At 40.6% G+C, this 135,767-nt stretch overlaps 1 protein-coding gene across 2 annotated transcripts; it reads left to right on the top strand.

Moving 5' to 3' along the window:
• The first annotated feature begins 28,757 nt into the window (after nucleotides 1–28,757).
• On the top strand, nucleotides 28,758–117,004 carry GNB1 (G protein subunit beta 1). 2 transcript variants are annotated; one of them, XM_024201699.3, is made up of 11 exons: nucleotides 28,758–29,002; nucleotides 77,270–77,377; nucleotides 85,577–85,615; nucleotides 87,338–87,444; nucleotides 92,628–92,691; nucleotides 94,769–94,931; nucleotides 103,196–103,262; nucleotides 106,629–106,830; nucleotides 107,429–107,645; nucleotides 115,506–115,617; nucleotides 116,294–117,004. In XM_024201699.3, the coding sequence occupies exons 2-10, from the start codon at nucleotides 77,321–77,323 to the stop codon at nucleotides 115,610–115,612; spliced, it is 1,023 nt and encodes a 340-aa protein (XP_024057467.1). In that variant the 5' UTR covers nucleotides 28,758–29,002; nucleotides 77,270–77,320; the 3' UTR covers nucleotides 115,613–115,617; nucleotides 116,294–117,004. The 2 variants fall into 2 exon arrangements, with proteins under 2 accessions (XP_024057467.1, XP_024057466.1); XM_024201698.3 differs by having other exon boundaries at nucleotides 28,759–29,006.
• The last annotated feature ends 18,763 nt before the right edge of the window (nucleotides 117,005–135,767 follow it).

Raw genomic sequence — 135,767 nt, forward strand, 5'->3', positions numbered from 1 at the left:
TGGGGGCTGCCCGGCAAACCGTGAAGCCGGTAGCACTCGGGCAGCCCTTTTCGCGTGGCTGGGAGGGAGGAGGGGGAATGCGGGGCGCTCAGGGGAGGGGACAGAGTTAGGGCGGGGACTTTGGGGAAGGGGCGGAGTTGGGGCGGGGGTGGGAAAGGGGCAGGATCAGGGCCCCGTGGAGTGTCCTCTTTTTTTATTTTTTAAATATGGTAACCCTAAACAGTAATGTAGCTAGGTTTGAACCTTTATTTCTCGTTATGGTCTAGATAATTAACTTCCTAACTGTCAGGGTGGTTAAGCACTGGAATAAATTGCCTAGAGAGGTTGTGGAATCTGAGTCATTGGAGATTTTTAAAAGCAGGTTAGACAAACACCTGTCAGGGATGGTCTAGATAATACTTAGTCCTGCCATGAGTGCAGGGGACTGGACTAGATGACCTCTCGAGGTCCCTTCCAGTCCTACAATTCTATGATTAGTCAACAAATATATGCAGCCATATGCTCAGTGTTACATCATAGGCAACTGAAGAGCAAGTGAGGACTGGGGAATCAAACTCACAATTTATATTGGTTACTGACCATCTCCAGAAAGGTCAGTATCAAACAGTTCATGGACCACATTTTGATAGGAATTTTTTTCAGTCAAAAAATTTAGACCAGTTCTAATCACTAAAGCACCATAAGCATTTATAAGGCCATACTGTCCTTTACACCACTTTGGCAATGTAAAGGAGCCTTAAAACTTTTACACCTGTTTTATATTCCTGGGGGAATTCACAAAAACAATGGGAACAATTCTTTAAGCAGGCAGGCTGCTACATTCTGCTCTGCCCCATGCCTACCTCCTCAGAAACACCCCAAAGCCCTACCTCTCCATGCCAAGCGTGCTGCAATAGCAAACAAGAGGGACAGTCTCTCTCTCTCTCTCTCTCTCTCTCACACACGCCTGACTGCCCAGGCCCCGCCACCCCATCCTAGCGGTGATTTATGTCTCTACTGGCTGCTCCGAGCACCTGAACCAACCTGACTGCGCTGCCGGGGAGGGGCGCATGATCATTATTGCGGGCTTCCCTTTGCTTCCCCATCAGAAGTCATTTTTCTACAGGGAAGCAAAGAAATCTATGGGGGACATGAATTCTGTGGATAAGCAGTGATACAGAATTCCCCCAGGAGTAGCTAGTCAAGGGCAGGGCTTGAATCCAGGGCCCTCAACTCCCAGCTCTTCACTGTAGCCATATCCACTTGGTCCTGTAATGGACTGAAGCAGTCTGGCAAGCATGTAGCTTTCTCCAAACACTAGGGGTCTAAACAGGGCATGAAATGAAGTCAGAGAGTTTTGTATGAGAGAGAAGGTTGAATGCATACCTCTTGCATACCTTTAAATTTCATATGTAGATTGTAGAAGAGTGACTCATCGGACAACATGCCCCCCCAAGGCTGGATATTAGCAAGCTCTCCTCATCTGATGCCCTGCCACCAACTACTCCATCCTTACAATGGTCTGCTTCATCTCGTGCCTTGCCCTTCAGACAGACCTCTTTAAAGTCTCACTCCTGCTGGGGTATCGCAGTCCCATATAACCAGCATCCCACACAACTCTAATTATCAACACAGTATCTTCACCCATCCTGGGCTCCTCTGCAGTCCCACTCTACTCTCAGTAGCAGGTTCCCAGACATCCCCCAACAGAAGACAGAAAACCACAAACAAACAAAAACCTAACTAAAGCAGCCTCCACTCATCCTGGCTTGAGCGTTTGTTCCTCTTAAGTTTCCCTGATGTTCCATTCCTCAACTGAACACCAACACTCAGGGCTGCCTCCCCTGCAGTCTTGTCCCTATTTCAGGGCCCACGACAGGAGCTAACTCTCTCCCTGTGGCTTTCCCCAGTTCTCCTTCCACCTGACTCCTATCAGTCCCTTCCCAAGAGCAAGAACACCCAACCTTCTTTCTCACATCCCCTCCTTCCCAGCTGAGTTCTATCTCTCTGTAGGCCTTATGACTCTTACCCAGCTGTGTCCGACAACTGCTATTAAGCCACCCATTCGGGATCAGCTGGGGGACAGTTGCTGCATCATGAGTGAAGCTGAGCCTGACTCCCTTTTAAGGGCCAGCCAGAGTTTGACAAGATTCATATAAAGAAGTAATTTTTTCACTTACCAGAATAAATACAAAGACAAGCCTGTGTTGTTCCACTAGCAAAGAAGGCTTCCATGTTCCACCTCAGAGCTAGCTGCAGTGAAATGGTGTTATTGCATAACATGCACATGGCCAAATCCTGTTTGATCCACTCATGTGATTTGCTGCATCTGAAGTCAATGGGTGATGTGAGAAAGGACATGTCCACACTACAAGTGTTACAGTGGCACAGCTACCGCAGTGCCGCTGTAGTGTAGATGCTCGCTACCGCGATGAATGGGGTTTTTCCATTGGTGTAGTAAATGAACCCCCTTGAGAGGCAGCAGCTAGGTAGATAGAAGATTTCTTCTGTCAACGTAACAATGTCTATGCTGGGGATTAGGTCGGCTTAACTACATTTCTCAGGGGTATGAATTTTTCACACCTGTGAGCAATGTAGCTAGGTTGACCTAAGTCTGAGGTGTAGACTAGGCCTCAGACAAGCACAGTTGGCCAACACACTGTAAAGTGTTCTGAAAGAAAGAAGCTGTAGGAGCGGTGTAGACAATAAGCCACATTCTGATCTCCTTTACACTAGTGTAAATAAATCTTAAGTAAACTCCCCTGACTGTAATGTGGGCAGATTAAAGATCCCCTGCTGTGATGAAGCCACCAATCCAAGTTCCTCACCACTCAGTTTAGTCTCTTTCTTGGACCATATATGCTAGCCAAATCCCAGATAGAGCACCTGCCTCTCCACTTAGTCATCTCCCTTTTCCAAGAGGCACATTTGTTGCTTAGAACTCAGTGAGCATCTCTGTGTTTATTATAAACATGGCCCAGCCTGGGAAATATCCTCTGTCTGATAATGTTGCACCCAGCTGCTTGCCTGGGTCTCTACCCCACTTCCTCTTTTCACGTGTATTGGCACCATCTGAGAGCAAGTGCAAATCTAACATCCGTAATGGAGAGATGGCAAGTTGCATTTCTCAACAGAGAGTTTGAGGTATCATCAAATGTTCTCATGTTGAAGAAGCAGCTACCCATGGCTGTTGAATATTGGTATCCTTGATCTGTACACAGCTCCACACCTTAGAGCTTGTCTACACTAGAAATTACTTTAGTATAATTTAAGTCACTCACGAGTGTGAATAAGCCCCCCCCCATGAGCGACGTACGTTATACCAACCTAAGCGCTGGTGTAGACAGCACTGTCGGCAGGAGAGCTTCTCCTGCCAACATAGCTACTGCCGCTTGCCAGTGGCGGATTAATAATTTTGCCATCCCTAGGCTGGGAAATAATTGCCGCCCTGGCCCCGCCCCGACTCCGCCCCTTTCCCGCCCCCATTCCAATCCCCTCCCCAAAGTCCCCGCCCCAACTCCGCCCCCTCTCTTCCCCTATTGGATCCCTTCCCCAAATCCCCGCCCCTGGCCCCGCCTCTTCCCCCAGCGCGTGGCGTTCCCCCTCCTCCCCCCTCCCTCCCTGCCCTGCGAAACAACTGTTTCGCGGCGCAAGCGCTGGGAGGGGAGAGAAAAAGGATGCGGCGGCGCGCTTGCAGAGGAGGCGGAGGTGAGCTGGAGCAGGGGGGCGGGGCGCGGAGGGGAGCTTCCGCCCCTGCAAATTTGCCGGCCTAGGCAATAATACGGCGCTGCCGCTCACGCCAGCTTAGTGTGTCTGTACTAGAAACGCTACAGGAGCACAGCTACATTGGTGTGGTGGTCTGAGAACCCAGTCTCAACTTCTTTTCGGCTCTTCGTATAGCTGCAACAATGCATTTTCCCAGATCTTGGAAGGTCACCATTAGAGTCTTCTCTTTGCTTCACATAGCTTCATCTATTCCCTCTTAGTGTTGCTCACAGCTCTCTTTCTGGGGTTCTTCAGCCCGCCTTGACTGGCCTTATAGGTATCCTGGCTTTCTTCTATTATAAGTACTAACCATCTATGATAACACAAAAGTGGCTTGTTTTTAAAGTTCCCAAAGCACCCGGAAACATTAGGGTTGCCAACTTTCTAATTGCACAAAACCGAACATCCCGCCCCCACCCCCTGCCTGAGGCCCCCACTCGCTCCATCCCTTCTCCCTCTGTCGCTCGCTCTCTCTCACCCTCACTCACTTTCACCAGGCTGGGGCAGAGGGTTGGGGTGTGGAAGGAGGGTGAGGGCTCTGGCTGGGGGTGTGGGCTCTGTGGTTTGGGGTGCAGCAGGGGGCTCAGGGCTGGGGGAGGGGGTTGGGGGGTGGATGGGGTGTGGGTTCTGGGTGGGAGTTTGGGTGCAGAAAGGGACTCTCCGGGCTGGGGCAGGGGATTGGGGTGTGGGGTCCTGGCAGTACTTACCACGGCTCCCAGGAAGCAGCTGCCAGGTCCCTGCAGCCCCTAGGTGCATGGGTGGCCAGGGAGGCTCCGCGCGCTGCTCTTGCACCCGCAGCACCAGCCAATGGGAGTGGTGGAGCCGACACTTGGGCGGGGGCAGCGCCTCCCTGGCCGCCCATACACCTAGGGGCCCCAGAGACCTGGTGGCTGCTTCTGGGAGCCACGTGGAACCAGGCCAGGTAGGGAGCCTGCCTTAGCCCCGGGTCCCACTGCACGGCCGGACTTTTAATGGCCCAGTCGGCATTGCTGACCGGAGCTGCCAGGGTCCCTTTTCGACCAGGCATTCTGGTTGAAAACTGAACACCTGGCAACCCTATGAAACATACAATAGTTCAATCTAGTTTCAGGGCCAGACCATGCTGGCACTCACTTCAATGAAGCTTCCCACTTCAGCAGCCTTGCAACATAATAATCATAGAATTGAAGGGACCTCGAAAGGTGACCTAGTCCAGTCCCCTGCACTTATGGCAGGGCTAAGTATTATTCTAGACCATCCCTGACAGGTGTTTGTCTAACCTGCTCTTAAAAATCCCCAATGATGGAGATTCCACAACCTCCCTAGGCAATTTATTCCAGTGCTTAACCACCCTGACAGTTAGGAAGTTTTTCCTAATGTCCAATTTAAACCTCCCTTGCTGCAGTTTAAACCCATTGCTTCTTGTCCTATCCTCAGAGATTAAGAATGCTTTCATCTTGCAAATATTCTTTGTTTACTGCTGATGTTAGTAGCAGAACCCATTACTAAACATGCATTCCTGCTCCTGGATATAGATCTCAGCCACAAAATGCCAACAGACACTGGTGCTCATTCTCTCATGAGATGGGCAGGAGGAAGAGACTCCAATCCCAGGAAAGCTTTACCAGTCAGACTAGGAACTTTCTGCTGTCTCACATACACACATCAAACAACACGCAGCCTTGAGAAATATCTAATCTCCACAACTGTGTCTGTACATGGCTGTGGTGCTCTGAGATCATGAAATTCAGTGGAGATGGGTCATGTGAAATATGAGAAGGAAAGAAGGAAATATCTGTTCTGTAATTTTTCATTGTAAAGAACATGGAGGACTGTACTGCAGATAGAGGGGGAAAGAGTGGCTAAATTCATTCAGTTTGATCATTTTAACAATTTTGTTAATTTGTAAAATGGCAAGCCTGACCCTTCACTCTGTTTTAACCCCATATTTGCTACTAGCGATATCAGGTAAAGTTCTTTGTAGCAGGATATAACATGAAACTCCAAGGGCCAAAGACTCTTTATTTCATTTTTCTTGATGCAAAAAAACCTACTCTCTCAGCACAAATACATCATTAGGGTGAAATTCACGTTGTGCAGGGGGCCAAGGCCTGTGCATCAATTAAGTCTCACTTAAGCCCTCAAAATATTGTGCTTCAGTGATTCACAGCCTTTTTGCTGGCTCTCTTCACACAAATGGATTTTGGACCCTAAGAAATCAATGAAATTTTCACATCAGATTCCAAGCCTAGCTTCTTCTCTACCACCACTTGCCTGTTCGATATTTTAATACTTTGCATTTCCACAATGTCATCCATCTGAGTATTTCTAAATACTTTATGAACACTAATTCATAACAAACCCCCTATTCCGCATGAATCAGTTGTTTATCCTAACTGTACAAATGGGAGACAGAGTCACAAAGGACTGAAGTAATTTACCCAGTGTCACAAGTAAATCCGTGACAAAGCTGGGAAAATGGCTCCAAACTCCTGACTCCCGACTCCCAGTCCCATGCTCTAACCACCAGACTACACTTCTTTCCCTACAAGAGACTTTTTCATTACATAACTGTGGACAGTGTCACACACTGTTATTTATTATGTGTTGTCCTTGGCACTGTACAGGTAGCAATTAAGACTGCCCTGATGAGCTTACACTCTAAAAAATAGAACCAGAAGACAAAACATCCCAGGAGAAGACATTACTATTAACAGGAAGGATAGTCTTGCAGTTAAAACCCTATCTTGGCACTCAGCAGACCTGCATTCAATTCTGAGTTCTTCCACAAGCTATTTGTATAATCTCATGACAAATCACTTTCCCTCTCCATGCCTCTGTTCTCCAACCGTAAAGTGGGGATAATAATATCTCATTTCTCTTGCCCTTTGACTGTCTTGTCTATTTAGACAGTAGGTGATTTGGGGCAAAGGCTGTCTCTCACTGTGTGTCTGTACAGAGCCTAGAATAATGGGTCCTGATCTCTGCTGGGGCCTCTAGGTGTTACTGCAATGCAAAAATTAATAAGTTAGAATACCTTTGGTTTGATTGAATGAGTCTTTCGTGCTTTATTCCCTTTCCATTCCCCCAGCTAAAATGCTTTGTTGAGGAACTTTTCAATTAAAGTTTCATTGCCACCTATTTATCAACTAGAGTGATATAATGCTGTTATAGAGTATATACTATAACTCACAGGTCTGGTTTAACTGTGGTATTCTGTGGTATTTCTCTTGAACATGGTAGTGTAATAAACAGCTGTGGAAAGTGGTCCATGGGAAACGTGACATGAGACAGATAATTAATCACACTGTTTATCTTCACAAACAGAGCTGCTCAATTCTGTGCTTTGCCAGTACTATCTATGCAATATTTTTTTATTGCACCACTAAGGCTGACATTGCATCAGCTCATACAGTGAGAGTTCAACACAGCCTTGTGATTTCAGGGGCTGGTTCAGTGTGTTGCTAATGTGTGTCCCTCTGGTGAGAGGACTTGCAAGAGGAAACAGACAATGGGTGGGGAGATGAGAGAGAGAGAGAGAGACTTCCACTTCTGCTGTTTCATCATTCAGAAATGAATGAAACATTTGAAAATAGGAAAAACAAATGCATATGAGCTACAAAGCACTTTGCAATGCTTCTGAGTGGAAGGTGCTATATAAATATCCCTCATGAAAGCGATCGGATTTTTGATGGGTCCAAGAAATTGCTTGGAGTAACAAAAACGTATAGGGATCAATGCTGTTCCAGCCTGGAAATGGGACAGGTTTTCCCATCTTGAATTTCTGTGACTCTACACAATGGAAAAAACTATATTTCTTCAGGGCTTGATTTTGCTCCCACAAGAGTCAATCATAAACCAGATCTTAGCCCTTACTTTTTAGTGTGAATTGTAGGTGTGACTCGATGATAGTATAACCAAGCAGCCAGTGTGTGTTACCATACCATAAGGATAAAAACCATACTCATTCCCTCCTTTGAACATCTCACATAAATATCTCTGTGATCTCTTACGCATGGATGACCCTCCTTGTACTGATCTGTAAGGAATCAGTGTACTATGAGTTACTGCATTTTTAAGGCACCATGACAAGAAATCAGCTTCATGAGGGCATGAGAGACAGATGGGGATAGTTTAGCACTTACTTCATCTATGCATAATTATGAAAAATAAATTTGCAAATTAATCCAGGTATATAATAATCATGTACATTTGACACATCCCTCTGACCACAGCCTTGTACTGTATGTCACTTGCCTACTTAGGCCCTGATCCTGCAAGTAGGCCATTTAGTTCCTGTTTCTCATAGCTCAGCCTGTGCAGTCATTTATACATGTGCCCATTATAACCCAGATGCCCAAATTAGCCTCTTCACAAATCAGAAGCAACATTCACAGAAATGAAACTAGGCAAGGGGAGTTTTTTCTCATTTGCACGGGTGGAGAAAGAGGCAGCTGATAAGAGTCCAAAAATGATACAGGTTGGACATGAATTTACAAACACATAACTCCCCAACAACAGTTAGAAACTCAGAAGGGCATTTCTGGCAGGCAATCAAGTCCTGTCTGCCTTGTACTCCAGTGATTCATATTTGAGGCCTTTGCTGCATTGTCTTGAATTCAGGGGAGGCTCCAGTACAACTCCAATACAGGAAGTTCAACTTCCTCTCCAGCAGATTTCCCTCACCACCTCTCTAAATGCAGAACAGCACAGAATACATTTAGGCCCTGTCTGTCCAGGTTACATCCTAATATGCCTTTAACATGATTTGTAGCCTCACACAAATGCTTCAACTAAACAGCCCTAGGGGGAAGCTCAGGAGTGCTGAAGACAAGATATTTCTTCCCCTCTGGAAATACTCCAGGTTGGGGTGCTGATTTATAGTAGCCACAGACACAATTTGGGTCTGGATATTTGTAAAATCTCTACACAAAACATGATCAGAACAGGTGGTATAGACAATCCAGAAGTGTAGTTTAGATCCTGTCCATACTATGAACTTGGGCAAAACTCTAACTGAATGCAGTGGGAGTTTTGCTTTAGTAAGGACTGCAACTGCAGAACTGGGGTAACTGGGTGAAATTCTGGGCCCACCAAAGTCAATGGTGAAATTCCCATTGACTTCAATAGGGACGGGATTTCACCTGCTGATTTTTAACCAGGTTTTGGAGCCATTTAAAATCTACCTCTCTAGGCTTTTATGCTGCATTCAGCTCTAACATTCATAGATTCATAAAGTCATAGATTCTAGGACTGGAAGGGCCCTCGAGAGGTCATCGAGTCCAGTCCCCTGCCCTCATGGCAGGACCAAATACTGTCTAGACCATCCCTGATAGACATTTATCTAACCTACTCTTAAATATCTCCAGAAATGGAGATTCCACAACCTCCCTAGGCAATTTATTCCAGTGTTTAACCACCCTGACAGTTAGGAACTTTTTCCTAATGTCCAATCTAAACCTCCCTTGCTGCAGTTTAAGCCCATTTCTTCCTGTTCTATCCTTAGAGACTAAGGTGAACAAGTTTTCTCCCTCCTCCTTATGACACCCTTTTAGATACCTGAAAACTGCTATCATGTCTCCTCTCAGTCTTCTCTTTTTCAAACTAAACAAAGCCAATTCTTTCAGCCTTCCTTCATAGGTCATGTTCTCAAGACCTTTAATCATTCTTGTTGCTCTTCTCTGGACCCTCTCCAATTTCTCCACATCTTTCTTGAAATGCGGTGCCCAGAACTGGACACAATACTCCAGTTGAGGCCTAACCAGCGCAGAGTAGAGCGGAAGAATGACTTCTCGTGTCTTGCTCACAACACACCTGTTAATACATCCCAGAATCACGTTTGCTTTTTTTGCAACAGCATCACACTGTTGACTCATATTTAGCTTGTGGTCCACTATAATCCCTAGATCCCTTTCTGCCGTACTCCTTCCTAGACAGTCTCTTCCCATGCCATGTCTTCACTATGAGCACTTACCCGGTATACATTTTTTCGTATATTATATCAGCAAAATGCCCCTAATGGGGACACAATTATACTGGCAAAGCTGCGGTCTGTGCCAGCATAGTAGAAACCACCACTAGTTTTGTTGGCATAGCTGCATCTACACTAGGGACTTCTGGCAGCACAGCTCTGCTGTTCAGGGATCACACCTCTTCACACCCCTGACCGACAGAGCAGTCTGTAGTGTTGACATGGACTGAGGGCAAGTCTACACTAGAGCGCTACATTGGTGTCTCCCATCGACATAGTGCTGGTGTGGACAGCGCTTAGGTTGATGTAATTTATGTCACTCGGGGGGATGTCTTTTCCACACCCCTGAGTGACGTAAGTTACATCGACTTGAGTGGTAGTGTAAACCAGCACTAAGTCTCTAGCTGAGTTTGAGCAAGTGTGGTTCTCAGAAAGACAATCCAGTGGACACAAATGCACAGAGGCACTGTGCCAGAATAATTCTTGACTACCATTTCTGAAGACAATTTTCGCTAGCATGGTACAAACATAAGATGGGCAGGACTTCAAAACCTGAAAGCTATATTATGAATTTTCACATTTAGAAAAAGGGGAGTCCCCCACCCCCAGCCCAACATGCCACTGCTTGCATCAGGGTTCAAGTGCCTTTCAGAGGCAGCATGTGTTTAAAACCCATACCACACCACCCACTCATGCATGCATGCCAATGAGAAAAAAAATAAATGAGCCACAACAGCACTGCAAATGCTCATGCTGACAGAGCTTAATAAATAATAAATAGCAACACAGTCAATACCAAATGTCACAGAGCTATGCTGTACTCAGATGCATATATGCTGACTGATGCATATTAGTAAAAGCAACATAGTGCTCTTAGTTGAGGCCCCCATGTTAATTTTTGGAGGGGGGTGGGTTACAAAAATGACTGGAAAGATTTAATTTGTTTCACTTATTTATTTATTTATATGAAAACTGTTTCTTGCGGAGAATTAAACCCCCTTACACTAATACAGTGCCTCTCAACCTTTCCAGACTACTGTACTCTTTCAGGAGTCTGATTTGTCTTGCGTACCCACACATTTCACCTCACTTAAAAACTACTTGCTTACAAAATCAGATATAAAAATAAAAAAGTGTCACAGCACACTATTACTGAAAAATTGTTTACTTTTTCATTTTTACCATATAATTATAAAATAAATAAATTGGAAAAAAAATATGTTACTTACATTTCAGTATATAGAGCAGTATAAACAAGTCATAGTCTGTATGAAATTTAAGTTTGTACTGACTTCACTAGTAATTTTTATGTAGCCTGTTGTAAAATTAGGCAAGTATCTAGATGAGCTGATGTACCTCTGGAAGCCTCTGCATACCCCTGGTTGAGAACCACTGTACTAGCACATGAGACCAAGAAAATGAAACTGACCAGTCTATTTTAATCATGCAAACTGAGTGAAGTGCAAAAAGTAAGCCAATATTTTAAATGGTGAAAGGTACATTCTCTCTTTAAAATTCTAATAGTCTACGATGTTATTAGTAAAGCAGATAAGAATTATTTTTAAATATGATTTTATTCTTAACTGTCCTTTTAACTTATGAAAGTGCTTTTATTTTAGTTACATTATGATGGTAACCCAAAATCCACAGGATTAAGGAAATCAAAAGGAAGAGGTGGGAAAATGTAACTATTTAATTGTATTAAATAAAAAAGTTGGAATTGTTGAATCCAAAGTAAATAAAATACATACACAATCAACCCTCAAAACAAACAAATAACAAAATACTGCAGTAACACTATTGTAAACTCAAGTGTTTGAGACAGTCACTGTATTATATGCTAGCATTTTTTAAAATGGGGAAATGAACAATATCCTTAGATCTCAAACCTCCCTGGTGCTGTGTCTTTTCTGGGAAGTTCTGAGCCTTAGATTCTCCTTGAAGTCAGTGGGAATTTTAGTTATTTGCAGGATTGGATCCTTAGTTACAAAAAAAAAAAAAAAAAAAGGACATATCTAACACTTCTCTGGGTTGCTTTGCTGCTGTTATATTACCAATGCAAATCCCTACTGGTACCAGTGTGGTAGAAGTTACAGAAAATACAATGGTCTTTATGTTCTGCTGGATTAGCATGATACGCATCAGTAATATAGCAGCATAACTCAGCCTAAACACACAGAGCCAATATTATAGCTCTGTTGTTGGGCTTTAGTAGCTAGGGAATATGTTGGTACGTCCCTTGCAGTATAGTATAAACTCCCTGTTTTTCAGCAGTTAGAATTCTGAGGTAAAAATGTCCTCAATCCTACTGTGGAACCCACATTACAATAGTCAAGTTTAAAAGGGAATTTATTACAAAATTTTAAACAAATCTGTTCAGCTAGTTTGAAGTTAAAGGCTTCTGGACAAATAACTAATCATACAGCTTGACAGTGGTTTTCCTTTTTAGTTTGTGTTTGTCTGTGGAGATCAATTATTTATTGTTGTTGAGATGGGGAGTAATTAATGCCAGTTTGACTATCTGTTTTGTTAATGGATCATTTGTCCTGTTTAGAAATTCTTGGTTTGAGAGTTGGGTGGGTTTAAGATTTTAGGATGGTAAAAAATTTTCCATCACTGGGCTGGCCAATCCCCTGGAGCGCCGCGCTGGGCCGCCCAAACCCCCAGAGCACCACGCCGGCCCAGGCCACCCAAACCCCTGGAGCGCTGGGCCGCTCAAACGCTCCCCGAGCGCCGGGCCGCCGAACCCCCCCCACCCAGCGCCGGGCCTGCCAAACCCCTCCCCCCCCGAGTGCCGGGCCGGGCTGCCCAAACCCCTGGAGCACCGGGTCGCTCAACACCCCCCCCTCCACGCGCCGCACCGCCAAACCGCCCCCCCCAGCACCAGGCCGCCAAAACCCCCGAGCGCCAGGCCGGCCCAAACCCCGCCCCCCCCGAGCGCCGCCTCCCCCCCAGCGCCGCGCCGCTGAAACACCCCCACGCTGCCCGGCCAAAACAAAACAAAAACAAAAAAACACCGCGAGCGCCCCCCGCCACCCCAACATTGGCCGCCCCTTCTAAGGTGCCGCCCCAAGCACGTGCTTGGTCGGCTGGTGCCTGGAGCCGGCCCTGGCTCTAGAACCCTGTGAGGTGGGAAGGTCCCAGAGCTCAAGCTGCAGCCCAACCCCAGAAGCCTATACTGCAATGAAACAGCCCGAGACCCTGGAGCCAGAGTCAGCTGGCACGGGCAGACGTGGGTTTTTATTTGCACTGTAGACATACCCTTTCCTGTGCCTTAATTCCACAACCAACCTTCCTGCAGCTGCTCTTTTCCTTGTTTGCTCTGTGCGGGAACTATTAACAAGATTGTTTTGCAGGAGGGATAACCTGTAAATGGGATTATCTCCAAACAAGATTACCCACTAAAATAGCAAACCCTGTGCTGAGATTCCTTGGAGAAAACCAAAGAGATAATAAAGAGACAGCAGAGATCTTCAGTTAGGAGGGTGATACCACTCACATATAACAGCCAGGTAGTGTGACAATGGTGAGATATTAGGGATTCATTCTGTGAAGGAGCATGTGTTTCAACTCAGAAAAATATGAACCCAACCCTACTCCCATTGTAATCAATGAGAGTTTTGCTATTGACTAAATAGGTGCAAGAGTGGACTAGAAAAGGTAAGCCAATGCCCATTCAGTGGCATTATAAGGAACCTCTTTCTAGCTTTTATCCTGGGATTTCACACTCCCAACAGTTCATAAATTTTGGCTTATTTTCGCTATTATTTTTTAGCAAGCTATAATAAGTATCACAAAAATATGTATAAGAATACAGCTAAAAATCCCTTCAAATGGGCTCCTCATTACTACCAAGAGGTTCCTTTGATTTAAATCATTCCAACTCTGAATAATTGAAATCACTCAGTTTGTGGTAGGTCTTATCCATAAAGCTGACCATGTGCTCCAGCCTCCTTTCCTTAATGCTGTTTGCCATTTGCACCACAGGTCATATAGGATGGGATTTTCATAGCCACCTAGAGGATTTAAACACGCAGGGTGAAATCCTGTCTCAGTTGAAGCCAGCGGCAACACTCCTGTTGACTTCAATGGAAAGAATATTTCATCCCCAATTCCCATGAATGTCAATGGGAGTTGGAAAAAGCGACAAAGAGTCCTGTGGCACCTTATAGACTAACAGACGTATTGGAGCATAAGCTTTCATGGGTGAATACCCACTTCGTCAGACACATGCCACCCACGAAAGCTTATGCTCCAATACGTCTTTTAGTCTATAAGGTGCCACAGGACTCTTTGTCGCTTTTTACAGATCCAGACTAACACGGCTCCCCATGTGATAATGGGAGTTGGGTGTCCAAATCTCTGTACTGTAGTGCTCAATGGTCTGTCATTGTCTGAAGAGGGAGAAAGGTTAAATGAAAAGAGAGATAGAGGGGGGAGAGGAGTGCAGGGAGGGGGAGGAGAGGTAAGCATGGGCCAAGTTTACCATGTGCTTTTTTAAAAGGGCTTCACTTTATTTGAATACTGTGGAACCTGCATTGAAGGCCCCTTTTTGAGTAAACAATCACTTTAAAGTCTTCCCCAGGCTCCCAGTACTCTCTCGTTCGACCTTTAGTTAAAGAGCCAGCTCTGCTAGGCAACTGTTTCTAGCTGTTCCCCTGGGTTGTGGCTTAGGAGAAATTTTACTTTGTGTATGTTTTGTTTTGTTGCATGGAAACCTGGCTTTTAACAGCCATTTTTTTCTAACAGGTGCTTGCCAGAGAGGGCATCGCTGAACTGGGATCCTTGCTGACAAGTGGTTTGAAAGTTGGGCCATGTTTTGTAATCAGATCCTGGAGGCCATGGGGAAAGTTCTCATTTAGTCATTTGGAGGACTCACCCCTGTGTTCACAGAGGGATTGAGTTCACTGAGATACACAGAGCAGTCATTTTACTGCAAGAACAAAGAGCAAGACAGAATGGAACCTGGAACCAAACACTGGGGCTCCTCAGCTCGTTTAATCTTCTTTTCTCTGCCTTGCCCCCAAAACAGACTTCTTCATTCTTGTTCCTCCCAAGATCTCCATGAATTTCCCATCCTTGCTTCTCCTGCCCCAGTCGAGTGAGGCAATGCAGTATGCGGATCACTTTCATAATCACTGCTGCATTTGAGCTCCCCCAATCTGCTGGGCTCAAATCACAAGGATTAATTGGTCCTGATTTAATGCACTCTTTGAACTAATTTTCTCCCCCTTTCCCAGTATGCACTGCTCTTCTGTCCAAAATGTTCACAATAGGGAACAAAAGTAACTAAGCTCATATACCATGGGACCTGGTGTCTAATGATTCCCACTGCTCCTCTTGCAACAGCTCTTTGCACTCCTCATTTAACCAGTTCTTTATTCATTCCCATGTTGTACCCTCAGCCTTAGGGCTCACAGGGCAGTTTAAACAACAGTCTACCAGGTGGAGCACTAGCAAAGGCTTTGATAAACATCTACGCACATTATGTAGCATTCGCGGCAACTTCTTTTGGAACTGCCTTTTAAATGTCCACATGGCTAGCTAGGCAGGAGTTTTTCCTTCTTAGCTTTGAGTTGTTTTCCATTGCCAGAACCAGATGATCCATTACCCGTGGCCACCCATGGAATGGGATGCAAGAAGCCAGATGTTCTTCAAAATCCCTTTCACCACCATCTTAGCTGCAGCCCTAGTGAAGTTTCCCTGCACCAAAACTGGCTCTTGGGGAACAGGAATCAGCCCTTAGTGAATCCATTAATGTTACTGTCTGTTACAATAAAATGAAAGCATTTATTTTCTGAGTCTCCCTTAGTTAGCCCTTTCTTGTATCACAAAGGCTCTATGGGCCTTGTTTGATTATTAATGAATGGACACTGGAATAAACCCCTCAAATTGTGCACTGGATCCTTCTTATCTGAACACTGAGTGAAATATTTTTGCTTTATAAACCTGGTTGTGTTGATTTCTAGATCCTGGAATCTGCAGCAGCACGGAAGCTACATTGCAGTTGCAGCAATAAAATAAGACATGGTCTATTTGGAGGAACAGCGCTCTCGTCAATAATTCCAGCATGTTTTGTAACAGCTTCCCTATGATGGCTGTGGCCATTTCCTGAAACTGCATTCTGTCAAGGAGTAAAGACTGCTCTGTAGGAAACTGACATGCAACTTGATAAGCGGATTCTCCTTTGTATTTGGAGGTATTTCCCATGGGCACACTTTACTGCAGGACGGATGCATTTGACATCATGGAAATTTCAGTAGCTAGGCTGAATCCTCAAAGTGGATCCTAAACTCTCTGCATCTCCAAGGTACCCGTTGTTTATCTGTTACTTGTTCAATGAGGCAATGATCCCCCTGAGGAAAAGCCCCTTAAAAGGGAAAAAATATTTAGTATTAACGTCTACTCATCAGCTGCTTCGTGAGTTTGAATTCATGCCACTGAAATGGTAATACAAAGGTCATTTAGTTAGCAGAAAACACAGAAATATATAGCACAGGGTCTGATCATTATGATGATAATGCCACTTATCACTTGGGATTCACTTTGCTGTATCCAGCATCATTATTACATTTACAGTAATTGTGTGTGGGAGGGAAGGTGAGACAGGCTTCTATATACCTGACTGTGGCTACCCTCACACCCTCTCCTTTAGTTTCCTTACATATGCTGAGGACAGGGCATAGTTACAGGGTCCAATCCCCAGATTTAGCTGACCTAAGCTCAATGCATAACCTGAGGTGATAGAAAAAGGTGTCTATACATCAATTTTGCACTCTCCCAATATCTGGGGCTGCCAGGGGTTGGTTCAGCTCTCAGCACAAGTTTGATCAACCACCGGGCTGCTTTAATTTGTACCAGCTAACAGTCCCCAAGGAATCAGTACTCTGGTTGAGGATCACCAAAGCACAGCAGCACTCTGGTCATGCTCCCTATAGTGGGTATAGGGAGGGGCAGAAGAGGGAGCACAGAGCCAGCTATATTGGCTTTATGCCACATGGAGATTCCTCTATGATGAGAAAATATCCATTTATCCAGCTAGGGCAGCTTTACAGACCCTTTGCACAGCTGGGGTGGGGCAAAGGAGCTCTTCTAGAGGCAAAGATCTGGCCAAATGAGTTTAAAAGTATAGGGCAAAATGCTGGCTAAGGATACACACATGAATATGAAGGAAAAACAGAGCAAGACCCCGATGCATAATCATCAGTACACGGAAGAAGTGCCTGGCCACAATTCTGATTGCAGAGAAACACACAAAAAGACTGTTCCACGGGGACTTTCCAGCACAGTTTGAACAAATGGAAAATGGAAAGGGGTGAAAAAGAGGAAGGGCAAAGCACAAGTGAGCAGGACCAGCTTGGGCAATCCCCTATGTTTCAAAGGGAAAAATGGACAAATGTATGAAAAATACAGAACAAAGCTTGATTTAACAGGCACCCTCTGTTATTTTGTGGTACAAAATAATACACACTGCAGAATCATACATTTGTATCACATTATGGGCTCTTTGCAAAACTATGTGACCTAGTGGACAAGGCACTAGATTGGGACTCATAAGACCTGGGTCCTGGTCTGTCACTAGCCACTGGCTGACCTTGCCCAAGACTCTTCATGTCTCTGTGCCTCCATTTCCCCATCTGTAAAATGGAGGTAACAACACTAACTTTCTTTGTAAAGTGCTTTGAGATTTACTCATGAAAGGCACTATACATGAACTTTTGGGTGGCATTATATAGCTGAAGTATGGGATGCTGACTACATTGATTTAATGTGGGGGGGAAGGTTATTAGATGATGAATGAGGGTTGCCCCTTGAAATAAAAGCTGCTTGGTCTAGGTCTGCCAGGAATTGCAACTGTATGTATGAGGACCACTAGAGCACGTGGAGGTAGAGCAATATGCACTGTCCCCATGTACCTTATTTAATCTCAAACCAGGAATAAGATGTATAAGGGGAGATGCATATCTATAGGAGTATTTTACATGTACTTACTGGTAATTCATTTGCCCATTAAGATACTAGGATGAGGCCTACAGGAATACTACTGTCCTTCAGTTGTCTTTATTCTCCATGTTATCTTGTGGTTGGGGAATGGATCTCCAAGCCATACCCACTGCCTTCTTCATGCAGCAGACTTTAGGCTACTGTCAACCAAAATCGTGCATTTCTTTACACTGCTTTCACATCTATTTGGGAAAAAGGCACCTTTTCTCATTTGTTTATACTACTTTGCATATTTATATAGTGCCTTTCTTCAAAGGATCACAGAGTGGCTTATGAAGAGCCTCTCAACACCGCTGTGATTTTTTAAAATACATCTACGCTGCAACATGTATCCAGGTCCGAGCTAGCATGCGTATAGGCATGTGCTACCCAAACCTGCCTCTGAGAGTCCACATTGCTGAGCTGTGCATGACCCAGACTCCGTACACCCACATCCACACTGATGCTGCAGCTACACGTTTGGTGCTAGGATCCATTTCCCAGATGTACCCATTTTACAGATGAGTAATTTCAAGTACAGAGCAGGTAAGTGACTCCCTGTTACATGTCAGGGAAAAGCTATGAATAGAACTCAGGAATCCTGATTCCCTGACCTTCCTGCTCTTACTATCAGATCATGCTATAACCCTCCTAACTAGCTTCTCCTCTCCCCGCACCTCACTTTCCTCCTTAAAGATCCTCTCTGAAGACTCCCTCCTGGCCACAATACTGTTGCTAATTTTCTGTTTTCCCGTCTCAGAAAGTATTTAAAATAACTTTTTTGTTCCATAGCAATAGGCAAGCTGAAAGAAACCGTGGAACTTATGAATGTAATTAAGGAGATGGAGCTAGTTACTCCCACCTTTTCCTCCTCCTGTGCTCACTGAGTATTGACTATGAATTAAAAAAAAAAATCTAAAAAAAGGAATGTGATCTAGACAATTTGCTACCTGAGCTCCTCCTTGGAAACCAACAGCCATGATTTTCATTGCATTGTTAATAAGAGTTGGCAAAGAACAGCAAGCCTACAAAGCTCCAGCGTAGGCAAAAGGTTCATGATCCCTTTGAATGGAGCTGGGGCTAATGTATGGTTCTGGGTTAAAATGCTGAAAAACTCAAAGTTTCATGTAGTTTTGAGGAAAGGCAAGTTAACGATTCTGGCAGAGTGAGGTTTTTGGGTGTGTTTCTTTTTTATTTGTTTTTTTCTTTTTTTGTTATTGGACCAAATGGGATGAGATTTCAAAGCAGATCAAAATCAAGGCTAACTTTTCCATCAATCCCCTTACAAGACCACCAAATTGCACACCTGCCTTCACACAGACATAAACACAACAGACAGGAAATGTTACAGTCCTTGCTCTGTTTCAATACACACCATCAGAAGAGTCTGAGGGCAGGTCTTCACTACAGGGGGGGGTCGATTTAAGATACGCAAATTCAGCTACGCGAATAGCGTAGCCGAATTCGACGTATCGCAGCCGACTTACCCCGCTGTAAGGACGGCGGCAAAATCGACCTCCGCGGCTTCCCGTCGACGGCGCTTACTCCCACCTCCGCTGGTGGAGTAAGAGCGTCGATTCGGGGATCGATTGTCGCGTCCCGACGAGACGCGATAATTCGATCCCCGAGAGGTCGATTTCTACCCGCCGATTCAGGCGGGTAGTGTAGACCTAGCCTGATGGTGGCCCACTGCAATGCCTGCAGATAGCAAGATTAGGGAGGAGGCTGCTGGAATTGGGAACTCCCATAGAAATCACTCTGGGGAGGATCCTAGTTCTTTAGCTGCTGTAAACTGGGATAGTTGTATGACTTAAATGGGACTACATCAATTTACACCAGCTTAGGATCTGACCTGGGATATTTACCACCTGTATTGATGGTGGGGAATATGGTTCTGAATTTCTCATTTATAACAGATTTTTTTTTAACGTATGATCATGAAAGGAGCTCATGGACTCTATGACAATATATGTTACCCCAAGTGAAACTTTTCCCCCATAGTATATTAATAAATGTTATCCCTATATGAGGTGAAAATAAATATTTTCGTAAGCGAATAGATATATGTAGTAAATCTAGGTATATAGGAGTTTACTCAAAACATCTGATTTTGAATTAACCTTTTACAAAGCTTTTGCGGAAATATCTTTACAGGCAAATTCTGCCCTTAGTTTATTATAAATTATCTGCACTTCCACCTAACTTATATAAGAACATAAGAAAGGCCATACTGGGTCAGACCAAAGGTCCACTTAACCCAGTATCCTGTCTTCCAACAGTAGCCAATGCCAGGTACTTCAGAGGGAATGAACAGAACAGGTAATCATCAAGTGATCCATCCCCTGTTGCCCATTCTTAGCTTCTGGCAAACACAAACTAGGGACACCATCCCTCCCATTCTGGCTAATAGCCATTTATGGACCTATTCTCCCTGTTATATATAAACACAGATATGTATAAACATTTAATCAGTACATATAGCTACCAAGAATACTCCCTGGAAATAAAACAATGCCACATTATGTTGTGCCAATTCAGATGCTATGTACAGGAATTGCAGAAAATTACATGCCAGGATAGGGAACTAACATTTTGTTAGATACTGTATTATATTAAAATTTGGCCTTAGTGTATTAGACATTAAAAATCATTAGAAATAACCAATCTACCCCTACTAGGGCTACTAACAAAATCTGAATAGGTCTGTAAACCTTTGCCAATAATTTCCTTGGCACTGAGCTTTTCCCAGAATTGTTTGTGTACAGTATCTCAGACAAAAGACACTGGCTATGAAACTGCTGGTTGGAAGAGATCAGACTAAGACTAAGTCCAAGCCTGACTGTGTTTTGACTGAAGTGTAAGATTAACATTTTTGCTTTATGGGTTTTTTAAACATGTTTTAGACAAGGTATTAGGTGCAAATATAAATATGCATGAACACATAAGTACATGGATTAAATGAAATTATTGAAAATATAAACAGCAGTAGGGAGGAGGTCACACACATTAAATAATCTACACATCCAGTAATAGGACTGCACAAATTGGAGTGCACTTTCAGGTGGGACCTTTATTAGAGAGTTCATCCGCAGCTTCTGACCTTAAAGGCTATAAGCTAAGGAGGGTTCATCCACTCCTAAATTTCTGATGGAGAAAAGTTGAAGTGATAGGTGTACATAAAGGGGAGAGAGAAGTTCATATGCTATCATCCACTTGACTGGGTCATTAGCAGGTTCCGAGGGAGCTGGGGTTGGGCAGGGATCCCCTCCAAACCAGTGGAAGTCCCAGCATGATTTGCCATAGAAGTTAATGCTGCAGCCCTGCAAACTCAACCTGGGATCTGAAAGTAAAGCTGGGTTCTTTCTGGCTTATGCACTATCACTATTTAATAAAGATTTGCAACAGGAAATTGGTTAACAATTCTCAAGGTGTTGCATGAGCTAGAATAGAATCCAACTTGTTCTCCCACTGCTGTGGTGGCTTTGTAATGTAAATTGGTTAAAAGGTAATAAAATCTTATTTTTAACAGTAAGGTAAGCAGATAAGATTCTGAATACCACAAGAAGCAGGATTGTTGAATAATATGTAATTTTTACCTAGCCATTTTTCTGATATTTCCCTTTTAAAGATCGATCTCAGTCTATTTCTAAAATCTTCCAGTTCCAGAATCCTCTCTCATCACCAAAATCTGGGTTCTTTACAGTCCCTGACTGCAAATGAAAGCAAGGATTGCCTCTTATCTGTATTTGTACATCCCCAGCACCACGAGGCCCCTAATTGGGGTTTTTGAGCACTAATAGAAATATTTACTACCTCTATTACTAATCAGCCAGTGATACTTGATTGGCTATTAATAGTCCATTCAAATTCTCTTTCTAGTCCCTTTGCCAAATTTCTACTTTTTCTGCCATTCCTTAAATTACATATAAAATACTCGCCAACTCATGTTTAACTTATATACATTTTTAGACAGAAAGAAAGATAAAGAATTCAGTCAAATCATTTTAGATTGCCCTAAGTGTTGTATAACAAATTTTATTAATTTAAAAGATTAATAAAGGTTACTTTTTCACTAAACCAAAACATAATAGCCCTGCTGAACACCTGGCAGGCAGGGACTTGGTTTTTCCCTAAATACTGTACAGGTTCAAGTACACCAACAATGTTCAATGAACAATCCTTAGCAGTACCTACTTATCTAGCATTTTCAGAGACATCTGTATTAGGTCTTTTCTGTGTAACAATTAAAGTGAGAATGTTATCCTTTTCCAAATATGCAGGAGTCAGAGAAACTCATTTAAAGTAAGAGAGAAGGAAGGAGGGATATATCAGATACTCCAAGAGAGAATGATCTTTGTCAAACAAGAAGAGCAAAGACTTAATTTAGTCCCCAAAGTATAACTCCGTTCACAAAAGAGATTATTTGCAAGTGACATTATTACATATTGTTTAGAAATATAATATGTTTTGTTGTAGAGTATTTTGTCAGCAGTTTTCCCTGTTTCTTAGAAAGTGATTAATTTTTGCATACAAATAGTATTGTTGTTTTATCTGAATGATTTGAACTTTACAAATTATATCCAAGTAAAATGCTGTATGAATCTTATGACGAGTTCAGTTGCTCCTAGACTCTGGGAAAAGCAGGTAATTATCACCAGACAGATATAAATACCATTCCCTAAGACAATGCAGAAAAAAGAAAAAGTTCTATGGCTCCATTTAACGTACAACAATAATGCACGAGTAGCAGAAAAGTACATATTGCTAAGGCTTCTATTTTTTGACTTCCAACTGAGTAATTTTAGGGGACTACAATTTCTAAAAACAACCAAAATAATAAACCAAGAGACCATCTCATATTCCAGAATCACACAACACTCTTAAATCACTCTTAAATCACACTTTCAGATTATTCCCTGAAAGGGTATCTGAAGTTAGAAATATTTAATTTTTACAATGTCTCTTTTTAATTAAATGTCTGGCAATAGAAAAGAGAAGATAATTGGTATAGGGAAATAAGTGTATCCCCCAAACTAAATTGGTTGAATTTTAGCTGGTAATTTGCTATCTAAACAATACTCTTTTTTCACAGCCCTATTTGATGATTTGCAAATTGCTTTTACACCTAATCTTTCTGTCATATAATTATATTTTTAAGACACCTGTCATCTGAGATAACACTATTTCTCTCAAAAGACCTTAGTCAATGCTCACTGAAATCAATCGATCAAATGGAAGTCAACTGACTTCAGTTGTCACTGAATCTCATGCCCAGTTTTGGAGCCCCTACTGAAACTGTCACTAACTGCATGCTCCTGGTGGTTCCTTTTAAGGTCAGTGAGAGCTGCAGGCGCTCAGCCCTTATGACAGTCAAGCCCTAGGAATAAAATTCTAAGCATATGTATAAATAGAATAATTCCATTTTACCATTAAGTTGTATAGCAATTGCTATCCATAACATCTGCAACATTAAACAATGGGTATCCAGATTAAAGTTTGTAATGGGTTTTAAATGTTACTTTATTAATTGTTTGCAATGATAATGGAATTAAGTTCATTATAATATGCAAGATATTTGATATAATAAATTAGGCCCAAGTTCTGCAATTGGTCTAGCACAAAGCTTATTGCAGGATCAGGGCTTTTATCATTCGTGCAAGTATTGTAAATTCTACTTACTGACTTAAGATAATATTTCACCTATCTATCAAAAATGTTACTTATCTTTTTTTCATTTGCAACATGTTAAAGGGCAAGAAAGTAGATTTTGTGCCCAGGCACGCGTGTGCACGCACGCACGCACGTACGTACACACACACACCTCTCTCTCTCGGCTACTTCATTCAATATATAGCTTTTGGCCCAAAACTCACTTGCTCTGGATGTAGATAATCAGTGTATATTAGTTCTGTAAAAATGAAGCAGGTTAAGCTTAGATGTAATAACCTACTGAATAAGAATGATCCCAGATATGTTCCTGACCATATTTTAGGACAATCAAAGTAGAGAGGTTTTCTCAAATTTTGCACAAGAAGCCCCAGTGCATGCTGGGAACAGAAGATATGGAATTTAGTTATAGGTAGACTAACATTACGTGTTCTAAAAAGTTGCAAATTATTTGCTTAATATTGAGACCCAGTGTATTAATTCTAGGCACCTGGAAATCTGAAATATAAAATAACCTTCAGGTAAATAACACTTTCAATTCCCTGCAACTTTTAAAATATTATGTAACTTTGGTGAAGATGAGAGACCTGCTGAATCAAAGATATTGCTAAGCCAAACAAGATCTAACAAACAAAAGAAGAAACTGTCATGTCTGAGTCCATTTATTTTTAACCCAATCCTAACCAAGCATAAGCACTAGAATGAAAATATTTGCACTTCTCTAGCACCTTTCATGCAAGGATCTCAAGGCATTTTATGAACACTAAGTCTCACAACACCCCTGTGGGCAAGTATTATTGTAACTCTTTTACAGATGGGATGATTGAGCCATAGACAGGTGAAAAGGTTTGCCCAAGATCATAAGTAAGTGTGGCAGAGCAAGAAACAACCCAGTAATTGTTACCCCACTTCCCTGCTCTAACCACTTGACAACTCCACCTTTCAGTGCAAGACCTTCGGGGGGCAGGGCGGAGACAGCATTTCTGGTACACAATGGTTCCAAAGTTAATGTTTACACATTAATGTCTGCACAGATATTTTTAACCCTTGGACCTCAATTTTTGTGTGTCAGCAGCAATCACATGACTGCAAGAGTGTGAGTGAAGCCTGGGCGTTAAAAGCTAGAATATAGCTCTTCACTGTGTATGAAATCAAATACTATCTTGGTCTAAAGGGGAAGTCTTCTAAGTCTGGAACTGGCAGCTGACAAAAATTGCGTGTGGCACAATTGCTCCCTACTTGCAAATGTTTCATAGTGATAACTACACTAAGTTGAATATTCTCATGTTATCAACCATCTTCTTTGTGTTCCACACAAAAGGCTTATAGCTCCTGTGCAAGTGAACAATGATTTTTCACAGCTTTACTAGCAATGTGTAATTCTCCGTAAAACACTGATCTTATGTTAGAGTGCAACCTGCAAGACTCTTGCTTCCCAAGATCATAGGGTTTCTGGGAACGTAATAGTAAAAAACAGCCTCAGTCTAGAACCATGTGAAGCCTTGTAGCCATGTTTGAAGCAGTTTTCAAAGGAACATAGAAATTGCCATACCAGATCAGCCTGAAGGTCCAGCTAGTTCAGTATCCTGTCTCTAACAGCAGTTAATACCAAATGGTTCAGAGGAAAGTGCAAGAAATTCCATAATGGAGAATTATGGAATAACCTGCTCACAGAGGAAATTTCTTCTGAAGCCTAGTTAGCCAGGCCATAGCTACACTAGCAAATATGTTTCAAAATTCCAACCATTGTTTCAGCTGGCATCTGACAGCTAAACTTTACTAGATTCCTATAATATGTTCACTTTTCTTTGGGGACTACAGCATACTTTTGTCCTGGGTTATAGTATTAAGCACATTTCATTTTATATAATATATTATGTAAAAATTAGGCATTTGCTGTGTTGCAAAATGGATGTTATGTGTACACCTTAACTTTCAAATTATCTATGTACAGACAGCAAAGAGAAACCATTTTGACAGTTTTTAAAATGCATAGAACTAACTTTTCCAGTTAGTAAGTGTTTAAATAAATAAATAAATAAATAAACAGGACAATGTCCTCCCTTTTTTCTTTTCAGGCTAATAGTATAACTTCATATTATTCATAATTTTTGTTGGGAGATGAGTCATAATTAAGCAACTGGACTAGGAACATTTCTAACAGGAACTGCTCCAAAGCTGCATTGTGAGTATGCACTTAGGGAGGAAGAACTTGTAATTAGACACTTGGACTAGGTTCTATCTGTTCAACTCCCTTTCCAAACCTCTCATATACTGAAGTAGGTTGCATAGCCCACATCTAACATAGCACAGAATTTAGTTAGTTAATTCTCATATAATACTGAAAAAGGTAAAAATGAAATGGATTCCTTGTTGAGGAGTAGTCTATAATTCTGAAGGCATCTTTTCTAAAAGCTCAGGATTTATGTAAATTTCCCTTTATGAGTAGCATGTGAGAATGGAGCAGACATATAAAGCAGGGCAAAGCAGTAGGAATGTGTGTCATCTAGTGTCACAGGTGCTTGAAATTATGGGGAAGAAATGTTCACTGGTTTGTTATTATATGGTTATAACAAATGATTCATGCCATATATATTTAAGTCTAGCAATACAAGGAAGGAGATGGGACTTAACCCCAGGGAAAAATACCACTGAGAAGACTAAAAGGTGGTTTTCTATTTCTCAACAAGCTCAGATCCTTGTTTAAAGACAAAATACCTTTTTGGACTTTAAATCTGCCAAGACACTTCTAGACATAGTCAGACTGGAAATGGGCAAGCTGTTTTGGCAATTAAAGCTGATGAAATTCCACAAGAGCACTTGGGCCTGAACTCTGCTTAACAGTACATGTTTTTAGCTTCTATATGCCATCTCTTTTTTGTATATTTAATACTGGGTGGTCTCCCCTTCATTCAACACAAATTTTAGGGTATCAAAATTACATTTTAATCTCAGTGTTTAAAAAAATCCCCATGTATATATCTATAAACAGTTATGAAACATACCCTTTAAGAAACCCTACTACTCAGAGGAGAGGCTGTTTTGACTGGAACATTGCAGTAGTTGTGTTTATAATTACACTTCAAACACTTTATCAACACCCAGTAAAGCAGACAATAAGCCTCTGAAGTAGTTAAATCTCATCACTAGTTTACAGATGGGAGAAATTAAGCATAAGAGAGATCAAGGCTGCAATCTTGTGGAACGTGGACCTCTAAGCACATGCCCAACTTTACACATGAGTAGTTCCATTGACTTCAGTGGGACTGTACCTGTCCATAGAGATAAACACCCATAAATGCTTTTAGGAATGGAGCATAAGCAAATTGCCTGAGGTTACACAACAGAACAATAGTAGAACTGGGAATGTAACCCAAGAGTTGTGATGCTCAGTATTCTGCTCTAGACACCTAAGTAACATTTCCTGTTTTGTTACTGGTAAGTTTGAGGGTTGAGTCCTGAACTTCAAACACAGGATGTAGGATTTTTCAAAACACATTTGAATAGTTATTATACAAACAAAAATAAACAAAGACATAGTTACCTGAGTTACTTCACATTATACTAACACACATCAAGTAACTCATTCTCTTGAATCATAATCACCAACACTATCCTTACTCTTAGTAACTACTCATAACCACCCAATTCTGAGGGGGTGGAGGGGTCACTTTTTTTTCTTAAACAAACACGTTTCCCAGCATGCACTTCCTCACATACCTGGCAATTTAAATCCTGGAGGAGACAATTACTGACCTACAGAGGAAAGTTTTGAAGCTATAAGGAGCAACTTATTTTCTTTGGTTTATTAAGCAATTGGTCTTATTTTTCTTTTTTAGCTTTATCAGTACACATACAGACAGGATTTTAAGCCACCTTTTTTCTGTGGGTTTTACTGGGTATATTTTAAAGAGTTTGTTTGGTCTTTATGGGCTTCATTATAACTAGTTAGGCAAGAAGAGAAATCCTCACATGTGACTTAATGTAATAAAGTACAGGAAAATGCATGTGGGACTGTTAATGGAAAAAGACTGGTGTATCTGTATACTTACTTTTGTGCCATTAGGAAAGCAGGTCTTGTTGCTAGGTCACTAAACTGGGATGCAGGAGATCACTTAATCTCTCTGTACCTTAATCCCCAGCTGTAAAATAAGAATAATACTTTTGTTCCCCATCCTTGCTTTTGCTTATTTAGATTAAACTCATTGGAGTAGGGACTATCTCTTACTATAGATTTGTGCAATTGAGTTCCAATCTGTTGGGGCTATGGGCATTGCTGCAATACAAATAAAACCCTACAGGGATATCTGTGTTTGATTATATTAGATTATGTCACTGCTTAGTTTACCACCAGGACTCAGAAACCAACAGAGAACTACTTCCAACTTCTTGCTTAGTAGCTTTTTCTCCAAGATCCTGAAAGTGAATAGGTTTCTTATATCTTTAAAAATAAAAAAACTCTGACTATTGTCATGTCCTTTTCTTTCTTCAAGCCCAACTTTCTTTTGGGGAGATAATTTATTCTCATGGTAAGTATGTTCACTTTATAATAAAAGGAATTGTTTTCTTTGCAAGGGCACCTTTGCTTAGGCTAGGCTCAAAATTTAACTTTTTAAAAAAAGTTGGTGACCCTTTACAAAACCTAAACTGCTGGAAAGGTTGTCCTGACACGGAGACTGTTACCCTTGGATTTAAACATTTCCCCTATAGAATCATAGAAATGCAAGGCTGGAGAGACCTCCAGAAGCTAAGTCCAGCCCCTGTGCTGAGGCAGGACCAAATACACAAATGAAACGCTGCAGTATGGAGCCTGGGAACCAGAAAGTGAAACTGACCACTCTGCGTTTCATGGTTCCGAAGACAGAAATAAATTGCATAACTAGAAAACTTCACTTGGCCTGATCCCCGATCTCCTCATCCCCTCCTTATCTCCCTCTCCCCCCCATCGTTTAATGAGAGGCTAATTAAAGAGCTTTTGTGTGAGATGGGCTGGCTCTGTCTGGTGGACATGAATCCTGGGATGGTGCTGGGGATGGCTAGTGTAGTGCTAAAGCTCCCGCGCTTAAAACTACCAGGAGCTTTACACCACAAATAACGCTTCTTCCTCAACTCTGAGAGCCCCCCTCATGCTTACTCCCTTTGTGGCCCCTGCTTCCCGAACCCCAGTGCCCCTCACCTTCTCTCCCTCCCCGGCTCCCGCACTTGCCCCTCACCGCTAGTGCTGCTTCACCCCACTTCCCTCCCCTCCTCCCCCACTGCCCTTCTTACTGCCCTCCCCTCCTCCCATGCCGCCTCATGCTCCATCTCCTCAGTGCCCTTCTCACCCTCCTCAGCCGCCCTGGGCGCGGGGCGGGGCCGGGGGCCGGCCCAGGAGGCGGGGCGGGACCGGCAGCCGGGGTTTCCCGGCCGGGCCGCACGGGCGGGGCGGTTACCGCGCCCAGGCTGGCTCCGCTTCCCGATGGCTGCGGGGAGCTGAGCGGGGACCAAGCGCGCAAGGAGGAGCCGAGAGCCAGGGACCCCCCACGAGCCGCCACCTCCCCGGGATCGGCCAGACGCAGCGCGGGTGGCTTCCCCCAGCCCGGTGGGGACGCAGCTGGAGTGGGCAGGGGCCGCGGGCGGCGGACACAGCGGCCCCGTTAATGAGCAGCGGCCGGAGGGGCAGGTAAGGGCCTGGGGACCCCTTCCCGCGGAGACTCCCTCTGCACTGGCTGCCGCTGCCCCACTCCCCATGACTCTTCTTCCTGGGTCTCCCCGCCCCTTTCACCCCCTTTTCTTCCTCTCCTGCTCTCTGCCCCCCCATCAATCCCTCCCCTTCACTAGCAGCCGCCCCGTGCCCCCGATCTCCCCTGCCCCCGGCTTGTCCAGCGCCTACTAGCATAGAGAGATTGAAAATACCCCCCTTCAGCTTCCCTAGCAAGTCTCTCTGTAGCTGCTGGAGGAGGAAGAGGTGGGGGTAGGAGTGGGAGACAGTCTTTCTTTTGAAGGGTTTTTTAAGACAAGAAGGGAAGAGAACCCGGGGTTTTGCAGGGTTCCATTTTTAATTGCAATTAGGCTGGAGTGATTTACACTAGGCACTGTGCTGTTCTTTGTGTGTGTGTGTGTGTGTGTGTGTGTGTGCGCGCGTTAAGGTATAAAGGTGAGTTGGCAAAGAAACCGAGCCCTACAGAGGGAGTGTTGCGTGGGGGGGGGGGTCTCAAGAAAATGCTGTGGTGTGTGTCTGTGCTGTAATGGTGGAAAATTGAGGCGACAAGGGTGAGACAAACAGGGTAAGACTGCTCTTAGCAGCCCCTAGCCCAGAAAAGGGAATATCTGAGGCTTGGAGGATGGGTTCACCCTGTTTTTTGCTGTGGGAGGAAGGGTGGGTATGGTCTGTAGTCTTGTTAAAAAACATAGCTAAGGGATATATCTAGCTTGCATATTTGTTGTTCCTCCATCTGTTATGGTGCTGCATATTTTTGTGTCCCTGTAAGTGTAATATCAAAGATCATGGAGGATGTTTGCTACAGCAGAATAAGGGAGTTTCTCCATGGAAGAAATGTTAAAAATATTAAAAACAACTCCCGCCCCCCAAATTCACAGTTTAGTTATGAAAAGGTTTTCAGTACATTTTTTACCCATTAAAGGTGTTTTCAAAGTAGCTTTTTAAATTTCAATTCTAAAACTGCATATAAAAATGAAAAAGATGTACAGTCATGTGTATATTTTAAGTAATGAATATGAAATTAGGGAATAGGCAAGACTTTTTTTTAAAAAATCTTGTCTAGAAAAGAGTCAGGATGACATAGAGGTTATTCCAAGATGTCAATTCATCACTTGTGAAGATTAGCTGAAATTTTAACAAATGTGGTTTTTCAATATTCTCTGAACAAGTCACTACTTGGGACTCATTTCAAATAAGGCATCCTTTCCATGATGTTAACTGCCACATTCTTAGGTATTGTCTACACACTAGAAACAAAGAGGAAAGAACATCTTACAATAAAAGGAAGCTTTAAAAAAAAATCCAGCAAAATTGTTCTTACAGATAACTGACTGAACTCAAGGGGAAGGGATTTAAAACTGAAAATGAAATGAGAGACAAAACATTTTGCAGTTTGATCATTTCTGCACTTAGTCGTTGGAGGCTTATTCCACATTTTGAAGCTTGTTTGTTGAGCACAAGGATGTGAATCAAGACAAAGTGCTGTCGATTTATATGTAAAATGTATGTGAAAAAAATAAGATTGCACTGAGATCTAAACTCTTCTTAAGTGCTATGCATCAGTCTTTTTAGATAAGAGTGTATTTTTGGGGAGCGAGGTGATAATAGTGCAGTTGTTTTTGGTGTCTGCAGCTTACCGAGGGTGTGTGTTTGATTTTCTTTTTGCTGTGAATGAATGGATCCTTCTGTGCCTGGGCCCAATAACTGCAACAAGATGGCGTTTGCAGCAAGGCAGCTCTCTCATTTTCAACTCCTCCTCATCATAGCTCTGCCAAACTAGATCTTATTCCTTGTATTTTGGATGTCTTTTGTTTTTCGCTTGCTTTCTCCTATTTTTTTGTGGTGGGTAGGGGTTTGGGGGACTGGTAAAACAAACGTTTTTCTTCCTGTTTTAATTTTTGTAGGTTTTCCCCCAAATATATGGGAGGATAGACTAAGTGGGAGGAGTAAATAGTTTTATTGAAATTTTCACATAGGCTGTGACTGGATAAAACAGTAACGTGATTTTGTTCTACCATCTAATGCCCGTTATAATGGCATTTAGGAACGTTTTTCTTTTTTCTATTTTAGCCACAAATAGACTTTAAAAAAATTTTTTTTTTCCATAATCCAGAATGTGTATATAAAATCCTGTATGAATGGCTTTGTAATGAATTGCCTGTATGAATTAGACTTGTTTTACCAGTCTAATAATAATAATCAGACCCCAAGTAGTCATTTTTGTGATACAAAGGAGAAGCTCCCTTCTGCTTGAAAATGTTCAGATGATTTGTGGAGGCTTTTAAAACTGCATTTGACCTGAAATAGTTGTCATACTTAGGTCATTATTCTTTCCATTATTGAGAGGTGGAAGAAAAAGGTTATTTGGATATTAAAACCTTTTTCTGTGTTTTATATGGTACACGTCATACTTTAAAATTACATTATATTTTTTTTAAAATGTCATCTTGTATATTCCTGAAATGTATAATTTTCCTATTGGTAGTTTATGATGATGTTTTTTATTTATACTGGTGTTAAACTTATTTCTAATTTAAACACCCTCAATAAAATAAACTCTCTAGTTAGTACTTAATAAAATAGATTTACTCCTAAGCATTTTCAAATGACTGTTAACAAGTTTAAAATACATATTACACTATTCTACAAATATTTTGCTGCTTTATAATATGTCTTTTGTGTTCAGATGACCTCTAAACTCTTGATAATGGATCAGGAGTTTTAGTACTGCTCTATGGATTTATTTTTCTATAATCCATCATTTGCCATTGGTTATACTCTAAATAACCAATCTGTTTTATAGCTTACTTTTGTATTGGGCTTTTGTATTCCATTTTTGTGTTTTGTATTGGAAATGCACAATGTTAGCATTTTTCAAAATGAAGATAAATATTGACGAAATGAACTACATCTATATAATTAGTTCAATAAATCATTTAAAGGACATTTCTTTAAGAACCTGTCAGTGTTAAGTATCAGTTTTTGAATATTTATCTTTTTATGCCATTGAATTTGAAACTAGCTTCACGAGTATTTTTAGTATTTCTGGTTTTTCATGTTAAGAACAAGAACTTTATTTTTCAAGTAGGTTACTGTATTGGGCGACTAAGATCACTTGTATTTATCCCTGCTTAGTCCTTGTAGCTGCCAGGTCATTGTGTAGCAAGCATCCTTTCATGAAATCTTTGTTGGTGCCTCAAGTTCAGAATCCACTGTAAATCCAGCTGGAACAGCTTTGAGGCCATACCCTCACTTTGAGGAAAATACTTGAAGATGGAATGTTAAACCTAATGAGAATTCACAATGTCTTAAGCTAAAAAAGCTAGCAGTGTTTCCCACCATTTGAATGCATAACCTTATCCAATTGTGAACATTTAGTAAAGCAATCTTAGTTTTCATTGTTCCAGTTTTTAAATTTATTTTCCTTATTCGTGCATTAATATCCTTGGAAATTAGCAATTACTGTGGAATATGAAGAATAGTTTGACTTTTGGTTGTTGTATACCTAACATGTAAATGTGATTGCTTTGGAATATATTCATTAACAATTGTGTGTGTGTGTGTGTGTGTGTGTGTGTGTGTGTGTGTGTGACACCCTTCCCCCAAACCAAACAAGATGTTGCTGGCTATTGTGTGTAAAACAACTTCCTGGTGTTCTAAAAGTTTAAATTAGGTCATGTAGGAAGCAACTAACTGATCTTCCTTAGCAGTTACATTTTGAGTTATGATTTCTCAACCACAGTGTGAAATTAGATACCAGTAACTATAAGAAATCAGAATGTAGGGATATAAACTGTATATATAACTTTGCTGAAATTTGTGCTTTTTATGTAGTTCCTTTAAGAAGGGTTTTAAGTTAAGTCCCTTCAGAAAGCTGAGATCCAGAAATATATCCTTAACAAAGCAAGATAAATTATCTTTCTTTGTTAGGTTGATTCCCTGCAACTTCCAGGTTAAGGGTATAGAAGTATTAAGGAGGTGATGCATTTACTAATTGAGTTTATTCTTGTGATTTAAATTTGTATTTTGTTGCTTTCTGCTAAAATGACCGTAGGTAGGGCTTGGCTCATGTTGCAGTCTTTGAATTGGATTAAATTCTTACTGTCCATGGATTTTGGCTTTCAGCATTAGTGGATTGGTAATTGATATTCTCAATTTTAATATCCAGTTTTAGCCATATGGCATACCATATTGTTTTGAGACTCCCATTTAGCAACTAGTTTGATACTAACAAATGGAAATGTGAAATCATGTAGTCATATGGTTGAATTACTATTAGACAAAACTTCTTAGGACTCTTTCTGCCCCCCCTTCACTCCCCCCCATGCTTACACTGACTAATGCCAACATTTCTTGCCATAACATATTAGTGGTTGTGGTAGGGAGACCGTTGATAACCCTGGAAGTGACTTGCTTGTGGTAGTTAGATTCTGTTACTTTGATGGTCAGGATAGGGTGGAGAGCAAGGGTGTTTTCTAACCATAGCCTTAAGTGAAGGCTAAAAAATAGTTTATCAGATTGAAAATCTGGTTTTATTTCTTGGAACCAAAGTTTCAAATTTACTTTTAAAAAGTTATATATGGATCAGTTTAATGTTGGATCACAATTTAATATATCTCCAAAGGGTATGTGGTGGATCTATGTTCATTTTTCAGCTTTCTCAGCTGAAATGTGTTTGGTGTGGTTTTTTTTGCATTGACCAAAAATATATACACAATCTGTACGTACTTGAGCCAATTGGTAGTTTAGCACAACATTAAAAGATTTTTAAAAGCTTTGAGCTGACTGTTAACTGTGTCTTTGATTACTTTGAAACATTTATGCATATTTTTGAATATATACATTTTTTGCTTGCATTGGGAAGCCTTCTAAGGTAATTCACATTACCATTAGATGCAAAAGTAGATTATTATATTTTTATTACAGCACTGTAAAAATTAAGGCCTTGTTTATTGTGGTTTTAAAGTGGACATAGAGGAAAGGTTAGTCTTGAAGAAAGACAGGCATTTGGATAGGACCATTTGAAAATTTATTGGTTTATGAAGGACAAATTTCTATTACCCATTTAAAAAAATAAAATCGGCATTGTGAACCTGAGGTAACACATGGTATATCCAAATTTTTTAATATTTGTATATGTAATTTGACCCTGGTGCTTATGACATTTTTTGAACTGCAGTATTGAAATTGGATTACTCTGATGTGAAAATATTTCAATTTTAAGAAAGAATTACTTTTATTTAGGTTGAAGACTCAGCTGGAAGTCTAGTGTGTTAAACTTAAAGGGCACTGGTTGATATTCTCCCCCCCCCCCCCCGTCTTAAGTTCCTGTGCATTAAAGTCTTCGATGTTTAGCTAAAGGATAACCACATAGCCTACATTTTATAACCTGGGAACATCTTAAGACACACTGCCTATTTGCTATGCATTGCGTATATGCTCATTGTTTCCCATCCATACTGTAATTGGGGATCTCCTTAATCATTCTTCTATGTAAATCATAGTAAAATTTCTGGAACTTCATAGAAGCATAAACATGATTGGTGGTGAGACTCCAAAATAATCATTCACCAGTCAGTCACAGTAATTTCAAATGCTAGTTTGAACATTGACTTCTGTTTGGTTCTCCAAATCTGTGACTGATTTGGAGCTGCTCTGTAATTTATTAATATTCTATGTTCTGGTGTTTACTGTATTCATATATTGGGTTAGTTTAATATGAGGGTATCGGGGAAAAAAACAAGCAGGAAGGTAAAAGAATGGCCAATAAGTCACTTCTCAGCAAACCCACAGACTTAAGAGACAAATGCTAGGAGAGGAAGAGGCCTGCAAACACAGGAGATCAAAGAACTAGGGCATGTTTAAAAGCTAATGCCCCCTCAATAGAAGGGGATAAATAGTTGTGCAGGGCAGCCAGGTTGAGAGACAAACATCTATCATGGGAGTCTAAAGAAGCTAGCCCTGCTTAGGTTACCATCAGAGCATGATAAGGTAGAGATGGAGGTACGTTGTTTTCTAATCCTTTTTTGTCTGTGCTCTGTTCCTACTGCAAAATAAATAATAGTTTGTTTTAAAAAGGTGTTTTGTTGTTTGCCAACAGTTGTATATTTCTGAAGGGAAGAATTGCAGGTTCTTGGACTCAGACCTTCTGAGTAAGCACTGTTACACAGGTTATTGCAGCTCAGGGCCTGGTCTTAGGTCATATTTATGTGAACAATTTGTCTGTGGCAAGTAGGAGCATGAATCTACTCCATGCTAGCTTGCTGTGGACTAACTGTCCATGTGGATCCTGCTGACGCACGTTAATAGTTTGTTAATGCACTTTAATCTAGTTCTCTCTGACACAGAACTAGATCAAAGCGCATTACCGAACAGTTCATGTGGAGCTTGATGACACATTGACAGTGCTCGGTGTGCTAGTGCAGGGTAGATTCACACCCCAGCTTGCCATGAATTAAATGTTTGTGTCGAAAAGCCCAAGAGTGGGAGAATTGTAGAATTCAACCCCGGGATATGTAAAGATGCAAGGCCTAAGACCTGAGGGGGTGTACTCAGAGACCAGAAAGGGGACAGAGGTGCAGCTAGCTCTATAACGGAGCAAAAGTGACAAGGACAAGATTATCTTCAGTTTGACATTTTCATAGAGAATACTTATAACTTAAAAAAGGGAAAGCCAGTTGCTGAGGATAAGCAGCAGGAGAAAAGAAGGCTAAAAGAAGAAACCATGTCTGACTGTGTAAATCTTAGTCTTGGAGAAATACCATGCACTGCTCTAGGTAAATTTTTTTTAGTATTAAAACTTTGCCTTGTAAAAAGTACCTAATGTTGTATTTAAATTTTTAGCCTGCAAAATTTCTCTAATTTCTGGTGACTGTGTGAAAAGAAAGCATCTTTGACACATGCTAAGGATTACTTGAATTCTGGATAGCTGAACAGCATTTTACATGTGTCCTATTGTTGCTGGGAGTAATTCTGATTTGTGCTCCAGCTGTTGTCAGTTGTATTTATGGTTGAATATCTAATGCTACCACACTCCTCTGAGAAAAATTTCCTTTGCTTTCCTTCTGAAATCTACTGCACCATCCACCAGCATTCCTAATGATAAAATCTGGATTGTCCATAATTAGAATGTTTAGTTGTTTGCTTTTATTACAATGGGAGATGCCATAAGGCTGAAAACAAGTATGAAGGATCATAATTAAAATATATTGTCATCATCTACAATTCTTTCAAGAAAGGAAAAAAATTGTAATAGCAAAATATGCAGTTCCACAAACTCCTTAATGCGGCCTTACAAACATGTTGTGAGCATTATAGCAGGTAAGGCACCAAAGCTGCTTGTTCACACTCATTCAGTAATCAAAAATTTACTTGGTCCAGGAAAGTTGAGTGAGTTGAATTTTGCAAGGCTGCTATAAGGTAAAGAATCACAACAAACCAAGGGTGAGTAGGCATCACTGACATGAAAGTTTTGCCTGTTTCTTCTTAACAGTCATGGTTGTGATGTACCCTTTCATTTTTGCTCTTGTAAACCACTCTATTCATATTCTAAATAATTTTAACTGCTACCTGCTTTTATAATTATATTCCCCTCTGCATAAAGAAGAATTCATTTTTTCCCTAAAGTCAAATACTTCTATACTTCTCATCTATTATGTAAACTATGTAAGATCTTCTGCTTGTTAGCTGGTTCTAAACTTTCTGCATTTTATGTTCCAAACATCTCTATCGTTCGTGTTCTGTTTGCTTATTTGTTTATAAGCAAATTTATGTAAATTTCACTTCTGGGGTACTAGCGTGTTTGTTGTTTTGAGGAAATAAGTTGCAACAACTGAGAGCCTTATTGAAATGACGTCTATAAATAGAGGTGCTCTAGAATTTTATCTAAAAGTGTATGGCTCTTTACACAGGTATTTACTGTGGGTGGTTTTTTTGTGCTTTGTGGGAAGCTCAGACAGATTACTAACAGATTTTTCTGACAGAAGAATATACAGTTGTTCACTTTAAAATTACAAGGTAGCTGCTTTAGAGACTGAATTTAAATGACCAATAGTAATGGTCGGCACATTCTTGGGACAACTTGAATTTGTCATTTGAATGCCTGTGGCAACTCTGATTATCCCAGTCATTTTTTACCAGGGGAAAATATGTAGCTGTTTTAATATAGGTTATTTTATGGTTTTGAACTACATGGTATTCTGCAAGAATTAATGTTTAAATATATTGTCGTTAAGGCTTTAAAAGTGGAAAATCTAAGGGCAGACAAGAACATTGATCAGTTTGAAGATTTGAACTCATAGAAACTATGGCTATATCATGGCTCTTGATTCCCTATTTATGTATGCATTATGAAACCCTGTGATATTTTGTTGCACGCTTTCTTTTGTAGACTTACGCCATAAGTTCTGTTTTGATCTCACTAGAATAAACTATATTGACAGGCTCAAGATGAATTCTTTTCCTCTTCCTTGTCCTCTGTATACTTTTTTTTTTTTTTTTAATTGTTGGGCTGACAATGCATTCGCTCAGATCATGAGGTTCGATATATGGCATGTTTTGGTGCAAAATATTGTGCTATATTTACAGTAGACTTTTGCTGTATTTAAAATGCATCAACATAAGCATCAAGTTTGTCACACTGAGGTTTATGATGGTATCATATAAATTAATCTTCCAGCTCTGGTCATACTCAATAAATAAAATAGTAAAATGTATCAAAGTAGGCACTTGTACGCTGTAAGAATCTAAAAAGAAATCTAATTCTCATCGCTAATTTTAAATTGTAGAAATTCCCATTAGATGTATGTCCTAGAAGATGCTCTTGTCAAAGTGATCTAACAAAAAATGGGGCTTGTTACTTTCCATAGGTCTGACAAAATAAGGCAGACAAATGGGGGCAAGGATTCCTGTTGTGATTGTATCCTGCTGAAATCACCGAGACTCCAAATCAGATTATAATATGCCAGGCAAGGAAGTAAAAGTTCCTGTACTTTATTAAACTATTAGAAAGGATAACCATATGTTGCATTGGTGATAGTCCTGTAACACACTCTTCATGAGGTAGTGAATATTAGGGGTGCTGAAGATCTTAGTGGATAGAGACCACTGTCTGTTAGGCGAAAGTGTTGTCTGTACAAAGATCACCAACAGCTTGCTTGATGGTTTTTATAACAATTTAATTATGCTGCAGATTACGAAGTCCTGAATTTTCATAAGCACTGGCTGACACACTGCCTGGCAATCAGTATGCACCTCTTCTGTGCCTGATAACTTGTTTATTGTTATGACTGTTCCCTTTGCTATTTAAAACCAGATAAGAAATATTTCTTGGACTTGTAGCTGAATGACCCATAAATTTAGTGTTCTAATTTTTAAATTGATGTAGTTATTTTCATAAATTTCATAAGCTGGAGCCATACACTAGAGTCAAAGTATTGCTGACCCAGGAACATGTGTTGCTAGGCAATGAAAGTCAGTATGACAGAAGGCAGAAACTGCAGTCATTTTCAGCTTTTATCTACACCTTCATACTATTTGGATGCAGACATTGAAAAACTGGGTGTCTTGTTGTTCCCTGGACCTTACGCTGAATTCATCAGGCTCAAAAGTGTAACTTGGATGACTAGAGAATTCTTTGTAGGTTGGTCCTCGCTCGCACTTTAAACTTTCTCAATGGTTTAAAAAAACCCTTAGCGGTTCATATTTATTTTTTCTGTGGGAGTTCCCTTGCCTAGCACACTCTCAGAAGCTCTTTTAGTCTAGTGTTGCTGCTGACATCATAAGCAGTTCCTCTTTTCACTTTCAAGAGGAGTTCCAGTGGCCCAGTAAGTATTTCAAAATATGACATTATTTTTCTGCCACCTCTTCATTGCATGTATGATTTTAGCAGCCAATATATCATGAACCTCTAATTAGAATACTGCTTTATACTAATTTGAAGTAGTTTTAATTGTGTATGGCGATGATATGGGAAAATAAGATTGTATTTAAGAATCGCTGTGTTTTGAACTTTGAGATAGTATTATTTGTCAGGGCTAGTAACAAATTGTGTATATCTTTAGAATGAGATGAATTTATACTCAGCCCTCTTGGGTTTACAAGTTTTGGACCTTGAAGCTTGCCGGTTTTGCAGAATAGGCACTGATCAGGGTTTTAATGCAGAAAGGTCCAGTCCAGTGTGCAGAACATAAGTGTGCTTAGCTTGTAAATTCCATTTCTTGTACAGTACCAATCCCACTGTTGCTGCTTAACAAATAATAGAAAATGTTAATAGCACAGTTAGGACGTTTACAGAGATTAGCAACTGAGCAGAAAAATTAAATTACTTCAAACATGTTGATCAGCTTTTTTGATTAAAAATATCCAGTTAATGTCCGTAAATAAGCTTCCAATTGTGTTCTGCAATAGCTCTTTCATATTTTGAATGCTTCTGACAACTATTATGGGAGAATTGGGACTTCATGGACAATCAAACTACAATCACTGCAGCTACAGCAGGTTTTGTTAGACAAGTTATTAGCTCTTTGTAGAAAAAGTTTGAATTAGTTACAAGCTGCATAAAATTAGAAAGTGAAGTCTTTTTGTTGAAAGAGACATTGTTGGGGTAAAAATTCTATTAGTTTAGTTTAAAAGTTTATTACCTGTGTCATCGTCATAGTCTAAATGGAGAAAAATAAAGTGTACTCAAATATTTAAAAATCGAATTTCTTTCACTCAGTTTGGACAATGAAGCTAGACTAGTCAATTTCACTTTCCTTTCATAGTCAATGTACTTTCTAATTCTCAGCAAAGCATTGTACTTGGATTTCCAGCACTGTAGGGAAATGCTTTATATAAACACATTTGTTAATACAAACATATTTTAGACCCAGGTGTAGTAGTTTGTAGATGTGGCTACTTGAGTGTTCTCTAACCTGCTATTGCTTCTTAGTGTTGTATACATAAGATTTAATCATAAGGTTTTTTTAGATTCAATTTTGTAGCATTTTCCTCAAATCCTCCACTTTGTCATTGAATAAAATATCCTGAGAAAATGTTTTTTGTTTTGTTTTGTTTTTTAAGCTGTGTAAATTCCTTGATAATAGGGAAGATGTTTCAAGCCACATTCGAAGTTTTGTGGCAAAGCATCCTGGCAAATCTCCAGATATAAGAGGATGGCCTGCATATAATATAATGTGATCTTTTAGTGTTTCTAGTCACTTGCAACCTCTTTTTTCACAAAGATAAATATGAACTCGTATACTAAGCCAGGTCTCGAATTTCCTTGATGCCTGTTAGCCTGAGGACTAAGTCTACAATCTAGAATGAAAAATGGCATGTCTCCAGGCTGGGCCTTGAAACCATGCCCCCTTACAGTTTAAAGGAATATGTGCTGGCTGTCTTGTACTATAAGTAATTAGAATATATTTTCAAATAACTTTCTATTTACTGTATTTAAAAAAAACAAACCCTATTTGTATTACAATAATGCTTAGAGGCTGCAACGGAATTTGGAATTCCATTGTACAAATGCAGAGCAAGAGTCTATGGAAGAGTTGGGAGATGAACACCAATCTCTTGTTTCCTAGTCCTTTAACAATTTACCATGTTGCTCTGTTAGACCATCTTTCCTTTCCTGGCTTCACTGTACACTTTCTCTTTTCCCTAAAATAAATCTGACTTTTTTTCCCCCTGTGATGTTCTCATTGTTGGTTTCTTCTCTTATTTCTCTCTCCCTCCTCCCCTTATTTTTTTTCTCTCTACATTGCATTCAATGCTTCTGTGTCTTCTATGTTCTCTTCTCCCACTCTTCCCTAGACATGTATTACCTAGAGGAATAAACCTGTTAACCAAAGATTGATACCAAAAATCAGGCTGGGATGGGGGCGCTGTCCAAGAGGGACAATACCCAGGTGAGAAGCTGAGGCTCCCCACCTTCCAGCTGTTGCAACTTCTACTGTGGTGTTGTCCCCAGATTCTACTCAGAGGTTCTATCTTTTGTAGCAACCTATAACAGGAAGGCATCAGATAAATTTTGAACACCACCCTTCAGCCCCACTCCCCCAAACCCATTGGCTGCTGAGAGAAGAAGCATTCTGTGTTCCCAAACACCCCCACCCCCCATAATTAAGTGCCTTGGAAGACTCTGTTACTCTCCTGTTCAGTCCTTGGTACCACTGCTGACAAGGATGGCAGTTATGATTTTGGGACGTGGACACCTGTCCACCAAGATTTGTATTGAGACCTGTACATTTCACAAAGGGGTTACTGAACTGCCTTTAAGATGGCTATAACTTTTGGTGACTATCAACTTGAACTGGATGTGAAATAGTGGCCGATAGGTTAAAAAAGCTCTGTTTCCATTGCCACTTTCCTGAGCTCTGATGTAGCTTTTTATTGACTTTGCAGGACAAAATGTAATGATAACTAGGAGACTACAAGCAATCAGGGTGTATGAACTGGCATCATAAAAGCTGATGGAATGAGAATTTTTTGTGCATGTATGCTTACTGTGGACTATGACATTGGAAGAGTTACAGAACAGTTGTGCTGCTTAGAATGTGCAAGGTTTGTTATAAAATTGGAAAAATCATGTCCAACTTAAATCCCTGTTGAGGATCGTTTAGTGGGTGCATCTAAAAATGTTAGCTTTGGTGTCCAGCGTGAATATTTGTCTTCAGAGAACTAATAAGTAGTAAATCAGTACATATCAATTGGAATGGTTTAAATCTTAGTTTCAGAGTAGCAGCCGTGTTAGTCTGTATCCGCAAAAAGAACAGGAGTACTTGTGGCACCTTAGAGACTAACAAATTAATTTGAGCATAAGCTTTTGTGGGCCACATGCCACGAATGTTCCATTCTATGCATCCGAAGAAGTGGGATGTAGCCCACGAAAGCTTATGCTCAAATTAATTTGTTAGTCTCTAAGGTGCCACAAGTACTTAAATCTTAGTGTCCTTCTCTTTCTGTTAAGACTGGCATACTAGCTTAATTGTTTGGGCTTCTGAATTTTTACATTTCAATCACTGACATCTTCAAATACGCTAGTAATTTTTAAAAAATAAGAATAAATTTGTCTATTCAAGTCTTTGCACAAAGGATATTTGGAGGGGTTGAAATCTCTCTTCCTAGTCCTATATTCAGTAAGGATGGGTGGGAGAGCAAGGGTAGTGATGTTCAGGTCAGTTGAACAAGCTACAGCTACCATATTAGTGTATAGCCAGGACTGAGCAGTAAGTATGCTGGATGGAAGGCAGTTCAATTACCATTGTTCAATCCTTCCCTCAGTTGGAGTCCTTTTCAGTATGTCTTAAGGCCGTAATACTGCAAGGGGATCATCTTGCATAGTTCCGTTAAAGGCAGTCAGTCAGTGGTAAGAATCGACATGGCCAAAGTGATTTGCAGGATCAGGCCCTAATATTACAAGGTTTTTGAAGCAGGGAATTTGCCTTTATCTGTATGGTAAAGCATAATGTTTATCTATGGTGGAATATAAGTAACCAAACTAATTTTCAATACAGCTTGTATTCCTTTATAGCACTAAGGCCCCAGTCCAGCAAGACATTTAAGTGTGAATAGTTCTGCTGAAGTCAGTGACGCTACTCACATGTTTAACTTTAAACATGTGCTTAAATGCCTTGCTGGATAAGGGCTGGTGGCCAGAACACTTTTTCCACTAATTCTGCACATGGAAAATATGCCTAGATGTTTTTTAGGTACAATTGTTAAACTCTTTTCTCAAGGAGTGTGAATCTTAAGAACTCTTTGCTTAGGTTGACCATCTCTCATATTTTTGGATTGTTGGAATCTTATTTGTGTGGATTAATTCACACTGCTAAAAGTACCATTGTAGAAGTTAATACAATTTAATTGGCTGCCTTGGTATACTTTAGAGAGAAAAGGTGGGTGAGGTAGTATCTTTTATTGGACTAGTTTCTGTTGGTGAGAGAGACAAGGTTTCGAGCTTACACAGAGCTCTTCTTAAGCTCTTCTACCTTAAGGCTGTTCTACACGACAGACCTTACCATTGCACAGCTGTACTGATGCAGCTGCGACACTGTAAGGTCTCCCGTGTAGCTGCTCTATGCCGTCAGGAGAGAGCTCTCGCATTGGCATAATTAAACCTACTGCCGCTTATTAGAAGTGGTATGTCAACAGGAGTGAGTCTCCCGCTGACATAGCATTGTCTGCCCCTGCACTTCTGTCTGTGAAATTTGTTTGGTCAGGGGTATGTTTTTGTCACACCCCTGACTGACAGAAGTGCTTGTGTAGACATAGCCTAAATGATGTGATGAGAACAGGAGCAATAAATGATCCTTGTCAACTTCACTCAATTTCCTGATTAACAGGCATGTATTTGTAAAGGAAAAAGGATTACTATGCTAGTTTAGATATAGTCTACACAGCAAATTAAAATATCTAAAGTAAATTGTAAAATCTTAATTTTTAATTTTATATTTTGAGACTAGGTATTTACCGTATATACTTGTTCATTAGTCCGTTTGTTTATAAGCCAACCCCCCCCACCCCCAAAAATGCAAAGGTAAAAATAGCAAAAACTGTGTGACCCTTTCATAAGCCGACCCTATATTTCAGGGGTTGGAAAACTTTGGCTCCCGGCCCGTCAGGGTGAACCACTGGTGGGTCGGGACGTTTTGTTTACTTGGAGCGTTTTCAGGCCTGGAGCCCATCAGCTCCCTGTGGCTGCGGTTCGCCGTTCCCAGCTAATGGGAGCTGCAGGAAGTGGTGTGCGAACCGCGGCCATGGGGAGCTGTGGGGCTCCATGCCTGAAAACGCTCCAAGTAAACAAAAGGACAATGTATTAGATATTCAATTCAATGATTCCATAGAGTTTAAAATTCTCAAATTTTGGTGTAGACCCGTTTATAAGCCGACTCGCTTTTTGATGCATCACATTTTTACCAAAATATTCGGCTTATGAACGAGTATATACGGTAATTAGCACAGTGTACAGAATAGACAGTGATCATTTAAAAGAAATAAACTAAATTTTGCTATCGCTTTTTTATTATTTTTATTTTATTTTTTTTAGCATTGATGGATTGCATGCTGGGTGAGTCTTTATGCTCTAGATTTAAATATAAATTAATTTTTCATGTCTTTAATGTTCCTATTTTTGACAACCGATATCTGTGTTTAAACAAGGTATTGTTCCAATACAACCACTCTTCTCCAATTTAATCACATCATGAAGGTCCTAATACTCATATTGATGTCGCTTCCAGTGCCGTGGTAATGTCATCAACAGCATGATTTATGATTTTATCAAGGTCAAGCAGCAGGGGAAAGCTTTTTTGTTAAGGGACAAGTGCATTATTGTGCTCAAAGCTCAAATTGATTTTTCACAGGCAGTTGGGAGCACAGTTCCTCCCTATCATAAAATAGCAGCAGAGTCAATCCACATTTTCTGCTGCAGACTTGAGGTTTTGGTAACATTTCTAAGGCCATGTCTACACTGCAAAATTAAGCCGACCTAACTTACGTTGGCATACAGCTGCCGCAGTAATTGCACCACTTGTGCATGTCTACGCTTTGCTCCTTGTGTCAGCAGTGCACGTCCTCACCAGGAGCATTTGTATTGATTGTACAGTCAGTGTGAGGTATTGTGGGATGGCACCTGAAAGCCCGTAACAGTCGATGTAAGCGACACAGTGTCTACATGACCACATCAACCTTAGCTCTGTGCTGCTCGTGGAGGTGAAATTATTAAGTTGGCATAGCAGGGCAGTTATGTTGGCAGGAGTGAAATTTAAGTGTAGACAATTCCATAATTATGTCGATGTAAGCTGTCTTGCATCAACTTAACTCTAGTGTCGGCCAGACTTAAGTGTTTTTAACCCACCATCACCCCTTGGTTGAGGATGTAGTCAATGGATCTACATAGTTGTGAATCTATTGGCCAAGTCCCTCCCTGCACCTCCTTCGGCCTATTCTACGCCCTCCATGTGCCCATAGGTAGAACTTCAGTGGCATGATCCCTCAGAATCTTGCCATCCCTTTGTGGTGGAACTGCATTTTTTTTTTCAAGACTTCTTCTTAAGCTTGTATTTGGGCTGGAGAATTGGAGTCACGTAGCCAAAAAAACGTGAACCATAATTTGGGAAAGGGACACACAGTGAAAAACTAACCAAATAACTCATTTGGTTTGTTTTTTTCCTGCAAGGAATCTTCAGTGTGAGAGTTCGTTGTTTCTCAAAGCATGTAGCCCAAAACTTCATCTGGTTTTTAAGGAATGGAGCTTGAAATTAATTGAGCTTCAGGGAGCGTGTCTCAGCCCACACGGAGTGATAGTAGCATTGGATATATGTGCATGGAAAAAGCAGATACAACTAAAAATAGCATGTGCCCAAAGAAGGAAATGGGGCATTCGGTTCTTATTGTTTGGCTTTCCTATTCTGTTCTTAAAAAATTGGAATTAATAGTAACCGATGTAAAAATGTTTTACTTGTGTCCATAGACTAATTCTGAACTTTAGGTACTAAGAAGATGGATTTGTGTATTCAGATACTTAAGGCCCCATATGTTGCACATTAGAAGAGATTATAAGGGACCAAAAGTGAGATTTGGGGCTGACTATTGCAGGAGGGGAGCACAGCTGATATGACCAAATTGCTAGGAGCCCCCTTCATGAGTATTGCAAGTCTGGGGTTCTGGAGGGAGCAGAGGCTTCTCTGGATGGTACTTGTTCCCTTGAAATCCTGTGGATTATATGGCGCAAAACCCTGAAGTATCAAAGCTTCCTCCCTCCTCAGTGGGACTAGTAGCAGACAGGAACCAATGGCAGAGTGGCCACATTCAGAGCTTGTTACGTGGAAGGGCAGCCTCTTCATGATGCCTTGATATGATTGCAAGCCCACGCCTTGCATCACTTTTGTGTCAACTAGCATTTGTCCACCCCATGAGGCATTAACACTGGGCATTCCATGTGGTGAAATGCACAGAACTTTTTTACCCTTCCAAAGATTTTTCCACAGCAGGGGATGATATGAACCGTGACTTGAGTTTAAAATGTCAGATATGAAATTGCTATTTTGCAACCGCAGTATTTTGAACTCTTGAGGGATGTTAGTTTTGATACTTTCGGATAGTGCGATCTTAAATACTTATTTTGGAAAGTAAAGTTTTGGTCAAGAGGCCTTTTTTAGGAATAAATAGTCAAGTTCTTTCTGTTGTGGTTAATCATACTTTTTACCTGCACAGGTTGTTCTTGTAGGCCTCTAGGCTGAAACAGCATTGCTAATTCTGTGTTCAGCCTGAGGCCTCAGCTACGTCAGGCATTTTTAGGAGATAAATGTTAGAGAGCTCCATGGCAGGAACACTAAGGAATGCATGTCTCAGGTGATGAATGACTTACTGCTGTGTGATCCTTACCTACTCCGGTCATATCTACGCTACGGCGGCACAGCTATGGCACTAGCTGTGCCATTGTAGTGTTGGAGTGCAGACACTTCCTACCTCGCTGCAAGAGGGTTTTCTGTCAACGTTAGTTAATCCATTTCTCCAAGAGGTGGTAGCTAGGGCCACGGAAAAATCGTTCTGTGGACCTAGCTGGGTCTACGCTGGGGGTTAGGTTGTCCTACTTATGGCACTAAATTTTTCACAGCCCTGAGCTACGTAACTAGGTTGATCTAATTTTTAAGAGTAGACCAGGCCTCGGAGCGCACTTAGACAACATGGTGATTTTAAAACAAAAACAAATAGGACCCTGTTTAGTATTTCCCTCTCCTGCTGCCACCTGCAGAGTTGCACTAGCGTTAACAGTTGTAGTGAAATGAAAGTTCAGTTCAGCACAGCCAGGGATAACGCTATGGCTTTTTGTGCATATATTTGATATAGCTGCATGAGCAATCTTTTCTCTCTTATTTTGTTATTCCAAGTAAAAATTTTGTCATCTTAGCCCTGGTCTACATGGGGGAGGGAATCGATCTAAGTTACACAACTTCAGCTACGTGAATAACATAGCTGAAGTCGACGTACTTAGATCGACTTACCGTGGTGTCTTCACCGCGGTGAGTCGACTCCTGCCGCTCCCCCATCAACTCTGCCTGCGCCTCTTGCAGCGCTGGAGTACAGGAGTCGACGGGAAAGCGCTCGGGGGTCGATTTATCGTGTGTAGCGATCCCTGCTGGATCAATCGCTGCCCGCCAATCCAGTGGGTAGTGAAGACATACCCTTAGGTGGCATCTCCATTGCTGGAAGTTTGTAACGGAGGTAGCCCCTTCTGTATGGTCCTCTGCTAATCTTTTTGTGGATGAATAGTTGCTTTGATCCACCCATATCAAAAATTCTGTCACCCTCACATACACATGCTGTAGAAACTTTCTGCATTTTGTGTGATCTCTTTGATTATAAACTCATTGAGGAAGGAACTCTTATCTTCTGTACTGTACAACAGCAAACACTGATAATACTTAACAATAATACATTTTTATTCTAAATCTTCCTAAATTATTGTATTCCTTCTCTTCTGCAGTTCCTTTCACCCCACCTGGTATTCTGCTTTATGTTCCTGTAACGTCAATTATAAGTACTATAGGAAATGCTGGCTTCAGTACGCTATTAGTACTAATGGGCCAGAAGTGAAAATTGACTGGATGGATCATCAGAGCAGAAAAAGGGGTAGTAGCTTGCTTCTTTAAAGTGCCATTGTCTTTTGCTACTGAAATGTAAGGTCATCTTTGCAATGAGTGTGACCATGGGGGGGCGGGGGGGAGGGGGGGTTGAGTTGTAATTAAAGTGTAGTATCTCAAAAAATAAGAATACCAGAGTTTGTCTTGCACAAATCAGTGTAAAAGGAATTTGTTAAAGGTGAGGATGCAACAAACTTAGCATACAAATTTGAACTTTGCTGAAGAATGAATCAATTTAAATATTCTGATATAGCTGCTGTATTCAGTTGTTTTACCTCAGTATTGAAGGCATCTCTTATTAGATCAGAATGGTTGCTATACATACTATATTTACTATGAACAGCTGGATAAAAGTATGGTATGGCACATCGTTAATTTTCTGCTTCTTGCTAGTTTGTCCTATGATACTGTTGTCAAATATCTATATAGGTTTGCTTTATTTGGAGTATATTATTGTGAAGGGTTAAAATAAGTAATTTCTTTGCTACTTGACCACACTTAGACAGAGAATTGCTTATCAGTTCAGAGAAGATTATGAAGCATGAGAGGTGATAACATTTCCAGAATTCGGTAAGCAAGGGCATGAACATCCTTTTTTCTTAATGAAACCTCAAGAAAATTGCAAATTACCTGTCTTTCAAGATTGATGTACTAGATGACTTGAGTATACCCTACTTCATTATCTGATATTCACAGGTCCGGTGATGAACACTTCTTCTAAAAGGCCACTTAAAAACCTATAGCAAAGAGAAAAATAAACTTGATCACTCCAATTTTTCTTATAGTTAATGATTGTTTACACAATGGCAATTTACTTTTATAAAAATTGTATTTGCAACACTGAATGAGGTTCATCAGGTTGGTGATCTCATTCTTTCATGATTCATTGAACATTATTAGCCTAGTTGGGGAAACTAATATATGAACAGAGAACCTTGAAGGTGTTTAATATTTAAAAATCAAGTGGGATTGTTGCATCTGAGTCTTGTCATTTAAAGATGTCTAGGAATCTTTGCAAAAACAAAATGTCCATACTTTAACTTGAGTAAGCCTTATTCATGCAAGTCAGCATGATAGTCAACTGAGGCTTAGTAGAAGCCCTTCTCTAGAACAATATGAATATTGCAGGTCAGGAATAAACTGTGCTGGCTGAACTGTGTGTGAGGAAACAAACAATGCTTTGTCCACAGTAAGCTTGGCTCCTCTCACTTTCACTACAGCAAAATCAACTCAAATTTAAGAGGTGTAAATAAATGTTCATACCCATTCCATAAATTATCAGCACATCAAAGAGTGAAATAGTTTCCCTGAAACTAGTTCTTTTATGGAATTGGTGCTCTTATGTGTGAAGTTTCAGAGGCAGTTAAAAAGTGGCCAGTCTCTAGTGCTCAGGATCCACATATCCACCAAAAAGTTCTCGCTCTACATCTTGGGAAGCTGCCATATGTGAGCAGCTAATCTTAACTTTTGCTTTCTTATTTAGTGAGAATCTGATTGGAGGGAAATATCTCTGCAAGTACTTCCACGAATGTCATGTTTCACACCAGTTCTCAGATCATTCATGGTTCTGGGCTTCCCTTTTACTTTCCAGAAACAAAGAACAGATTAGTTTTGTCAGTCATTCTTGAGTGACAGGATTTAATGTCTTTGAACAGAACGGTGTGATTTCTGTCTTTGGGTAGTTTCTCGATTCCTTTCTGTTCTATAGAGCATCTAAAGGGAATAACTTCATATACTCTTGCAATTTTTTTTGCTCCCCTATTAATTGGCTTTTACCTCCTTCAGTGGGCAGTTTTTGGAGCTTTCAGCTCTTCAAGGAATAGATTTTTCTCTCCTTCAGCAACAGCTCCATTATTACACAGAGAGGATTAAAATAGCAGCAATCAGTCAAAAAGGAATTGAAATAGATGTTATAACTGGGCTATATTGATAGACGGGCCCTACAGAAGAGTCAGACCTTGGCCAGACTGTCTCTGAACATGGAATTGAAAAGCCGTCTTTGAAATGTGATTTCTAAAGAAGTGAATGTCCTGGGATACGAGTTTAGTTTAATCAGAATACAGTTTTAGAACGGTTGTCTATGTAAACATATTAAATCGGCTCACACGTTACCCACATTCTCAAATTTAAAAACAGCAGAGGCACCACCAACTTTCCATCCCAAGTAGGTTGTCTTTTTTTCTTCTTCTTTTCTGACACTGAGCCTCCATGAGTTTAGTCTCCCTGTACTTCTCAATAAGCAGCCCGATTGTCATACGGGCCCTGAGCTATTGAGAAGAAATGCTTTATTTTCCACTAGAATCGTCCTCAAAATGTAACTACCTGAAGGCATTAAAGTTGTACTCTATGCTAGCAATAGCTTTGTGGGCAAAGAGAGCGTGCTGTCCAACAGAAGTGATCTCCTGGGCTGGAACTTTATCTTGTGTATTTTTGACTGTGTTCACCCAGTTAGCTACACTTGCAGCTATCAGCTGTTGGAGCTTTTAGGAGGGCACTCCTTATTGTGGCTTCAGAAAATGAATCAACACAACCATTCTGTCTGGATGAATGTTTATTCAAATCACTGTTGAAATAGTCAGCGAAGACTGGATGATATATTCCCTTTGGTGTTAGTCCAACTTGTTAATTGTATCGTGGGGTCAATATTAGGCAAGAGGAGAGGGAGTCTCTGAATCTGTTCTTCCTCTCAAGAGCTGTGTAAGTTGATTGCAACACATCTAGCTTCTGCTACCATTGGAAGTTGTACACTTTTCAGTGTAGAATATAGTTTGGGTGAGATCTTATTTTGTTGCTTTTGAGTAATGTAGAACACTCTTTTGTGGCATAATTTGGCTTGGTGCATAGGGTTCTAGTATTGGTCAAGCCAGTTTTACGTCACTAAAGGAACAAAGTGCATCAAATACAACATTATCTCTTGAAGATCGCTTTTACAGCCGCCTCAGTAAAAAAAACAATAGCACTTTCACGAAACAGTCGTAGCCTGTATTCTTCATTTCACTGGTTTAATGTGTTCAGTATTCGAGGCAATCAAGTAAGGAAGGATATGAAGACTATGGTAGCAGCATAATCTTGTGTAAATTCTAGTTCATTGAATTGTCTAATGGAGGGCACATAGTTTAAGAAGGGCTCCGTATTTCACTAGCCTAGCAAAGATGTGTGTTAATGCTAAATGTACAATATATTTCAAAACGGTTGATGAAGTAGGTGTTTAAATGTGTTGAAGCAACTTTTTGCTACAAATAAGTTTATCTTTGAAAACTGGTTAGGAGGGAAATGTTAAATTTTTACTGTAGGTATTTGTTAGGTTATGATTATGTCATTGGTTGCTCTGTCACAGCTGGAATTCGTTGTAAATTGCTTGGATCAACAACACAGACTGCTTCCACTCCTTTGATTTTAATGCATATTTTTTGTTTTTAGAAGAAAATATGATGCTGTTGGAATTTCCTTTCTTTAAGCTCTCCAAAACCATTAACTCATTGATTCAGCTGATCTAGTAATAAGAGATGACACAAATTCTAAACATAAGTTGTCTCCATACTTTAAATTTTCTAAAAATTAAATTGCTTCTAATCTTCACTTTACATAGTTGTCAAACAACCATGTACATCTGCATGTTCATGCAGATACTTTATAATACACCCCAGTTAAACCTTGTTTCATGATATGGTAATCGTGTGTCCTTTACAAGTTTACTTCCCTTCCCCCCCCCCCCATTGCAGTTTTACAGTTTTTCAATCCACAGTGTATATTTTTTTTTTCTCTTTTATCCCAGGTTTCCTAGTGGCTCATCATTTTTTGTTCTCTTTTAAATGTGCTTCAAGCAGTCTTGAAGCTAAAGATCTTTTTATTACAATTATAGGGGAAAAACAACTGTGAAATGGAGCAATTTTCTTTGCATCCATTGAAAATTGGACCAGAGTTGTTATGGCCAAAATTGGTTCTTCCAGTCTTGACAAGGAATTACTAAGTGAACTGTTGTCTGGTGTTGTCTGGACAGACTGCTACAAGTTCAGTTGGTTCAGACTGGTTGAATCTGAGGGTGCAACTAACGTTTTTTAGCTGGAAACGTGGATTCTACATTTCATGTAAGGAGGTTAGATTTTCTCTTAATCAAGTATGGTTAGATTTCTTTGCTTGCGTTACTTATCACTTCAGCTATGTTGTGTTGGAGTTTTAGTATAACTTTCCCTTGTGATCCTAAGGGAAAGGATTTTTTTTTTTTAAGTATTTTTGTTGTGATTGTTAATTGTGAGAAGCGTAGACCTATATTTTTTTTGGAGCTGGGAGACACAATTGCAGTTTAACAAATCAGGCTAATCATGAGCAGCAGTACAAACTGCCACTTCATCCATCTTCCCCTTGACACTGATGTGCTTCTATCCTGACCTGGAGATGCCAGCTCCCGGAATGAGAGGGAGGTTCACTTTCCATGTCACATTTGTGCCGTTGGCCTCTCTTCTAGGACTGCAAAAAGAGTTGCAGTTCGTGCCGTTTGATATTTTTGTAGTGTAGACAATTGTCTACTGAGCTGGTCTGAATTGCAACTCGCCGGCAGTGTTTTGAACCAACAACCTTGAGGTAAAAGACCCTATTTTCTGTACACTGACCCATCCGGTCTTCTCAAGTGTCACTGCAACCTACAATGACAACCACAGAATATCAACATCACAGTGAAGGTAGTCAAATCTCTGATTCCATCTTCATGTTTGAAATGCTGAACAGGTTTTCTGTGCCAAAATACCACTTGTCAACACTTGAGTATATTTTAGAAGACATATGTGGCCTTTGAGCATCTTTATCTAATGATGATGGCTTAACTCATACCCTCAGTCCTGGTGCCCAGTTACTTCCCATGTCTACACCTCTGAACAAATGATATTCATCCATGTAAGGGTACTAGACTTCCCTTAGTCTTGTGTGAGGTATTAACTTACTGTCTCCTTAAAGGTGCCAGTTTTGGAGGTGGGTGAGTGACTGGGTTGAGGGAAGTGTTCCTAAAGGAAATTTCAGGCAGAAGGCTCATTCCTTCACTAATTGCTAAATATGTATTGTATCTAGTCACCTAAAAACCATCGTCACAGAGGTCTCTTCTCAACAGTGGTAATCTACTTGCTTCTTTTCCAGGATCTATTTCTCCATGTATCTGCTATGAAGTTAGGTTTCTCCTAAAGAGGAATTGATACCTTCAGAAACCTAATTCATTCTTCATGTATGTTTGAAATTGCAGTGCGTCAGCTAGATACATTAGTGTAGAATGCTGAGTATTTTACATATAACTTCAATATAAAACCTTTAATTTCTAGTGTGGTTTTGCTTTTAACGGTTGGGCATTTCTTGTTTTGGTAACTGCATAAAGAAATTCCAGCTCTGAAATACTTTAAACCCTTTTATTTGTCTAAAATGATAGTGTAATATAACTTGCTTAACAAAATAACAGCCTTTGCATTCCATATGTACAGCTAGCGTTGCTATATGTTAGAGCTTCAGTAGAATAGATCCAAAATATGCTATTTTACAGCTGTGTTCCATCCACTCTTAAGACTTCTCAAATATTTTTTCTCTTTTGAAAAGTAAATCTTTTTATATTGATCTCCAGTAATCTTAGAAATCTAAAGAAAAACCAAGCCACAGTAAGACGCATTACTCTCTGGTTTTGCTAAGATGAATATATATATAAAGTAACAAAGACCTAAAAAGCTAACTTGGATGCAGTATGTAATTGTGTGCAGCTTTAGGGTGTGGCTTTTCTTCATTCTGATTCCTTTCCAGTTTCCATTAGTAATCATGAACATTTTCTTTCTCTGTTTCATGCAGGCTTCCCTAAGTTTATGAAAAAGGTAGGGAGAGAATTGTATTGTGAGCAAGGAACTTTAACTTTTTAGAGATTTTTTTTTAAAAGATATGTAATAAAAAGAAATATTAGTAAAAGACTAGACAATTCTCTTATTATGGTAATTTTGCCCAGTGGAGAGATGTATGATGTTGGTGATCAAGTCTCTTGAGATAGCAGTAGTAATGCTTTTTGAGTAAAAATTTTAATACTACAGGATCCTTATGAATTTAATTTTATAAGTAGACTAAATGTAGTCATTAGCTTTTTAATATTTACATCCAGGTTTGTGCTGACAATGTGCACAGTTACGATATACAATTACAAATGTTGGGAAGCAGTTAAGGAAGCAACCTTACACAGTCCATATTAATATTATTTATATAAGTATACAGTATATTTATATACTTTAAAAACAGTATTGATGCAACAATTAGGTGATAATTAAAATTGGTGAGGAAATGCAAAAGGTGTTAATCCCAAGTGTTTTGGCAGTACAGGGGGCCACCCAGGCCTTTGGGGGCAGCTTGGTGTCCCTGATGCTAGTAACAATGGAATGTGGTGGGTGTTTTGGAAGAGGGCAGCTCCTCATGAGTGCCTCTGCAGGAGGAGATTTTATGCACCATCCCGTGACAGACATTCCATTATGGGGGGGGGAATGGCCAAAAATGCTCGCTAATCCTAATTTTCCAAAACTGCCCTGTTGCACCAGTCTAATCAACAGGGGACAAGATAGAGAGTTAATTAAGCTTTCTGTGTGCTAGGGAATGTTGGGAATGAAGGAGGGCAAAATTGGGGTTCATACTGCCAACTACTTTGTACTACTCTGTAAACCTAATTTAATTAGCCAGTGCACTCTAGTTGTTTTGTGCTGCTACAGTGTGTGGTAAAGCTGTGAGAGGGCACTGGTGAATATGGATATACAAATTAAAATTTTAAAAATGATTTGTTTGGCACCTTAACTCTGCTCTGTAGCAACAGCCTTGGGGACCACAAACACTAAAGTACCGTAATCATAATCAAATTGCTATTGAATGGTGTCACGTGATATGTTACCCCGAATTTACTGAGTTGTATTCACAACAGTAACTGCATCCTAGTGTAGTTTTTGTTGGGGATTGAAACAGTTAAGTCACTGAACAAGCAAAATGAGTGAATTCCATCTTTGCTGCTTTTTTTGACTGGCGGCAGTTTTGTGCAAGGCTACGTTAACAAGGTAGCAGCACATGCATAGTTTTATGTTTTGATGACTGACTTTATAACAGCAAAATATAGATGTTTATTTCAGGTAAATGAAGATGTAGTATTTACAGAATACAACCAAAATTGTGGAGAGAGACTAAAAGTAAGTCTTTCTTTTGGGGCCAGTAATATTTTCTTGTCTTATTATAAGAGACTTTCATAGGAAGATTTCACAGTATATTTGTTTCAGCGAGAGTTTACAATTTCTCCTCATGAAAACTGTTCCAATATCAGCCCTTAGACCTGTCAGGCATGGCAGAGAATGTACAATGATAGAAAAGTCTTCACCAAAGGCTGACTGACTTAATGATAAAACACAGCCATTAGTAAATGTCTGATTCTCCGCTCCTCCTACCCCCATTTCTGGTATATCAAAAATAGATACAGGGATTTCACTCGGTCTTCAAAAAATTCACCTTCAGACAACAACCCCCACAGGAATCTTCAGCCTGAAGACTTGTAAAACTAGAAGTTATATTAGAATCCACTTTGCAGTTGTTATACTTAAAATTACTACTGGTGACCCCTGTTAAAAATCTAATGACTGTGACACTTGCATTGCAAAAAATGAGGGTTATGTGAATAAAACTCTGCACTATGAAAATCATTTGTTCATTCAATTCGATATATTAAGCTTTAACTTATGTAGTAGTTTACTATTTCGTTTTGTACTCTACCTGCTTTATTTAAAAAAAAGACTAGAAATATAGCTAGTTAAGCAGTTAATAAATCACATGTCTGTCGCATAATGAAAGTTTACTAATATTCTATTGGATGTGTATTTCCATCTGGCTTTTGAAAAATTGTCTGCTAAGCAAAATATCTGCTTCAAGTTCAAGCCTGGCAATACTGCTACTAATGGAAAAACAAAAAGCATGTGGAGATGAATATATCTCATAGAAGGTGTCCAGCCACACTAACCTTTGTAAAACATCTGTCTGAGTACAGCAACATTTACAGTAACCAGAAGTAGATGTGCAGTTTTGCTTTTCTAATTGGAACCCAAGGTTACAAAGCAGCATTGTTCCTAAGTATTGAACTTTCAGACATCATTCTACAGCAATATCTTCAGTGATATGCTGTGAATTGAATAAAATGTTTCCAAGAAGGAAGTGGCAAGTGGATGATGATGGGAGAAGTGTGTGTATAAATTTAGTTTTAAGATCTTTAAACTAAAGTATTTTGGAAACAAATAAACCATAGATGGCTAGCCTATTTAGTGGACAGGTAAGACTCTTACAATGGAGATCTGTACTGAACAGAGAATTCTGAATCAAAATTGGATGAACTTGTTGCATACTAATGCCCAAAGTGTCCTTCCAACTTACAGCTATTTCATAAAACTGTTAATGTTGAAAGCTGTGAACAAACCAACAATTTGGGAATTCTTGTATACACAGTGTAGTCCTACAGTTTGAAAAAAACAACTTTTTTCTTCAAGCAAGAAGGTCTATATATAAACTCCAGAAACTCTTCCTGCATTGACTTCAAAACTGAAGGTGCTTAAACCAAGGAGAAGTTGAAGGATCGTGCAGCCAAAGAGGTTGTCCTAAAAGGAATCTACAACTATTGGCGGTGGGGAGGAGAAGAAAATTGAACACCTACTGCAGTTAAAGAGAGCAAAAGCTATAAACTTAAAAAGATAACCAAGATACCTTAGGAAGAATGTTCTTAAGGGGAATAGTCTGCACCTGTATGCTATAGAGCAGGGGTTCTCAAACTTCATTGCACTGCGACCCCTTTATTACTACATGCCCGCTTGAGCTCTGCCGCCCAAAGGGGTGCTAAAGCTCTGATCATGTTTTGGTTTTTAATCTTCTTTTTGGGTTCAGAACTGGCAGGCCAGTTTTATCACCACAAGTAACCCTGTTGGGAAACTTATACTCCAGAAGCCAAAATGCTACTTCAAGAATGTAAATTCAGGGGCTGAGAGCTATTACTAACTGAGGTTGGAGGTTTCATATTGGTTTATTAATAAAATATTAGTTACTAAAGTGGTGCGAGGAGCGCTGGGAGCTGGGAATACTGGTGCCACGCTTAAAGACCCCGGACCACACCATCGTCACCCCGACCACCAGAGCTATGCTGGAAAGGACCCTGAAGGACACCATCTGCTGCCACTACGCCGAGAACCTCAAGTGGAAGCCGGACCAGGGCAAGGTGTTCGAGGTGTCTAGCAAGTGGGACGCCAGCAACCACTTCCTCCCCGGGGGCAGCTTCACCAGGTTCGCTGACTGGCGGTTCGTCCACAGGGCCCGACTCAACTGCGTCCCCCTCAACGGAGCCATCTGCCATGGCAACTGGGACAAGCGCTGCAGGAGGTGCAGCTATGCAAACGAGACCCTGCCCCACGTACTGTGTGGATGCAAACAGCACTCCGGAGCCTGGTGGCACCGCCACAACGCCATCCAAAACCGGCTGGTGAAAGCCATCCCGCCGTCCCTGGGAAAGATCACCCTCGACTCCGCCATCCCCAGGACAGACAGCAGACTGCGACCCGACACGGTCATGATGGACGCAGAAAAGAAGGTGGTCCTCATCGTAGACGTCACGGTGCCTTTTGAAAACCAGCTACCGGTCCTCCACGAGGCCCGAGCACAGAAGACGTCGAAGTACATCCCGCTGGCCGAGACCCTGAGAGCCCAGGGCTATGAGGTCCAGATACACGCCCTGATCGTGGGAGCCCTGGGCTCCTGGGACCCCCACAACGAGCCGGTTCTGAGAGTGTGCGGAGTCGGTGGACGCTACGCCCGGCTCATGAGACAGCTCATGGTGTCTGACGCCATCAGGTGGTCCAGAGACATTTATACGGAACACATCACAGGACAGGTTTCAGAGTAGCAGCCGTGTTAGTCTGTATCCGCAAAAAGAACAGGAGTACTTGTGGCACCTTAGAGACTAACAAATTTATTAGAGCATAAGCTTTCATGGGCTACAACCCACTTCGAAGAAGTGGGTTGTAGCCCACGAAAGCTTATGCTCTAATAAATTTGTTAGTCTCTAAGGTGCCACAAGTACTCCTGTTCTTATCACAGGACACTGTCAATACCACACTGAGTAACTGAGACCGCCGACCAGGGAAATAACCCACTTCCTTCCCTGACAGACCAAGGGACACACCCCACCCATGTACTTATCCGCTACACTGATACTGACGTGGACTCCTTATTCATTCCATGGGTGGCGTACCCGAGCCCACTTATCCACTGACACTTTAAAAACTCTTGCACCCCAATCTGGGTCTATGCAGGTTATGCGATATGTATGTATCTTTACATCCTTGCAAACGATACCTGTAACCCCCCATAACCCAAGCCTGACCCCAGATGTACAGTACTTTGCCTCTTAACTCGTGTATATTTCATTTTAAACATTCACTCTAATAAAATTTTTAAATCTGTTCTTATTAGTTACTTAGGCTAATTGTCCTATTGCAGTTGGTATGACAGCTTTGCAGTAATACAGCTCCTAAAAGTTGCTCCAAGCCTTTTAACAGCAAGGCTTACTCCTTTAATTTTTATTTATTTATGCAGCACCATTAAAGGTATTCATGGTAGTTTCTGTGGAGTTTATAGTACCTGACAGATATTGAATGATATCTGTAACCCATTACATCAACTCATGTAGGAGACAGGAAAGGTGTCGCCAATACACACAAGGAATCTGAGGCATAGAGAGACTTAAGTAGTTTGCCCAAGGTCAAACAGTTTGTGAAAGCGGGGAATAGAACCCAGACATCCTGATTCCTATTCCTGTAGTTGAAACACAAGACCACCCTTCCTTTAATTAAATGGTGCTTTATGAAAACAGGTAATCATTAAAGGGGGGAAATAACACAAGTTTGGGGTTTTTGAACACTTGATTCTAACACATAGTAAACATGGGGGGTGGGGGGAAGAGAAATTTTTGTTAGTGTCACCCTGTAATGTGAGGACCATTCCACACACCCTTTATCATCAGTTAAGGGGTGAGAGAGCTCAAATCACATTTGAGATGTCCAATCCTGCATCAAAACTAGGGAAGACCAGACATGACATTCCTAATACTTATAAGATAACAAGCAAGCAAAAAAAACTTGTTTTGCACAGTCAAAACTTTTCAAGCCTTGTATGTACAGTAGAACCTCAGTTACAAACACCTTGGGAATGGAGGTTGTTCATAACTGAAATGTTCCCAACTCTGAACAAGATCTTATGGTGATTTTTTTTTCAAAAGTTTACAACTGAACATTGACTTAATACAGGTTTGAAACTTTACTATTCAGAAGAAAAACACTCCTTTTAACCATCTGCTGCGTAGTGTGATGTTCTGACACAAAAGCTGTTTTCTCCCCTGAAAAAAGGGGGAAGCTCTGGCATGAGTTTCGTTGACTTAAATTATTTTCTCTGTGAAGGGAGAGGACTAACTGAAGATATCAGATGTTAGCTCAATTTGTTCAGCCTTTGCTAGCCTGCAAGATGCTTCAACCGGCAGAACGTTATTTCAGGCAAAAGTGAGATTTAAATTCTTCTCGTATTAACAAAAGTTAGCACTTCTATTTAGTATTGTGAAAACCTAAAATGTGTTTAGTGATAAGTTCGTAATAAGATTGAGGAAGTGACCAACTGGCATGTCCTTCAACTCTACACTCTACATTTCTTAATTTATCTTTTCTAAGTTTTGCTTTTGTCAGACATTATGCTCTGTACCCTGCTAAAGAAGAAAAACAAATAAAGCCGCACGAATCTAATGTACTTGAACCCTGCCCACCAGAGCTGTCACAAGCAAGTTTGGTTTTAGTATCCCCACATCAACACTAATGGAAATCTTTGGAATGGCTGAATTTCTGTATATTATTATTCGAGTTGCCCTAACAGTGGAAAAACAGTTAACTGAAACAGGTGTGTGTGTGTGTGTGTGTGTGTGTGTGTGTATTTGTGTTTTGCATACTTGTTCTGCCACATTGGAACTGATTTTTGATCAGGTTATTTTATGTGGACTCCTAGAACATAGGAATACTTTGTGATGCCCTACATAATTTCTATATAAAACTTCACTTTTGTTTAAGTCTCACAGTGTTGGTTAAATTAACTGAGCCATAGTTAGCTGGTACGTTAAAGCAAGATTTACTGGATATGTATGAGATGAAAGTAAAAAGTTTATTCAAGGTATTGGTCTACTTAATCATAATTCATACTAGAAGTAACTGCTCATAGCTCCTGATTATTCCTTTAGTGCAAATTAATAAACACAAAACTGGAATATATGTACACTTTCATCTGGAGCGTTCTTGCTCATACAGCTGCTGCAAAGTCTTTTTGTGGAACAGATATAAAGCTATTGAAGATGTTACTCCTTCAGAACTATCCATTTGAGTTTTGATTTGAAGTAGGCATTCGCATTATAGAGGTTTCATTTCAACAGATTGTGTGCACCATCTGTATATATGTTATACAAACAGTGAGTTTGCCAAACACACATATGGTCATGCACCTACACGGCTATGGTATGTCACAATGCAATCTAAATGCAGGTATAAGCACAAAGTTTCATAGAAGAGGAGGTGTCAAGACTTTGGAAGAGCTTGGTGTATACAGTAAGTAGGAAGCTGTTCAGGCACATGGAGCAGCATAAACCATTTTTTTTCCTCTAAATTTTGAGTTTGTATTTTGAAGAGAATCTGAGAAGTTAACAGTTCTATATAGAATTAATATTGAATTAAAATAGATTAGCTCCATGTATATTTGACAAGCAAACTTTAATATTCTATTTGGTGTCTTGAGTGAGACCACACCCATGACTTATCTACTACTGTAGTTCCTGTTTGTAGAGCCATGTGGTATTGTGGCTGAATGCATCAACTGCAGTAGTGTACTGCACAATGAGATAAATTTACTTTTTAGACACACTCTTAAATTAGTAAAATATGTTCATATTAGAATGATTTTATTTAAATTATGGGCTTTAATACATTTCCTGAAGACACTGTCTGTATAAGGTCGTAAATGACAGATACAGAAAGGTGGGTGGGTGGCGAGCCAAAGATAAAATAGTTACACAGCAACCTTTCCAATTAAATTACAGCTTTGTGGGTTTATCTGGAGGCTGGGTAAAAGGGGAAATGAATAATATACATCTGTGAGTTGGTAGTACAGACATAAATACATGCATAGTTATCAAACTCTCTACCATTTGCAGTTAAAAGTGACCTGTTTCAAGTTAGTATTGCAGCAGTATGCTCCTGAGATGAGCGAACTTAGACAAAAACAAGTCAGAACTCGGGTAGATACAAATTTGTTGAAGGCTCGGAGTGGATCAGTTCATCCTGTTGTTGAAAAATTAACTTTATTTTCCTGCAGCAATATCTTCACTTCCTCATAATAGAACACTTGTTTAGATAAACATCACCTTAATTTGATGGGCAAGTTGTTGCGAATTTCTCATTGCTACTGGAGAATTCTGTAATACAGACACTTTTTGTTCTACTCTCAGATATTTTGTCTAGATGTAATATGTATTAAAGAAAATGAAGAGGAGTGGACTTGTTTGTGTCTTGCTGACAATATTGAGGCACTGATGACTTTTCAGTAGATGCTTAGGAAACGTGCTTTCTATTTTAAATCACTAGAGAACAAACATTAGCTGGTCGAGGCAGCAGTGAAATAACTTCAGTTTAAATGGAAGACAACAATTTTTGAAATTATTCTGGGCTCAGTTGCAATATTACAAACTTCAGATAAATATTTTGCTAGCTCAAATGAATAAAAATCCTTAGCTTGTCAGGTATTTCAAGAAATAAAAAATTCTGTGCTTAAATTCTTGAGATCAGCCATTATATTTTGATTTGCTTTTATGCTTTAATATTCACCCCAAAAAAATGAAATATTAAACTAAAGAGTTGCCGAAAGCATTGGGTTCCTTTGCAGCCCACGTAGGTTGTATTTGGGCACAGGTGGAGGTTCTCTGCTCTTGCTTTCCAAAAAACTCCACTTTAAAGGAGCCAACTTAACCTTGTACAGGCCTTCGAGGTTAATTGGTGCAGTCCCTATAAATGTAGTACTCTTCTGAGTTGAAAATATTTCATATGATTATGCTAAATGTACAGTGTTCAGGTGTGGACTGCTTTTAAAGGCCACCCTCAGGGTAATTTAATCCTGATAAAACTCAAATACCAGTCTTTGGGAGGAAGCCAGTGTACATAAAAAACAACCTTAGGAAAGGGTGGAGGTTTGTATTCAGACAACCATGCAGCATGTTTGGCTCCTAAATCCTGTGTTTGAATGTGTTTATATTGCTGTGTCAGGAGGGAGGAGGGTGTAAGCAGAATTAGAGAAGCACCTGTTCATACATCTGATGGCTTAGAAGAGTGTTCAGTATATCATTGGAGTCAGTTTTTAAAAACTTTCTAATACAATTTTTAAAGCAAGTTCTTTCTATTAATTTTTTTTTCATTTGAGTATATTTGGGGTGATATGGAAAATGATGGAAATCTAAAAGCATTCTTCAAAATATCTTTTCCCAAGGAAAAGTGATAGGAGGGAGTGGGGGGGGGGGGGTGGAATCTCTAAGGAAAAGACCAAGACTTATATTTAATAGATACCTCAATATTGATGATTTTCTAGTAGACAATCTGGTCAAGCTGTTACCAGTGTAACGATTCTCTTAATTTTTGAAAAACTGGGAAACAAAACTGGTTTGATAGGAGAGAAAGCAATTCTCTGTTTTCAATAGAGAGGTTTTATCTCTGAAACTGCTATTTTTGTATTTTTGCACCCTCCAGAAGCAGTGTATTTGTTCTTAGTCCCAGCTTTTCCATCTCCTTTCCTGGAGGCGAAAGACTTGGGTATTTTGGGACATTACTTCCACCATGCTCTGCACTGTTGGCTGTCATCCAGCCATCTTGGTGCAATGATCTAACTGCCTAAACCTTGTTTAACACATTCTCCTTCTATGGTTTTATTTCCTTTCTCTACTGTTTTTTAAAAACCCATTCCTTTGACTGTGATGATGAGATGTGTAAGCTCTCCGCTTACTAGGAGTAGAAATGCTGTTTCAGACAGGGCCTCCGGCAGTTGAATTACAAGAACACCCTCACTGAATCAGTGCTGTGGGGTGATGAAAATGAGCTCGCCTGTAATTCTTAATGTTGCTTTTACAACACTATATTTTATCTAAAAATGGAATCTTGTGGCACTGCAAATCTTTCTTTTTCTTCATGGTTTGTCTGGTTTGTTCTTAAGTACTAACTGCAGTGTTACATTGAAAATAAATTTTCCAATACCAGGGTTGCTTCCTGCAGCCATCGCAGGATACTCATGGAGTATGTGCTCCAAAAATTAAACTAAACTTCCTGCAAAATAGATTCATATAACTTTTTTGAGTTTCTTATAGTTAATGTGGACCTGGCAAATAACTTAGTTTTTATCCAGAGTGTATGAATGATCTGTGGCTTCTGTCCTGTACTAGGGAAGGTGTGGCTCAGGGAACTGCTGGAGTAAATGGTTTTTAATTTGAAAATTAACATTACATATTCTGATGTGCATCATTGTTATAGTTCCACTTTAGTTAGGGTTGTTTACTTTTAAATGTTCTCACTTAATTCAATGCCAAAAACTAACTGTTCAGCTTTTAGGAAGATGCGATCATAAACCAGCTGATTTCTTTTTAAAATGTGGAATGATTGAATGTGAGACAGAGAAATCTTCATGGAAATATATTTATACTTTGCTTTTGATGGCAGATTCAGAATCCCTCCTAAATTCTTCATCTTTAAATTAGAGTTTGGATGAGGATGACCCGTATCCTCACTAGCTTAATCTTAGTGTTGGTCACCAGAAGTGAATTCTCTAGCTAATAGTCTATTATACAAGCAGAAAAACATATTTAAATATTGTGGGTAAACATTTTAAAATAAGTTAAGATTGTTACAAAACTAGCTTTTTAATCTCAGATTACTGCACTTCAGTTTGCCTTCCTGCTTTATACTTAGTATAATCACCTATTATCCTGACACAGCAGGCTTAAAGATCTACTTTATCTGCATTGACACCCTTATCCGATGTCTCCCTGCATAGTGAAGACAGTGATGTTTTAAACACGCAAATAGCTCTAAAGGAAGGTGGATGTCAATATCATCCACCTGGAGGAAGGCCACTAGTTAGTCTCATATGGTGCTGGAGGTACGCAGTCTTAAAAAACCCCTCAAAACTTCTTTGTACAAACAGTTAATACCCTCTAAACTGGGAGTATGGGGGGAAATTGAAATACTTTGTAACTGTAAATCCTTTTCTTTTCCTCAGTACTACTTCTGGTGATTTTGAGGTCTTACCTCTTCCTCTTCTTGTAATTCCCAATATTTAGTTTTCAATTAAGACCAATAGTAACAGCCTTGTTTAAGTGCTGATAAGCTTTTCTTACTACTTTAATTGTTACTATTAGCAGTGCTTTGGAACTTAAGGCATGATGCACATAATGCTAATGTTGAAAACCATGTTTTAACTTTTCACAATGCAGATTTTAGTGGGTGCTTACATGTTTGTGAACATTATTTTTATTCTTGTTTAAGTGTGACAAGGCTTTTTTTTTTTTTTTAAATCTAAATTATATAATTAGAATTGGCTGTTCTCTGCCAATGAAAAAGTTTGTGTGTTCTTAGGGTCACCTGAAATTTGTTCTTAAAGATGAATTTCTCTCGAGTTCTTTTGACCCATTGTGTTAGTCTTAAATTTATTATATCAGGATTTTAAAAATTAAGGCCTTGATTTTTAGACTACATTGGGAATTGTGGGGGAATCAGCCCCTTTGAAAATCAAGCCCTGGTTTTCCGTTTGCCTTTGAAGTAACTTGAGGCAATGCAGTATGGGTTGGGAATTTTGACTGAAAGCCAGAATCCCCTCTTGCCTTGTTATCCTGCCTCTGACAACGTCTCTTCTTGTGGCCTGGGCAAGTGGCTTAAGCTGTTTGTTCCAGCTATTCTATCTGTAAAATAGGGTTAACCACCACTTACCTCACAGGGGTGTTGTGAGTATTAATTTTATGCAGTGTCTTGAAGATGTAATGAATGTTCAGTATCTTTTTATAGGTAGTGCCTAATTCTTGTAATGACTTCTATTTAACATGAGAAGCTGCTTTGTCATGTAGTAAATTGATAAAATAGACGCACCCAATCAAGAACAGGTGATATTGGAAGGGTGGAGGTAGAGGGATGCAATCAAATACAGTGCTTATACATACACTTGTAATTGCCAACTACCCCATCTGTCCCTTAAACCATCATTAATTAATTTGCGATTTTTAAGCATCGTGGCAAAGATGAATCTTGAAAGATTTTCAGAACAGGGTAGTGGACTTACAGATCAATTCAGGGAGGGCATTCCGTGCACATGAAAGCCATAGGGATGTTTGTGTGAGAAAGTGACAAATAAGCTGGCAAAGGCTGATGCCATTGGAGCACAGAAGGGAACACATCAGACAATGTCTTCTCTGTGTGAAGTTAAGATTATATTTGATTGATAAAATGTAATTTTTAATATTCCTAAAAATTGCTTCAGAAGTGCTGTAAATGACAGAAATTGAAGTTATGGCCAGCCTTATTGATCTGTAGATATAGTAGAACCTTAGAGTTACAAACTGACCAATCAACCACACACCTCATTTGGAACCATAAGTACACAATCAGGCAGCACCAGAGAGAACGACAAAAAAAAAAAAAATACAGTTCAACTACTAACAAAAATAAAGGAAAAGTAGCAATGTTCAGTTGTAAACTTTTGAAAGAACAACCATAATGTTTTGTTTGGAGTTACAAACATCTCGGAGTTACGAACAACCTCCATTCCCGAGGTGTTCGTAACGCTGAGGTTCTACTGTAGTACTCTGCATGGCCACGAGAGACCAGATTTGATCCCAGTCTCTTCCCTTGCTGACAAGGAGATAGCTTCAGAGGAGGTAGGCTCTTAGTTCTTCTGCATGGTGGAGAAGAACATACATTTTTAGCATTGGCTTATCCTTCACTTTAACGCCTCCACAAGCAGTCAGTGGAGCACAAGTTCTGCCTAATCTTTGGGTACGTCTATACTTACCTCCGGGTCCAGCGGTAAGCAATCGATCTTCTGGGATCAATTTATCGCGTCTTGTCTAGACGCGATAAATCGATCCCGGAAGTGCTCGCCGTCGACGCTGGTACTCCTGCTCTGCGAGAGGAGTACGCGGAGTCGACGGGGGAGCCTGCCTGCCGCGTGTGGACCCGCGGTAAGTTTGAACTAAGATAGTTCAACTTCAGCTACGTGAATAACGTAGCTGAAGTTGCGTATCTTAGTTCGAAGTGGGGGGTTAGTGTGGACCAGCCCTTTGACTAAAGGATGGTGTCATATCAGAGCTTTGATGGTGAAGCTGTCTTCAAGCAGGAACTCCTACGTCCTTTTCATAGACACGTGGAGGACACATCCGTCTAGATCAGTGTTTCGCAGACTTTGAAAGCTGTCAGATTTTTATCAAACCCTCCCCATAATGCCATCATGTGGTATTAAAGGCCCGTTACCCATCTTCCTGCCCTCCTCCTCCTTCCCCACCATGGCTAGAACCTAGTATCTCCTTCCCAATTTTGTGAAACACTGGTGTAGATCTCCATAATATGATTCTTTCTCTCTTTTCTTACACATTTTTATAAGCAGTGAAAAACTTTTAACTGTTGTGGGCATCTAAGTTAGCACCCACTGAAATGATGGGCTGGTTGACACTGTTACTTGAGGCTTTCTGCAAACTCAGGAAGAGATTGCTACATTGGTTTTGCTCCATGTTTTGAAGGTTTTCTCTGCAACCCTAATAGCTTGACTTCACTTTCTTTTTTTAAAAAAGCAAGACTGGAGAACAGTTGAGAGAACTGCCTGTGCCTCCATGACACTAGTCTTTCACACATACATCCTCCTATAGATGAAGAGATGAATAGTGACTTATATGGTTTTTGAGATTTGTGTTTATCTCAGGTGTAGATGAATCTTCTCTAAAGCATCTTCAGTGTATTGTTACTCCTGAGGGCATTCTGGGGCACAAAAAAAATAAAAAATTCTGCACACAATATTTGAAATTTTTGCAAAATTCTGCAAGTTTTATTTGTCAATAAATAAATGCAGAGACTCCAGCATGGCAGTGGGAAGCACAGGCCACTAGCTGTACGAAGGTGGGAGATCACCCTGCACTTCCCACCCCATGGACACAGACTCAGTGGTGAGGCTGCACCTGACCCTGACACAGCACAAGGCCTGGGCCTGCCTCAGAAACACCCTGCGGCCCTGCCCCTCTGCGCCAGGTGCACCAGGTGTGGGGCAGGAAGGCTTAACCAGGCAGGATCCAATTGTGGAGGGGCTCAGTGTGGGGTGAGAAGATTCTGTGGGACAATCTGGGTGCAGGCAGCTCAGTGGGATGGGAGGATCTGGATGCACTGAGGCTGGGGGTGGGAGGAGAGGGAGAGGTTCCAGATGTAGGGACAATGGGACTCTGCAGGGGCTTCCAGGTGAAAATGGTGGGGCTCAGCATAGGGGTCTGGGTGTGGGGGTCTCAGCAGAGGGGGGGGTCTGGGTGCTGGGGGAGTGGGGCGTGGTGGGGTGGGGGTCTGGGTGCAACTACTTGGGGGTCAGTGACGTGGGGGCTCAGGATGGTGCAGGAGGGTGGGGCTCATCAGGGTGGGAGTTTGAGTGCAGGGAACTTAGTGGGGGGTGGTCTGAGTGCAGGGAACTTAGCGGGAGGTCTAACTGTGCAGGGGGCTCCAGATGCATGAGTTGAGGTTCAGTGGGGTTCAGGTATGGAAGGCTGGGGGTGTACGGGGTGAGGCTTGGCTTGGGTGTCTGGGTATGGGAGGTCCAGGTGGATGGGGGAGCAGCTTCCCCTACAGTGACCCCTCCCTCTGCAGCTGAGGAGCGATGGGGGCAGGAAGCAGAGGAGGATGCTGAGCTTCCTGCAGCTGGGGGAGGTTTCTGAGGGAGGGTCTGACACAGCCCCAGCTACTCCTTGCAGGGGAAGAGGAAGTCCTGTCCTCTCCTGTCTCCAGCCCAGTCCGGACTAGCAGCTGATCCTGGCTCGGGGTAGGAGCCACTGGCTGGGGTGTCCCCAGCCCTGCGGTGATTTACCTCTCCGCTGGCTGCTCCAGGTGCCTGAAGTGATGTACCTGCGCATCTAGGGAGTGGTGCGTGACTGCTCTTGCAGCATCCCTTTGCTTCCCTGGCAGTCATTTTTCTGCGGGGTAGCAAAGAAATCTGCGGAGGACATGAATTCTGCGCATGCGCAGTGACGCAGAATTCTCCCAGGAGTAACTTGTAGTTGTAGTCCAATCTCAGGAGGCCCTGAGAAATAAGTGAGACTTCTTTCATTTTGGATCAGAACTCCTTAAAGGAATGCTCTCAAGTTGATTTTTGTAATGATTGTTGTCAGAAAATTGAATACACCTCTACCCCAATATAATGCGACCTGATATAACATTAATTCAGATATAACACGGTAAAGCAGCGCTCCGGGGGTGGGGGAGGCACTCCAGCGGATCAAAGCAAGTTCGATATAACGCGGTTTCACCTATAACGCAGTAAGATTTTTTTCGCTCCCGAGGACAGTGTTATATCGGGGTAGAGGTGTATTTAGAAAAATACACCTTAATATGTTCTGAAACTAATGAAAACCTGAAATATTATGGCTCTTCCCTTTTGTTTAGAACATCTCTTGTGTGGATCTTAAAGCTTCACCAATGAATTTACTCAGTCTGACTCCTGCTCTTCTACCCTTTCTTTCTGTATATAGCTACAGCTTGCTTCCTGTTCCATATCAGCTCTATTATTGTTGATATTGGTAAATGCCCTCTTCCGGGGAGTGTGAAAAGGAATGTGCCATCATCAAAAATGGAACTCAACTGATCACCCAAAAAGTGCTATCACCTGCACAAAATTAAAGAAAAATATTTTTTTTCATTTTCTCTGATCGTAATCTTAGGGGTAACTTAGAACAGTAGGGGCAGGGCTGGCTTTAGGCCGATTTCCCCCGATTCCCCAGAATCGGGCCCCGCACCTTAGGCGCCTTTTTAATTTTTTTTTTTTTTTTTTTTTTACTCACCCGGCGGCGGTCCGCTCTGGGTCTTCAGCGGCATTTCGGCGGTGGGGGGGTCCTTCAGTGCCGCGGAAGACCCGGAGTCGAGTGAAGTGCCGCCAGGTATTGGAATCAGGCCCCGCAGGTCCTAAAGCCGGCCCTGAGTAGGGGCACAATTTTCAGATGGAGATGTGACCTAGAATGTTGGTGTCCCTTTAGGAACAGGTGTTACTAATAGGATTTATAGCATATGATAGATTAGAATGGCATCTGCTAATCTGTCTGGTGGGTGTAATATAGGCCCCCTGAGTGTGACTTCTTGTATGTTTCAAAAAGTACAACAGCCTCCTAGGACTTCACCAATGTTCAATAGCCCCTAAAAACAGCTCTTCTCAGGAGATGAGATTAGTTTTGTGAGCACCATGTCTTATAACAATTTTAAGAGGTGAACTATCCAGTTTGTGTTTGGCAGTCATATGGCAGGCATTAATTATTAACCTTTATACATTGATATGATTAGCACCATCAATAATACAGTCTAGCTGGATTATTTTACTTCTCATGCATCATCACCAGTAATAAAGATAACTGCAAGCAAAATGATACTGTCAGTACTTTCTGTATTTCTACTGAAGTTTTGAAATTGGGAATCATTCGCCTTGTACAATTTTTTTTTTTTTTTAAACTGGTTGTGATGTGTAGAAGGGAAAGAACCCAGTTTGACTCTAAAAGCCTGGGTTGAGTTCACAAGTTTGGTTGCTTAAAAAAAGGGTACCTTAATTTTTTTTGTAAGATGAGGAAAATTTGAAATTGAATAAGTGAGATGCAGTAAACTTTGCCACACTATCGCTCCTCCTCTCCCCCCCCCCCCTTTCTAGAGTATAACCACACACTAAACCTCTGAAGAGGCTATTGCAGCCTATGCCAAGTAGATTAAAGAATGATGTATTTTAAAATAGAGCTGCTAGACTTTTTCACAACTCAAAACTTAAGGTAAATGTCAATCTGTGTATTAAGATTGAGCTAAGTATAGTGCATTTTAAATTATTTAGATTTCATAAATTAAAATTATAGTGCTAGTATGATTGGACTTAAACAATACATCACTCCTTTCATTAGTGTGTCACTGTTCGTTACGATGAGTGAGCTTTATCTTCAGGGCAGAAACATTGTACTGGGGCACTCTTTATTGAGCTTATTTCCCCATTCACAATAATTATTTTGTGTTTGTTTGTAAAGTTTTTAAACGGCTACAAATTACAGTACGTAGTTGGATATTTTAATGCTCAAACACTACTACTGCAGCTGTATAGATAACTTACCTGTTGCTTATTTTGCAAAAAACATACGAAGGTAACTTCTCTTTCCTCTGTAGGAGAAATGGCAAGAATCCATTACACCATAGGTGGTGTTTCTTCAGAAGTCTCCAATACCTAAATATATTGCTTGCACGTTTTTTTCCTCTTAGTGTTTAAAAAATGCAACTTTGAGGTGCAGCAAGAGTATTGAAATAGTTTCTTGTGATAAGAGGTAAAAGCCTCTTGTATGTAATGTAATATGTTACATTAATAAGTTACCAATATGGTGTCTTATCTAGCTTCTGAATGTGGGAAAAGGGGCGATGAAGTAACAATGTATGTGGTGCAAGTAACTGAACAAATTAAATGAGGGACTTGGGTCATTTGAAGTTGCAAGGAATAATAAACTACCTTGTCAAGTGTGTATTTTAATGTCTCTTATTTAAAAAAAAAAAAAAGAATTAACTCCAAGATATATTTTTGTCAACAAGATTAGGGGGATTTAGTCTCGCAGCAGAAAGACTCAATTAAGCAGTTCAGCTTATGGAAGGAGATTTTGAATGAGTTCAGTGAAGGTGTGATGAAGTGGTGTGTGGTGTTCTGGAGGACACGGTAGCACATTCAAGGGAAAGGGAGGTAAGTGTGAGATTGATGGATAATATCTGTTTGTTTACCCCCCCCCCCCCCCCCCCCCCAAGGTGATAATTTTGAAAACAAAATGTATGTATATGGCTTTTTGTATGACTACAGAATTATTGATTCAGGAGCAAAAAATTTTCAAAATCACAGAAATTGAAGTACAATAATGTCTTCCCAGTCAAGCTGACAGCTTCTACATAGCAGTGTAGCCAGTTCAGTGCTTTTTAAAGCTTCTTTTGCATGGCAGTTTGTATTGTATTGGTCCATGTATGGAGAGCAAGGATAACTAATTTCCACACAATGCCCCTTCCAGTTTAATAACCTGACATTTTGGGGTTAATTGCCTTTAAAGAAAAGGCTAATTTATTTTGGAGCCTCAAAAAGCTCTGCTGACTTGTTTCTGTATAGAGCCACAAAAATATTTTGTGGTGTTTGATTCAAATTAGCACAAAAGGTATATATTCCCCCTCCCCTGAGGTTTGATGATAGCATAACATTTACTTTGTGAGACTTGGTAAAAAGGGAATGGAAAAGTCACAAAGATGGTTGGCAGGCTGGCTGGCTCACCCATAAATCTTAAACCATCTGTTTCGAAGAACCTCTGTATTCTGATGCCCATGGCTGGGTTAGGCTTTTCATTTCCTGAGTGTTAGCCAGGGAGTTCTCAGTCATGTTGGCAGGAGTTAAACTTCCTGTTAATATTTAAACCAAAAGAGGGCCTGCAGAGGAAATGGGAAATGTGGGTTAAACAGTTTTTGTGACATTGTGCTAGAAATCAAGTTTGGGATTCGGAGTTGTTTGTAATGTATACTGGCTGATTTTTAACTCTGAATGAAGGAATGTGTTTAATTCACTGTTGTGATGTAATTGTGTTAATACAATATATTGTGTTGTAAAACAGACAAGCATCGACATTTTTTATACTTTTAGCTGTGGAGTGCCATGAAATCGTATAGTATTTGCTTAATTGAAGCAGTATGTCTAGAGGCATGTGAGTAAAAATCCGGACTCTTTGGTACTATCTTGACTATGCAACTCACTTGCTAAATATCATTGGCAAGTTGCTTAAATGCCTTGCCTCCGTTTGTCTGTCTGTAAAATGGGGGCAATAACCTCTGTACACTCATACAAGGTAGCTTATTGTTTGTAAAGCACTTTGAGACCTTTGGATGTAAGGTGAAGTGTTCATTAGTACTCTAGATCCGATATTGAGGAAACAACATGCTGAGGTTTTCACTAAGCTCACAAAGTGCTTAAGTAAGGCACTTTTGAGCTTAGATGTACTGTAGATAAGGAAGGCTGAATTCTGCGGGAGTACCTGTCTAAACTGCACAGTGAAAAGTGTACTAAAGAGAGATGTGACCCTGAGGCAAAGGCTCCTGTAGAGACCTTGACTCAATGCCTGTGAACCTTGGAAAAAGTATGAAGAGATTTGGAAAGCTGCTGTGCTCTTTCATAGGATACGTAGGAGGTACCCCTGTTTAAATGCACCTTTTGGGATGCAGGAAGAGCGGCAGGCAGAGAAAGAAGTAAAGAGGAGTGAAGTTAGGAGTGTCTTCAATATAAAGAGAAGGTTGTTTGACGTCGAGAAAAGCTAGAAATGGAACCCAGCTCTTTACTATAGTAGAACCAAGTCTTATCTGTTAAGCACGTTGTGTATCAAAGATCTGACCTTCTATACATTTTGTATTTTTTATCATTACTATTTACATGTATATATTATATTGAATGGTGAAAGGGTCTGTTTCCTCTTTTCCACATGACCTACATAACCGCTTCAATCAAGATTCCCACAAAGAGAATATCTTAAAAAATAGTTAAGATTACGGATGGTGACCAGCCACTCACCCCAACCCTTAAAGGTCAGGAAATGTCAAGTTTAGGTATCCTTACAACTCTTAACTCCCCATCTCCCATCATTCACCACTTTTACTGTCAGATTCCCCCTCCTGTAAAGAAGTCACATCTCTAATCATTAACAGTAAAACAATGTACACACCACATTCCTCATGATCACAAAAAACGTTAACTCATATTCAGCAACATTAACACATCTTTAAACACTCATATGCTGGTAAGTTAATGTATGATGTGATGGTTTCTTGTTAGAAAATATAAGGTTGCAATCAAGGTTTCACAGCATAGAGTGAATCCATTAGGAGTGTGGCGTTGTGTAGTATTCAGATCGTATAAATTTTTACCTATGTGTTGGAGGTTTGTGAGACCTATAGAAGGGTGGGCAGCATCTGTCAGTGAAAGTGGTGCATGTAGGAATTAAGGTATGTTAAAGGAGATTCCATCACTGGACCCTTTTTATCTTAACTTTTTTAATGAAGACTTTTCTTTGTGGAAAGAAATGCATGTACATATTTTGGAGTGTCTTAACATCTGTAGACTTGTCCACTAAACTAACTATTTAACATATTGGGCTATACTCACTTCATACTATTACATTTATATATTTAATGGCTATATGGCACTTCATAGTAATGTCCCACTTCAGCTGGTTTACACATCTGCAGTAGTATCCTTCATTGCACACCTCGTTAAGCAATAAGGCACAAGCATGAAGGAAACACATCTGGTATATCTTTAAAAACTGCTGAATGTATTCAAATGATCCAGAATGATACAACCAGGCTCAGTCACTGTAAGGTGAACTTCCTCAACATTATTCTGATCTTGGGGTCAGTTTTTGTCTTTTTTCAAGACTTTTAAAAGAAAAAAAACCCCATTATTTCAGTAAGTAAGTGAATATAATTCCATTGTTTATAATCTTATAATTTCTGGCATGAGTAGAAGATTGGAACCATGTTACACCATGTGCTGTAGCGGGGACAGATATGTAGCTAGTCCTTTGCCTGCTGCTATATTAGTCCATACCAGACTTTTTAAAGATAAAGCTGCAGATGGCATCAGCAGGACCTAGTGACTGGAGTAGGAGACTGGAAGCCAGAAGACCTGGGTTCTATTCTTGATTCTGTCATTAAGCTACTGTGACCTTCAGCAGATCGTTTAACCTGTGGACCTTAGTTCCCCCACCTGTAAAATGAGGACACCACCACTTCATATAGGTGAGGAGTTGTCTGAAAGGTGCAATACCAGAGACTATTATTTCTGCTTGATGGTAGATATTTCTATATTCTTGACCAGCTAAAATGGGGCTAAACAATAACTTAAAATTGTTGTAATTGAAGTCTAACTGATCTTTGGCGAAGCTGAAACGTGACAAATTTGACGCCCTGTATGCTAAAGAACACTGCTTAGTCAAGTGCCTGTATTGCTCTGAAGTGATTTTCATTGTCAAAATTGCAGTACAAACAACTCCAAGCAGAGAGAGCTGTGAGCATTGACTGCTCTGTTCTCAAAACTGGTATGTGGTTCAGCCGATGAGTCCCTAGTACTGAACTCAGAGTGGAGAATATTCTGAAGGGAAAGAATATTCCAAAGAAAACAGAATGGTGAATATGCGTCAGAAGGATAGTGGACAACATAAGGTTCTCAGCAGGTTTTGTCTTAACTGGATTTGAATGGGCTACTAAGCTGAACCAACAGTCTTACAAGGGCTTAACTATGACCCTGGAATCTGAAGGGAGAATGAGACCTAGTTCCACATTAACACAGCGTCTGGGCTCTCGAACAGTATGACTGGAGATTTTTTTGGTAGGAGCTGACTCAAGTTCCTATTGTAAGTATATTTTGGACTGCTGAGGAGAACAGTATATTTGTAAGTAATGGTGTCAGAAGTTTTGGACATTTGATATTTGTCTTGATAGATTCTGGGAGCTGTTTAAAGTTCTGAGGTACTTTAGAGTAATTTTTACGATGATAGAAAGCTGTAAGAAAGCAACAGGATGACCCTATTTAGAGAGCATTAGCACTTTACTTTCACGTCATCTATTTTCCACTTCTTTACTGGTGGATTTGAATCTCTTTGCTTGTTGAGTTGCCTTCACTATACCATCTCATCGCTTATTGGCAGGGGACTTTGCAATTAGCTTTATCTTTCCTCCTGGGAAGGGCTACCTATGAGGTTTTTGTTTTTGTTTTTTAAGGCAGATTAAATCCCAATAGAATAATATCTGAAGCTGCTAGCACAGCATTTGTGTTCTTTAGTGGTGAAGGATCAGTTCTAGTTACCAAATTACTTTTTCAAAAATAAATACCAGTTCTGTTCTTTAGATTTTCATACATGCTAAAATAGCCCTTAAAGGGAGAAACAAATATGACAGCAGTTTATTAGCTCAAATTTAACAGCCTTGCTAAATGAAAGATTTGCTATAACATATATAAAAACTATAACAACTAAACACTGTTCTTAAAATAAGTCTTTTAACAAGTGCTCTAATTTAAGAATTTAGCCCAGCAATAATGTCATGTTTATGCTACTGAAGTATTTTTAAAAGGTTAATTTATTGATTTAATCTGCCTATAAAATTGAGCTTATGTTGGCTCTAAACTTCTGACACAGCCATATACCTTGTTCCCCCCCCCCCCCCCGCTAAATGTAAATTTCATTAGAATTGCTACTGTACCTCTGCAATTTTACATTAGTGCCTAGTTACTACCATGTTAAAAGAAACTCAGCTTGGGGGTAACTATGAATTTTTAGGCCAGAACACTAAAGGAAAACGATAGTTTTGTTTAGGAAAATATTTCTATTAAAGACAAAGTATTGTAAACTTAGCAGAAGATATTTAAATGGTTTGAGTAACATCTTGGAACAAAATTGCCTTTTGTGGGAAGTTCATGGTGGTTCAGGGATGGTGTTTTAGCTCTGTCTGTTCTAGATTGTTTACAGACAGTCTCCTCCTAGGATGCAGCAGCCAGAGGCATGTATGCTAGCCAATAACTCAGGATCTATACTAGGAAAACCAGCTATTGCAGAAAATGGCTGTCAGCAGCAGGTTCTCCAACTCATTAAACTGTGTAATTGATACTGTAGACAGAATGAAACTGTGTTAACACTGTTATAGAAAGTGTGAACGAGATCTGAGGTCATTATCCTAGTAGACAACCATTCATTGCTGTTCTAAAACAATTGCCAGAATTTCTTTTGGAGACGAGGGCTTTGTGTTTTCTGAACATTACTACAATTTCTATACACTGATTTTAACAGTATAAGAAGTTATATCTATTGTCATTTTCAAAGTTCAGGAATGCGAAGGTTTGATTTGCTGAAAGAGGTAATGATGTCCTAAAGGGTAGCAATTAAAAGTAAGACCGTGTCCATTGATAATACATGCATAAAATATGCATAATCTATTATGGCCATACAGTAGAGGAACAGAGGAATCAAATTTGTAATCAAATGTATATGACTGGCAAACAATGAACAGCAGCAGCATGGACAATACTAAATATGGAAGATAAAGACAGCTTCTAAAATATCTCATTTGCTTTCCACAAGTTTATTTTCTTTTGACAGTTCTGAAGTAATTTAGTTGAACTCCTAAAGCAGGTATAAGTCATGGTAGCCACAGATTTTTGGGTGAATTTTTTTATGAAACAGTATCTAGAATACATCTCAAAACAGAGAAATGGTGTTACCTAGCTATTTGTATTAAGTGGAACTTGTTTTGTTTAGTCCTCTGTAGTGGCTAGCCCCACCCCAATTATGTACTACATGAAAAGCATTACAGTGGGGCTCTGTGACAAGCGTGAGAACAAATGTAATTGTATAAAACGAAACATTTTAATATATTTCATCTAATTTCTGTAAGTTCATATTTGCTTTTCAGTTACATCACAGGATAAACAGAAAGTATATTCACAGTAGAAATTGCACATAACATTACAAATATCTATTCCAGTACGACTTGAATACCTAGCAAGAGAAAACTAAATGAAGTTCCCCGACAGGTACTTCAGAATAATCTCCAGGGCTTCTCACCCAAATCTGCTGTCCCTTTGGTTTCTTCTGCCTCATGGGGACCTGAACAATCCCAGTTTACTCAGCTATCCAGACAGTATTCCTCACAATCACCAAATTTCAGGAAACTTTATTGTATTATCCTATTCCTGGCTTCTCAGTTTGTTACTCCAGTCTATAAATATTGGAGACATCTTTATCTTTTCTTCGATTAAAAACAAATCTTCCACTGATACTTTACACAGAATTTCACCCCAAGGGAAAAAGGGTTTATCACAATTAGTGTTGTAAAAAATCAGCATTTCGCTCATGGAGTCTGACAGCTTGTGCAAAGTGCAATCAAGAAGATATTTTATGGTAGGAAAAATGCAATAGGACCTGAGGGAAAGGAGAGGAAACAATCCTACACATATTTTATTAGTCATGGGCATAAAGAACGAAACAGTAGATATGAAGGGTTGTGACTGTACCTTGTTCTGAATAGATTTGAGAAATGTGGACCCACTGAAGCTGACTTTACCAGTCATTGTTAAATTCTGGGTTGAATTCTAGCTATGTTGAAAGGACATTCTGCTCCATTAATTTATCAAACTTTTTTTTTTTTTTTTTTTTTAAATTTTTTTTTTTTTTTTTTTTAAATAAATCCTCGTGTGTCTGTATTTCAGATTTCTGATTGTCTCAGAGGTGGCAGTGAAGCCCACCTTTAGCACAGGAAGATGAGTGAACTTGACCAGTTACGCCAGGAGGCTGAGCAACTGAAAAACCAAATCAGAGTATGTATTAAATCAAATCAGTATGTGTATTTAGGTTAACGCAAGTGATATTTATGCCAGTTGTGTCCTTTTAGGAACAGAATGGGAGATGGACAAAAATGACTTGTTTATTAGGCTGAATCTTTCACAATATATTTCAGAAGTTAATGTATGGGATATCTTATAAATGTAAGCACAGGTAACTCCATAGAAAGTTGCTTTTAGCCATTCCAATTTCCAGTAAGCTTTATGATTGAGTCACACAGAATAATATAAGCGTGTATAGATTATATTTAAAAGCATTTCTGTATCTTACACCAGTCCTTAAGGCCAGTATATGTTTCTCTTGAAACTTTAAGCTGTCCAAATCTCTAATGCATCAGGTTTGAGTATCTGATATTTTTATGAAGCTTTCAGATAGATAATATCTTGGTTTAGTATTTTGGATCAGTAGAGTCTAATACTAAACAAATTACAATTCATCGCTCGCCATGAAGTTTACCATGAATAAACTTCACAACCCTCCTCAGAAAGTAGTTTAAAAAGATTGGCTGAAGTACTACATTATATTTTATTTACTGTCTAGATTTTACTTCCTGCTTATGCTCAAAGGTTTACACAAGCATAAAACTAGGGCATCTTGTTTCATTGGTGTTAAGTTATAGATCACAATAAATATACTCTGGTTCTTTCTGACTTGCTGGCACATCTACTCACCATGTATATGCTGAGTGAAATAAAAGAGAAGTGTTTTAATATTTCCAAAAAAGGATTATTGTCAAATGGACATTTTGTAGGTTTCTTTCAAAAGGATTTTATGAAACTTAACATGAACAAAATTGTTCCCAATGTCTTTTAATTCTTTGGAAACAACACTAGTACATATGAAGCGGAAAGAGAAACTGATTATATAAAGTGAGTGAAACTGATCAGTTTAATTTCAGTTTGTGTAAGCTGACAAGTACAAAAAATAAACAGCTTAAACTAGATTTTGTATTCTTTGAGGGTTTTTTTTAACTATTCCAAAGTAGTTGTTGTGATCCAGTGGGCATTGGATTATTGCTCAAAATACATTCTGTCTTTCCAGCTCAGAAGTAAAGTGAGGCATAATAGCCACGTTATAGTACTTACACTAGCAAGACTTAATAGGTGTAGTTGGGGAAGAGACATCACTTCTGCTTCCTGCAGGTTGTGCTTGTCAACAGCTTTTGTCATCGTGGAAGGTGCGTCTTTAAAAACCTTGACAGCTCCCAATTTTTCTTAGGCCCCAAAATAACGGCTCTAATGCCACGCAGGATTCAGACCCAAACCATCAAAAGTAATGAAAAAGTCTGGACCCCAATTCTACCTCATTGAAATAAAATGTAGGTTACTTGACACTGGTGATGTATAGTTTTTCTCCAGACTTCTCTGGTTGTATTTCCTTTTGACCCTCACCATCTCATTTGTTCCACCCAAGCCGCACTACTTATTATTTGCATTGCATCCTCCTTCCACTTCAATCTCCTGCAACCCCTTGCACCTTGATCGCTTTTTTCCTGAGCCAGTATGCTAGGTCTTCACCCTCTCTGAGACCTCTCATGGAAGCACATTGTGGAGATTTATATCCTAGTCTCCTTATGGTTCACAGTGTGCATAGAAAAGTAGTGCTAACAGGACACATGCTGAAGTTTTCCTCTCACTTGCTTTTTGTTGCATTCCATCCCGAACCCTCCCCCTTCTGTCTATAGTGCCCTTGTTAGATTGTAAACTCTCTGTGATAGGGACCATATTCCGCACCTACTTAAACACCTATGTAACTGAGTTCATAATACTGTTATGGCTATGTGTAACTTGCTGCTATTGCATGGCTCTGTGATTTGTTTGTAAACCGAGTAACTTCTTTAAAAAGTGTGAAAAGATTTTTTTAATCACTTATACAGTTAAAAATTAATATAAGAACAGTAAAATGAAACCCCAAACTTCAAGTGATTTTAATACAATTTGAAATGTTATTGGGTTGGTGATTTGTACACCAGTCTTCATGTCTGTGCTATTTGGGATAGCAGGGCTGCTAAATCAGAAAACTGGCATTCATGTGGAAATATACAGACACAAGCACAACTGGTTTTAAGTGGGCTGATATGGTCACTTTTTTTTTTTCCTCCACATTGTAAACTCCTTCCTTTCAGCCCCACACCTCTTTTTAATTTAAAATGAGGGAGCAGCAAAGACAAGTGTCCCAGAGTTGAGAGGGAGAGGATGTGAGTAATTGTAATTCCTGACCTTAATTTCAAGAGTTCACACCAATAAATATCAATGTACATTGAAATTAGATGCCATCAGTACTGTACAATAAACTGCATGGTTGGACCTCACCAATGTAATTCTGCAGTTTGATTTTAAAGCCATCAAAATAAGAGTAGGATTACATTTTTCTTAGATGTAGCACATTTTACTAAGAGTTTAAATGGTATGTCCGGTACTGCAGGGGGATTTCAGGGTTACTTTGTAAAACCATGCTAGAAAACTGAAGAGGAGGTTAGGGTATCTTTCTTGACTAGAATAGAATTCACCCTCTTCAAATGCTGCTAATTATCCCACCAGAGTCAGTATAGTCCTAGGGCTCATAAAATTATTTCTGAAGAGCAAATGTGCTGCCTTTTAATGCACCAGATTTCAACAAGTGTGGGGGTTTTTTTGTTTTGTTTTTTAAAAGTCGTTGGGTTAGAATACATGTCTCCCTCATGTCAAGATTCTCCCCACCCCTGAACACTGATGGCATAGTACAGTATATTTTTTTAGGAACAATGTGTAAACCTTTCCAGTGAGTACACTTAATGAAAGTGTGTTTGCCAGGTGTTGTTGCCTCCCTTCATAGTTATTTTTAACCATTTTTGTAAATGAGAAGAAATTCCAATCTCTGACCCCATCCTAAGTCACACACAGCTATTTTTCGAACTGTGCTCAAGACTTACAACAACATAGAGGGACAGTTTTGTGGAACCTCCTTGTTAAAAGGGCAACAGTGCATCACTGTAAAGTATACAACCTGTATATTGTTAAACTATGCTGTTAAAGAACACAATTTTTGGAAAGGATTTGGGCGCTTTACGTACAATAGTTTTGGCCAAACAACTTTAGATCATAAAGTCTGAGCATCGCTGTTCAAGGGAATAGAAGTCTCTACGCATAATGCATTACATATTCAACAGTTCTTCAATTATGTTGTCAGTGAGAATCCCAGAGTAGGTACTCATGCATGCAAGATTGGATTCTTGGAATAGCAGTGTTGGCAGCTGTGCATATGCCTCTGGCCTCCTCATGCTCTTGCACAAGGGCATAAAGGATGGAGTGGCTGCGACTTTCTCACTTTCCTCTTACTGCTTATGGCAACAAGACAAGTGAGTGTCTGACACCCTATTCTTTTCAGAGATCCTAAGCCAGTTAACTGAAGGATGTTCCTTTTATTTAAAAAAAAAAAAAAAAAAAGCCCCCCCATGACCACACCACGCCCTGCTGAACAGCAGGCAGGGCCGGCTCCAGGCACCAGCCCACCAAGCTTGTGCTTGGGGCGGCACCTGGAGGGGGGGCGGCGCGGCGCTCCAGCCGCCGGGGAGAGCGGAGCCCCCGCCGGGGCTCGCCGCCCTCCTCCCAGGGCTCCGGCCGCCCTCCCTGGGGCGGCAAAAAAGCCAGAGCTGGCCCTGACAGCAGGACAAGACGCTTCACACCAGCTTGCCACATTCCATGGTGGAATCAAACCCGCAGGGTTTGAAACCTGCCCATCCTGTGACAGATGGATCCCATCAAGGAGGGTCACAGCAAATGTCTCTTCTGCCAAGGGGAGAGGCACATCCCGGTCAGGTGCTCTGTGTGGAAGTCCTTTTCCTCCAGCACCTACAAGCTCAGTTCAAGCTACATGTGCTAGAGTGGTTCATGCAGGTTACTGCAGACCCAGCGGTGACAGTCATGACCACGGCAAGACCACACAAACCAGTGTTGGCCAGCACTCCCTCGAGCACACATCACACTCTGGGATTGAACAGTGGAAGGAAGGTGGGTGAAGAGGACTCCAATAGGTGGTGTCAGCAGCATCACTGCTGACCACCTCAACGTCAGTGAAGTCTGCTGCACACCAGACCGTGGCACTGACTACCCCAGGACTGATGGACTCAGCACCTGTACTGACTGCCTCAATGCTGGCACCTCAGGCATTAAAGCAGGTACCTATGCCTGCTCACAAATGGGACACCAACTCATGTAGCTGAACCAAGCTTACACATAGCTCCAAGACCAAAAGGGAGTTCCAGAGAGGGACATGAAACACTCATCTAAGGACAGATCGCCCAAGCAGTCGGGCAGAATGAGAGACCTGGCACCGGTACCTGTGATGGAGGTGAGCAAAGACCTGAGAGATGCCGTGGAGGAATCCATGTCTCTGGAGACGTTCCTGGTATGACAGATGTGAACCTGCTCCATAGCACCTCTTGGTGCTGCCTTTTGAAGAGGAGGTATTCTCCTTCTTGCCATTGCTGACTTATTCCTTCTTGTCTAATGGCATGGATGGCTAGGCCACACTGGAACTGGATGTGAGTACATAGGAGCAGGAAATGACAGGGAGGCAACAATGACCCTGGCTTCCACCCAAGGAATCCTCTTCAGGGCAGTGACACCAGTCCCCATGCAGAAAGCTTTCAAGGACCTCCTGTCTCAAATTGCAGAGACCCTGCACATTGGGACTGCGTTCATATAGGAACAGTCTCATGAGCTATTTAATATTGTGAGCGTGACAACACCAGCCAGGATCACCCTCCCAATTAATGAAGAAATCCTGGAATCGGCCAAAGGACTATGGCAATCTCCAGCCACTCTTACCTCTTCTCCACTTGCTTGAGGGAGGAAGGATCAGCCCCCCCTTCACCCCCTCCCGGGTTTTGAGCACTTCTGAACCCACCTGAAATAGCTCTTTGAGAAAATCATTTATGCAGCAGTCAGAGAACCTTCTCCTAAGACCTCACTATAATCCTCCAGAGGCTCATTGAGTCTCCATTGGAGTCTCTCGCAGAATTTTCCTTATACCAGCACACTCTGAAGACTGTTTGTTTTCCTAGAGGCTATCACTTCAGCCAGAAGAGTGAGTGCACTTCAGGCACTTATGGTCTCATATGATATTCCAGAGGGACAAGGTGGTGCGAAGACCTCACCTGAAGTTCATTCCTAAGGTGGTCTCAGAATTTCATCTAAATCAGTCAACCTTACTGTCGTCTTCCTGAAGCCATGTTTAGCACTGGGAAAAGAGAATTTGCACACGCTAAATGTATCCAGGACTTTGGTTTGTTACATGAATGGGGCAACAGTCTGAACTAGCCTGTCAATCTAGCCATAGCAGGGCATTCTAAAGGTCAGGTGACTTCATCACCAAGAATATCAAAATGGAGGACAGTGTATTTCTCCCACCAAACATCAAGGTTCACTCCTCCAGAACACAAGTAACATGCCCTAACTGTTTCATATACATGCCAATATTGGAAATCTGTAAGACGGCAATGTGGAGTAACCCTGTGACATTTGCCAAACACTATGCCTTGGATTCAGCTGCTATATCGGATGCTACGTTCAGGAGAGAAATAAGTCAATCGCTGCTCAGTTGGTACAGCTAAGACTCCTCAATCTCGCCATCATGAGGGGATGCTGGTTGCAGTTGAATCCACACTGATGCATACTCAAAGAAAGAATGGTTCTTTGAGATGTTATCAGTATGGATTTCATGACTTCCCTTCATCCCCACTTTGCAGAGGTCTCATCTACCATGGGCTTCAAATTGAGAGGGAACTGAGGGAATGTCATGGCTGTTCTATCCTTTGTCTTTGGGACATGCCTGTTCAAAAAATTCTGATCTTGCACACAAAGCATACGCACATCTACAGTAGGTTCCACACTCCCAACATCTAGAAGATCCCCAGTATTGCTGTGGAATAAGTAACTGTTCTTTGCAGGGTGTGATCAATAGAACTTTTCATAAACAGAATTTGAGAGCAGAAAATGAATGAGAAACCTTGTGTTGTACTGGGTAAAAGTTCCCCTTTATTTAGAAAAGTGGAATATATTGTATTGCACCATGAAAATATGCAAGTATCCTGTGATTATAGTATAGACTTCATGGCAGCACAAATATAAACAGACATGGATTTATTAGTATGACAGAGTTCACTTATTTCCCTGTAGTTTTTGTTTAATATTGTCATCAAGTGACTAAGAGCAGAACCGTGGATACGTATTTAAGATTAAATCCTGTTATGATATAATTTAAACATGTCCTTGTGTCTGTGCATGCACGCGCTTTTGAAGAAAGTTCAAATAGAGTAAAGAACCTTCTCAAATTGTTGCCAAATTGCATGGATACAGTTACAGAAATTTAAAGATGGAAAAGATGTACTCGTTTAATTTCCTTGGGGCTGATTTCAGGATTGTTCCTTAGGTTACATTTTCTCATGCTATGTCTGTTCTAGTTTTAAGTCTCCAGAAGTGAGGCTTCCAACCCTTCCCTTGGGCATTCCACAGTCCAATAGCTCTTGCTGACAAGCAGTTCATATTTAGCCAACATTTCTTTTTCTTAATCCCATTACTTAATTGTAATTCCCTGTACCTTCCTACACTTATCTCCATCCAGGGTATTTACACCTTTCAGATAACTGTAGAATATTATGTCCATTCCCTTTTTAGCCAAGCTACACGTAGCCAGTAGTCTTTCTTTATAAATCAATCCCTGGTCAATTTTGTTTGAACTCCTACCAATTTCTCAATATTACTAGTAATGCGGTGCCCAGAACTGAATGCTGTAGTCCAGTATGATTGCGGTAGAGCCATGTAGGAAGAGAACTATGTGACTAATGCTTCTGAATAGACAGCCCAAATTTGCCTGGGCAGCCTTTGCTTCTAATCTAAGTCCTTTGGCTGGTGAATGAAACTTATTCCAGTTTTGTATAACCTGCATATTTAATTCATGTGCTGTTTATTTCCTCTTCCAGATCGTTAATTAAAATGGTAAACGCCACCATTTCTTACTAGTATGTGCTTGGAAGTATTTTCAATGAGAAGCCTAAGCAATCATAAATTTTCACAACATGAATAAAATAGCTGAGTCTCTTTTTGAGCTGACTCCATCCATATAAATGACCATTGTAGAACAACTCACAAGTTATCCAGACTTTTGTGTACATAACTAGCTTAAGAAATTAATGTCATGTCTTCCTGTCTTCATTAATTTTGAACTTCTTTAAACAGAACAAAAGTTTGGCGCCAATAAAGAGACTTCCTGCATTTTTTTTTTTAGTATCTGCTTGTAAAAAAAAAACAAAAAAAACCCCAAAAAAACAAGGTATGGAGCATCAAACAGTAAACTATTTAAAAAGCATTTAAAAGAGAACTGGATAAATTCATGGTGGTTAAGTCCATTAATGGCTATTAGCCAGGATGGGTAAGGAATGGTGTCCCTAGTCTCTGTTTGTCAGAGGATGGAGATGGATGGCAGGAGAGAGATCACTTGATCATTGCCTGTTGGTCCACTCCCTCTGGGGCAGCTGGCATTGGCCACTGTCGGTAGACAGGATACTGGGCTAGATGGACCTTTGGTCTGACCCAGTACGGCCGTTCTTATGTTCTAAAGCATTGACTAAAGTATTTGTTGGCCAGTTGAAGAGCAATGTACTTTCAGGCTATTTTAGTTTGATTTTTTTTTTTATTCTGAAGTGTTTTCTAGCTCTATGTAACACATTGTTTTAGGTTCCTTAAACAGAGTTGGAAATATATATTGTGTATAGCCCCTATGTAAGGCACCTGTTGAGTCCAAGTTCCCCCTGAACTTTGCATTCTGGATCTTGGCCATCCATTATAAGATGCACAGAATGTCAGCAGTAAGTACTCAGGGATAACACACTACACCAGAAATCACATTCTGAAACTTGCTGCTAAGCATTCCTTCCTACCCTTGCCCACTAAATGCTAGAATTATCTTCTCAATAAATAAAGGTTCCAGCAAGAATACTAGACACACATTGGTAACAAAGTCTGGCTTGGTAGGTTCCTCTTCCAATTTCTCTCCTTAGGGTGATCACAACTGCAAGATTTTCCCAAATCTGGTAGTTTTGCTGCCGAGTAACTTTTGTAGAATAGTCAGCATAAATGGTTCAACACATATTAAGCTGTCTCTGATGCGTTGTCTCTAATTTTCCCTTGTTACAGGATGCCAGAAAAGCATGTGCAGATGCCACTCTGGCCCAGGTAAGCACTCGCTTCAGATGCTCACATTTTAATTGCAAAAACGTATATAAGGAAAATGTAAATACACAAAGTTGTGTGCATAAATTATGAACAATATCTTAATTCTTCCGATAGTCTTTTCTTGGCAACATTAGCTTCCTTTCACTCTTTGCATGGTGATTTTTTTTTTTTTTTTTGATTACGCACAGATCCTACTGCTTATGCATGGCCAACTACTGCCAGTAATAGGATCAAGTAGTACTTTCCTGGGTAGGTCACTGAGTTCCTTTCCCTGAATTTTTTTATACAAGTATTATACAGATGGATCTATAATTTGAAGGACCCTCACATTGGAGCAACCTGGAAGGCCATTTATACAGAAGCCTTTGCCAGGAGCTATTGTTCCAGATGTGTTTTGAATCAGATTTTACCTTTCACCACCCAGTTTAATCCCTTTTGCTTGAACTGAGAGTAAATCCTGTGTCTGATGTCAGTTTGTTGCCATGGAAGTGAGTAATACTACAAATGCAGTACTACAACTTCAGCACTGTAGCATCAAGCAAGTGAGAGGCAGTGAGCAAGAGGCCTTCTTTGAGCATTTAAATTACTTAAGAAATTTTTATATGTGGCAAAGAGAGTTGCCCATAAATGTAAAATAAATGGGCTAAGTTTAATATCTAAAATATTTCCCATGTGCAAAAGCCTGTAAAAAGCTACTGTATTTATACTAAGAAGGGCATTGTGTAGGAATTTTAAATCTGGCCCGATCTGTTAGTTTGAACATTAATCTGTTCTAGCAGTTTTCAAAATGAAGCAGAGTTCTTTACTCAAATGCTTTTGCTAAATAATTTTTTTAAGTGGAGACAGGACAAGTATGCAGACATTATCTGTAAAATGGAGTTGTAAACTGTTTTGGATTCACTGTAATGTGTGTTCGTTTATTCAGTATATTACTGGAAATGCGCTATATGCTATATTTTTAGCCAGTGCTTTGCTCGAGGCCAAAGAAACTATTTATATTAAATGTAATAGTATAATGACAGCATATTGATTTCTTCCTCACTTTGCTATTCACTTACTCATTCCAGAATACACTCTTATCCTTTAAAAGTTAGATAAAATATTAATATTATAATTTGAAAATCTTCTGTTCAAAAGGCAGTTTATGCTAGATCTAAATTGGGAGTTTATCTTCAAAATGTGAGGTGCAGTTAAAGCCTCAAATACAAACATGCCACCTTCTCTTTAAAAACAGAAAGCTGTGTTATTCTGTAGAATGCATCTCTATTGTGGGGGGCAGGGGGAACCTTCTGCCACAAGATTGTAGTAATCTTAAAGCTAGAGGCTTCAGAAGATAGAAACTGAATATAATCCTGCCCAGGGTTCTGAGAGTTTCTAATGCATGCAGTTTCCCACTGGGCCTGGATAACATGCATGTTCTTCCAGAGGAATATTGTGCAATTATATTTAGCTAGCGCTTTGCCTTCAATGCTCAGATAAAGAGCTGGGCCTGGGGAAGAATAGTAAATAAGAGAATAACCAAGCAAATACTGCGTAGAACTAACACATTTCTTAGTCAATTTGTTTGTCCAAATCAATGAACATGTTCAAAATGTGTGCATTGCATCCTTTTGGTTTTCTGCAATAGACTACTCTAAGTGTTTCTGCATTAATGAAGTATCTGAATATTCTGTGAGTAAGATAAATGCAGAATCTAAGGTCTATAATAACTTGTCTATTTAGATCACAGCCAACATTGATCCAGTGGGTCGAATTCAGATGCGTACTAGAAGAACATTGAGGGGGCACTTGGCTAAAATTTATGCAATGCACTGGGGGACTGATTCCAGGTGAGTGTCACTGGCACAGAAGGATGATCTTTTGGGTTTCATTAAGCTCTTGTGGAAAAGTTCAATTTGGTTTTTCATATAGGATGATTAGAAATTCAGTCCCATCATTTCAGGTCGTGCCTATAATCCAGCTGAAGTCCTTTCTGCTAGAAATGGAATTTTAAAATACCAGAGCTCTTTTTGAAGAGCCAGGGATCTTGGGTGCAGGTGGGGGTGGTTACTTCATTTGAAGTTTCATAACCTTTGCTTCTATTCTGGTACTAAGAGAATTTAGCAACACTAAAGGTCACTTTTTCATCTCCATATTTTTAGCATTGTAATCTAAATTCAGTCACAAAATATCAACCCCCTTCTTGCCTGAAAATACTTTTGTCAGTGATTTAGAGGAAGCATTTTAAAATAGGCACTTATTTTTTTCGAGGATATTAGTCCTGCTGTGATTTCCAGACAGTTAAAAAATGGATGCTAACAGTATCCCTGTCGATGACAAATGACAACTATAATGTGTATTTTTATAAGAATCTTAAAGCACGCACCCCAGTGAATTGTCCATCTTAAAATGAGTAGATATGGTATTCCCTCATCATAGGAATAGGTGAATTAGCTTCTTTTTAATCTTGTAAATATGTGAATTAATCTGCTCATAGCAAGTACATTTCTAATCAACAGAAATTACTGAAGGGAGCCTAATCTAATGAAGGTGATCTTGTTAATTCAGTCTTAAGTACAGAGCTTGTTTACACAAGATTGATAAGTAGTACTGTTCTTAAGTAACTTAAAATCCTAGGTCTGTTTATACAGTAGAACCTCAGAGTTACAAACACTTTGGGAATGGAGGTTGTTCGTAACTCTCAACAAAACGTTATGGTTGTTCTTTCAAAAGTTTACAACTGAACATTGACTTGATATAGCTTTGAAACTTTACTATGCAGAAGAAAAATGTTGCTTTTAACCATCTTAATTTAAATGAAGCAATAACAGAAACAGTTTCCTTAACTTGTCAAAATCTTTTTTAAATGTTCCCTTTATTTATTTTAGTAGTTTGTTTAATACTGTTCTATACTGTATTTGCTTTTTATTAATTTATTTGCTTATTTTGTGGCTGCTGCTGCCTGACTGCGTAGTTCCAAATGAGGTGTGTGTGGTTGACTGGTCAGTTCCTAACTCTGGTGGTCATAACTCTGAAGTTCTACTGTATACCTAGTGCAAGAGTAGCAAAGTGCTTAGTGTAGTAACATTGGGGGGAGGGGCGGTGTAGAGGAAAATATTTTTAAAGGAGTGGTACTTCTTTTTATTTTCAGTTTCTGAATTGCTCAAGGTTGGCAGAGCAACAAATAAACACAGTGTAACAGTTTCATTTGAAGTTTCATGTTTTGTATAATCTCATTTTATTTCATAGGAGTACTGTATTAGTTTGTCATTTCATTTCCAATGTTGCAAATTGCACTTTATATGGCAAATTAGGGTTGCCAACTTCGTCAAATTTAAAAACCGGACACTCCAGCTGGAGTGCTGGAACCTCCCTGACTCGGGTCAGGAGGGACTCACCTGTGGAGCCAGGGCTGGGAGCTACAGCCACCTGACACAGGTCGGAGACAGCCCCAGCTGAGATGGGGCTAGTGTGGGTGATGACCCAGCGCATCCCCCCACCTGCAGTAACTTAAGCATTTTTAGCAATAGGATTGTGTTATCCAGCCAGAGGAAACACCAAATTAGTTCTGATGTCACAATCAAGATCATAGACCTATATGTTTTGTCCTATTTTTATCTAACATTCTTTCAAAAAGTGAAGGTGGTCAGGTGGATATTTTTGTAACTTTTATAAAAAAAACAATTGTGTTTGGGTTGTTTTTTTTTAATTTTCCTTTCAAATATATTATACAACAACCTAAGAGATTTGTGAACAAAACTTTACATACGTCTTCTGGCTGAAGTGATCTCACACCAACATAATATCAGCACTCCTTAAGAGGTATATAGCCTTAAAGCTACCTATCTACAGTAGTCTCATCTTTATAGTGTACATCCATGATGGTGGTTTTGCAGAGCTATATTGTTGAAGGCAGTTTAGCACTTACATCACTGTCAGTTTAAACCCAGTGTATTTTAGTTCCACATTTTATGAACACTAAATTCATTCAGATTTCTAAAAAGAGTAGTTGACTTCAAACAATCTCTATCCCACTGCATTTTCGCCCTTTCCAATCAGTCTGTTTATACAGTTTTCAGGAAATAACTCTGACTGTTAGCATATTTATAAAGTCATGTAGGAAACAGCCACCACTACTCATGATACTTACATTTTAAGTTCCAGGCGAAACTGTTTCAACTAGAGACAGTTGACACATGATGCATCCCCCCCAAGTTCTGAAACAGCTTTATCCTTTTCTTGGGAGGCGCCGATATCCCTAACAATAAAGGAGAGATTCAAAAGATTACTATGCAATAGGAATATTTTACTGATTATGCTATCATTTGAAGGGACATAATTAAGTTGAAAATCATATTTTTGTCTGAAAATTGTTGTTTGTATTACCATAAATAGATGTAAGTAACAACTGAGATTACTAAAATAGTTTTCCCTGACCTTTCCATCTCTTTTTCCTGTTAGTTTTAGTTTGAAGATTTGTAACAAATTTCAGGGCATGCTACTTGAAATGGAATCTATTGGAAACAAAGCTTTTGAAATTAGTTAGTGTCATTTAAATGAAATTTTAATTAAGTGCTAGAAGTGTTCAGTACTGTACAAATACACGGTTCCTGCCCTGAGGAAGTAGAAGGCTCAAAAGTGTATGACATGGCATTTTAATATGTAGATAAATCAGGTAATACTTTTATCTGCTGAAGGTAAGTGTAGTATGTATCAGCAAACTCAATCTCAGGAAGCCGACCAGGGGGTTGTTTTCATTAAATTGGATTAAAGGTTCAAAACTCAGACTCAAGTGATGCAACAATGTTTTACCTGTACACAGTAGAGTAGCCTAAGGCAGCCACAGCTCCTTCTCATAGACTCATCGACTTTAAGATCAGACAGGAGTGTCATGATCATCTAGTCTGATCTCCTGCACATTGCAGGCCACAGAATGTTGCCCACCCACTCCTGTAATAGACCTATAACCACTGGCCAAATTACTGAAGTCCTCAAATCATGATTTAAAGATTTCGAGTTACAGAGAATCTGCCATTTACGCTAGTTTAAACCTGCAAGTGATCCATGCCTTATGCTGCAGAGTAAGGCGAAATACTCCCAGGGTCTGTGCCAATCTGACCTCAGGAAAAATTCCATCCTGACCCGAAATATGGCAATCAGTTAGACCCTGAGCATGTATTGTAGAAACACTTAGAAGCCCCAATTAAGGGTAAGGCATTGTGTACACACAGTATGAAAGAAGTCCCTAACCCAAAGTTTGTAATTGTACTGTTAAAGTAGCTCTTGTATTGACACCATAATCTGAAAAATAGAGTAGTCAGATTTGTGAATAGAAGATATAATATCAAGCTAAGAGCAGTGTGTTTGGCCAGGTGATTTGTCATAGCCAGGCACATTCCTTTTAAAGATATTGGATTTTAAATGAGAGACTTGGCTTGAGATGTGGACCCTTCTCATGACTGTGTGTGTTTAAAATAAATAATATGACACTTTATCCTAAGAAGCCTTCGTGACGTAGCAGCTTTGAAAGTTAGAAAACGACCAGTGTTCTGTTACATTAGTGATAGGTATTATCACACAGTACTTGTGTGTTGAGAGTTGGACTTTTCACTTGAATTAGGTTTGCACATACAGATACTAAGATGGAAATTGAAATGATGTGGTGCTTTGGCACAATACTTTGAACTTTCTAAGATGAATAGCCAAACTCTTAGCCCGAGTAATAAGTCTGAAAGAAAATGTGTAGGGTCAGGACTCAGAGCATGAGGTATTACATATCAACTCCATTTTATATATGCTTCCCTAATACAGAAAAAGGCACACACAGCTGTTTTTGTCTGATTGTTCCTGTAATCTGAATTTTTTTTTTGTTCTTGGAGTTAGAAAACCTATTCTTTTGAAAAATAAAAGACGCCTGGAAACAAAAGCTCATATTTTAAGCTATACCAAGAATACAACCGTGACAAAATGGTGTATTTCAGTCAGTCTCCATTGAGAAGGGAGAGAGTTGTTTTTCCCCCCAAAGGAAACAAAAGAAAACCGCCCCTTCCTTCCCTGCACTCTACCCTTCAACTCAGAGTATTTCTCTGTAAACTAAGTTTTCTGTTGGCCTAGGTTTTAACTCTACTCAGACACTGGATTTTATTTATTTTTATTTATTTATTGGCTTTCATCCTGAACCAACCTTTTTTTACCATGTGTTAGAATAAATAGAAATTGGGAAGATGGCCTTCTATTAATGGTCCAAATAACTAGCTGGGTCTGCCTATTTTTAGTGTGCCTATCACTGTGATTTCCAAGGTTTCAAAGGAATCGAGACGTCCGTGCTGTTTAGGGATTATTTTCGCTACTTCTCCTTCACCTGATTTGTGCATCTGTAGATCATCCGTTGGGGAGGGTGGGAGGAAGAATTCTCAGGTCCTTTTCCCAGACTCCTTTAATAAGGAAGGTCTACAGAAGACAATGCAAAGTCTGTGGAAACAAAATGAACTTCTGAGAATAACCCGTTTACTAATAACTGTGCATTTTCTCAACCCCCACCCTCCAAATCTTTTGACAATCAGAGAAGAGTGAACTTCTTGCTGTCTTTGGGAGGGGTGGGGTGGGGGAATTATATATATATAAAATAATTAAAAAAAAAAAAAATACCATGCCTATCTTACAAATGTGGGGAAAGGAAGGCATAGAGCGGTAGGTGACTTTCCCAAAAGTCAGTGGTAGTCAGGCATGGAACTCAGATCTCCTGACTCCCTATCGTGTGATTTAACCACATAACATTGCAACAATTATTGAGTTGTTTTGTTGTTAACTGCTGTAATATTTAACACTTAACATGAAGTACATCTGCTCTTGTTTCTATGAGGCACGTTATTTAAGAGAATATTGATGTTGCATTGTACTTTATATAGTAGCTTTTAAAGCATTCATGTAAACATCTTAGTAGTTTTGATAACATTCCATTTGAAACTAATTGGCTTTGTTTTCTTCTTATTTGCCTGCAATGATTGTTTGTTTGTTCTTATTTTCTCTCCAGGCTTCTAGTTAGTGCCTCCCAGGATGGCAAACTTATCATCTGGGATAGCTATACCACAAACAAGGTGAGAGTAATTGACCAACTGCTGCTTAATTAAAATTTGACTGAAAATACAAGGGAAAGGAATATTGTTTACCTACCTTGGCTCTTAAAGGGATACAGCCAAAACTTAGTTTAGGCCTAACAGCTGACCTCTAAAATTATGATTTTAAACAATGTGGTTAGAGACCTAAATACTGTCTGTGTGTAATATATATTTATAAATATATTATTTATAAAATGTGTTTACCCAGCCTCCGAAAAACTAAAAATATTTCATTGTTCAGTGAGTGTATTTTTGCTTTGCTGCTGCGGGAGTAGAAGCTAATTGGCAAACGTTTCCCAGAAATGTGCTATGTGAGACAAAGCACAGCCATACTAGTTTGGGCTCTGTAATAAAGCAGAGAATTACAAGAATGCAGGTAAGAGATGGTCTCTTTCTGACTGTAGTAACATGACATGAATAAGGGTTACCCTGGCTGTGGTCGGTGTCCAGGGGGCTACTGTTATCAGCGCTATAATAAATTCCATGAAGGGTGAAAAAACAATGCTCGTAAATAATTATAAAACTGGTTGTGGAGAACTTTAAAATAAAAATTTTCTGCAGGTAAATGGCAGTTAAATTAGCAGAGTGCTTTTTTTAATTGAAAAAGACAATGCCAAAATAGGAAATAAAATACTTCTACAGTGATTTCCATATTAGGATTTCAAAACTCTTGAAAACCTTAATTAACACTCAACGTCCCTTGAAAGCAGGGATTTGCATCCCTATTTTAGAATTAGGAAAACTGAATCACAGAGATGTTGCTACTTGATTAAGGTCACACAGGAAGTCTTTTTGGTAGAGTCAGAAATAGAATTCTTTATCAAGTGCTCTAGTTACAAGTACATCATCCCCCCTGAAACAAGATCCACTCAGTGAAAGAGAGACTTTCCAATCCAGGAGATTTGAGGGCATCTTTTTATTACTAGAAAGTTTTTGATTAATAGTTGAGTAGATTACGCCTGAAAACAGTGTGTCTACAGCTGAAAACAGGTTGTCTAAAAATATTCTAGTGCCACATTGTGGCTAAGCAGTGCTCATTGCAATTATGCTGCGCATGATGTAGTAATAACAAAGAATGGGATCGTAAATGTGTTCTATCCTACTGATGAGATTTGAACAACCATCTTGAGGCATTTTATTAGCTTCACGGTAGAAGATGCATGTTTTGCAATTAGTTGGCTGTATTTTTAGCACGGAGCATTGCTCTGCTATTTGGATTTTATTTCACACCCATTACCCACAGGATTTGTAATGGCTATAGATGGAGATTGTATGCATAGAGGGACAAACACCTTTCTAATCCGTAGTCAAGAAATATGAGGAAATCATGGATATTTCACAGAGCCCCACAATACATATAACAACATGATCCATCCCTCAAGGAGTTTACAAACTTTACTTCAAACACAGTGCAACAAGAGGAATAACAAGACAGTAGGTTGCGATTAGAGAAGGAAGGACAGGGTTAGCATTAATAAGACTGTGTGGTTACTCAGTGAAGGCTAGTATACAGCATGGGGGAGCAAAAAGGGGAGTTTGTTTAAATAGTGAAAGGCCTTGGTTTGCTAACTTATTTGGTAAGTGTTGAAGTGGGTTTTTTAAGGCAGGATTAAAGGAGGGGCAAAGTAAATCTCCTCTTTTTGCTGTTCATTGTTCCTTCCTAGTATATAATCCTGGAATTAACAATTTTTTACCTACCATAAATTGAGCACCAGTGTGTTTTCTCAAGCTAAAAAAATAGTGCTCGGTCTATAATCATAAAATCATTGACTAACTCTTGTGGCTTTTAGCAGAGCTACCGATTAAACTGGATTCTCTGCTAGAGTGCAGCTCTGAAGTTTTAATTAAGCCACTATTTGGTTTGACAAGTTAAATGCGCAAATTATTCCTGAAATAAGGTTGGCCCTTGGAGTACAAGGACTTTTCATCTTTTTCATTATTCTTCCTCCTGCTACCTTTAAAAAGAGAGTAGTGTAGTTACAGAGAAGATGTAAATAAGAACCTCCTGATGATCAATTGACTTAAAGATAAATTATGTATTTTGTCTGTGCTCCAGGTCCATGCCATTCCCCTGCGTTCATCTTGGGTGATGACCTGTGCATATGCCCCCTCTGGAAACTATGTGGCCTGCGGTGGTCTTGATAACATCTGTTCCATTTACAACCTGAAAACTCGTGAAGGAAATGTACGTGTCAGCCGTGAGCTGGCTGGTCACACAGGTGAGCATCAGTTCTGAAGGGTAAACTAGTTGTGAGCTGAACGCATGATGAATCGTGAACATTAGATATGGAAAAGATCCATTAGGTGATCTACTCAATCCTGCAATGCCAGAGGACTGGTTTCCTACAGCATACAGTCCAGTCTTATTTTAAATGTCCCAAGCAATGAGGCTTCAATCATTTCCCTTGAAAGACTATTCCATAGACTAGTCTCTATCAAGAAATTTTTCTTTAATATTAAACCTGAAAGTTAAGTGTCGTTGTGTGATCCTGTTGCTTTTGTGCATACCTTTTTGCACCTGGTTAAATACATTTTTCCCCCTTGTCTGTTCACTTTTCAAATAGATGACTTTCCCTCCTCCCATTCCCCAAGCCAAAATCACAGTCATCACCTTGCCAGTTTATACATCTTTAGTTTTTAATCTTTCTTCAAAAATTGTTCTTTTGTTGCTCACAAGCACTATATTTGTTACAACTTTTTGTAACACTTTAAACATCTAAATAATTAATAGAACAACTTCACCAATCTTTCTAACAGCTTCATAAATCTTTATTGCTCACTTCCCCAAATAGAGACAATGGTCCCTTACAGGAAACACGTTGCCAAGTGCAGCATTACACAAATTTAAAACAATCAAACTCTTGTTATATGTAATAAACATTGTGACAGAAATTTGGACACAATTTTTCCTTAGATACATGAGTGTCAACTTCTTACACTTTGTCCGCAGTCTTAAATTAGTCTTTATTTACCTCATTGTTGGTGCTGGTTTATTTGAGAGGGCACTTACTGTAAAACCATATCCTAGAAAGCTTAATGTAGTTTGGCCAAATATTTAGTCTTTGGAGGTCATGAAGGGGAAGATTTAGTGATTACAAAAGGGAATTATTTCATTTTGCAACTTTTTTTTTTCTTTATGGAAAGTAAAACTGTTCCAGTATAGCATATCTGCTTAAAGGTATTTTTTTTCTCTTGTATCCAAGCCCTTTCCTGATACTGAAAGAACACTACATTTACAAACTCAAATTGGAGAGAAAAAACTAATTGGTCATGCATTTGTTTTATTGTGGAGTGCTATCAGATATCACAGACTGGCTGCTGGTGCCAATTTTTATTTCTGTGAACTAGACCATTTCATCTTGCTGGGTTTTCATTAGGTCCCAAAGATCTGAGCTCTGATTTTTCAGAGATGCTGCCCTTTCACTTGGAGCTGTAGGGGCTGAGCCCCTCCTGAAAATCAAGCCCATTGTGTCTAGTCTTGGTCTCTAAATTACCTTAATCATTCTGGAAGGCAGAAGAATTGGTTCTTTGAGTTTCAGTGTAAACCAGAGGTAGGCAACCTATGGCACGCGTGCCAAAGGTGGCACGCGAGATGATTTTCAGTGGCACTCACACTGCCCGGGTCCTGGCCACTGGTCCCGGGGGCTCTGCATTTTAATTTAATTTTAAATGAAGCTTTAAACATTTTAAAAACCTTATTTACTTTACATACAACAATAATTTAGTTATATATTATAGACTTATAGAAAGACACCTTCTAAAACGTTAAAATGTATTACTGGCACGCGAAACCTTAAATTATAGTGAATAAATGAAGACTCGGCACACCACTTCTGAAAGGTTGCCGACCCCTGGTGTAAACCATGGTCTGTTTTTCAAGGTCTTCCTTTTTTTTGCAGGTACTTACCCATGTTCACCCTGCTGTCCCCACATGCTCAGTCACTGATACTGGATAATTCCTTTGGAGTCCCCAGAATTAATTACTTGGCTGCTCAGGGTACTGACATCTAAGAACCTCTGCCCTGAACTTCAGATTTAAATCCCAGAGTGACTTGTATCTTACTACTCTTGGAAGTCTGTAGAGATGTTAGGCTGGCCATAGAAATATCTGAAAGCCTTAAAAATCTTTTTCATCACTAAAAGCTAGGACGGTAGTGCCCAGTGTTCTAGGATCCTCAGTGGCTCCTTTTCAGTGGCTCAGCTTCCAGAAGGAGGGCACAGAGCTAGTTTAACAGGATACTGGGGAACTGCCCCCAGCGTTACATTGGTGTAGGTTGTCCTACACTGCTTCCCTCTGCTGGAGGTAGAAGGGGACAGAAGGGAGGGGAAGTGGTCAGAGTACTCTGCACTGCAGCTGTTCTGGGGCTTCTCTAACCTACATCAGGGCCATGCCAGAATCCTGGAGACTACAGGGCTACATTCGGCCCTCCTGGGGTTCTCTCTCTTCAGAGGTGCAGCACAGAATCTGCCCCAACCTTTTTCATCAAAGTAACTAATGACTCTGATAACTAGAGATAAAGAGAAGTTAAACTGGATAATGAGCTATGATTGTGAGAACAAAGGTACCCATATAAGGGCTCCATTTTCTTTGAAATAAGAAGATCCACCAAGGCAGCTAAAAACAGAGGGGATGAGCTCAGGATTTTTCTCTTCCCCCTCTACAGTCCAAGAGCATTGTAGCAGTAACATCCCATATCACAGCAGAAGTTGAAATGGTAATTCATTAGAGTGACTTCTACCTGCTGAAGGAATGTGCAGTTGAGGAAAAAGGAAAAGAAGCTGAAAGCCACTCAGAAATAGGATGTAAATTGGCTTGATATCCTGCCTTGTCGAGGTCTGATCTGGAACATTGGTTCAAAGAGTGTCTGTGCTGATTCTGGAGAGCCCAACTGCCCGTAACAGGACTCTGTTTATCTTAGATGTTATATAGTGCCAGTCACTTTAGTAGCTATGTGTTTATAATCCTAGTATGTGACATACTCAGTGCTACATCAGCAGGCCTTTGTTCACTTGCAGATTCAGTAATAATACACCCAGCAACCTGAGGGAGGGAATCAGCTTGTAATAAGTCATATCTGTCAAGGTTGCAACCCTGAAACTGTGTGTCCTCTTTATGCTGCCTTTGTTTCTGTAAAGAACAAAATCCCAAGATGCAGCAAAACAGAGGCCTCTTACTCCAGAGGCTGCCAGCATGGCTCCGGAAAAACCTTTAACAGCTCTAAGAGGAAACATCAGGCGGGCTATGTGTCTTGCTGGTTTTCTGCCTGATCAAGCCTCTACCTATACAGTGTAAAGGGAACCCTCTGAAAACTGTTCATTGAAGGAAACCAAGGTTATTCATACACGAATCGTTATAATCAGGCAAACCTTCCCAAGCTTCTGTTTAATGAAAAGAATAACTAAAATGCATTAAACCATATTGTAGATGGCACTTAACTTCTTTGTATCTCTTGTGTTTCTTTCAAAGCATAGATTAGTTACCTGGTTCACTGGAGTTGTGTACTCTGTCTGAAATAGAGAGATGTTGACTAACCACTAAAATAGATACTTAGTAGTTGTGATAACCAAGCAAACCATGATCCATAAAAAGTACTTTTCTTTAATATCCGTTATAAAGGAAAATGGAACTAGCTGTCTCATACATTTTTGTTGGGTATCCATGATGCAGCCTATGTGCATGTCAAAATCCTAAAAAAAGATTTGAGCAATAAAAAGCCAAGAATATCTTTTCAATATATCTTAGCTGTTCAGTGACCTCCTTTAGAGATGGCCCTGTAAATTAGTAAGATCACTAAAATGTAGTATGTGGGTTCATGGCAGGGTGAATGTGGTCTCTACAGAGGGTGAAAGACTGTACTATATTGTAGAGGCCTAGAAAGGGTGCATCAAAAGAGGTGATTGGTTTCATTTGTTAGTGTGAAAACTTAGAGGGTCAGTTTTAATTAACTGCTCTTTTAGTGCAGGGTTAAGCAGGGCTGATGCAATAAAACTGTAATTGGGGGTGACAACTAGTTCTGGACTTGGCGATGAATGAGGACAGACATGGATGGATTTTAAGCAGCAGGCTGCAACTCTGTTATACTTAACGGAGGGGAGGGACACTACCTTCCTAGTCACCTGTATTTTAAATGGTTCCAATGCAGAGGTTACAGGGCTCCTCCCATATAATCCAGAACTCAGGGTAGACTTTCCTCGGCCTACCCTAGGACTCAGCTTGCTCTTCTGAATCTGACCACCAGCCCCTGTGAAGGGTACAGATCGGACTAAAAGGGGGGACATTACTTCACAAAGGCCACAGGTCTCCCCCTATCCCATGAGCACAAGGCCCCTCCGCAAAATCCCAGGCATTTCACTTCTGGGAGCCATTCCTTTTAGCCTTCTCACTGCACTGGAAACTGGCTGAAAGTTGCAACAAACTAACATCCCTGCCAAGTACTATCATGAATTACTAAATCCTCTTCCTGTTTAACCTGACCATGCATGGAGTATGCTCAGAGGAAGGTGAAAAAATCCACCAGGCCTATGCTAATTTGGCCACAACAGGAAGAAAAACATTTCTTCCTGACCCCAAAACAAGCGATCAGTAAGACCTGCAGCATCTGCAAAAACAGCTCTTTTTGTGTTTGCTCACGTTGATTCCAATTAGGTGTGTGCGTGCCATGTGCACAGTTGTCAGAAGGTTTCCTCAGGTTCGTGGTCAACTGCAGCCATTACCAATTTACAGTCCTCCCCTTTGGCCTGTCAGCAGCCTCATGAGTGTTTACCAAATGTATGTCAGTCGTAGCTGCTGCCTTCCTATGCCAGAGGCAGGTACAGGTATTCCCGTACCTTGCCGATTGGCTGCTCAGGAGACAGTCCAGGGACCAAGTGGAGCACCAGGTCACCTTCGTAAGATCCACCTTCGACAGACTGGGTCTCATGCTCAACAAGTGCAAATCAACTCTATCCCTGATGCTGAGAATAGAGTTTATCGGAGCAATGCTGGACTCGGGCCAGGTCGGGGCATCCCTGCCGAGGGCTCAGTTTCGGACAATGACAGAAATTATGCAAAGCTTCAAGCGGTACCCCACCACCCCAGCAAGGAATTGCTTGAAGCTCCTCGGCCACATGGCAGCATGTACATATGTGGTACAGCATGCAAGGCTGAGGCTCGAGCCTGGCTGGCATCAGCCTATTGGCCAGGGCGCAACAGTCTGGACAAGGTGTTCACCCTCCCAGTGCCAGTTCTTGACTCTTGCCACTGGTGGCTCAAGCCACAGGAGGGATGCAAGGGAGTCCCCTTTGCCAAGCCCCAGCCCTCCATGTCCCTAGTGACAGATGCGTCAGCGCTGGGATGGGGTGCTCACCTGGGAGACCTTCAAGCCCAAGGTCTCTGGTTGCAAAACGAGCTCTCACTCCACATCAATGTCGAGGAGCTGAGAGTAGTCCACCTGGCATGCCAGATCTTCCAAGCCCACTTGCAAGGGAAGTGCACAGGGGTGTTGATGGATAATCCAACTGCGATTTTTTTATATAAACAGGCAGGGTGGAGTTTGTTCCTCTCCCCTATGTCGGGAAGCCCTCAAGCTGTGGGACTTCTGCATAGCCCACTCTATTCATCTGGAAGCATTCCTTTCTCCCAGGTTCCCAGAACAAGTTGGCGGACTATCTCAGCAGATCCTTCCACAATCACGAGTGGTCTATCCAACTGGATGTAGTACACAGCATTTTCCAGAGGTGGGGAGTTCCCCAAATCAACCTGTTTGCCACGAAGAGCAACAGAAAATGCCCTCAGTTCTGTTCCTTCCAGTATCACAGTCTGGGCTCCCTCACAGATGTGTTCCTCCTCCTCTGGATGGACTAGCTGTTGTATGCGTTCCCACCATTTCTACTTGTCCACAACGTTCTGCTCAAGTTCTGCAGGGACAAGGCTGCAGTCATACTGGTAGCACCAGCCTGGCCTCTCCAGCACTGGTATACCACACTCCTGGAGCTGTCTGGATACTCCAATCTCGTTGCCCTTGCTTCCGGACCTGATCACCCAAGACCATGGTCATCTTCATCATCCCAATCTCGAGTCTCTTCACCTCACCGCTTGAAAGCTTCGTGGCTAAACCTGATGGAGCTGATATGTTCTGAGCCCGTTAGGGAGGTCCTACTGGGCAGCAGGAAACCTTCCACTGGGACTACCTACCTGGCCAAGTGGAAAAGGTTTGCAATTTGGTGTTCTCAGGGCCACGCTCTCCCGATGCAGGCGCCCATACTGCTCATCTTAGATTACCTACTGCACTTAAAACAGCAGGGCCTTTCTGTATCCGTGCTCAATGTCCACCTGGCAGCCATTTTGGCCATCCACCTGAGAGCGGCTGGCCATTCAGTCTTCACCAACCTGATGGTCAGTCGTTACCTGAAAGGTCTGGACAGGCTATACCTGCAGGTTAAGCAACCAGTCCCGGCATGGAGTCTCAACCTAGTCCTCTCCAGACTAATGGGAGCCCCGTTTGAACCCTTGGTGACTTGTTCATTGCTCCACCTTTCATGGAAGGTGGCCTTCCTAGTCACCATTACATCAGCAAGGAGACTCTCGGAGCTTAAAGCCCTGACTTCCCATCCCCCTTATACCATTATTTTTATAAGGACAAGGTGCAGCTTAGGCCTCATCCAGCCTTTCTCCCAAAGGTTGTGTCCCTAAGCCTGACGCAGATAGTAGAGAACAAAGGCTGCCCTCCTTGGACGTTAGAGCGCTGGCCTTTTCCATTGAACGCATAAGGCCGTTCCGTAAGTCAATCCAGTTGTTCATGGCGGTTGCGGATAGAATGGAAGGCCTCCCAGTCTCGTCATGTAGAATTTCATTGTGAATCACGTCCTGTATCCGGGCATGCTACGAACTGGCAAAGGTTCTGGTCCCAGCACTAACGGCACATTCCACAATAGCGCAGGCCTCCTCAGCAGCATTCCTGGCCCAGGTCCCCATCCAGGAGATCTGCAGGGTGGCGACGTGGTCCTTGGTTCATGCTTTCACCTCTCATTATGCTATTACCCAGCACACCCGAGTGGTGCTTCAATCAGCAATTCCATTAATTCCGACTCCACCTCCTAGTTAGGGTTTGAGAGTCATCTAATTGGAATCGATATGAGCAAGCACTTGAAGAAGAAAAAATGGTTACTCACCTTCTCGTAACTGTTCTTCAAGATGTGTTGCTCATGTCCATTCCAAGGTTCGCCCGTCTTCCCCTCTGTCAGAGTAGCCAGCAAGAAGGAACTGAAGAGGTGGCGGGTCGGCAGGAACCTATATTCACTGCCATGAAGGCACCGCTCCAGGGGGCTCCACTGCCGTCTGGACAGGTGCTGTTAGGGGAAAAGCCTTCCGATAACTGTGCACGTGGCACATATATGCACCTAATTGGAATGAACATGAGCAACACCTCTCGAAGAACAACAGTTACGAGAAGGTGAGTAGCCATTTTTTTTAAAACTACAGTCACGGGGAAGGAGTGGGGAGCTGCTGAAATAAAGCAAAAAGAGGCTCCCTGTGGTTTGAGCTATGATTTAAATTAATGAAAAGGGAGAGCAAGGGATGAGTCAGCTCCCTTCCTCCTCTGGCTGGTTATTGAATGGGTAAAGCCTTTGGAGGAGGGGCCCACCCCTGCATGCCTCAGGGAATGCTCTTCCTCTTTCTGCTGGGGCTCTTCTAGTCACAGCTGGTCCCAAAGAGAGCAGCTTCCCCCTAGAGAAGAGTTAGATTGATCCAAGTAATGTCATGAGGGCTTGTTACCCTTGTGTATAAGGCCACCAGTTTCCTTTCTTCATGTTGTCTTAGTACAAGATAGATCTTTTCTCACACTCTCTTCTGCTTGGACTGTGAATCCTTGGACGCTCACAGCCCAGGTTGTCCCAAATAAGAGCTATGAGACTTTTCAACCCTAGTCTTATGTGAAAGAGTATCATCTGTTCGTTTAGGTCTCTTTTTTTCTTTAACAACCAAATGGACCTTTTGTGTTTTCTAGTGGTGTTTTACTCTTTGCTTGGATAAGCAGTTCAGCAAACATTAGATTGCTGTAAGACTCAGTCTGTAAATTAAAGTGGTCCTTAACCAATTACTCTGATCAGTACTACTTGTGGAATTTCTGACTATTCTTGATGGTTTCCTTTCTGAGTGTATCTACACTGCAGTCAGAGGCATGACTGCAGCATGTGTTAAACATCTAGTTAGCCGTGTACCGGTGTCCATGAAGCCACAGTAGTAAAGGCTATATACAAGCCCACCTGGGGCCCAGGTTATGGTCTTGGGCGGCTATCCCAGGCTGCTGCAGTTTCAGTGCTATTTTATCTAGCTAGATCAAAGCTATCTGAGTTATGCCTACATGTGCTGCAGTCACATCTCTGACTGCAGTGTAGACATGCCCAGTATGTGCAGGAGAGGAGGCTTCACTACATGCCCAACTCAATCTGAAAAGTAGACAAGAATTTGCGGCTTTGTTCAGCCATGTGTTACTTTTTGCAGGTTACTTGTCATGCTGCCGTTTCCTGGATGATAATCAAATTGTTACGAGCTCTGGAGACACCACTTGGTAAGCAGTCGAACTGTAACATTTGTACTAATGGCTGCATATTCAAAAATACAGATAATATATTATGGGGGAACTTGTCATAACACTTAGTAATAGCAATAGTGTTGAAGTGCAGTATGAATCCTATGTAAGCAATCTTTGGTATAGAATTCTCATAGGACACATAAATAAAAACTCCTAATGGCTTGCAATTTAGGATAAATAACATACAAATGGAAATACTGCTGTTAAGCTCTACAAACTATGCTTTTGAATATCCCCTTTTTAAATAAAATGCATTAGGTGTGTGAAAAGCCAGACTTTGAATTTTTTCCTTTGCATTTGTCAGACCGTGGGTTTCTCTTACCATTTAGGTACTGATAGACCCATGTGCGAAGTAATTTCCATCATTGATGGTTTTTATTAACATCTCTAATAAAAATAATGCAATATTTTTAAATTTTAAAACTCTTTACATATGGTCTCTAAGAGCTCATCCAGAGCAATTATGGCTCACTGAGGAAAGAATTAAAGTTTCAAAAATATGGATTTTGACACATTCTGGAGCTCTAGCTTTAAACAAGTCTCCTGTAACAACGGATAATTAGGGACCAGTGTCTGAACAGAGGAAATAGCTCCCCCAAAATGGTAATGTCTGTTTAGTTGTCTTGTATACTTTTTAAAAATCCATTATCAAATTATTGGGGAGTGAACTTGGTGTATACAGGCAGTAAAGAGTCACAATTAGTGCACGTTTTATAGTTAATTTTATGCCAGTGTCATTTAATAAACCCCCAACATTTTGCACTTCTTTTTTGCACTCTGTTACTGATTGGTTGTTTCAAATTTTGAAGTCCATGATATTAATTCTTATTGATGATAAAATGGAATATGGAACCATAGATATTTGGTTGTCAGGGGAAGGATAGGTTGAATGAATTAATGACCTTTTTCCGTTAAGTTCTGTAGTACCATTATAGAAAAAAGTTATTAAATATTGAATCACATTGGTAAAAATTTTTATTTAAATCTGTAAGATTCTGAATAGCTTTCAGAAAGTCTTCTTAAAAAGTTAGCAGAAGTGAATTTTAAAGGAGTATCGCTGAACATTTAACAAAACATTAGTTCCAAAACTAAAAATTTATCAGTCTTTGAAAAATATTCTTATTTTGTGATCCATTGGCTTAATATAAACATAATGTTCTGTTGTAATTTGTATACTCCATAGTCCATTTTCAGAGATCAGCTAAAACACTTAAGGTGCTTTCTCCTATAGGAGTCGTCTGTAGTGCATTTGCTTCTAGAGGTTGTTATGCTCTAGTCCAGTGGCTCTCAAACTTTTTTACTGGTGACCCCTTTCATAAAGCAAGCGTCTGAGCGCGAAATGCCCCCCCCCCCATATAAATTAAAAACACTTTTTTATATATTTAACAACATTATAAATGTTGGAGGCAAAGCGGGATTTGGGGTGGAGGTTGACAGCTCACGACCCCCCATGTAATAACCTCATGATGCCCTGAGGGGTCCCGACCCCCAGTTTGAGAACCCCTGCTCTAGTCTCACTAGCAAAGAAATCTCGTTTTTGTGGGCTATACTTTTTATGTAGTTTTAGCTCTTCTGCCATAACCAACAAAAGAAAAAGCCCTTTTAGGTTACAGATCTATAGAATAAGGCTTAACAAGACTCAAGATATTCAGCAAATTCAGTCTGTGTTCTGTTCTTACACTGAATTGTTACTTAAGATGGATTTAATTTTAATCCATCAGAACTGGAAAGGTAATGTTAGATTCCCCCAAAGTTAGCTCTGTTTCTCGACTTGCACAGCATTTCTGTGCTGCTTGTAGTGCGGCCCGTTTAAATACCTGCTTAACCAATAAATATTCATTTTACCAAAAAATTAAATGTAAACCAAAAAATTCGCATGTTGAATAAATAAATCTTGAAGGGAAAATAGTAGTACATCCACTAGGCAGCAGTACTTACGGTGATTATTTTGAAGTCTTCCTAAGACATTCACTACAGTTGTGTTGGTCCCATAAGGACCCTCCTATTAAACGGCCTTTTTGAGTGGCTGCTTAAGATGGATGTTGATTGTACATAAATGATCCTTTTTAAATACACCAAGAATTGCTAAAGTGATGCTCTTTGTACAAGATTATATAGCTTTAGCAGGTTTTGACTGTTGCATGTAATAATTTTTCAAAGTCCAGGTAGGGTGTTGAGTACACAAATTCTGGCCTTCTCTTATGGCCTAGCCACTGGCAAGGGATTCCTTTTTGTCTTGTTCTTTCTACATATGCATTTCTGGAACACATGTGGTTCATAATGAAAGCTGGTTCTATTAAGAAAAAACTTCTGCTTTTGTGCTGATGGTTCCCTTCATTTATGGAAGGAGGAAGCCAGTAGTCTCCTTCCTCTAAGCCTGCGCTTTCCTAGAATGGGGAACTAAAGAGGAGACCGACATGGAGGGCATGATGTTTTCTAGCTGCAAATGGATTTGTGCTGGAACACTAAGCAAAATTTCATATCATAGTTGGAACTGACTAGTGAAAGCTGATACAGAATTAATTACTGAACGTATGGTTTACATAGCCAGGGAACCCTAAAACACAAAATTGGCTTCTGCACTGGCTCTAAGCCAAAGCAGAATCTACATTGTGCTCACCTACTGGGAAAGAGACCAGACAAGCTAAATGCTTTCTTCTAAACATCTCTGGAAAGTCTGCTGCTTTTGTGGATGATGCAGTCAGTATTTCATCCCCTTTTTATATCCTGTGATTGTCACTGTAGTGATCTTGCTGTCAATGGAAAAGTGTGGGCACTGACAGCCATGAGGCAACAGTGAATTATTCTGGCTGAATTATACACCCTCAAAAAGCCGCTTTTTAAAATTAATGGAAACACTGACTCAACCTTAACTATAGCAGCGATAGTGGGTGCTACTCTAAAACAGCTCTACACTAGTGTTAGAACACTGCCATGTTACAGAACTCCATGTATCAACAATGATGAACATTAGTCACTTTGCTCGCTTTATATTGCTGGTAACCCAGCCAAGAAGCTGATCCTCTGTAACCAGAAATAACATGTGGCTCCATCTGAAAGTACTGGTGCCTTTTTAAGGCAAAGACTGAGCGCCTGCATATGATATACCAAAATGTCTCAAAGGAGAGCATCTTCTTCCCATGTACTTTGGGATTAATTTTTTCCCTTTTTATCTTAAATACAAAAATTAAACCAGAGAAAACAAGTGACAAACCAGCCAAATCTGGGCTAACCAGCCCTGTCTGAACTTCTAGTAATGTACTGCAAGACTTTGTTTTAAAAAATCAATTTTATTTGATGGTTCTAATTTTTGTCATTTTATCTCTCCCCCCTTCCGTCAAGCGCCCTTTGGGATATTGAAACTGGCCAGCAGACGACCACGTTTACTGGACACACCGGGGATGTCATGAGTTTGTCCCTGGCTCCTGATGCCAGGTGTTTTGTTTCTGGTGCCTGTGATGCCTCTGCCAAACTGTGGGATGTTAGAGAAGGAATGTGTCGGCAAACATTCACTGGCCACGAGTCAGACATCAATGCCATCTGTGTGCGTATGAACTCTGAATTGGGGGGATGGGATTTAAGTTCATGATATATACTTTGCAGTCAGCTGTTAGAATTTAACACATAGTGCATCCTAGAGTATTACAGCATAGTTTTTCCAAAACAAAATGTTTTCCACAGTTGACAAAACTACATTCAATTTGTTGTATTGCATAAAGTTTATTGCAGTAAATGGCAATTTGTTAGGTGCTTAAATAGTACGTTACTAAAGTTTTTTTGATAGTAATATTTATTATTTCATCTTCAGAAGGCTTTAAAAACATTAGTGCTGTTGTGATGGAGATAATAAGGTACTTTAAGCTCCTCTTTACAGATAGGGAAACAGAGAGGCAAAGGGATGTGGCAAAGAACACAAAGGGAGTCAAACCAAGCTAGGAGTAGATCTTTAGTTCCTAGCTCTCAATTCTGGGCGTAAGACGACTGGCCTGCAGGAGTACTCCAAAGTACCAAATGAAAATGGTTTAGCATGTTTTGTACTATCTAAGATTTCATAGTAGTTGTCCAAATGGAAAAAGCCCTGTTCCCAAAAGCTGCAAAACACAAATTATCTTGTACTATAATATCTTTGTTTTGTTTTAAAGTTCTTCCCAAATGGCAATGCATTTGCCACAGGCTCAGATGATGCCACATGCAGGCTCTTTGATCTTCGTGCTGACCAGGAGCTTATGGTTTATTCACATGACAATATCATCTGCGGCATCACCTCTGTAGCATTCTCCAAGAGCGGACGTCTCCTCTTAGCTGGTTATGATGATTTTAACTGCAATGTCTGGGACACGCTGAAAGCTGATAGAGCAGGTAAATAGTTTGTGCATTAGGTTTTAAATACTATCAACTGCACCTAAAGGGGTGACCTATTGACAGTCCTTTATCAAACATTAGCACAGTGCTGTTAGCCTACTGTAATTAACTCAATGATGTGGTCTGCTGTGAGATCACCCCAGGTGAAGGTATTTTACCTGTGTTGTCAACATGCTGGTAGATTTGTAAATGTTAGTGAAGAATATGGGGTTTCTGAGAACAGAAAGCTACCCTCTGCAAACAGAACTCAGTAAAAGAATGACATCTGGGAAAAGTAAATATATTTTTACCTTCAAAGAGCTTATTTTACACTTGGACTGTTTAAAAGTATTTGACACTTTATGAAACACCTACTATTAATCACTTCATGTATGGAGGGTCTACGACCGTGTAATATTTATACGAAGATAATTGTCATTAGTATTTCACTGAAACAATTCAGGTTAATAGTTGGTGGCTATGCTGCACTGCAGTGCTTGAAGCTGTTTAGTATTCCTCTGAGAATTTGCACTGATTTTTAGGTAGTGTAACTGTCAAACAGAGATTTGTAGCCACTGATTTATTACCTCAAAATTCTTCACATAGCAAACAGTTCTGGATAGTACTTCTTAAAAACTCACCCTTTATTACCTCATCTTCCACATTTTCTAAAGTTGCCTTATTTGTGTATTTAATATGAAATGTGACTTTGCATGTTTTGGAAGAAGAAACTGTCAAAGGGGGGGGAGGAGCTTATGCTGTTGTCACCTTATCTCAGTAATGGGTATCAGTACCTATTTCACTAATGTGATACATTATCTCTAAGGCATAGCTGGATAATGTGCATTTGTGGCAGTATTTATAAAATTCATAATGAGAAAAGGGAAAAGAGGTTATGTAACTTTATTTAGGGATATAATTAATGGGAGGAGATGGGTATTGAATTTACCAACCCAGCTAGTATAGATATTATCAGTTCCTAAAATATAAACTAATGATAATAGAACAAGGAAAGTACAAATTATCATAAATGACCACAAAGTTTCTTCTTATGATTATAGAATGTAAAGAAGAGGAACTAGATAGATTAATGGAGAAAGTATTTCTAATTCTTGGAACCAGCACAAGGCTAAAAAACTAGGTTCTGTTTAGTGTCTGGAGGAAAGCAATAAACAAACATTGGTACAAACCTGATCACTGCTGAGGGGGGAGGCTGTGCTCAGAATAGAGAAAACACCAGCAACAGAGACTTTCTATGTGACGTTAGTCCCTTCATTGTAGTCTAAAAGCAGTGCTCCCATGGCTTGCTTGCTTGCTTCCCCTGCCCTTTTCCAACACATCTGATACCTTCTGTCAGTGCAGTGCAGAAATTGGCACAGTAGTAGCTCAGAGTTCATCTGATGTGTAGAGCAGGTTACTTCACTTTTCAGTGCTGTTTATGATTTTAATTGTACCAGGAACATAAATTTTTCAAATAAGTATAATATGGTTATGCTATCCAAATGCACCTTATTCAAGGTTTTCCCACAGTGGTTATTTACAGTTGAAATCTGTAATCTTGATACTTGAGGCCAGAAATAGACATGCAAATGAAAACAAATTGGTAGTCTGAAATTGCATATATTGATAGCCAGAGAATTTTCCTTTCATAAATGTTATCTTCCTTACTACTGGCTTTAAATCAAGTGCTGTAGAAATAAAATAACTTGCTGTTCCACCAGAGAATCCATTGAGCAGATGAATATAAGGTGTTGCTTGTTGCTTTTGGATTGTCTCCAGGATTTCAGTTCGTAAATTTTGTAACTCCATGGTAATGTTGGGACCAACACTACAATAATTCTTTGTGATAAACTATTAGGTGGGTGATCCAAGCAGATTAGGGAACTCTTAGTGACATATTATTACACTTTATAGTTTTTCTGTTGGGGAAAACTATATTTGGTCCCTGGTGACAATTCTTTACTTTGAAGCTGATTAGGAGGAAGTGATGAGCTTGCTGGCCTGTTGAAATGACTAATACTAGTTCCATTTCCTGCTTTGATTTTATACTATACTAATGCAGGAGGAGTTCGGGGGGCAGGATCTGGCCCGGCGCGTACCGGGGGCAGGGCAGGCTCCCTGTCTGCCCTGCCCCTGCAAGAGGCTGGAACGTGGGGAAGGGGGGGCGGAGGGGCTGTGTGTTTCTGTTGCTTGAGGCACCGCCACCAGCAGCTCCCATTGGCTGCGGTTCCCTGTTCCCGGCCAATTGGAGTTGCTGGGGGCGCTGCCTGAAGCAACAGCCACACACAGCCCCTCCGCCCCCCCCCCCCGCCCCCTCCCCATGTTCCAGCCTCTTCTCGGAGCTGGGCAGGGCAGGCAGGCAGGGAGCATGCCCTGCTCCCAGTGCACGTCTGGCCGGAGCCGCTCTGGTAAACACTGGGGGAGGGCGGGGGGGCTGCGAGGGGCTCGCAGGCCGCAGAAAATCACCCCGCGTGAGACCCCTGATCTAGGGAGTCCAGGATTCTGCAGTTTCCTGGTTTGTTGGGGTTGTTTTTTGGGTGATATGAGGCATTGACTTTTGCATGTCCCTCCTGCAGGGAAAGCGGAAGGGAGGGGGTGAAAATAGATGCACCACCACAACTGATCTGTCTCCCACTCTCCCAGAAATCCTATTGGATCCCTGCATAAACCTCACCATAGAGTGATGTTGAATTGGAAAAGGGATCGCCAGTGTGATTAGAGTCCCAGGGAGCAGCAATACTTAATAAGGAGGAAGGGAGGACAGTCTGCAGATGGTGAAGTCACATGTGTTAATAATCAGTTGTTAGAATCCTAACATGCGTTGACTCATCGGTCACAAATTAACTGCTCAAGCACTCTGCTTCCTCAGGTACTTTGCTTGGGGTCCTGCTACATTAAATCTCACCACTATAATCTCAGTTTTACACACTTCTAGTGTTTGAGTCTATTAGTTCCCTGACTTCTGGTACTGGTGTTACCTCTTATATCCAGAGTTTATGCACAATACTGGATCTCTTTCCTTTCACTTTTTCCAGTTGCAAGACATCTTACTTCTGGACACTCTAATAATCATGATGGTATCCACACTACTTCTACAATAGAATAGTTCTGAGCCATTTCATCAGTTGTGACAGCAGGCTTCCTATATGGCACTATGAATTTTTAAAGATGCTATTAACCGCTTGTACATTGATCATGTGTCTGCTGCTCCAGAAGTGCAGAATTCATTGATTCAAATGGGAGACACTCTGGTACTTCTACAGTTTTAATGTGGAAATCAGAAGTACTACCCAACATATTTTTACATATTATGTACAGTAAGTTAAGCAAATTCTGATTGATCAAGCAAATTCTGATTGATCAAGCAAATTCTGATTGATCAAGTCAATATTTGGAAACTTAAATTCTAAAACATGTACTAGCACTAAATTCTTTTAAACATGTCAACTGCAAACTAGATGGGAAAACATTAACAGCATGAATGCGCGGAGTCATGTTAACAATGTTACTGATGCAAAGAGAGGCTAATTAAGTCCTTTCATCACTAAAACTTCTCCATGCCAGGATTTTGATAATGTAATGAGCTGAGCAAGACTTGAATATAGGTGCTTTTTACCTTCTTTCCTTTAAATGCCCATATAAAAAGTCATACCAGCTCCCTTACTTTTCTTTTTTTTTAAGTGTAGGTGTCTCTTTCAATCTCTCTCAATTCAATTTAATAAGTAAGAAATAAGAAGTGATAGAATGGATAAGACAGAGTCTGTCTGGGCAAAAATCACATTGGGGAAGAAAGCTACTAGAGCCTCCCCTGGGATAGTGCTTGGGGTGCGCTATAGACCACCGGGATTTGATTTGGATATGGATAGCGACCTCTTTAATATTTTTAATGAAGTAAATACTAATGGGAATTGTGTGATCATGGGAGACTTTAATGTCCCAGATATAGACTGGAGGACAAGTGCTAATAATAATAATAGGGCTCAGATTTTCCTGGATGCGATAGCTGATGGATTCCTTCACCAAGCAGTAGCGTAGCTAGAGGAGGAGCGGGGGGAGTGGTCGCTCCCCCACTGAGCACAAGTGGTGCCTTGTAAATTTCCTGGTACCTTTGTACTCCCGCTGCGGCGCTTTTATTTTACTCACCCAGCGGCGCTCTGGGACTTCGGCGGCAGGCCCTTCACTCGCTCCGGGTCTTTGTCGGCACTTGACCGCCAAAGACACCCGGAGCGAGTGAAGGACCCGCCACCGCCGAAGACCTGGAGCACCGCCGGGTGAGTAAAAGCGCCGCAGCGGGTGGCGCCCTTTTTTTTTTTTATTGCTCCCCCTGGCTACGCCACTGTCACCAAGTAGTTGCTGAACCAACAAGAGGGGATGCCATTTTAGAATTGGTTTTGGTGAGTAGTGAAGACCTCATAGAAGAAATGGTTGTAGGGGACAACCTTGGTTCGAGCGATCATGAGCTAATTCAGTTCAAACTAATATATTGAGATATGCTATCTCATAGAACTGGAAGGGACCTTGAAAGGTCGAGTCCAGTCCCCTGCCTTCACTAGCAGGACCAAGTACTGATTTTTGCCCCAGATCCCTAAGTGGCCCCCCCTCAAGGATTGAACTCACAACCCAGGCCAATGCTCAAACCACTGAGCTATCCCTCCCCCTGACAAACTAAATGGAAGGATAAACAAAAATAAATCTGTGACTAGGGGTTTGATTTCAAAAGGGCTAACTTAAAAAAAAATTAAGGAAATTAGTTAGGGAAGTGGATTGGACTGAAGAACTTGTGGATCTAAAGGCGGAGGAGGCCTGGAATTAGTTTCTGCAACTTTGACCTGAAGTATCAGAAGCCTGCAACCTAAGAAAGGGGAAAAAATTCATAGGCAGGAGTTGTAGACCAAGCTGGATGAGCAAGCATCTCAGAGAGGTGATTAAGAAAAAGCAGAAAGCCTACAAGGAGCGGAAGATGGGGAGGGATCAGCAAGGAAAGCTACCTTATTGAGGTCAGAACATGTAGGGATAAAGTGAGAAAGGCCAAAAGCCATGTAGAGTTGGACCTTGCAAAGGGAATTAAAACCAATAGTAAAAGGTTCTATAGCCATATAAATAAGAAGAAAACAAAGAAAGAAGTGGGACCGCTAAACACTGAGGATGGAGTGGAGGTTAAGGATCACCTAGGCATGGCCCAATATCTAAACAAATACTTTGCCTCAGTCTTTAATGAGGCTAATGAGCTTAGGGATAATGGCAGGATGACAAATGGGAATGAAGATATGGAGGTAGATATTACCACATCTGAGGTAAAAGCCAAACTTGAACAGCTTAATGGGACTAAATTGGGGGGCCCAGATAATCTTCATCCAAGAATATTAAAGGAACTGGTACATGAAATTGCAAGCCCATTAGCAAGAATTTTTAATGAATCTGTAAACTCAGGGGTTGTACTGTATGACTGGAGAATTGCTGACATAGTTCCTATTTTTAAGAAAGGAAAAAATGTGATCCGGGTAACTACAGGCCTGTTAGTTTGACAGCTGTCATATGCAAGGTCTTAAGAAAAAATTTTGAAGGAGAAAGTAGTAAAGGACATTGAGGTCAATGGTAATTGGGACAAAATACAACATGGTTTTACAAAAGGTAGATCATGCCAAACCAACCTGATCTCCTTCTTTGAGAAGGTAACAGATTTTTTAGACAAAGGAAACGCAGTAGATCTAATTTACTTCGATTTCAGTAAGGCATTTGATATGGTTCCACATAGGGAATTATTACTTAAATTGGAAAAGATGGGGATCAATATGAAAATTGAAAAGTGGATAAGGAACTGGTTAAAGGGGAGACTACAACAGGTCATACTGAAAGGTGAACTGTCAGGCTGGAGGGAGGTTACTAGTGGAGTTCCTCAGGTATCGGTTTTGCGACCAATCTTATTTAATCTTTTTATTACTGACCTTGGCACAAAAAGTGGGAGTATGCTAATAAAGTTTGCAGATGACACAAAGCTGGAAGGTATTGCCAATACAGAGAAGGACCGGAATATCATACAGGAAGATCTGGATGACCTTGTAAACTGGAGTAATAGGATTAAATTTAATAGCGAAAAGTGCAAGGTCATGCATTTAGGGATTAATAACAAGAATTTTTGTTATAAACTGGGGACTCATCAGTTGGAAGTAACAGGAGAAGAAGGACCTCGGAGTATTGGTTGATCACAGGATGACTATGAGCCGCCAATGTGATGTGGCGGTGAAAAAAGCTAATGCGGTCTTGGGATGCATCAGGCAAGGTATTTCCAGTAAAGATAAGGAGGTGTTAGTACCGTTATACAAGGCACTGGTGAGACGTCATCTGGAATACTGTGTGCAGTTCTGGTCTCCCATGTTTAAGAAGGATGAATTCAAACTGGAACAGGTACGGAGAAGGGCTACTAGGATAATCCAAGGAATGGAAAACCTGTCTTCTGAAAGGAGACTCAAAGAGCTTGGCTTGTTTAGCCTAACCAAAAAAACGGCTGAGGGGAGATACAATTGCTCTCTATAAATATATCAGAGGGATAAATACCAGGGAGGGAGAGGAATTATTTAAGCTCAGTACAAATGTGGACACAAGAACAAATGGATATAAACTGGCCATCAGGAAGTTTAGACTTGAAATTAAACCAAGGTTTCTAACCATCAGAGGAGTGAAGTTCCGGAACAGCCTTCCAAGGGGAGCAGTGGGGGCAAAAGACATACCTGGCTTCAAGACTAAGCTTGATAACTTTATGGAGGGGGTGGTATGATGGGATAGCCTAATTTTGGCAATTAATTGATCTTTGACTATTAGTGGTAAATATGCCCAATGGCCTGTGATGGGATGTTAGATGGGGTGGGATCTGAGTTACTACAGAGAATTCTTTCCTGGGTGTCTGGCTGGTGAGTCTTGCCCACATGCTCAGGGTTTAGCTGATCACCATATTTGGGGTCAGGAAGGAATTTTCCTCCGGGGCAGATTGGCAGAGGCCCTGGGGGTTTTTCGCCTTCTTCTGCAGTGTGGGGCATGGGTCATTGCTGGAGGATTCTCTGCACCTTGAAGTCTTTAAACCATGATTTGAGGACTTCAGTAGCTCAGACATAGGTTAGAGGTTTATTACAGGAGTGGATGGGTGAGATTCTCTGGCCTGCATTGTGCAGGCGGTCAGACTAGATGATCATAATGGTCCCTTCTGACCTTAAAGTCTGAGTCTAATTTTTCAAAATGACATATTGGTTGAGTGGAAGCATCTTCCCTAGTGGCAAATCTAATGAAGGTAGGTGGCCGATCTTTGTTTGCTTTTTCGTAATATGTGTGCTTGTAAACCTAAGAGGAGGGCTAGGGCTCAAGCAAAATTAAATGTGTTTAAGATGCTCCAGCCTAACTCTGTGTGTTTTTTTTATAGTCTAGGGTTTTTTTACAAGATGAATTAGCCTATAATACTGTAGGAGGGGAAGTAATTGAATTTAGCAGCAACGCACTAATAAATATAGAATTCAAAACTGCTTGGGGTGTGCTGTCAGAAGTATTTTGATAAGCTGGTGATGACTTTGTAATTGACGTATGATTATTAAAGATTATTCCTATCAAGTGGAAAATCTTGTGGCTAACAGACTTCGTGTTGTCATATTCTGCATTTGGGAGTCCCTCACTGACTACTTCAATCATTTCCAAGGGAATAGTGCCAAAAGTTTGGGGTAAAGAAAACTATCAAAATCAGACTTGTGTAAATATTAAACCAAGTTAATGTTCCAGTCTTCTGATCGCTAGAGTATCCAATACAAACACACGAGCCCTTATTGCATTGCTTGTAATGAAGTATGTATTCATCAAGACTCTGTAATATGCATGTGTATTCTGTTTAATTTCTAGGTGTCCTTGCTGGCCACGATAACCGTGTCAGTTGCTTAGGTGTGACTGACGATGGTATGGCAGTAGCAACAGGATCATGGGATAGCTTCCTCAAGATCTGGAACTGAAGCCTGTAGGTATTTGAGGGGGGTGGGGAAAAACATCCTTAATTACCTTGTTTATAATCTCATTATTTTTTCCAGGTTTCAGAGTAGCAGCCGTGTTAGTCTGTATCCACAAAAAGAACAGGAGTACTTATGGCACCTTAGACTAACAAATTTATTTGAGCATAAGCTTTTGTGGGCTACATACGAAGAAGTGGGATGTAGCCCACGAAAGGTTACGCTCAAATAAATTTGTTAGTCTAAGGTGCCACAAGTACTCCTGTTGTTTTCATTATTTTTTGTAATTTCAAATGTACGTTGCAACTGCTTTTATGCTACAAGCTTCCAGTTTGGTTTAGAAAAGTAAAACACTAGAAATAAGATTAACTTCTTACAGTTTAATTCAGCCTTGTAAAATTCAACTTGCCTAGGGGAAGTAATTTTTTTTTATAGGTATCATTGACTTTTTTCATTATCATGGTAAAGGGTGGGTGAATGGCTTTCACATCTGGGCTGATAAATATTATTAAAACTTTTTTGAAAATGGTGAAATAAAAATAATGGATGTAAATGTTAGTGTGGGAAGATATAGTAGAGGGTGTGGAAGAATAAACTGTTATACCAGACACAGAAGTTAGTTCAACCAGTTTAGAACTTAATATTAGTGTCAGAACATAAGTTTTAACAAAACTTTTTGTATGTCAGACAAGCGACGGACTCCACCGTGACTGGAAGACATTTCCAACGGTTGAAAACTAAAATGATAGCATATCCAATCCAACCATACTAACTTGGACCCCCCCATTCTCCTCAAAACTTCAAAGGGCAAGATCTTTTACCGTCTCCTATTGCTGAAATGAAGAGCACAATTACTTTTCAAAGAAGAATTTCTGTAGTTGTAAGCAAATGAAATTGTGCATTCCTTTTGGGACCATTTTTTGTCTTGAGAATTTAAAAAAGAAACACTATCATAAAAGCATGACCAGAAAGTAAACTTGAGCATAATTGTGAAACAAACTTAACTTCACTGTAGTTTTCAAGTTAAAGTTGAGAACTTTGTTTTATCTCACACCGTTTCAAATTTTCAAGTCACATTTGTAGAAGGATTTAATTTTTTTTTTTTCACATTTCCTTTTTAAATACATTTCTTTACCGTCAATAACTGAGTAAAACAAGGGAGTCCTAGCCCAGTGCGTCTGGGGTTGTTAATGCTGTAAATTTAGTCCCTACTTTTTTTTATTTGTCTAGTATCACAAATAATTGTTGCACAAAACATGGCATCTATAGAATAATGTTAAGAAGTAAGGTAACCAAGCACATGCTGTACATGGTATTGAATGCTTGTTTAAAGAACCTTTCACCTTTTATGGGTAACAAATGCAAATCCTCAGTTGCTACCCACCCACCCACCCCCCCACCCACCCACTGTTTTTTTAAAAAAAAAAAAATTTTTTTTCCTTTGTCCCCGCTTGGAAGGGCAGTTTATATACCCTAACACTACCCCATAGTCTCAACAACCAGGAATCTCTGTTTTTCAAAAGAGACCTGTCCTGCGCTTGGGTATTAAGTCAATTCTTTGTGTATGAAATGATGTACAAATCAATGTTTTGAAAATAATGATCTTAAACTTTCTAAGTTAAACAAAATTTTTTTTTGATTGTTTGCCATATTGGGTGGGTTTACTCTTAGAATCGCATGCTGTAGAAATGCTAAAAAGTGCATATTGGACTAAGTCCTTCGATGTTTTTTTCTTTAAAGAAATAACCTGTTTAAAAACTGTAACCATTGCCGCTGTATTCATTTATTGTTGCTACTCTGTGCATAAATCTATGAAGACTTCAAGTACAAAGCTATGCACGTTTTGGAGTAGCGTGAGAAGTCACTTCTTTTTTTCTTTTTCTTTTTCTTTTTCTTTTTCCTTTCTTTTTTTTTTTTTTTTTTAAAGAAACAGCCTGTTCAAACAATCGCTGTCAAAGATTCTGGGGGTGGGGGAACCCAGACCATCTTCTTTATAAATTAATTCTTCACAGCCAGTTCCTCTTGTAAAATGAGTTCTTTGCATCTGATTAGAATCATTTTTGTAATGCACAGGTTTTCCTGGCTTTCTTTTCAAATAAAATGTTAAAAGCAGCAGCGTTTGGACAGCAGATTGTTCTCTTAAATTCTCCTATCTTCACTGTATCCAGAAATGCGCCTCCCTAGCAGCAGTAGTGGCTTTCTCCATTCTGTTTTTTCTGCAACATTCTGTACAAAAATGTGCTGTAATTGTGCGTTAGGCCTGGATTTGGCATAAAAAAGATGAATTCCCTCTCTTTCATGAAACTACTCTGTAGAGCTTTCTCCGCACCCTGTATCCCTCTTCTTCACCTTTTTGTATTTAATTTTAAAGTCAGTGTACTTCAAGAAAGCTGGATGCAAGATAGATACTATATTAAAATGTACTGTTATTTAAGATGTAATAAAGCAGTTTGACATGAGTTTGGTCTGACTGATTTGTTCTCCAGTTTATTGCTTTGCCTAAAGAACAAAACTCCCTCACCTAACAGATCACGAGTGGTGAATTCAAACAAGCCCATCAGAAAAATTGGAGTCTGTGCTCTGGCCGCTTCTGATGGATCTTTTGGATTAAGTTCAGCATTTTCAAGTGGTTTGATTTATCCACCCTATTGCACACAGTACTAATTGGCAAACCAGGTATAAGCCGGTACACAAGATGCTTGGAAAAATGGCATGTCTGATTAAGTAGCATACACACTAATGGATTCTTCTTGAGTGTTGTAGAGTGACAAATGTGCAGAGCTGACTTAAACTGTTTCACAATCTTTGTGCCGTGTGGGTGCTAACAGAAACACTAGTGTTTGTACAGTTACCATTAGTGTCTGGCCACCACGTGGAATGTGAAATATGTGCTAACATAGGGTTTTCTAAGGACATAGTAAGTATCTGGAGCTCAGCAGCTGCAGACATATTTTTCTACATAGATAAATGTCTGTCTTAAATATTTAACAATTTGATTGTGAGAACCAGTCAAGAGCTTAATCAAAAAATGCTGGGAGCTGTCTATGCACAGATTCCCAAGTGAAGGTCACTATGGCACATGGATCACTTGGTATTCTTGTGTGGAAGATGCTACATTTATCTAAATATACAACTGCTGAGGTTGGAAACAGTCAAGAGTTTAATAACTTTTTAAAAATTGCTTCGTGTGTACCTTTCCTCAACTTCAGTAGAGTGCTCTATGAACTTACCCCAGCTGAGGATCTGGCCTACTAGATTTGTTTATTAGTTACACTGTTGAATTTCTGTATTTGGCATTAAGATGGGTAGGTAGGTATCAACATAAGGCTCAGCAGGAAAAAATAAAAAAAATCCTGGCTGAATTTCTATATATAAAATACATTTTGTACCTACCAAAGCTGTGGGAAACTTTTCCTTTCACATTTGTTTTTTTAAAAAAAAAAAAAAAAAAAAATCTGTATCCTGATGGATATTGGGTTTATTTAAAAAAACATTTTTTTTAAACAGTTGGTTTTGAATGATCAGTGCACAAAATGTAAGTCATAGTTATTTTTTTAAATGAAAAAAGGGTGTTTCTGCTCTTTTCTGACTCAGAAACAGCTGACTGGATTTTCCTCAAATCTTTCATCTGCTCCCACTCAGCCAAAACATTGCTTGGGCTGAGACCAAACAGTACATGTTTCAGCCCAAAATAAGTTTTGGGATTTTTTTGTTTTGTTTTTTGCTCTCTCTCTCCCCCCCCCCCCCCCCCCAAAGCTGCAAGTGTGGAAAAGATGATGGTTCTGTAATTATTGTTAAATTGTAGCTTTAGTGTGAGCTTCTATGCCTGTGAACATTACATAAGAAAGTAAGAATGGCCATAATGGATCAAACCAATGGTCCATCTAGCCCAGTAGCCTGTCTCCGACAGTGTCAAGTGCCAGATACTTCAGAGGGAATTAACAGAATAGGACAATTACTGTGTGATCCGCCCTGGTCATCCAGTCTCAGCTTCTGGCAGTCGGAGGTTTAGTCACATCCGAGAGCATGGTGGAGCTTTCCTCTATGAACTTCTCTCATTCTTTTTTTTTAACCCAGTTATACTTTTGGCCTTCACAACATCCCCTAGCAGCAAGTCCAGAGGTTGACTGTAAGTTGTGTGAAGAAGTACTTCCTTATGTTTAAAACAAACATAGAACACCTAGAGCACTTTAAAATGAGCTTATGGCCAGAAATGCTTTAAATTTAATTCCAAATATCTCTCTAGTTCCAAGTGATTCTGCAGCTACTTTCCATTTCCTTGATATATTTTCTTATTGCAGCAGATGTTTCAGTTGTGAGTTTGTCTATAATGGAACCAATTCAATCATTCTTCCTCACCATGTGCCCAAATGTACCTTACCATGCTCCTACCCATATGTTCACTTTTTGCTTCTAGCAGCTGCTGGGAACCCCTTTGCAGGCAAGGGGATATCTGCCAAGACTCACTGACTCCCAGTGTCAGGAGGTTAGTGAACACACAGTACCTTTTATCGGAAATCTCAACTTATTTTTAGATCCCTCTAAGATGTAACAAATATAACAGACAATCTTCCTTTCCAAACTTTTACTTGAAAAAATAGATGTATGCTTAAATAAGATTCATGTTTCATAGCATGGCCGTTTTCCTCCTATTTAGCAAATATATTTGTTCTGAATACTATAACTTGGGGGAAGGGGGGAGAATAATGTACAACTTGAAACTAATACTTAGCTCTTGTATAGCTTGTCCTCATCTCTGTAGTGGGCCAAACCCCTCACATTTGAACATCCTCGAAGTTGGACTAAGTTTGGATCTGGATTCAAACAGAGGTTGCATCTGTAACATCCCTTCCTCTTTCTTTATCCTACACTAATATTACAAAGAAGGCATGACACTGCAGCTGTTTTCTCTGGGCTCTAATCAAACCCTGTCCTAAAAATAGGGCCTTTACTTCATAACAAGCTCAGGCTGGTCTGCAGAAGTAGGGCTGTTCAAACCAGTTACCTGCAATAATGGCATAGGGAACAGAATACTAGAGGGAAAGTCAATGGTTTTGTTTGCCTAAATGCTGCTTCTCGCATTGTCTTCTCCATGCCCCATGCAAGTGCCTTTTTAAAGGATTTAACTCTACAAGAAAGCAACATCTCCTGAAATTGAGAGAAATAATTGAGAAGATATCCCTTTGCCAAGTAGTTTAGCTGTCCTAATGTCACGCTGAAATCTAAGCAGTGGAGCAGAATGTGGCATCCTAAGTTTTGTGCATAGTTAAACCACAGTCTAGATTCACTAAATATCAACAGTCAAACTGACGTAAAGTGCTGACAGTGTGCTTAGTGCTGTACAAGATAGAAACAGTATGGCCCTTGTCTCCAGGAGCTTGCACAGTGAATAACACAGAACCACTAAATTGCAAAACCCTGACTGAATTTTGAGTAACTGTTTGAAATGCAAATCTATGTATTGCATTATGATCTGTAAGGTTTACAGAAGGATTCCGTGCTGTTCTTAAGGTAGGTAACATCAGTAGTTTCCTGCATTTTTCTGGTTTGGGGCTGGGAGGAGATAGGATGGAAAAAAACAGTCCCTCCAAGTGACTGATAACTTCCATCTTACAGCACTTTGATTGTTTTCCTCCCCTCTGTTTCAGATGATTAATCACGTTCTAAACATTAGTCCAGCCTAATGGGCTGGGTGAAGTTGATTAGTTTGTAATAAGCCTCACATCACTGAAATAAGGTCCAGATGCCCCCCAACGACTGTTCTTTACTGCTCTGCACGGAGAAGAGTGAACAGTTCTCTAACCAAACAATAGTGCTTGTACAGAGCCTGTATAGAATATAGTGTGTTAAGGGTTTGAAGGTCTCCAGCTTAGTCTGTCTCTGTTCTTAGTCACCCATAAGGTAGCTGAAATGCTGGAGCACTACCTAATCACCTGAAGATCACGCTAACAGTAAAAACATTTAATTTATCTGTTAGTTAAATTTATTCTGTTCCAGTGAGCCTGGAGATTTTTTTAGAAGGTTCCAAAGGTACCATACTCCACTCCCCTCATGCATTCCTCTCCTAAATATCTCTGTAAAAGTACACAGAGCATCCCAAAATTGTTGATCTCTCTAGTTAAAACTATTTTAGCAGTAAATCAAAACGGACTCTGAGCAAGTATATTTCAATTGAATTAAAACAAACCCAAAGCCTTAATAATTCTGTTGTGTAATTTATTCTGATGTGATGAGGCATTGTTAGGCTTTACTGATGAAGGTAGGCCAGCTCCTCGGGAACAGATGTTCAGACAATCCACAATTCCCCTGGTGCCTGGTAGGAGGTGGGGTAGCATGTTGCTTTAGCAGGCTGCATGTGATTGGCAGATCCCTGGCATTCTGATATCAGACCATCAAATTCTGCCCTATCTCTGGCTGCCAGCACCACACCCACTAAAGAGGGCTTCTTGGTTTCTCTGCTTAGCAAAGGCTGTGCCAGGCATTGGACCCTTTCTTAAAGGAAACATGCCTGCAGCATAATATTAAGTTATCCTGATAGCCACTAGTGTAGTCAAGGATAAACTTGGGTAAATTGAATTTACCCACTTCTCATTTGGGGAATATGGATTTTAGTTTAGGAGCTTACTTACTTTTTTTTTAAACTATTACACCACTTCTGATATTAAGTCACCAAAAAAAGTCAAATATCATTTTAGTAATTAAGCAGGAAAAGTACCATCTTCATGTGCCCCAGGACAAGTGAGAGCTCAGCTCCACTGGACACCACAGCAAACTGGACAGTTGAAAAGCTAAGGTGCATGTGGGGTTTTTTTATTTGTTTTTGTTTAAAGTTCTGGCTGGTTTAAAAGCTGGTTAAACCAATATGGATTGTTTCCCAGGTGAGAGTGGTCATAATCTGATAGGACTCAAGGTTGGAGGACTGGAGTCGTAACAGGATATGGAGTCTTTCATTTCCAGATCTCTAGCATTTGGGTCAGTTGTGACCATCCATGTTCCTGTCTGCTACAGGGAAATGAGTTTGGTCACAATCCAATTCCCAGAAGTCAGTTGTCCCTATTAGAAAACTACACTGTTGCTATTGATCGTAATTCACCAACTTGTTGGCAGTCTTGGCAAAGGTTCCAAGGAGAAAACGGACATGGAGACTAAACTCCCTTCTTATCTGGAGCTTGTTCTGTGGGTCAGAACTGAGTCTCACTTTAGCAGGAGTGGAGAAGCTTGAGCTGCTGCTTACCACTATTGTACTTGTTTTCTAGTCAAACCAAAGCCAAGGTTTTCAAAAGTGGTCTGGGGACCCAAATTAATAACTGATTTTTCTGAAAGTGCTGGGCACCTGCCCTCTGAAAAATCAGGTCCCTTGTAATGTATCGTAGCTTGGGTACCCAAAATAACCAGTTATGCTTAACAGCCTCAATCTGGGCTGCCGTCTTCAGATGTCAGCCTCACTCACTGAAATTCCTTAAAAAATATTTAGGTGTAGTTTGTGTGTATGTACACATACATAACATTACACAATAGTCCCTTTGCACAGGGGTGTGTGTGGAGAATAGCTCTCCCTCCCATTCACATTTTCTAAAAGTCTTTGATATAAAACCACTCTTCCCTGGTAAAAATCTCCCTCTGAAATGCAAACTGTGAGTGGTGTGTGCTTTCAACTACTTGCAGGCTTACACCCAGTGAATTTTGCCATAATTTAGAACAAAGGGAGGCTCTTTTCCTTAATTATTCATAAGCCATTTGCTTTAGATTAGTGCTGCTTGACATAATTGACCCTGAGAGGTGATCACCTGGTGTGCTGGAAGTAGAGAATGAAAAGTTTGTTTGATGTAACAATTTTTAAATGGCACAGTGCGCAAGGGAGAAAATAAAATGTCGAAGAGGATGAACTATCCAGCTCATTAGAGGACTCCCTCAATGGTGTAAAATGGTAACACACAGTTTTTCTGACCCTCTGTACACAAGGGTGCAACTCCATGTTGTGGCATAAACTATAAGAACAAGGCTAGAGTGATTGGTTCATTGGAAATCCATGATGGATGGCAACCCACATGCAGGACTTGGGTGTATTTTTCAAGAGGAACAAAACATTTTTTCCCTCATCGTTTACCATAGCAAGTTGAAAATGCTATATATTTTTATGGAGGGAAAACTCTTCAATCGAGAGAAATTTTCATTGTTTGAAATTTTTCATGGACTTTGGGGGTTTTATGGTGGGACAAAAATAGAATTTTTCAAAATTGAAAAATCACCTTTTCATCCAATTTTCATCAAAACTAGAAAATGTCAACCAAGGCTAATTTCCAAGAGAATTTTCAGCCAAAAACATTTTTTCCCATCAAAAAGTGAGTGGTACTAGAGATGGTCACATTCCTCTCTGTTCTGCTTGCATTTCCCTTCTCCCTCCCACTTCTTTATTGTAGCTTTGACAGTCTTCTAACCCCAGGCTCCCACTCCTTCCTTTACCCCCCACTTCTGCGCTGAATCTGCTATCAATGGGTTACTTTTCAGATCATATTGGGAGCCTCTCCGAAGTCTTGCATGTAGGTAATCATCCTCACAAAGTGGTGTAGAAACCCCACTTAGGCAGACATTTATTTAAATATCTTTGAGAAATGATTTCTGACTTTTAGGACTGAGCTCCTCAGATAAGATTCAGGTTTTTTTCTAACAGCTTAGATGGATATTCTCACGGTAGATATTCATGTTTACTGTATAATACTATGTTGCACTGTATATATAGGATGCAGAAATGTAGATGTTTTTCACGAGTTTGAACTTGAATGTTATTTAATAGATGACATTAATATGCTCTTTTTAAACTTTTCAATTTTTGGCTTTGCTGTTCCTCTTGAAAAATGAGGACTCAAATTCATTGCTAACAAAACAAGGACACAGCAAAGAACTGTTGCCCATAGTAGCTGGTGTTTGGAAGTGTGAGTCATACCACATAATATGGAATCATGTATTTTTGTGTTTGAACTTGCATCTATTTTCACCACAGTTCCTTAATCTCTTTCCAGAATGATTGATTTAGTCTGGGAGACATCATAAAGCAAACTGAAAACCAGGTTCTAAGTGTAATATTAGTGTAAACTTGGGTATGGTCTCTTGATCTGGTGCCAGTTTTCCACTCTCTTAGAAATCTTTTCTTGTTCCCTTTCTAGATTTAAAGTGCTTTTAGACTGCCTGCCCTTTTAGGTTACTACAGCTCCAAACCTGTGCTATGTGTACATCAGCACCTGTCAGATTTCAGAAAACCATGGTAATAGGTGTGGTACAAGAGTTTCAATAGACATCAAAATGAAATGGGTACATCGACTGTTTACTATGCACTTCATATGATATGATATATGCCTCAACCTGTGCCCAATGCTCTTTTTGAGGTCTGAAATATTATGGTTAACCATCTTCATTTTCACATACTTCTCTCCTTCTGAAAGGGTCTGCTATCCACAATACTAACCCAGCCCAGTTTTGTAGACCCGTCTGTGAATATGATTAGAAGAATTGCCTGAACTTAGGAATTTAAAATCAAACTGTTAGTGTTCACCCATCACAAACTTACAGGAGCTGCTGATGGAATTGCCTCCTTTAATATTGCTGTCTCCAGGGTGCTTAATACATCAGAAATCTAGATGAGTTGACACTATTGGTGAGGGTCTCCTTTGAACTCTGATAGCCTGAGCTCTTTTGAAACTATCTGTCTTGCACTGAACTACAGTAGAGCATCTTTTATCTTACCAGCACTGATTACATTTAAATCAGATAATATCAGAAGTTGCATGTGTTTTCTAGCACAAGTATATTACAGGAAACAACACAATGTACAGAATCTATATATCCGGAAACCTGCCACACATCTATTGTGAACTGTACTTTCTAAATGAAATAGGTGAGCATGTTCACTTTTTATTGATGACTTATGCCTATCTTAGACTCTGGGTGTGCACACAGTGTAAAACTACCTAGCTTACAGTATAAACACCCACAAGGTTGTTACCTAGATCAGTACAAAAACCATTGGGCTAATACAAGACAATTCATGCACACTCGTACAGCACTCCTCCCTTCCAGGTTAGGGCAAGTCACACAAAAAAAAACCAAAAAAAACCCACACCTTTAAGATAAGCTTTCTTGATTGTGATGGCCTATTCAAACCATTTGAGGAATCTCTCATGTCTGGATTGGGCATTTCATCTCCATAAGGCAATTTGTTTAGGACTACCTGTCCCTCTCCATGTACAGTGGTGCACAAAGACCTAAAATGAGGGGCATGAAAATATCCAGGTGTGTGAGAGCAGAAGAGAAGACTGAGGGTGAACATAAGTCTTCAAGTACACAAAAGGTCGTTATAAAGAGGAAGATGATAAATTGTTGTTAGCCACTGAGGACAGGACAAGAAGTAATGGGCTTAAATTGCAGCAAGGGAGATTTAGGTTATATTAGGAAAAACTTAACTGGAAGGGTAGTTAATCTCAGGAAGAGGCTTTCAAGGGAGGTTGTAGAGTCTCCATCATTGGAGGTTTGTAGGAACAGGATAGACAAACCCTGTCAGGGATGGTCTAGAGATAATACTTAGTCCTGCCTCAGTGCAGGGGACTGGACTAGATATGTATCATGGTCCCTTGGTTATACATTACTTTTATCTACATTCAATCTGCACCATCCTGGGTGTGAGGTACAGTGCAGGTTTGTAAACTCTAAGCTTTCAATCAAATCACAGAACAGGACAAACCTAGAACTTTAAAAAAATTAAAACAAACTAAAACCAAACCTCCTGCAATGGCATTCCTACCGTAGTACTTCAATCATTCCCCAACACATTTTCACCTCCCCCAGAAAAGCCTGGGAAGACATGAGCATCTTGCATTGTGTCAACAGCACCAAGCCAAACTAAGGAGTGATCATGCATTCATTGAAGCTAAAGGGTGTTTTCTCATAGCCTTGAGAGGGAGAAGAATCTAGCCTGGTGGTGGTGGGTTTTTTTTAGCGCACAACTTTCCTCCGCCACCACCACTTCCCAATTCTGTGCTTCTGGCAACAAGTAAAGTGAGAAGCCATTGGGTTGCAGGTTTGGGTCCAGGCAAAAGCCCTGATTCTCCTATTCCCCTGCATCTTGCAGCACCTTTCACTGCTATTAACAGCTACCATCCATCACCCCAGTAGAGTTTGGAGCTCTTGAATGAACAATAAACATCCAAGGAAAGACAGCTCCTTGTCTGGAGTGATGGACACCAGTTTGTACTAAAGAGGGAGCTGGGAATGCTTCCAAAGATGACCACATCACTCAGCTGAACTCTTCCACATTTGGCCCACTGCACATTTCAGATGTGTGCTAATCCTCTAGCTCCCAAAAGCCTTTGCAGATCTCACTCCTGTTTGGTGTCAGAAAGAAAAATTAAGGTTTGACACTGGCAGGCCAGATGCCAGCTCTTTCCCAGGTTGTAAGCATTAACTAAGAACTGACAACCTCATAGCAGGAGACCAGACCAGGTCACCTGTGTGTTAGTTTTGCTCAAAATAGGTATTAATTGTATAAGAATGTATTTAGTATGAAATGCTTATTAGTTGCTGAATGCATTAAATCTCAATTGTAATGTGTGTTCCATGCTATAAGAAAATATGTAAGTTTGCTTTATAACTTTTTGAAAACGTTTGCTCTGAATTTATGAACTCAGGCACGGGAATCATCCCCTCCTCCCCATCCATCCAGAAGGACTATCAAACTCAGATGGGCTGTCAAGATCATCACAATACGAAGGATTGGTTAATGGCCCTATCGCACCTGGGAAATGCTATGTGCAAGGAAGCTCATCCTGTGGGCTAGGAAGCTGAATGAAGGAAATAAAAGTGTCATGGGAAAATTTTCCACATTTTTGGCCGTTTGAACTCTGAACCAGAGATCCCCAGGGGGCTGCCTCCTGGAGTTGCCCTGAAAGACACTTTGAATTGACAAATCACTACAACTCTGCCACTCTTAGGATTTAGTTGGTAACTCATTTGTGTGTATATGTTTGCTTGCTTTAACCTGTCAACTCATTTCTTTTTCTTAGTTAATCAACTTTTAGATAGTTTATTACAGGATTGACTACAGGCATTGTCTTCGATGTAAGATCTAGGTACCAATTTATCTGGGGGTAAATGACTGGTCTCTGGGGACTGGAAGGAACCTGAATGTGGTGTGATTTTTGGTGTAAGTGACTATTTATCACCTAAGTCCAGTTTGTCTGAGTGGCAAGATAGACTGGAGAGTCTAGGGGGACTGTCTGTGACTCCATGGTAAGACTTACAGTGCGTGACCCAGGAGTTCACATTTGTTACTGGCTTGGTGAAATTGAGTTATAAAACACACCAAACAGTGTCTGCCCTGTTTTTGATAGTCTGCCCTGAGGTAGACACTCAGTCACAAGCCACCCCAGACAGCATGACAGAAGGGATGGCCCTTGGACCATTCCAATAAAAATCAGGCTGTGGGGTTCAAGAGAGGAGGAACTGTGGAAGCTGATCCGGTTATATTGGTGAATCTGGTCTCCTGTGACTTCTTTGATCAACAGCTGGAGGTTTCTTTGAGTGAGACTCATCTCCCTCATTCTGTGACTGGCTACAGTCAAGTGACGGTGTTAGAGGTTGGCACCGGGGAAAGAAAGGAGCAGAAATGCAAGATGCCAACAATTAAAAATAGACCCTAAGAAATGGCTCTATTGGAACTAAAGGTATTTTTAAGTGTAACTCCTAAGTGAATGGATCGTTCCTGTACTTTGAAGCCAGCCACACAGTTCTAAACACCAAGAGTAAATTAGCCAGAAATACTCAACTAGAGCCCTCCGCCCATTCTGATTTAGCTGGAATTTGCAGTGATGGCTACGTAGAATTTGCTCCTAGTGGTTTCTCAGCATCTCACTATTTGTTAAAAAACAAGTTAACAATTCTGGGCCTGATCTTTCAGAGGTGTTGAGCAGCTGCATCTCCTCTTCACTTCAAACGGCGTTGTGAGCGCTCAGTACCTCTGCAACTCAGACCCCATAATTAGTTAATATTTACAGATTGCACTGAGATGAAATGGGCTTTGAAGATTAAATGCATTCATATATATGTGTGTGTGTGTGTGTGTGTAAACTGTCCCGATCTCTTCTCTGAATACTTTAGATTATTACTTAATTAAAAACATAACTCTTCACTGCTTTGTTTTCATTTTAACTGCTTTCAGAATGGCCAGTTAAGCAGGTAGTTTCGCTTCCTGGCTCTGTTGCACTAGCACAGATCTGTTCCAGTTGCAAACACTGCATAGAAGCTTTCAAATCCAAACCTTTCTGGATTTTCCCTTTTTCCTTTTTTAAAAGAAATTAAGAAGGGAAAAATTCCTGCCATCCCCAAAGGTATACTTTTGCTTTAATCTACCTGCTGCTGCCACATAAAGATTAATACTTTGCCCTTTCATATTCTCATCCATCTAAACTTTTCAAAGCACAACAAGCAACGAATAGGGCCTTTCCTCACTGCTGTGAGGTTGGTGTTATCCCCATGTTGGAGATGGTGAGACTGAGGCACCAGAGAGGTTTGTAACTTTGCCCCAGGTCCCATGATGGCTAAGTCAGGAACACAAGCCAGCTCTTCTGACCTATGGTTCTGCATTTAGCTGTTAGACTATCCTTCCCCTTTAAAATCTGCTCTTCCCTTTGCACATCTGCTTGCTCAGTCTGGTGAAACTTGGCAGTCCCAGTCCTTTTTGCCACACTGCATCAGTCCAGCATGTGGCAAAGGGCAATGGCAATTGAATCAGGGTGAGATTAGTGTAACATTCTGGAAATGTCAACTGTAGCTTGTTTGGATATAAACCAGGGGAAAATACAAATATTCCTAATTTTATAGTTTATCCTAGTGGGGAAAGAGAACCCTTCTGAGTTATGCTTGGCCTGGTTTTCTACAGGATGTCCTCCACAATTAGATCAGTTGGGATTTATGACTGTATTCATCCTAGTCAAATGATAGTCCTGTTTTTCTTGGTATTGTTTGAGTCACTTTAATGCTTTGCAGTGTGGAAATTCAGTTCTATGGAGGAAGACCAGACCATAAAATAATCCTGTCTGGGCGCTCTGAAAAGTTATGTAACTTGGCAGCTGCATCCCAGTTGAAAGTTAGGCGGATCTTTCCTTTTCCTCTCTTTTCCATGTCACAAAGCCAAGAGCTTTTAGGCGGCTGATTCTAAACTAGAACTGATTGGAGGAAAGAGGCAGGGACTGGTTTTAATTCTGACCCCACCCGTCAGAGAATTTCCCTGCACTGCTGCTGACTGCACCAGAAAGGTTTTCAGGTCTGTCAGAAAGCATGTGTGTCAAGAACTAGCTCACAGTAGCACTATGTATTATTTAGGGACTCTACATGCATGAGTGGCCAGACACACTTCTCCTTGCTGTCTGGAGTTGAAGGTTGTGCTGTGTGTCATGGAAAACATCATTTCCCCCAGACCTGTAACAAGGTCTTGGTTTCGACCTCTTACCTTGATGCCATTACAATTTGGGAGAGTTTAATATACTTCATAAGGGCTTTGAACTTTGTTCACTGGCTCTGTGAATTGTAGTTTAGTTTTAATTTGAAACTTATGTGAAAGGAGGAAAATCTTAGTAGCACTGAGAAACAAGACACTGAGGTGATTGGGAGCATTAGAAATGTTTAGGGTACAAGTTACTGACTCTCAACTCTTTGTGTGTGTGCAGCGCCCAGAACCTTGGGACCCTGATCCCCAATTGGGCCTCTAAGTGCTAGCCTAATATATATAATTAATAATAAGGCAATGTGAATATATATATATATATATATATATATATTGCCTGCAGTTTTTTGTTCGGTTTGCTAAAGTATGGGGCAGCTCTAATTCTATAAATGTTACAAATATTTATACAAATATGTGCACAAACACCCTTTCTCACATGTTCATACAAATCACCTGAAGGACTCAGGGGATGTATCTGAAATTTGGGGAAAATAGAATTTTAGCTACCTGGGATTTGGATAACCACAGGCTCTGATCCTGGAAACTGCTCTACAAAGGCAGAGCCGCATGCAAAGGGCACAGTGGTCTGCCTGGGTAGAATAACTTGTAGGATCAGGACCTGAGTTCATATCATACATGCATCTGCCTTACCAAAGCCCACTGCAAAATATTTTGCCCATGCTGAGCAGGCAAACTACACCTCGCTAGCTCTTTTGCGTCTGTGAGAGGCTAGGTAGGATGTGACTGTCAGGGCAGATCCCCTCCTGTTTTAATCTGTGAATTACATGCTGTTGGTTAAATGAAGTCTTTGTGCATCAGACCTAATGGCCTCTTGTTTTTAAGATCTCACTCTGGGCTTCAAGTCAACATTTTTTTCCCCCCCTAAGTGCTGAGGCGAAAGCAGAAGACCATTATCCTGTAATGTTGCTCCACTCCACTAACATGATCTCTTAATCATATTGCAGAGAGGCACAGATGATATCCAGAGGAAAAAATAACTCTAAATAGCAACAATCCAGAACTGATTTAAATCTAATGTTTGGCTAGTTTAGATCAAAAGCAACAAACAGCAGCTTCTACTGCCACCTGCTGTTAATGTGATGTAAAATGAAAGCTTGTGAGAAACTAATCTGTAACTCTTTGTAAGGTTAAGTGCCTTGCTCAAAGTCATACAGTGAACCCAGGACAAATCTGGGAATAGAACCCCGGCATCCTGGCTCCTAGCCCCTGCTCTAACCACTGGACATACTGCCTTATCTACAGGTGTTCCAGATATGGGTAAGTTTAGAAAACAAATTACCCTAATTTTCACATTACGTGGTGTGGGTGAATTTTTCCATCACTTCACATCTTACCATGATGGGAGATCTTGACACTGGGGCAAGCACAGGAAAGGGCTATATTTTATATGCCCAAATACTACTGCTATGTGCACCTTGGCAGTGCAACCAAGATATCCATACAGATCAAGTAGTTTATGATGGCAGTGTTTCTCTGCACTTGCTAGTATTGGGATTGGTCCTTGGAACAATTCTTCTCCTGCTAGATCCTGCAGTAAAGATACATGCTCCTGCCAGTGGTGTCACATTCAGTGCAAGACCTCAGGGCTGTCAGTCCAGGAAGAGAGAGCTGGACAGGAGGGTCTCTCTGTGGATTTTTTATTTTTTCTGTTCCCGCATCTGGGCAGAGCTCCTCTGGGTGAAAGCCACTGACTCTTTGGTCTCCTTTGCAGAGCAATGGGCATTGTCTGGGTTTCTCTGCTCAGTGACCCCTCTGGGTTCCTTTCTGCTAACCCCCTAACCTACACCCCCTGTCCCTGTTTGTTCCTTTTTTGTCCCTGGCTCTGAGTTGTAACCGCTCCCGCACCTAGGGGGCAGGTTTATTGCTTTGATAGACTCTGCCCACCAATCCCAGTCATAATGTAGGCTGACATTTTGCACCAAAATCAAATTAAAAACATTAATGCTTTAAGAGAAAGAAGGAGCTTGGCTGAGCCAGAACTCTCTAAATGTAAATCTGTTGGATCATGTGTATTTTTTTTTTTAACAAAGGTCAATGGATTTATATTTCAACTTTATATGTTTTAAAGCTTTTCCTAGGATGAAAGTCCCTGTCACCTCCCTCAGAAGGGCTGCATGTCATCTTTAATTGCAACATGTCACAGGTTTTTGTGATTAAGTTAAATATGTTGTTTTACAGTAAAAAGTTTTAACCCTGAAAAGGGAGACATGCCAGCAATTCCATGAAGCCCACTAGGGATTTCACTATTGCTAGTGATTTTACATGGAAGGTGCTCAGATATCATGGTGATGGGCAGCAGTATAAAACCCTAAAGTAGATGGATAGCTATGTGGGGATATCTCTGCAAATGTTAAGTATTGCTAAACAAATGGCACATTTGGCAAATAAATAGAAACTGAGGTTAATAGTGAATGGCTGGCTTAATTTAGCATGTTACCAAGAGAGATTCTTGTACCCTGTGCTTATGTATGATACAGTAAAACCTCTGACTCCTTCACTCAGAATGCTTGAGAAAACATCTGGTAACTTCTCAGAGCATAGGAGTTCATGCTTTACATCAAGAAAAGGGGCCTGTTGCATGCTTTAAGGAAGTGCCTGGAATGAATAGTGCTTTGGGATTACAGCAATAGATCTCTACTGCTTTCTTTAATTAGGAAACACCATGTTATGGATGATATTTATTTACAGGTTACAGAAATTGTGATACAAAGTTCTATTGTTTAAACCTTGCTCTGAGTTACTCTAAACTGCTGTATCCCTGAACTTTGCTCATTCAGTCACACCAGTGCACCATGAGTATTCGATGCTGCCCAAGCGGAATGGCACATTGTACACCCACTACACCCACATTTTCTGGTGGTGTAAATGGCTGCAGAAGATGTGGGGCTGCTGAGAATTAGGCCCACACGCTGCTGTAGATTGAGTTGACTGGAGCTTGTTCATAGAAAAAACTTTTTTTTTTTAACCTATTTCTGATCATACACATGAATAAAGAGGTCCTTTAAATCGCTATGCAGGTGAATATTGCCATGAAGTGGTTGCAGATATTGATGATTTCTATTACCATAATGCTTAGGAGCCCCCATCATGGACCAGGACCCCATTGTGCTGGGCACTCATAGCAGGTATGTCTACATTGCAATGCAAGCCCAAGGTTAGTGGAGCTTGAGCTAGCCTGAATTTATTAACCTATGGCTTGAGCATCTACACTCATTTGTAACCCCATTTTAGGAATAGTTAAATCCTGAGCCCAACCTGGGGCTCCAGTATCTGCACTGCATTTTGTGGGCCCGAGTTAAACCACACATATGCCAGACTCCCTAGTGCCCTCCCAGAATGTGGCTGCTGTAGCCCTTTGTTTGTGGTGCAGCATGGGAAAACTTGTCTGGCCACCAAACTTGACTGTCCAGAGGACAAAGAAAGTTGGCCTGTGGGATACTTTGGCGGCACAGGCGCTGGCTTCCAATTTTCCCTGAGGGTGTGCAACCCCTGCTCCGCCCTGGGCCTTGCCCCTGCTCCACCCTTTTTCCCCCAAGCTCCTGCCCCCACTCTTGGAGCACCCACGGAATAGGTGCCTATGTTTGGTGGATTCCCAGAGCACAAGTTCGGTGGGGCTCCATCTGCACTGCAAAGCAATAGGGCTTGAATCCTGGGTCCTGGCTTGGCTCAGACCCTCCACTGCTGTGGGGTCCTGGATCCAATGTGTGTGTATACAGAAGACGTGGGTTAGCCTTGAGCCCGAGTTTGAACCCTGGGCTCACACTGAAGTGTAGACACATCCATAGAAGCTCAGGCCCTTATAGTTGATCTTTAATGGTAACCTATATAGTCTTAATGATGTTCATTAAAGGAGGAAAGATGATCTGATGGGAAGGTTTGCTCTGTTGGACTAAATTGCTTTATCTGTAACATGGTGATAAAAATACTGAGATATGTCATGGGGAACTGTGAGGCTTAATATTTAGAAAGTACTTTGCCTTCCTGGAGTGCCTTGCATAGGAAGATCTCAAAGTGGTTATGATGAATCCCAGAAATGCTCCTGTTTTCTGATAACTTTTACCCTTAAAAAAAAATCAGTTTAATATTAGTTTTAAATGTGTTTCCTAGCAAATGTCTTCTAGCAGTAAATCAAAGAAAGCTACTGTCCTTCTGATGGTCACCAGGGGGCACTGCCCCAATAGTATTTTACCTCTGTTACACAGCTGAGAGGTTTGCACAAAACACTCCTCTATCTCGCATCCCAAGGTCTGATTCTTCCCCCCCCCCCCCCCCCCCTCCCCCCCCCCCCCCGTTTTTCCCCCCCCCCCCCCCCCCATTGCTCCATGCTCTCAGTTGTCTGCTTGGCTCAAGGTGACTGAAGTTCATCAACACACAATCCCTAAAAGCCTCCATTTCCAGTGTGACATCCTAGGGTACTATCTGGACTGTTGAAGAGCTGTGTTCCTTCAATTCTCCAACCTGAGGTGCCTTTTATACTACTTTGCTATGAAAGCAATCAATCTTGGTTGGCGCTCAAACAGCCTGTAGCATGTAAATTACACCCAGCTATATTGTATGAGTGCTCTAGCCAGCCACTCCTGAATTATATTAGAGTGACACCAACAAATTCCCAGTCCCAGACTTGTCCTCAGAAATGTGTATTTTGTACTGTCCAGTTCTCTCCTGGACAATACAAGCTCATAGAGCAGGGGTGGGCAAACTTTTTGGCCTGAGGGCCATATCGGGGAATAGAAATTGTATGGCAGGCCATGAATGCTCACAAAATTGGGTTGGGGGTGCGGGCTCTGGGAATGAGGAGTTTGGAGTGTAGGAAGGTGCTCTGGGCTGGGACTGAGGGGTTGCGGGGGATCAGGGCTGGGGCAGGGGTGTGGGAAGGAGTACAGGTTCTGACTAGGGGTGCGGGCTCTGGGGTAGGGCTGGTGATGAGAAGTTTGGGGTGGTCCAGGCTGGGATCGAGGGGTTTGGAGAGCGGGAGGGGGATCAGGACTGCGGTAGGGGGTTGGGGTGTGGGGAGAGGCTCAGCGGATGCAGGCTCTGAGCGGCGCTTACCTCAAGCGGCTCCCAGAAGCAGTGGCATGTCCCTTCTCCATCTGCAGGAACTGCCCCTGCAGCTCCTATTGGAGTGCGTAGGAGCTGGAGCGGGGCCATGCCGCAGCTTCCGGGAGCCGCATGGTGCGGCCCCCACATTGGGCCCCAGCTGGAGCGCCAGAGCGGGGCCGAGCCACGTGGTGCAGCCTCCGACCCAGTGTCCCGGTGGGAGCACCGGAGCGGGGCCGAGCCGTTGGTGTGGCTCATGGGCCAGCTTAAAACAGCTCCCGGCCTGCGGGCCATAGTTTGCCCACCCGTCATAGAAAGTCTGTCATTTTATTAATAGAAGATTATATGTACAAACCCTGTTATCTCAAATGGAGGTTCCCAAACACTTGAATCCAAACACACTGGTTTAGATAAAACAATAAAACAAGTTTATTAACTACAGAAATAAAGATTAAGTGATTACAAGTAATGAGAGAGACAAGTCAGAATTAGACAAGAAAATAAAAGGTAAAACACAGCTAATAGCTAACTTAACAGGCTAAAAGAACAGGAGTACTTGTGGCACCTTAGAGACTAACAAATTTATTAGAGCATAAGCTTTCGTGGGCTACA

This window comes from Terrapene carolina, unplaced genomic scaffold, assembly GCF_002925995.2.
Source record: "Terrapene carolina triunguis isolate 2854851 unplaced genomic scaffold, T_m_triunguis-2.0 Scaffold714, whole genome shotgun sequence".
NCBI classification, from domain to species: domain Eukaryota; kingdom Metazoa; phylum Chordata; order Testudines; family Emydidae; genus Terrapene; species Terrapene triunguis.

Excerpts from the sequence above, each read along its gene's own strand:
- GNB1 (XM_024201699.3), top strand. The coding sequence starts at position 77,321 with ATGAGTGAACTTGACCAGTTACGCCAGGAGGCTGAGCAACTGAAAAAC. Across the intron at positions 77,378-85,576 it reads AACTGAAAAACCAAATCAGA|GATGCCAGAAAAGCATGTGC; the intron begins GTATGTATTAAA and ends CCCTTGTTACAG. Across the intron at positions 92,692-94,768 it reads ATAGCTATACCACAAACAAG|GTCCATGCCATTCCCCTGCG; the intron begins GTGAGAGTAATT and ends TCTGTGCTCCAG.